This window comes from Drosophila innubila, assembly GCF_004354385.1.
Source record: "Drosophila innubila isolate TH190305 chromosome 3L unlocalized genomic scaffold, UK_Dinn_1.0 0_D_3L, whole genome shotgun sequence".
NCBI classification, from domain to species: domain Eukaryota; kingdom Metazoa; phylum Arthropoda; class Insecta; order Diptera; family Drosophilidae; genus Drosophila; species Drosophila innubila.
In genome coordinates, this window is record NW_022995376.1 from 7,209,354 (window position 1) to 7,333,059 (window position 123,706).

Below are 123,706 nucleotides of genomic sequence, written 5' to 3' on the forward strand. Positions count from 1 at the left end.
GGTGGTGCTGCTGGTGGTGGTGGTGTTGCTGGTGGTGGTATTGGTGGTGCTGCAAGCTATGGCTTTGCCAATGACAATGCCTGGCAGCCGCTGGTTGTGGATCACTAACAATAAGTCGCATGTAACCACCTTCGATTCCAATCTCCATCTCAAATTCCCTCCCCTCATAACAATGTCGCTCATTTCGTATTAACAGCGTCAATTGTTGTTTTCGTTGTGGTCTCTTCTGATGCTTTAGTTTATAGTTTATGCCGACTTCCTGTTTTGCCGTCCTAGCTGCTAGGAACTAAAATCCTATAATTCTCTAGTTATTGCAACTGAATGACGTAATTGCCTAAACGCAGCTAACTTAATGTTTAACAGCATCTAATTGATTACTTATTTATTTATTTATTTATTTACTTGTAGTGTGTAGAAAAAGAAAGCAACACATTTGGGGTTGTTTAATGGGCAGTTCTCGCTAGAGTTTTAGTAATAAAAATAATTTATTTAATTAAAATAAACAACAGTTGTTTTATTTAAAGCAATAATTAATGTTATTAATAAATAATATTTAATGATTTATTTATTTTCTGGTAAGGTGAAGTCATCTGTTAAATGCATAATTTTCGTTAGAAAAGTAATTATTAAATTGTTATTTTAGTATGCAAAAGATATTTTTAAAGCTTTGATTTTAGTTGAATCTTATTACCAAAGTAAACCACAATAGCTCTGTTTCATTTCCATCGTTTCATTCGATGCTGTTGTAACCAGCTGTAAAAATTCGTTGCATCTTTTAGGCGCGCGCTTAAAATCAGATTTAATGCGCGTCTGTTAATTGTATTTAAATTGAACATGATTTAATTCAATAGGCGTACAGCATAAATAATCTTTATAGCCATATTAAACATGAAATGGGCTTTCTCTCTATATTTTATTAAGTTCAAGTTGAGGGTCATGCAAAAGTCTGACAGTAAAGGCAGCTGCCTACTAATGAGATGTGAGCTTAAAAGACGAAATAAAAATAAATACATAAATCGATGCATTAATGAAAAAATTAATTTCAAACGGGTTTGCAGTTGCCTCTGAAAGCTGCACAAAAGTATAGTTTTTGCTGAAATGTGCCAAACTCGAGAGAGGTGTACGCAGACTCGTATGCAAAGTGGGTTTCTAAAGCGAAACGGGCTCGTGCTATGGAGATTACCCAGAGCTAGCGACGCTGCGGCTTTGGTAGCGTCTTTGACCGGTTATAACATTGAATTCAACAATTGTTGCAACTTGCAACGTCACTGCAGTTGCAGTTGCAGTTGCATTTGCCAGTTTCGCTTTCATTGCTGCCGCACGAAGACGCCGACGAAGAGGATGACGATGATGATGACGACGACGACGACGACGAAAGACTTTAACTCTGCTCGAGGCGACTGCATGCGAATCGAAAGATACTGCGTCATGGCTGGAGTAGGAGAAATGAGACAATAAAGAAAATGGCCAAAAGCCCAATCAAACTGGAAAATTGGAAAAACGCTGTGCAAATTTTATAAAGGCGCAATGATACCAACGTTTCAGCGCAGTTGTAGAGCAACCGTCGATGTTGTTGTCGCCAAGTCAAATAGCAACTCTAACCGCACGCGAAAGTGAAAAGTCGAACGGTTCCATTGGCCTTGAAAGTGAGAGTAAAAGTGCAAGTGCAAAGTCTGTTCAATGGCACCACAAAGGAGCTGCTTGCTCAGCTTCATATGTCTTTTGTTGCTGCAACATGGTGTGTCCATAAGGATTGAGCATAAATCTAGAAGTACAACGAGTCGATCAACAACCACCAGCAGCACCACCAGCACCAGCAAACCACCAGCTGCAGTTTATCGCATCTCGCGACCGGAGCCCAAGCAGCCAGAAAAGCGTGTGCCTGCTCATCTGCAGGATGTGCGACCGGGTTATGTGGACGACGATGCTGGCGATGTGATACGCATCATAGAGCCACCAGCGCATTTCCAGCAGCTCAAGCGACTGCGTCAAAGGCAGCCACAGCCACAATCACAGCCACATTCGCGTGCACCACAACCTGTCGTTTGGGAGCAACCACGCAAGTTGAGCACAAATCGTGCCCCAATGCCACAGCCCAGACCCAAGCTGCCCAGCTCCAATGGCGATCTCTTGACGCAGGAGACACAGTTTGCACCGCAGCTCGCGAATAATCTGCAGTTGCCCATGGAAATTCTTGCCTCGGTGCGCAAAACGGAGCGTCTGTTGCAGCGCCAAAGGCAGAAGGCGCCACTTGTGCGGCAACGTCACATACAACGACAGACGCACACGCTGATTGCACAGAAATCTCTGGAGCAGCAGCTCTATCAAAGTGGACAGCAGCAGCGACTGCGAGCAGCCTTGACACAGGATCACAAGCGCAGCAAGCGGGTGAAGAGGAAGGCGGAGCCTAACGACCACCGTTACGATGTGGCACAGGGACTCAAGCTGGTGGCACATCTTGGTGAGCTGCTGGAGAATGCCACGCGATATCTGCCCGATGAGCTGGAACAAAATGAATTGGCACCCAAAACGTCGCCGCTCACGTCCGAGCGACAAGTCGGTGGAAACGCAACCAACTGCGACAGTCGACGACGTCGCCAGCGGCTGTTCAAGTTGCAGGGGTCGAAAAAGACAGCTGTGAGGGGGCGCAACTTCCGTCATGAGGCAAGCAGCACTACAACAACAACAACAACAGCAGCAACAACAACAACTAATGCCAGACTCACAACAGCAACTTCCACAACAACTACTTCCGCAACTCCGTTGGCCAGTCGTCTGGTAAATTCACGTAAATCACCAAATAACCGCAATCAGCAGCAGCAGCAGCAGCAGCAGCACCTACCGCTTCCCCCTTCCCCACGCAGCGATGATACCGTGCTCTACGCGGATGTGATGTCGAATATACGTAATTTGTGGCAGGAGCATGATCATGATCTGACTCTGGCACCGCAGTTCGTTGCACCTGAGCAGGTGGCAAACAACACCGACTATCGAATATTGAATGTCTACCTACGTGAGCTGGATGAAATCTCCAAAAGATTGCCCACTGTGGCGCCTCTAACGGCTCTCAATCAGGAGGAATTTGCACGTGTTACACCTTCGCCCAGCTGGTATTTAATCAATAATGAGGGCAAAATCTATGAGACGCGCTTGGACAGCGAAACGAAGCCAACGGCAGCACTTTTCCATCGTTTTCCCGACATGCCCGATGCCAAAACTCCTGTCTTGACTCCGAATCTGGAGTAGATAATCCAAGCCAATATCAAGCTATTATTTATTTATCTAGCTGTAAGTTAGCATAAGTTGAAAGCGCAATAATAAAAGTAAATCCCCAACAAAAGAAAGAAGCTGACTAATTTCCATATATCACATCTAATAAGAACTTTATAAACGGGCCCCTTTCCCTTGTCGGGGAGTCTCTAAATGAGTCTTTAGATTCTTTCGGGGCAGCCAAGCATTTCATTTGGCTAATTACAACGCCTGACTCACAGCTTGTTCTTGGTTAAAGCGGCAATTTAGATAAGCAAACTGGCAATTAGCTTGGGTAGCTGCAACCCCAGCCATGTTCTCTGAAAGTGCCGAAACCCATTGTCTTGAACCCTGACCCCGCTCAACATAAAGATTTGATGAGAAACCCAAACGCGACAAGCACAAACACGAACTGCAAAGCCGTCAACAATTAGCAGCATGTGGATAATGAGGCTATAGAAAGGGAAAGACGAGAACGTGTTCTGACCTTGTTACCCAGTGAGAGATTCTAGAGATTTACATCACCAGCGTGGTGAAGTAGAGAATCTTTAAGATTTAGCCAAGTAAAAAAATGTAGATTGAAATGTTTATGAAATAATTGGAATTTACAAAATTAAAATAAAATATCCTAGTGAAAATTCATAAGCTATATCGAATTTAGATTTATGACAAGTTTAATCCGAATTTCTTAAATATCTTCTTATTATTAGATTGTTAACAAGTTCCTTATAAAGAGCCTTGACTATAATGTTGTTTGACATAGTTTACATATGTATACAAATTTTACGACTTTCGCAGCGTCTAATCGACATATTTGGCAACAGTTATATTCATTTAACTCAATTAACCTAGTAGAACGTAATTTGAAAATGCTTTTAATCAAATTTTTGCATTTTTATCTTGTTTTTTTATGGGATGTTTTGTTTATTTAGCTCATGTTATATTCTTTGACTGTTACATTTTGTTAACTCGAAATGGAAGCGTTCTCATTTCCACATTCATCTTGGGGAACATTTTATAGTTAAATGTAGTTTTATTTTTATTGTTTTAGAATGTTGTTTAGCCACTTTGGCGAAAAAGTCTAATTTATAGAGCTCGTATTTTTGAATTTTTTTACTTTGTGTGTTGGTGGACTGGAATCCATAAATTAAAGTTTTTATCAAAAAATTCTCGGTTGCTCCCCAGAACGTGTTCTCGTTGTTCTCATTATGTAATCCCTACAACTTTCTCATCGACTACGACAGTTGTCCAGAAGGCTTTTGAACCTTTTTCCCGTCGAGAGGTTTAAGTTTCAAAATGTATTCTGATGGCTGTAATTAAGTGGAATAAATTAAAATTAAATGATTAAAGTCTATAAGGAATTATATTGGTTGCCCATTGCGACATTGACCCCACTGACCAAAAGAGAGGAAAAAACGAAAAGAAACAAACAACAGGCCAAGACACAGAGACATGTAATTAGTAATCGGTCATGCAAGAAATAGAAGCCCCCTCGAGGCCCAAGGTACACGAACAAGTTGCCATGAGCAACGCTTCATTGATAATCAGTCGTGGGTGGTGGGTGGTGGGAGGGTTGGGTGGTTGGGCGGTGTTGCAGCGGCAGGTGGTGTATTGTTAGAGCAGCACACGCAGTCTTTACTTGGAGTCACCCAATTGGGGGGAATTTTGTTGTAAGCAAATTTTGTAGACAATTGTTTTGTCGCTGCGCTTTGATGGCGACGTTGCAAGAATCACAGCCATTATATAAACATGCTACACAGCTCCAGCGTCAGTCAGTTCAGTTGTACTGTTCAAGTGGCATTTGCACCACCAAAAATAACAAATTAATCAACCTATCGAAAATGTTCAACATGCGCTCAGTCATCCTGCTGCTGGCCTGTGCCTTGTTCTGCCTGCTGCTAAGTGAAACGGAGGCGGCGCCACGCCCACAGGAGGAACCCACTGCCGACTTGGAGGCAGGCGTTGAGGCTGAAGAGAAGGATCTACAAGGAGCTGCTTCCATTGGCTATGGATACTACTCGTCACCCTACCTAGGAGGCTATTATGGCGGTGGTTATGGTGGTTACTGGCCCCACTACAGTGGCAGTTACTATGGTCTCGGTGAGTTGGGTGAGTTAATGGTGAAAAATCTTCATTTAATGCCTGTTAATACTGTGCTCTACTCCAGGCTATCCCTACTATGGTGGCTACTATGGACACCATCATCATCATGGACACTACGGACACTACTTCTAATGTGGCAATTGCCAGCTCACATCACTTCTAACTTAATAGTTCTTGGCAGGCAGCGTTCTTGACCAAAGTCTATGCAACGTGACGCTATCGTAGCTCGCACTCTAGCTTCAATTTAATTGCGCAAGGATAATTGCTTTAATTAAGCAACAAAATCACAAAAAAAAAAAATTGAAAACAAAAAACATTTCTATCATAATTTATAGTGCTAAGCATTTCAATTTGACGACTTCAGAAAATATCCAACTGTTCACCTTAGTACGTCATTAAGGCTAATGAAATGCTCTATAGAAGCTGCCCCGAATCACCCATACACTTAAACGTATTATATAATTAGTGTTAGTCGTCATAGAAGCTTAGTGAACCGTTGAAATATACTGCCGAAATAAACGATATGCAAAACAATAAAGAAAAATGTAAAAATAAATCAAAGAACATTTGAAATTCAAATAAGTTTGGAAAATATTTGCTTTAACTCAACTTGCGTTAATTAACTGACTATTAAACAAATTGAATGCATAAATTAGTATAGCGGGCGAAATGAAATAAATCAGAAGAATTCCTGTACAAATTCGCTACACATGATTACGAATTTCCATAGCTAACACTTTGTCACGACAAACGATCAGAGGCAGCTCGTTGTTACACTGGGCGTATGCGTGTTTTATGAGCTATGTATACAAATAAAAGTATTCAAGCGAAACTCCAAATTGTGTAAGGTTTAATTCATCTGACATTTGGTCTCAAGTCACAAAACAAACAATCACTTGGTCAGTCAGTCTGTACTGCAGCAAAGGTCACGGAAGTGCTGCAGCCAGATTAAGTTTATAGAGCGACAATAACCGTTTGATTTGACTGCCAGTGCTGACAAAATACTTTGCATAAATTAGCAACCAATATCTTCTGACTAATGATGGATGATTGATACATCATTCCAACTAAAAACCTTGCAGACAAAGCATATAATCATCGAGAGATAAACCAAGCCAAGAATCGTATATACTTTGCTATTGACCTTTTTGGCGATTTGTTTGCTTTATAAATGTCATTATCAAGAACGTTTACGTGCGTATTCGCTTTTTGTTCGCTTTGTATTCATATTTTGCAGACAATGGTGTTAAATTATTGGCTGTTAGATCATCATTTGATGTGTGGCGCTCACGTTTTGCCTTTTTTTATTATCTGTTATTTCTTTTGTTGTTGAAGCGTGGCTGAATTTGAGATTTTCTCATCATTTATGTTCGCCAAAAATTAATTTCGCAAGTGCTTATTTAAATTTTTCCGAAATTGAAGAGTCAGTATACTGTTTAAATGGCTTTAATTAATTAAATATGCCACTTAGCAATAAATAATAATCATAACAATTAGATTGGTATGCCTTGCACTTTCTGTTCACGAGTAAATGCCCCAAATATTTGAAGATCATGACTTGCCTGAATTATGAATATTTTTCTCTGCAGAGATCAATGGGCTCTCTAGGGCTACAATCCATCGAAAATAAGTTTACCGTGGGCAAAACAATGTAATAAAGCAGACAAGCAAATTGTTTAAATTATTAAAAAGCAAACAGAAATAGATTAAAACTGTAAAGTCATACGAGTCTGAATGTGAGTATATTTTAATTTGCATTTGATATTTGATAGAGATAGATATTGTATCTTTTGGTGCGGCGACTCGAGTTCAAGTGCATGACCTAGAGGACGTTGTCTGCACGTTGTCTTTAATTGAAAGTGAACCAGTAATTTGATTTCTTTTTGTTTCTTTTATTTTGAGGCATTGCGTGGGCTATTTTATAACTCAATTAGACGCTAATCGCGTCATTAGTGGTGCGCCTTGAGTGGTGCTTGGTGCTCGTTGTGCGGATGCTGTTGCAATTGGAATGCAATCAATGACAGCCCTCTGGGGAAGTTTCTATAATTCAACCATAAATAAATAATCAATCTATATGCAAGTAGCATTAAGAGTTTTGAGTCGGCTTAAAGCTGTTGCAATGCGACGCATTTCATTTCGTTACATGAAAAGTTCCTGCTGCGACAGGTTTGTGTCTTAAGTCTTTCGATTGACTGCCTAATTGATATGTGGTTCACGTAGCGCAACAACAACAACCGACTGCAGGTTTGTGTCTGGGGTGCCAGCTTGCCACCAAGGACACTTGTGGATATGTGGATACGCACTTGAACCTCATCCTGTGTGTTTCTGTCTGACCCTCAAAATGTGGCCATTGAACTGGCCGCAATAACTTGTTTCGCTTTCCGTTCGCTGCGGCAATTTGGCGACTTTTGTGGTTGCCGCAAGTGAGAATCAAGCTAGCTAGCTGGCCGAGACCTGCGGTTGGTCTCTCGGTCATGCCAAAGGCATTTATGTTCGTCTTTGACCTTGCATGCTGATCTTTCATGCGATCTTCATGTGTGAATGGCAGCAGCACCACAGGGTGCTCTCTTTAAATACTTCTTGCTCTCGTATGTGTACGCTATATTTTTTGGCGTATTTTTCGGTGCTAGTTCTGGTCATTTCTGTAAGTGTATGTGTGTGTGTGTGTGTGTGGTGGCACCCCGCATACCTTAATTACCTGTGTCCCATGCTCGAGTTGGCAAAAGCAAGGGCAATCAATTGTGCCCAGCCAGCTCTAAATGCATCCGACCAGAAACTCGTCTAAAAATTCTTCTTCTCAGCGTAATTTTACCACCGACCACAAGCAAAAGTCAAGCGCTTTAATTAGCTTTTAACTTCCGCAACATTTGCAACATTTGCGTTAAAGAATGTATTTTGGTTCTGCTTGTCTATCCACCAGACAGCCAAAAATATAGACTTATCTATCTTTAGTTAGATGTTATACACTTGTGGGTGCGTTCAGTTTCCCCGCCGAAAAGATTTATGAACACGTTGAAATATTCATAAATATTTACGGCATTTGTTTGATTTGTGAAACCATAAGAATTAATTTTAATTAAAGCGCTTAGTGGCGTTCAGTGAGCCTTATAATCAGCTCATAGCTAGGAAATACTTTTCAAAATACACTACACTACAATAGGTGTAAATAATGATAGAGACAAAAGGCAACTGCTCACTTTTCACATATATAGTAGTCTAAATCATAATACTCATTATAATTTGCGCCAAATTGTTGACGGGAAGTTTAATTTTAACACAAACCATGAGTTATGGCCAACTCGCTAAAAGCGATTCAAGTAGAAACAGCAACAACAACATTTCCACAAAAGGTTGCCTTTAGAAAGGCAGAACGTCTCATCTCAAATCCTGTACATTTAAGGTCATCTATATATGTAAAGTGCTTTACTTTCAGAACCAGAACGATAAAGAGAATGAGAATCCGCTTACAGCAGCAGTTTCAGTTCATTTTACTTCCTTCTCTGAAACAGGATCAGATTCGCATCTCTTGGCAGTTAAGACAATATTTCATTGTTAAACCGATGACGATGACGACGACGACGTCGATGTCTCAGTTGATGTCTCGATGTGACCTTCAATCAAAAGTGCAAAAATTGTGTGCGTTTTTTCACAGCATTGGGGTTGTATTGTAGTTGTTGTTGTTGCCGTTGTGTAGGATGACTGTAATTAAGTTAAACTTGTTACTGTTGCCGGTTTTGTGACCGCTTTTATGACCAAATAATTTATAACGTGTAACCCAATGCTCCTCAGTAAATCGCTGCAAGCTGTTGCTGTAAATTAAACATCTATATCAAATTTGTCAAATTTATTATTTCTGATGCCTATTGTCAGATATAATTTAATACGTATAAGATATTATTACATGCTTTTACAACATGTTTTTCTTATATTTGCTCTGCATATTGAGGCAATTAAGTTAAGACAATTCGACTTCATCAGACAGTTTGTAACTTTAATAAGATAAGATAAGAAAAATAAAAAAGTAAATAAAATTTCTTTAATCGACATATAACAATTATATTTTTTGATTTAATGCATTTAATGTGGAGGCATGGAATTAGAGTATAAGCTCTTCGGCCTTCTGCTGTCAGCTTTCTTTGGTTGTTGGCTAATTTGTTTATATTATTTATTGTATAACTTTACATATAAATATCAAATATCACCGAAGTTTAATGAACTGCTGACGGATTTGCTGTTGGAGAAAATCATATTTTGGCTGATTCACTTGTTGCTTGTTTTGTATTGAATGTTTACATTGCGGTTTTAATGATGAAAACATTTCGTATGCCACTGGCGAAATTGTCACAGTCTCAGCCAGAGTCGCAGTTGCAGTACGAAGTGTTGAAATCCATAAAAATCGCCAAGTGAACATATTATTATTTATGAAGTAGTCGCTGAGCATCTTAACTAGTTCTAGTAGTTGGCACATCCTGACTGTGACTATGTGTATGTCAAAGCTATTTGGATTGCATACAAATCAGTAATGATCCCACCGGAGAACCTGTCCACTTAGCCAAACCAATGTTGGCACATAAATTGTACAATTAAATGCTTATATTTTCGTATAAGTATTTCTCTATTTCTATAAATATTTAAACCTATTTTAAATAATGACTACGCTAAGCTGCTTTCGGCAAAATCTTTATATAGAACGGAGAGCAAAATTATCTAAACTCGTGTGCCTCCTATTTAGTATATTATTATAATTATGTGCTTTATTTTTATATCTTTTTTTGTATTTTATTAGCGATTTTATTATGATTGGGAAATTGTCGATTTTTAGTTGAAGTTTTTGTGCTGATGGCGGCAAAAATCGCATTTGAAAGTTGAAATACTTGAGAGTTGTACAAATTGTACAAATCGATGTTTCATTTATGCGTATCTTCCGGTTGTTCAAATTATTATTAATAATTATAATTGAATATCTAGTTATTAACGAGCTGCGAACACTGAACTACCAGCATCATTTTTGTTTCAACTTTGATTATGCTTTTGGTGTTTATTTCTAGGGTTTATTTTAATACCACACAATTCATTAAATGATCGATTACACGGGCATAATTTGTCAGTGAAGGTATTAATGAACGAAACAACAACATTAATTAACAATTAAAAGCGTCACGAACAAGGTTTCTAGAATCTGAACCCTAATAACACTACCTTGCACTCAGTATTGGGTGCAGTTTCAGTTTTAGCTCGTTTTTGATTTGATCTGAACTGAACTGATGATTGATGAAACTCGAAAATCAATTGCGCCTTTTTATTGATAGACAAACCCCACAATGATTTATAAGAGCGGTCAGTAAGTGAACATCCAATTTGAAGTGGAGTCTGAATCTAAGGTCAAATCGACACTTGAAACTTGTTGGCAAAAAAAGAAAACTAAAGCCAAAAATAGTTAATGCTTCGAGTATGTTTTGGGCAGTTCTCGGTTGTCGGCTGGTTTGTGTTTTCAAGTCAGCGAGTCAGCAGAGTCAAGGCCAAACGGTAGCCAGAAAACGAGAATTTCATGTCACAATTAGACGCATGTTTATTTTTTTTTAAGGTAAATCGATTAGCAGGTGACAACAGGCAGGAAGACGCAACAATGATTCGGCTGTGGCAACTGAGTCCATTGCCACCAGAACCTGCTGCACATGCGTAGTCACAGTCACAGTCACAGTCCGAGTCACAGTCACAGTCACTGTCGAAGTGGAAGTCGTAGTCGCAATCTGGCCGAACCAAAGTTGACGGCGTCGCGTCGCTTTTGGAGCTCTCTTATAAATAAGCCGTGCGTCGGCGCAGTTTTTGTTATTTGAACTTCAATTCTGCTCGAGTTCGCATCTCGTCTGCTGTCTGCTCTGCCAGGCGGCATTTTAACTTGTCGTGCGTCGTCGTCGCTAGCGAATCGCGCGCGTTTTTGTAGCGTTTTATTGTCAGTGTGTGTGCTTACAAGTGGGTAGCTAATTGCCATAAACAGAACAACAGACAGTCATTGTGATTTTGTTAAATAGAACATATTGAATGATCATTTTAATATAAAAATAATATAAATAAAAATATATTTTTAGCTGCTGACGCAAGTGTTAATTTTAACTGAATATTTCGATATAATTCGATTGCGTTTGGATTGCATCACGGCACCAGAATGAAGATGGTGAGTGCAAAATGAACAATCAACTAATAACAATATCAGTTAAGGCATTTTAGCTATGCTAGAATACAACAAAAGGGTTCACACTTTTTTGAGGTGCAGTTGCAGTTGCAGTTGCAGCAGTTGCAACGACTTTAACTTCGACTTCAACTTCGAATTCGACTTCTATTTCGAGTGCGGCATCGCATTTGTCTGTCAAACAAAATTGCTCAACCGAACCGAAGACGAAGAAACAAAAAAACAGTTTCTAAAAGCGACAGCAAAAACAAACAACTTAAGAGTACTCCTAGTCGTATTTGTATTCGAATTTGTATTCGCATGCTAAATTTGCATAAATGGCGCTACAATTGAAGAAAATCGGTACAAGTACAAATAAAACAACAGAAAACTGAAAACAGAAAACAAAAATTAACAACAACAACAAAAAACAGGTGGCAACAATAAAGAGCGCGACCTGCCGCAACTGCCATTGGGCGTTGCAAAGACACTTGATGCTGCCACTGACGATGATGATGGCTTAAACACCAACAACAACAACAATAATAGTGACTAGCCCTTAGTCTAATGGCTGACTCGCTAAGTGATTCCAAAATCGGATGAGCAATACGAAACCCACTGACCGGAAACACTCATAAATGCGCTCAGTTTCCCCCCACCCTTCCACCCTTCCATCTTCCATCTTTACAACCACTTAGCAGTCTTCACGCTCTGCGTAGCCTGCACGTGTTCTTGGCCTCCAGCGGGTGCTATGAAATGTGGCAAGTGATTTGCCAACCAATTTGTTTTGACCACCGACAACGCTGCGTATGCGCAATGCGCTGAACTTCACATTCAAATGGGCTGCTCGACTGAATTAACGCGCACCAGAACAAAACTTCTCATGTTGAGCAATTGTAATTAATGCCAGCTATAACAGCAACACCAACAACAAAAGCAACAGCAACAACAACCAGAGCAACAACAGCTAAATTTTCTTCAAGGTCGTCATCACAGAGACATAAAACCTTTTTATGTAGGGAATTTCACACGCCTCAATTGTGACAATTAACGCGCCTCGAAGCTCAAAATTGTGGTTGTTGTTGTTGTCGCCATTACGCATTGTTGTAAAAAATGACTCGTCGTGATTTAACAATCAGATTCTCTCCGCACGCTCCAATTGTGGGTGCAGTTTCGACAAAATTACAGAATTATGCCACCTCAAATGACTCTGCAATTTGTTAAGAATTTCATAATAAGTTGGACGAACTGTACAACAATATATACGAAAATGAATTTTAATTAAAGCAAACGGAAATCTCGACAAAAACTTATCTTGAAATCATATGTCGTTGCCAAAAAAAAAATATAGAAACAAACTAGATTTTTGAGAACATTTCCATATGCAGTAAATTAAATAAAAATCATTAGCAGCAACATTTGCGGTACGCCTTCTACTCGGCACGTTGAGAATTTATTGTATGACACCTGAGTCACAGCCATATAGAAACATTAAGAAGAATTTATATTTGCAACAACAAAACCAAAAACTATACTTAATTGGGCTACGAGTTAATGGCCAACATATCACAAAGTTGTTGTTTGCTCTTCACTAAATGCGGCAAGGAAAATTAGTTTGACCATAAAGCCATAATAAATTGAGAGAACTGTGAACTGAGATCAGGCCAAATGACTTAACTAAGGTAGCAACTGTTGTTGCTTTGCAGCTGCACTTTAGAAAAGACGATTAAACTAAGAACTCAACGGATGAGTTTGAGTTTTAGCACTGACAGTTGACAAGCAGTTCGACTGACTGACAGACTTGGGCCCCAGTTTGTTGTGGAGTGGCATTTTTTTTTATTACAATTAATCAAAAATTCTCGTTTTCTTACCTTGTCTACATGCCGCGTGGGAGGCTGAGACTATTTTTATTATACATTTAAATTTATTTAGATGGGATTTCGCTTTGTTTCTCAATCGCTACCATCGGTTGTTGCTTTTCATTTTTGATAGCCTGTCAGTAGGTTATTATGGTTCTTGAGAGCTCACTTAATGCGGCGTATGATTTTTTCTATTCCAGCATTTAATGTGCTTCAATTTGAGTAATAAAATTCCGGGTTCTTTGCGAAAAATCTAACGCCAAACTTGTTTGTTGCCACTTGAAGATATATCAGCTTAATGCTTTAGATTGAAACTATACAATTAAAAGAATGCGACAGTTATAACCGAAACATAAATACTCTTACCTTATAAGCTTATAAAAACCTATTTTGATTCATAACACGTTTTACAAACATCGTGACAAAACTGTAATAGTATTTACTAAATACTCGACGAGAGGGTATTAAAATTAGTTTAATTTAAATGGCAACAAATTGTTTTCTCCGACTCAAGGTTGACAGAAACTTGTATAAAATTTGTTTTTAATTTACCGATTTGCTGACTTTCAAATTTATATAAATCCGACAGTTTCTTAGTAAAAGCAACTTCGATATGACAAATAAAAAGTTCTTTTGAACTGGTCTCGGCAATCTTAAAGCATAAAATTCCAAATTACATAAGATCATTAACACTTGTGTATATTTAGAACATTTACCTGATTTAACTATCATATGTTAATTGCAAATGCGCCGCTGACATTGAGTCTTAAACTGAGACAGTAGCAAAGAGTCTTTGGTTATATTTGTTGAGTTATTTTTGTTGTTCCAATAAGTTGAGAGGTTGCTTTTGGCATGCGGGCACCTGTCTTTGACGTAATAGGCTCATAATTAATGAACAACATGTCATTGAAGGGGGCAGCATTCCGCAGTCATCAAAAATTGCACTTAAATGCTTTTTAACTTATTAATCAAAAGTCATTTACGAATATGAAATGCGTTAAGTGCCTTCAAGTGGATTGACCCAATTAGTTGCCATTTGAAAAGTCACAAACAAATTAGGGTTAAAATAAATATGTCTTTGCAATTTTTACCAGAGGCAAATATTACAAAAAAACGGCAACAACACTGCGGGTTTGCCAAATTTGCAGGCCTTAATTATATGCGGAAATTTTTTAACGCGATTTTACCGATTAACGATTAAATACACTGTTAGATGTCCATAAACCGACTTTGATATGTGGTGAAGCTGTCGGACAGCTGTCAAATGTACAAGCTCGAAAAATTGACCTTTGTCTGTGTGTCGATTGACGGTTGACTAATGATCATCAACTGATTTTTTTTATTGATTTCTTTTATTGCAGCAACTTCGACTATTGTGCCTCGTTCTCGGCGCTCTGGCCGTCCATGGCTACAGTCCATATTCAGGAGATAGACATCTGCAGGTGAGTCTATATAAATATCAATTTTGCAATTCATTAACTGGCTTTCAATCATTCTAGGATCTGAGCAATGACGTTCATCCGGGTTATGACTATCCCCAACCGAAAGTGCCCTTTTCGGATGGATACTCCTATCCACGCCCGTCGGTACCATTCCCACCTGCTCCACCGCCAAGTCGAGGATATGATTACCCCAAGCCGGCTGTACCCTTTCCACCGCCAACAAGTGCACCATTGCCAAAGGTAGTTCCTACCTCCGGATATTCCTATCCACGTCCAGCGGTACCTTTTCCACCGCAGCAACCGAAGTACATTCCGCCGCCGCAGCAGGTCATTCCAGCTCAACCGAAGTATCTGCCCCCAGTGCAGCCAAGCAAGGGTTATGATTATCCCAAGCCAGCTATACCATTCCCAGCACCGTCCTTGCCTCCAGTTGTGAAGCCAACTCCACCGCCACAACCTAGGCCAAGTGGATACGATTATCCGAAGCCTGTCATTCCATTCCCACCTCCTGTAAAGCCAACAAACCCACCTCAACCCAAATATCTGCCGCCTGTGAAGCCTACAAGTCCACCTCAGCCTAAGTATCTACCACCCAGTCCTCCTCAGCCAAAAGGATATGATTATCCCAAGCCATCAGTTCCATTCCCACCTCCAATTGTACCGAAGATCCAACCTCAGCCACAATACCTGCCACCTGTGAAGCCTACAAGCCCACCTCAACCTAAGTATCTACCACCTGTTATTCCCACCAACCCACCGCAGCCTAAGGGATATGATTATCCGAAGCCCTCTGTACCATTCCCACCACCGGTTGCGCCGAAGATTTCACCTCAACCACAGTACTTGCCTCCTCCAAAGCCTACAAACCCAGCACAGCCTAAAGGATATGATTACCCTAAGCCAGCAATACCATTCCCAGCTCCTGTGAAACCAACAAATCCACCTCAGCCACAATACTTGCCTCCTGTGAAGCCAACAAGCCCACCTCAGCCTAAATATTTACCCCCCGTACAGCCAACAATTCCACCTAAGCCCAAAGGATATGATTACCCAAAGCCATCAGTCCCATACCCACCCCCAGTTGTACCGAAGATCCAACCACAACCTCAATACTTGCCTCCTGTTAAGCCCACAAGCCCACCCCAACCCAAATATCTACCTCCTCCACAGCCCAAACATCAAGGATATGATTATCCCAAGCCAGCCGTACCATTCCCACCTCCAACCAATCCACCACAGCCCAAATACTTGCCTCCAGTGAGACCAACCAGCCCACCTCAACCTAAATACTTACCACCGGTACAGCCGACACGTGGATATGACTATCCTAAGCCTGCAATTCCATTCCCACATCCACCTGCTCCGACCAGTCCACCTCAACCAAAGGGATACGATTATCCCAAGCCATCAATTCCATTCCCACATCCGCCTGCTCCGACCAGTTACCTGCCACCTCCAGCTCCTGAGCCTAAGAGCGATGGATACTCGTACCCAAAGCCGGCAATCGCCTTCAACTTCTAGGCTCATTCCTTGCCCCTTGTCATCACCAACTAATTGACACGATTGCCTCTCCGTGCCCATAGGAACTTACGATATTGAATAATTGTAAATTAATTGATAATTATAAATTTATTTAATATTTAATATAAATGATGTGTAACCGAGTCCACATGTGTGGGTTCTGCAATCGAATTTTAGTCATTAAAATATGTTTATACAATTTATAATTGCGCAATACTGCCGAAATAAAACGAACGATGTGAATTCTACATCTTTTATTTTTCTTTTAAAATGTTAATATTTAAATATTAATGGACTATGAAAAGTAATAAATAATATTGATTGCAGTCCATATTTAATTAAACTAACTCAATAATTTGTAGCTTTATTTGATATTTGTCAAAAGCTATTAATGACGATTTTATTTCAAATTTAAATTTATACAGCATACTTTCAGGAGATTTTAAAAATAACGGAGAAAAGTATGCTATAGAAGTTGTTAATTTCTTGCAGCTTAGTTATTGTGAATGAACTTTATATAACACTGCAAAACAAAGTGGTTGGAGTTGCCAGCTGACGATAAAAATATTTTAAAATATTAATAAAAATATTTTTAAATATTAATAAAAATTTTTTTATTATATTTTTATTGGCGGAGTTGCTATGTCTGAAACTTTTCAAACTGAAGATTTTAATTTCTGATATTACTACAAATGCGCGGTATTCACTTAACCCTGCCAGCGCTCAAAATGGAAGACGTGCTAATTTTTAAGACGTGAATAGCGTTTTACGTTTTATGGTTAGACAAATAAGGTTTATTTTGGTCTATCCAGGAGTTGACGGAAATCTAAAAACTATTTTTTTTTATATATTTGTTTATGCAGAATCAATAAAGAGGCCAAATAATGATCAAAATGATATTTCGCATGAAAATCGGGCTAGTTTTGACAATGTTATGCAAGTTTAAGGTCTGGTAAATCTGTGGACTGACAGCTTTACAAGTCAAAATTTTTGTTAATTTTGGCTTGATTTTTGACAAGAAAATGAACTCTCTCAGAATCAAATTTAAAGTATCATATTATACTAATTGGGTCACCAGGAGTTAAACAAAAGAGATATCTCGAGATCTCAAATTTTGAAAAAAAAATTTTTTCCAAAAAAGCAAAGGGGGGAGTACAAAATTCGAAAAATAATTTTTTGTTAAAAAATCATTATTTTTAAATGCAGAATCAATCTAGAGGCAAAATAATGATCAAAATGATAATCCGCATGACAATCGGGCTAGTTTGAAATCTGGTCTAAGAGTATTTAACGGTTATTTCTCGACTATAGCCTTTCCCAAACGCTTTGCTTGGGTTCACTCTCGCTGAAACCATTTCCGCCTAGTTAATTTTAATGAGATAATATAAAACAAATTAAGAAATTATTTTTAAGACACTGTTTATTTATTTCGTTCCCAGGCAATTACCATGCAAACTACTCAAGACTAACATTGTAAAGTTAACTGTAGTTAATATAAACATTTGCTAAATATTTTGTAGATTGCTGGATTGCTTCGGGTAGCCTCATCTGCTTGCCGTTTAATACTTGCGGCGGACGACGCGACGACGCTGGGTCTTGTAGCGGTATCCTTCGGCGGAGGAGTAGCTGTGAGCTGGTGCTGGCTCAGAGGCAGCGGTTTCGTAGGACTCAGCGGGCTGAGCATAGGAGACAGCGGGAGCTGAAGCGGCAACGGCAACTGGAGCAGAGGAGTAGACTGGAGCTGGGGCAGAAGCTGCTGGGGGCAGGTACTCGCTGGTTGGGGCAGAAGCGGCACCCTGGAAGGGAGGCAGATAGTCGTTGGAGGGCAGATGGCTCACATCACGACGGTGGCGACGGTAGACCACGCGACGGTTGGTCTTGTAACGGTAACCTTCAGCGGATGAGAAAGTGTGAGCTGGCTCAGAGGCAGCGGTTTCGTAGCTCTCAGCGGGCTGAGAATAGGAGACAGCGGGAGCTGAAGCGGCAGCGGTGAAGGTCTGGGCAGGTGCAGAGTAGGACTCGACTGGAGCGGAGGCAGCGGCGGTGTAGGTCTGAGCTGGAGCAGAGTAAGTCTGCACTGGAGCGGCGTAGCTCTGGACTGGAGCGGCGTAGCTCTGGACTGGAGCGGAAGCAGCAGCGGTGTAGGTCTGAGCTGGAGCAGAGTAGGACTCTACTGCAGGAGCAGAGTAGGACTGAGCTGGAGCAGAGTAGGAGAATGCAGGAGCCGAGGCAGCGGCGTGGTAGGTCTGAGCAGGAGCCTCATAGTGGACTGGGGCTGGAGCCGAAGCAGCAGCGTGGTGAGAATGGCCAGGAGGCAGATATTGGTTGGTTGGCAGATGGCTGACATCAGCGGCCACAGCGGCAACGAGGGCACAGATCAATAACAATTTCTGCAATAGATAAGAAACACGGTTAGATTGATATATCGTAGAGTGAACTCTTAGTCTCTGAAGGATCAATGCTTACCATATTGGCAGCTTCAACTGATCTCCAGCTAACTGTAGAATCCAAGTGGAAATGATGCTGTTTGCCAATTTCTGCCACATATTTATATGATTCTAATCATTGAAGTTTGCTACCAAAATTAGCATTTAACTTTGCTTTAAATTAATGTATTTTGCTTTTTGCATTTTGTGCAAAAAGCTGTCAACGTTGAACATAAATCTACTATAGTTTTTGCAATCAGGTTTAGTTCAAGTTTGGTGCTCTTCTCACTAACAGTGCGCTTAATAATATATATATTTGTATATGTGTATATCTGCATGTATCTATCGAAGTGAATCTATCTATTGTCCCCGACCGCTTACGCGTTTGAATATTGATGTTTGCTTCCACTTTCAACGCAGTCGCATCAATTGGCAGCAAAACTGGCAATTTAGTCGCATCTTCTAATTTGCATTTATCGAGATCTGGTTTTATTACTTCCTTTCCCCCGTTCCTTTCTTTTTATTGAAGCGCGTGCCGCCAATTCCCAGCTTCGATGATAATTAAATAATTTCGAATTAAGCAATTTGTAATTATATTTCAATTAACAATTTAACCTAATGACAAAAATACTTCAATATAATCGCAATCCGGCAAAACTTCCAGACAGCTTGGCAGACACAGCGGCGAATAGTGTTGCATACTTCAAGGATGACCAAAGTTACTTGATAATCAAACTGGTTTTCTTTCTACTATGGCTTATGTTGGATTGCTTTATTAAATTAAACCGTGTGTATAATTATGAAAATATATTCATAGTTCTTGAGTATTATTCTGAGTGATATACAATAAAGACTCACAAATGTTACGATTTATGTATTTTTGAGATATTATTCTTGCATTGGGAGCTAGCCTTTTTTTTTTTTTTTTTTTGTGAGCACATTTTGAGCACACTACAAGCAATTTCAGAGCAATTTCAAGAATTTACAGAACAGATAATTTACTGATTTTTTAAAATGCCAGGGTTCGAACCCTGAACAGCTGAGCCACCGGACCACAGTAATGATTTATTTAAGCGTTCTAGTGCATATGTGCCTCTTAGGCGCCACTAAGCATAACATAACGGATTGAGCACAGGGAGCATATATGTCGTAAATTAATCGAAACATACTTTTAAAAATACGGAAAATACACCTCGCTGGCTTTGATTTTTGACGTCATATGATTTCTGTATGTTTTCAAATTAAAGAGCGAATTTTTTTTTCGTAATATTTTATTTCGTAAACGAAAAGAGGAAGTATTCTTATATTAAACTTATACTCCAAAAATGAGTACAAGTTGATCACTTAGTGGACCATTTCAGATGAGGTTTAATGACGACGGTAGACGACACGGCGAACGGTCTTGTAACGGTATCCATCATCAGCAAGCTCATGAGCTGGGGCAGCCTCTGCTTGAACGGTCTCAACGGGAGCAGCAACCTGGACGGGTGGCAGATATTCGGCAACTGGAGCCTGGACAGCATCCTGCTGGGGTGGCAAGTACTCGTTGGAGGGCAGGTGGCTCACATCACGACGGTTGCGGCGGTACACGACGCGACGGTGGGTCTTGTAACGGTAACCATCATCAGCAAGCTCATGAGCTGGAGCAGCCTCTACTTGAACGGTCTCAACGGGAGCAGCAACCTGGACGGGAGCAGCAACCTGGACGGGTGGCAGATATTCGGCAACTGGAGCTGGGGCAGCATCCTGCTGGGGTGGCAAGTACTCGTTGGAGGGCAAGTGGCTCACATCACGACGCTGGCGACGGTACACGATGCGACGCTGGGTCTTGTAACGGTATCCATCATCAGCAAGGTTGCCCTGTCCAGCAACAGTGTACTCATCTACAACATTGGAGACTGGGGGCAAGTATTCGCTGGTTGGTGCGTCTTCCTGAGGGGGCAAGTAATCGTTGGAAGGCAGGTGGCTCACATCACGACGGTTGCGGCGGTACACGACGCGACGGTGGGTCTTGTAACGGTATCCATCATCAGCAAGCTCATGAGCTGGGGCAACCTCTACTTGAACGGTCTCAACGGGAGCGGCAACCTGGACGGGAGCAGCAACCTGGACGGGTGGCAGATATTCGGCAACTGGAGCCTGGACAGCATCCTGCTGGGGTGGCAAGTACTCGTTGGAGGGCAGGTGGCTCACATCACGACGCTGGCGACGGTACACGACGCGACGTTGGGTCTTGTAACGGTATCCATCATCAGCAAGCTCATGAGCTGGGGCAACCTCTACTTGAACGGTCTCAACGGGAGCAGCAACTTGAACGGGTGGCAGATATTCGGCAACTGGAGCTGGGGCAGCATCCTGCTGGGGTGGCAAGTACTCGTTGGAGGGCAAGTGGCTCACATCACGACGCTGGCGACGGTACACGACGCGACGTTGGGTCTTGTAACGGTATCCATCGATTGCCGCGCTACCCTGATCATCGGCATAAGTCTCAACTGGAGCCAGATACTCGTTGCTGGGAGCAGCGATGATCTGAGCCTCGTCTTGCACGGGGGGCAAGTACTCGTTGGAGGGCAGGTGGCTGACATCAGCAGCCACAGCTGCGATCACAGCAAAAGCGATCAGGAAAAGTTTCTGGAAGAGTAAAGAAAGTCGATAGCGGGATGAGATTAGTCCTTCCTTTGGTCTGTGTTGAATGTCAAGCTATCAAATCCAAAGTCCGATAATGCGTACCATGTTAACTGCTGAAGTTGCTTGTTCACACAAGTAAACTCGAAACTCTTATGAAGAAATACGCAGAACCTTTAGGTATTTATACAAATTCTTCTCTCTAGGCTGCTCATTATTACAGCGGTCGTGGCTCTGCCCTGCGTCAAAGTCGGCGTTAACGTTAACGTTAAAGCCAACGCTGACTCCGACGCAAACAGAAACGTTAACGCCGAGCGTCGGCTTTGTCTTTGATCGCGCTGTAAATTTTGCACCACTTGGCTCTGCTCGAGTTCTAAGCCAGTCCAGTGGCTCAATTAACTGACCACTCGCTTGGTCAACTCGCTCAGCAGACACGATGCCGACTGAGACTGCGACTGCGACGTCGAAGACAGCGCTTACATTCGCACAGCTTAGCTTGGCCAATTCGTTTGGACGGATTCTCTTAATTGTTTTCTTTAATCGTATGCAAAACATTTGATGGACAACACTCACACACAAGCTCATCATTCAACATGGGAGTGAATTTAAAAAAAAAAAAAAAAAAAAAATAAAAAATTTGTATTTTATTATTATTTCTGCGAGAGGTTTAGTTTTAAATTTTTTTTTCATCTCGCTCTCGATTTAAGCTCAAATTGTTGAGTTTTATGTTACAATAAAATGTTATCAAGCTATTAAAGTAATATGTGTGTGTACTTATTGTGATTCGTTTGTTATGGGTTGTTCGCTTGTGTCTCGTCTTATTGTTGTCATGTCAACTCATCGATGCTCATTAATCATTGAAAGGAACTGCCGAAGAGCGGCATTCAGTTCAATTCAAACAAAAAGATATTAAAATGATGGCATCTATTTTGTTATATTTGAAATCTAGTGCGTAACATGAATGCCGGATATAATAATAATGAATGATATGAGACACACGCTACGAACCAGCAACAAAAGTCACACTTTGATATGAAATACAAATAAACAGATTTTGAAAGGCCTATACTTTGTTAAAAAAATTTCTTCAAATGAAATATAGCACAGCTATAGTGGAAGCTCCAAAATAATTAAATCATATATTATTTACTTATATCTCAATCTGCTCACAGCAGCATAATTTGCTCAACTATTGGCATGATTAATGGTCTAAGGCAAATTGAAATCGATAAGGAATTGCACAGTTTTGGTGTTCGAAGCATCAATGTTAAACTGTGCCATTAAACAAGGCTCGTTAGTGGCGCCAAGACCTAATTGGTTCCGCACATTTTGAAGGATGAGCAAGTCAAGTCAGCTCAGCTCAAGACTAACATTGTTGTTAATTTGCAGATGTACGTACATACCATAATGATTATAATTATTTATCATAGTCAAGGCTAGACCGTCAACTATTTTGAAGATCACTCGGAAATTTGGTATCAAATTTTGAGTGGGCGGAAGAGCCCCACATACAAAGTTTAGATCAAGAATTGTATACAACAGTTTAAACATGAATCGGCTTTTAGGCCAAGTTCTGCTAACTGACTTGTGCTATAAACGAAATGTGTCGACAATTAAAACTAAAATCTATACCAGTATTTTTCAATTCATCTACATTTGAGGAACTAGTGTGCTTGATTTCCTCTAAAAACCAAACCAAACAATGAAACTACAAATTTGATTTCCTGTATGCGTGTGACAATATAAAAATAAAAATAAAATGTTAAATACTCGTGGAGGCAGCTCAATTGATGTCTTTGCAAATTTACTATTTAATCTATAGCCCGAATCAGGCCTCATTATACTAAACTACTTTATTATTTTCGATTCTATTCTTTTCAATTCAGTTCTATTCTATTTTATTCTATAGAAGGCAGTTTGGTCATAAATGTTTAGTTTTTCTGATGCTGGACAATACATCACAGTCGTAATTATTATGGCGGTGGAGTGTTGTATCATCGACAGCAGCCCGATGAGCCGGTCCAAGCACTTAAAAGTGCCATTTCGGAATTAATGTTTATGCTGAAATGGCATAAATATGCAAATTAGTGAATGGCAGCTTAACCCGTCCCATAGAATCAAGAACACACCAAAAAAAATAAATACAAAAGTCTGGCTGTCTCATCATCATAGATATTAAACATAAAATTGTTAGCCAAAAAGCATGTGTACATTTTAACGTCTCCACGCAAAAGTCAACTTCATCTCCAGCTTTAGCAACATCTTCCAGCTTTAGCTAAAGGCACAAATCAACGCATCCCATTAAAAGTATCTGTAAGAGGAAAAAACAGGGAATACAAACATAGAATGATAGTTTAGTTCTTGGTGCGACATGGTCGACTTCCAGTTTCACTTCACTCTGAAAACTTGAGGATTAAATTGATTGAGGGGCGTGTTATCTAATGAAGTCATAAAAGAGTGCAATTTTAGTCAATTTTATAAAACGACAAATCCCATTAAAAGTATCTGAAAAAATCGAATGCGACATAGTCGACTGATAAATCCACTTTTAATAACAATCATTAGATTTGGAAAGATTAAGGCGTGTGTCTTGGGACTGAAGCGCTCTGAAGTGTGCAAGTTTGCCAAATATTGTTTTTTTTCGGCAAGCGCGTCGCTCTGTCTGACAGAAACCTCTTTGCGATTTCTTAATTTATGCAAATTCTGCTTTAATTAATATTATTCGCATTGGACTTAGCATTTGAAGAGGCAGCAACAGAGACAGACTCTTTCTTATTGTTTCCTTTCGTAACTCACACGCGCGCCTTAATTTAGTTTTTTAATCGTATACTCTTTCCAAACATAGGACTAACAACTTTGACTGCTTATCAGCCAATTTATGATTAAGTTGAAAATATGCTACATAATTTTACATTAATTATGGCAACGATATTTTGTATAAAAACAAGTTTTTTTTAAATTAAAATTCATTTAATTTAATTTAATTTATTTCTTTGATAGAGTATGTGTTTTAAGGCTTTTTGAATAGACAACATCTTTCTTGTTAAGTACACGTTTTAGTCTTTTATAATAAATTAAGCTTTTGTCTTTTGATGCTCTTTTTATAATTTTGGTATTGTTTTTGTTTCGTCTTTTGTCTTTTTGTTTAATTTAAATGTATGATAAATCATTCTGGAAACCAGTTTCTTTCTCGCTGCAAATAATGTCTAGAAAGTGCCGCCATCAACATGGATCTCATCTTCAGCATCAAAAAAATATATAAAAATTATGGTGGAGGGAAGAAACAGAATTAAAGTTAACAAATAAAATCAAAATAATAATAATAAGCTTGCGCACACTTCCAACACGCGGCTGGATCATTAAAAATTCATACGCGTGGCACAAGAAATTTAGCAAGTTCCTTTCAAATTGCGTTGGCAGCATCATTAGTTTGGGTGTGAATGTGTGATAGTGTGAGTGTGCTGGTGGCCCACAACGAAGCTTTGAACGAGGCTTGAAATTGTAGATTTCTTCTGCTTGTCTGAGCTTAATAAATTGTCTACGAGTACTACAAATTAATCTCTTGTTGCTCGAAATCATTTTAAAATTTTTTGGGCCTCGCATTGTTTTGCTTTATTTAGCACATGACGTAAGCTCAGGGCAGCCCTTTTTCAACGTTCCCACATATGTATCTGGCCAAGCCAAATGCCATTAATAAGTGATGTGCCAATTAAGCGGGGCGTACACAATTACCGGGCTATAGAAATGGGCAGCTGGCAACGCGGATCATTGAACTCCAGCCTCCCGCTCTCTAAGCTCATAAGCTTAACCTGAAGATGTGAACGCGAGCCCGCACTCACTTTGCATAGCTACAAAAGACACAAAGAAACAAACCAAAAAATTCGCACACATTTTCTAAATGTATTTCTGTAATCAGCCAGAGGCCGAAACTTTGAAACATCGACACGAAACCCACGCCAAGTCAAGGGGGTCAGACAATCATCGATTTTTTAGCAGGTCTTTGAATAAATGTATGCAAAGACTCGACTAGATTCTTACTCATGTGCGAGCTTTGCCATAAATTATTGTATTTGTTTTCTATAAATATTTAATTGAATTTACTAAACTCATTTATCATGTGCACCAATTTCAAATGCATTCGAAACACTTAAACAATTGCTAAGCGCGAGTGCACTGATTTAGTACCACTTTCTGGAGAGATACTTGAGAATAGAGGTCATAACATAAGCGATAACACAGCGATTATACTAATTTGTTACCTTAGCTAATGATCCCATTAGCATATGTAATGGTTGCATCTGTCCAGTCATTGCCACTGTCACTGCCACCGTTCAGTTGATGACCTACAGCATCGGAAGAGATCCGAATATAGACAATAGGCTGACCAAAGCTTTCATCGGCTATGATTTAAGATTTGGCAAACAAATATTGACATCGATGGCAAACAATAATATTACTTTCAATACATGGTATTATTCGCAATGCGTGTGTGAATATGAATGTGTGAATATGAATTGGCCCGCCTTAGTTTACTCAGTCATATTCATTATGGATCCTACATGTGCTGGTTTATCACACACACACACACACACACATACACTTGTGTTTCTACTCTCAGTTGTACACACGTCAGCATTGTGATATTTAAATTATTATTAGTTTTTTTTTCTTTACACAGTCGATTGGTTCAATTTTGTTTATTTTTTTGTGTTTTTTCGATTTGTTTGTTTTTATTTCTATAGTTTATTAAATTTGCATGAGAATCGTATCTAAATGAACGCATTAATTTATGCTGGCAATTGATTTTGTTGCGTTTAAATGTGTTCATCTTCCTTTCCATTATGTTCAAAACTTGCATGACCTGTGTATCTATTTCCATTGTGCCGCAAATTGTGTGTAGCTCTGAACTAGTTTGTTGGACAAAACACAGTCTGAAATACAAACAAAGATAGTTATTTTGTTTTGATGACTAGACAAGAGAGGTAAAAGATGATTCAATGATGATTATTGCTCTGTCTATAAATCTGTTACTAAGGACCAATCTATTAATTTATTTCTTTTGTTTTTCAAATATTTTCAACTTTATTTCTAAATAATTTTATATATTAATACTCCAAGAGAATCCCACATAAGTTTTATAAATTTTGTTAGTCGTCCAGAATTTTTTTTAATGAAATGTTTTCAAGAAAAGCAGTAGCGAAATTAATTTGTTCCAATACTAAGATCTAATATGGATAAAAGTAAAGAAAAGAAGAACCCTAAGGCAAATGCTAACCAATTTCCATGTTAAGCTGTGTAAAGCTCTTTAAGAAAGCTCAAATTAGCTAATTTCGTTGCCATTTAAGCAGAACGAAGCTTTAAAGCACAGCTTTTTCAAGCGGAAACGGAACCGTCGGTTTTTAGCTGAAACAGCCAAAAAGTATGCAACACATTTTGAAAATTTCTGTCTGCTTTTGTAGCAATTGCTTTAATTTATTATTTTAATAGGGAATTTAATTTTTGAACAGAGCTTTACTTAGTACGTCTGGGATTCTTGTAGTGATAACCATCATCCTTACGATACTCCGTGTGCTGCTCCGAGGCAGCTGCTTCATGGTCAGACTTTCTGCGAGATCCCCTACCTTCTGGAACTGCATAGGACAATTCAGGGGAACTAGCAGCAAAGCCAACATCAGCTGTGGTATCATAATCATCCACGTAATCGCCATCGGTTAACACGAGGCGTCGATTGCCATTCACCCTGTAGAGTCTGTGTTGTTGATGACCAGGATAACTGTAGAAGTTGCCATCGATGATGTTCGTATCCTGCTGATTGCCCACGGCATTGGTTGGACCCTGTACATTGGGCTGGCCAAACACGTTGCCATTGACCACGTTAAGACCTTGGTAGTTGGATCGATTGCGCTGACGTCCATTGCGACGACGAGAAATAAGACGTTGACCATTTGTAACTAGATTAAGATTGCCATTGTTTGGCACTTGTGCTGAAGTTGGCAACTGTCCGCCGAATACGGGATTTTGGTTGCCATTGTTTGGCGCTTGAGCTGCAGTGGGTAACTGTCCGCCAAGCACGGGATTTTGGTTGCCAGCTGTTGGTGCTTGTGCTCCTGTAGGCAGTTGACCACCTAATACTGGATTAAATGGGTTGGGATTGCCTGCTACAGGCTGCTGACCATTTGGCACCTGACCCACTCCGAGTTGGGCGCCAAAAATCGGTCCAAATTGATTTGAAACAGGCGCCGCGGGCTGCTGACCAATCGGTGTTTGTCCATTACCAAGTTGGGCACCAAATGCTGGCACCAACTGATTTGGATTGACACCCACATTTGCCTGAGCCGAGGCTGGCAACTGTGCACCAATTGCCGGATCAAATTGAATCAGAACAGAGCTTGGACGTTGTGCAACTGGAACCTGTCCAATTGGTCCGACTTGCAGCTGGGTGTTTCCTGCAGGAATGAATAGATTTTGATTACTGAATCCTTGAGGTAGACCATTGAAATTGCCATTGCCATTGCCGAGACCCACGCCAAGTTGAGCGCCGTTGCCCAATTGTCCAGCAGCTGGGAATCCATTGGTTAGGAGTTGACCGCCAGCTGGAAAAACATTGGCAGGCAATTGGCCACCGACTGGGAATCCATTTGCTGGCAACTGTCCTCCAGCTGGAAACGCATTAGCTGGAAGTTGGCCACCATTTGGCTGTGCATTAGTTGGCAACTGTCCTCCAGCTGGCAGTTGTCCACCGGGGGGGAATGCATCAGCTGGCAGTTGACCACCCAGTGGAAGACCATTCGCTGGCAATTGGCCACCAGGAGGAAAAGCACCAGCTGGCAGCTGACCACCCGCAGGATCAAGCAGACGACAACCGATGGGAGGATTGCCAGCAACTGGGAACTGGCAATTGGGCAAGGCATTGGCAGGCAACTGAGCACCAGCCGGAGCCGGAGTATTCACAGCCAATTGACCGCCAGCTGGAGCAACGGCAATAACTGGATCTGGACGAATCTGGGAGTTGAGCTCAGAGTCCTGGGATTGCACATTGATCTGTGTGTGGAAGACAGAGTTGGGAGCACTGGCGTAGGTCACGCGATTGGGACGAACACGTCGGGTGACAATGCCGGATGCAGCGGGAAGGATTGCCGTGGTGCGCACTTGAGGATTGACCTCCTGGTAATGAATATGCTTGGTTTGCACCTCGGGCTTCTTATCGTAGTGATGATAATGGTCCACGCGCTTGGGCTCATGCTCCTCATCCTTGTGATAGGTAACGCGTTCCCTGGTATGCTTCTCCTTGTGATAATAGGGTTCCGACTCTCTCTCCGCCGGCGGCAGATAATGTGGATCCTCTTCAGAGTCTTCGTAGTGCCGCTTGTGCTTATGATGTTTCGCAAGCGAAACCTCAGCAAGACAGCCAATTGCCAGCAGACAGATCAACAAGGTTCTAAACGGCTCCTGGTACAAAAGAAAGGATTAAAGTCGGGATTAGATTGATCAAGTTTCCAAGATAGTATTCCCAATTGGGTTCTCACCATTGCGTTTGTGGCAAATGAAGAATCTTTCTTCAATTATATACCAAATTTCTGATGCACTGCAGCTCCAACTGGAAAACCTGTTATCAAGCCGTGAGAAATTCATTGAGCACTTGATGTGACCCATTTGTCGTATTGAATGCTTTCAATTTAAATGCAAATGCAAATGATTCTTCCATTCTCAGATCAAAGGCGATTTAATTTATAGATCGCTGTGCTCAGATCAGAGAGGTTGTTAACCGCAGAATGGCCTCTAAATAGGATATACACCCCCGCCAAAATGTTAGTACTAAGCAAAGCTCTCTTCAATAAAATTATCTTTTAAAATCGGATTTAAATCTCTTTATTGCATTGATTTTTTAATGATTTGCATTACCAACTTAGGCACGGTGCTTGTGGACGCGACGACGCACGCTCCTGTACTGATAGCCGGAGCTGGCGGCAACTGGAGCGGAAGCGGCAGCCTCGTAGTTGGACTCAAAGGCCTCAGCAGCCTGGAAGCTTGGAGCTGGAGCGGCAACGGGAGCTGGAGCGGCAAAGGATTGCACTGGAGCAGAGGCAGCAGCATGGTAATGGGTCTGAGGAGCAGGAGCAGAGTGAACTGGAGCTGGGGGCACATAGGACCTGGATGGAGCTGGAGCAGACTCGGCAGCGGCAAAGGACTGCACTGGAGCTGAGGCAGCAGCATGATGATGCACGGGAGCGGGAGCAGACACATGATGGTGAACGGGAGCGGGAGCAGACACATGATGGTGAACGGGAGCGGGAGCAGCCACGTGATGGTGAACGGGAGCGGGAGCAGACACATGATGGTGAACGGGAGCGGGAGCATGTGCTACGGGTGGCACATAGGTTCTCTGTGGAGCAGGTGCGGATTCAGCGGCATGGAAGACTGGAGCTGGTGCCGAGGCGGCCACGGAATGATGATGCACCTGAGGGGCAGCAGCGGCTGGTGGCACATAGGTTCTCACTGGAGCCGCAACCGAGGCAGCGCCAAAAGAGCCGGGATTGGCATAGTTGTAGCCGGATTCGGCAACCACACAACCCACCAAAGCCAAAGCAAGGACGATGAATTTCTGCAAGGAACGCCAGCAAGATAATTAATAATCCACAAATGAAGCAACTGCGCTTAAATTATTTACCATTTTCGCTGTTCTGTGTGCTGATAAGACAAAGTCTCGAATAATAATTTCTAGCCAACGGGCATTACTTTTATACGAACCGTTCGCAAACGGAAGTAATGCATATCATCAATCAAAGCAACATTGAATTATGTTTCTCTGCTTCTTCTAATTATTCTTTTTATTTTTCTTCTTTCAAATATTAGCTATAGACAACAACTATGACTTTATCAGGCAAAAAGTCAGCTTGATTATTAAACTCTCTCATTTATTGTTGCCAGAAGGAATTGAGCTACGAGTATCCATGAATATTCATGAGGTCAATCACAATAATTTTGCATTATTTTTGACAAAAATAGCGACAACCTGAATTTACTAGCCAAAAAACTTGGAATTCATTTAAGAACAGGATTTGCTCTCTGTCAAATAAGTTTGTTATCATAATCAGCCAGTAGCTATTGCTGCTATTGTTATTAATATACCTATGAAACGGTCATGATATCAGATATCAAATTAGTTTATCCAACAAATCGCTGCAAATGTGAGAAGTAATTACTGAGGATTGATTAATTAGTTGAAGCTTAAAGACTGGCGTCTGAAGATCGCCTAGAGTTCAAATCGATTTCGATATTATCTTGGCTCGCCTTAAAGGTTATTGTCTTCTTTACATAATGAGCTTGGCTGTTTTGGTTCTACGATTTATATATTAATATATTTATGATGATTTTATTTATGTTGTTTTCTATTTAAGTATTTGTCTGCCAAGTTTGGTTAGATGCTAATAAAGCCGAAATATTTCTGGATTTCCATCCAAAATTAGCATTTGAATATGTAGTTAGCGGTGTGGGATAAAACATTAAAACCGGTTAGCGTCTATCGGCAAAATCGCTCCTCAAGTCGATTCCAGCTGGAGGCAGGTAAGTGTTCTGTGGACGCACCACCGAGTTGTAATCAGCAATTGGATGGTGAACGGTTGCAGGGGGCAAGTATACATTCTGTGGGCGCACCACATGCTGCACCGCTGGGCGGTAGTCGGCAAAGTGAGATTCATAAGCTCTCTGGTGGTGCACAACATGTTGCACCACCGGTCGCTGGTACGTAGCAGGAGGCAGGTAAACATTGTTAGGGCGCACCACATGTTGCCCCGCCGTATGGTAATTGGCAACAGGCGACTGATAAACTTGCTGCTGTCGCACCACCTGGTGCACCACTGGACTTGTTACCACATGGGCTGATGGGTGATAGCTGAAGACAAGCTGCTGCTGCACTGGTGGCAAGTAGACATTATGAGGATGCACCACTGGACGCGATATATAGTGTGGTTGCACGTGCTGAACGTGCACAGAGGGTGGCAAGTATGTTCTTTCTGGAATGGTGGCCCCAACGCTAGCCACCAAAATCACAGCAATAGTTGCACAAATAAAACGCTGTAATAATCAAAATTCGATTAATCGAAATTAAAAACAGCATGCGATCCTGAAACTCACCATGTTTATTTCACCGGTCGAGCAATTGAATTGTTTGAAGACCGCGTATTGATTTGATATTTATAAGGCCATCCAAATCAGTCTACTTATGGCAGAGCGTATTTAAAAGACCAGAAAATTAATGGGAACAGGAATCATTCCTAACTAGAAGCGGCTAAACAAGTCAATGAAAGCCATTAAAAATCTAACGGTAAATGTATATTGCTAAAATTAAACTCTTTCACTTTGTTGATATCACAAAAGTTATGAACTTTGCTCAATAAATTTGTTGGCCGTCGTTAATCGGCGAAAATTAATCGCCGCACCTCAGAGAACACAAAACCAGTTGAGTAGTTTAAAGTTTAACAGTGACAAATAATGTTTTTAGTCGTGACACAAACCATAAATGTTAATGCTATGTTAAATTATATTTAGAATTTATGTGCGCTTTATGTTGATGTCGACACATGCGGCGTATACGTAATATGCTGAATTTATTATTAATTAATGAGTTATTCAATTTCAACTTTTATTTCTACTTCTGGTGATGCTGTAGATCGAATTGCTCTACCACGTACAAGTATTGAATATTTGGTTAGTAGCTAATTATTGAAATGCAAGTCTTTTTTGTGGTTTATCACGTTTATCACAGCAACATTCTTCGACAGGCTTTTTGATTCTCACAACAATATTTAATGGAACAAAACAGATAGAACAAAACCAAACTTTTTTCTAATCCTCTGGTATTAGGTAAATTGATGCTCATTTAAGACCTGAAAATTCACAAAAATAACTAATAGAACCGGTTGAATTGAATAGATGTCTTTTTTTTTTTTGATTTCTGTTCTGTTCTGTTCTGATCTGACTTTATTTCATTTCGACTCGATCTGTTTCGTTTTTGTCAAACATTTTGCATATCCAGACTCTATTTTCAGGTTCTGACTACACAACGCAATGTTTTATATATTTACATTTCAACATTTCGTATATGGACCAGGACCTGTAATTTCTCACAGTCAGCATCTGACATAATTTGCCTGAATAAATTTATAATGCCATCTGTTTATAATTTGATACTTATTTATTGATTTGATTCATAAAAACTCGTTTAACGTTTTTTTTTTTTTTGTGACATTTAGCGTACATTATCTAATTAAGCTACAACAACATTTTTCTAATTTTTTAATTTCTGATGAAGTAATCAGAGGCAATCTTAATGTGGTCTACAAGCTTCCATTTAAATGCCGGAAATATAGGTAAAGTTAATACAGTTAACCGACTGCTGGGACTGTAGATTGTAGTAAAACTGCTCATCTTGAGTATTGCACAAAATGGTCAAATGCTAAGAAAGCAAAAGTGAATGATCCGCTGACTATTCGTGGATTCACTCAGGGTCATCAAAACTTAAAATTCCAGTGACTAAACGAATACTACAAAGTGATTAACAGTTACGCACCAAGTTCAACGAAACTACTGACAAATTGCCAGCGAAGCATAATACGAAGAATATACGAAAAAACATGATTAATACCAACAAAGAAGAATTTTATTAAAAGAGTTTGTTTTAGCCCTTAAAATTCTATACCCAGACTTTGTGGGTAAAACCCGTTTAGAACATGTTCTATTTTAAGCCCAATATCAGCACACTTTTGTTTTAAAGCAAGCTTATTGAATTGTTATTCTAAACTGAAAGATACCCCGTAAAAATATAAATTATTTGTAAAAATATTGACAATAGACAATATAATCTGTGAATTAAATATAGAAGGTTTTTGTTTAAATAGTAATTTTAATAACAATCAAGTTAAACATTTGGTATACCCATTCATCTATAATTTACGAGATATTTTATAGTGGAAAAAAAAGTCCCGAAAATCAATGGAAAGAATTTAGTAAACATATGTAGATTTTGAGCGATATTTGAATAAAAATATGAATGAATAATATTATATTATATTTTTGTTTTTATTATATTCTAAAGTTCTTTAGTTCAACGCTCGTCTAGCATTGAGTGGGTCTGATTAGATTATATTATTAGCTGCGTCAGCGACTAAGTTTTAACTTTATGACGGTTAATACGATCCGAAATTTGGCAAGGCCAGAATTAAGTCGCTTTAATTGCGTGCTAATCAAATGGCGAACGCTGAAGTCAAATTAACGATGCAAGTTTTATTGATAAATAACAATTTATAATGAATACGAGTACAGAAATAAGAATAAAGCTGCCATCAGAACTGGCCATATTAGCAGAAGTTGACAATAATAATACAATATACGAGTATTTATTGCCAAACTGTAGCCAGTCTTATAGGTCAAATGTGAGAAGCAATGGAGCAGGCATAGGGAATGCAAATGGAATATGTTATCTACTCCCAAAAAGGCAGCTGCGTGACAGAGGTCGAACTTGGCCCTTAATTTTAAACTGGTTTTCGCACTTAATAAATGGCTCACTGTTTATGGTCAAGGTTTTCGCCTGGCTGACTGGCTGTCTGAGCAAGCCTGGACCTGCTTGTGAGTAATTCAGGGTTCACAACTGGTGGCTAGCGGAACTGTCGCTTCGATCACATGCAAATTGTCTCGATTTCATATGAGTTCTCATAAATAAAACATAAACAATAACATACCATGCTATATTCATTTATATCCCGTAGTGTTTTATTAATAATCATAAAAATGGTTAATTCAATTTATTCTCCAGCTGGAAAGCAGAAAAATAAAGAGCACCTCTGTTCGCGCTGTCGAGTGCGAAGTTACTCGATCAAAAGGCTATAAATCTACCAGGAACATAGGCCCAATAAATGGCATTTTTATTAAGCTGAATTCTTAATATAAGCTTTATTGTTGTGGCATATTTATTGCTAAGTTTTAGTTATGATTTTGCATATAGAACTAAAAGGTGTCTACACACTTTCCTTAAGAGTACATTAACTTTCTTATTTAAAACATAACAAATTTTTTTGACTGAGACATTTTTTTTTTTTTTTTTTTTTTTGAATGATTTAAGCGTCATTCAAACATTTTGCTTATAATTTTTAATTATTTTGATTAATTATTGGTTTTCTAGAGAGAGAGTATGCACGTTTTGTTATGTTTGATTAACTAAGATATATTGTTTTATTACTAAGTTTTTGTCTCTGTATATCATTGTATTTAAATGTATAACGCTTGGGATGAGCCCCAAAAGCGAGCCGAATAATTTTACGAGTGTCGTTCTGTCACAGCCGGTTAACCAACCCAATCAGGTTCGTTTAACTTTTTTGGATTCGGCAATGTTAATCGATGACGATAGCACAGATGCTGTTGTCGAGAAGATTCTGCTTTTGCCGAAGTGCTTTTTTTCTTTCGATTTTTGGATAGTCGAAGCTATCCTGAACCGACCAGACGACGACGTATAAATAATGTGGTAGTCTCGATCGGCAGCACAGTGATATTTCAACATTCGTGGTGTGAATTTGAAACTGAGCAAAATGGTAAGAGAACATAACACAGAACAGATTAGAAATACCAGAGGATAACTGACATGTGAAAAGATAAAATCATCTAACCGTGAAGCACAAAAAGAACTCATAAATTTGTGATTATAATTTTTGGAAATGAGTTTATTCTGTTTACTGAATACCCTAACGAGGGTATATCTCTTCTTGGGAGTAACTTGTATTTTAATCGTTTAACTTACAGAAATTCCTGATTGCATTCGCCTTGGTGGCTGCTGTCAGCGCCGATGTGTCGCATCTGTTCTCGCACAGCGACAATCTGCAGGATGATGGATACCATTACCAACAGCCTGCCAAGCAGTTTGTCATTGATGTGCCAAGCGTGCCCCATCATTACGAGCAGCCTGCTCCAGTTGTCTACGAGAAGCCTGCTCCAGTTGTCTATGAGAAGCCTGCTCCCGTTGTCTACCAGAAACCTGCTCCAGTAGTCTATGAGAAGCCTGCTCCAGTTGTCTACGAGCAGCCAGCTCCAGTTGTCTACCAGAAGCCTGCTCCAGTAGTCTATGAGAAGCCTGCTCCTGTGGTCTACCAGAAGCCTGCTCCAGTAGTCTATGAGAAGCCTGCTCCAGTAGTCTACGAGAAACCCGCTCCTGTGGTCTACCAGAAACCCGCTCCTGTTGTCTATGAGAAGCCCGCTCCAGTTGTCTATCAGAAGCCAACTCCAGCCGGACTCCTGAAGGATGATGGATACCATTATGGCCAGCCTGCAATCAAATTCGAACCAACTCCCGTTGTTACACCCGTCTACAAGCCACAGCCAGCACCTAAGCCACAGCCAACTTTCAAGCCTGTGGCCCCTAAGGTTGTTGTGCCTGCCAAGCCCGTCAACGAATATCTGCCTCCTGTTGTCGTGAAGGTTACTCCAGCTCCAGTTGTCTACAAGCCCAAGCCAGTGATCCCAGTGACCCCTAAGGTTGTTGTGCCTGCCAAGCCCGTCAATGAATACCTGCCTCCTGTTGTCGTGAAGGTTACTCCAGCTCCAGTTGTCTACAAGCCCAAGCCAGTGATCCCAGTTGCTCCTAAGGTTGTTGTGCCTGCCAAGCCTGTCAATGAATACCTGCCTCCTGTTGTCGTGAAGGTCACTCCAGCTCCAGTTGTCTACAAGCCCAAGCCAGTGATCCCAGTAGCTCCTAAGGTTGTGGTTCCCGTCAAGCCTAATAACGAGTATCTGCCCCCTGTGGTCTTCAAGCCCCAACCTGCAGCACCCAAGCCAGTTGCTCCAGTCTACCATCCAGAGCCTGTGGTTCCTAAGCCAGTCTACCATCCAGAGCCTGTGGTTCCTAAGCCAGTCTACCGCCCAGAGCCTGTGGTTCCTAAGCCAGTCTACCGCCCAGAGCCTGTGGTTCCCAAGCCTGTCTACCGCCCAGAGCCTGTGGCTCCAGTCTACCATCCAGAGCCCAGGCCAGTGGCTCCAGTCTACCACCCAGAGCCTGTGGCTCCCATCTTCCGTCAGCCCGAGCCCGTGCACCAGGGCTACAGCTACCCTAATGACCCCCAGCCATCCTTCGAATATTAAGGAAAACTTGTTGTTATTAGGAAAAATAAACCATCCTGTAGTATTAGATCCTTTTTAACGAATGTCGATTAAAACGTCACTTTAAATAAAATGACTCACGAAATTGAAAAAAGAATTAAATTTTAACGACAATATTCTTTGGGGTAAGGAAAATCTATAATTTAAAAAGAATATTAAATTATGTAATTAAAATGATATTAAGAACGGTCCTAGTGAAAAAGTTCCTAGGGGAAAGTACGGAAAAAAATGATCTGAATGGTAAAAAATTTTGTTTTCTAATTTTAATGCAGAATGAAATTGAAGGCCAAATACTGATAAAATTGACATTCCGCAAGGAAATCGGTTAAGATTTGACAAAGTTATGACTGTTTGAAGTTTGTGAAAATGTGTCAAGGGGAAGGTATGGAAAAAATGGACAGTGATGGAAGAAAAATTCAATTTTCCAATTTTGATGCAGAATAAATATAGAGGTCAAATAATGATAAAATTGATATTCCGCATGGAAATCGGTTAAGATTTGACAAAGTTATGACTGTTTGAAGTTTGTGAAAATGTGTCAAGGGGATGGTATGGAAAAAATGGACAGTGATGGAAGAAAAATTTAATTTTCCAATTTTGATGCAGAATAAATATAGAGGTCAAATAATGATAAAATTGATATTCCGCATGGAAATCGGTTAAGATTTGACAAAGTTATGACTGTTTGAAGTTTGTGAAAATGTGTCAAGGGGAAGGTATGGAAAAAATGGACAGTGATGGAAGAAAAATTCAATTTTCCAATTTTGATGCAGAATAAATATAGAGGTCAAATAATGATAAAATTGATATTCCGCATGGAAATCGGTTAAGATTTGACAAAGTTATGACTGTTTGAAGTTTGTGAAAATGTGTCAAGGGGATGGTATGGAAAAAATAGACAGTGATGGAAGAAAAATTTAATTTTCCAATTTTGATGCAGAATAAATATAGAGGTCAAATAATGATAAAATTGATATTCCGCACGGAAATCGGTTAAGACTTGACAAAGTTATGACTGTTTGAAGTTTGTGAAAATGTGTCAAGGGGAAGGTATGGAAAAAATGGACAGTGATGGAAGAAAAATTCAATTTTAAAATTTTAATGCAGAATGAAATTGAAGGCCAAATACTGATAAAATTGACATTCCGCAAGGAAATCGGTTAAGATTTGACAAAGTTATGACTGTTTGAAGTTTGTGAAAATGTGTCAAGGGGAAGGTATGGAAAAAATGGACAGTGATGGAAGAAAAATTCAATTTTCCAATTTTGATGCAGAATAAATATAGAGGTCAAATAATGATAAAATTGATATTCCGCATGGAAATCGGTTAAGATTTGACAAAGTTATGACTGTTTGAAGTTTGTGAAAATGTGTCAAGGGGAAGGTATGGAAAAAATGGACAGTGATGGAAGAAAAATTGAATTTTCAAATTTTGATGCAGAATAAATATAGAGGTCAAATAATGATAAAATTGATATTCCGCATGGAAATCGGTTAAGATTTGACAAAGTTATGACTGTTTGAAGTTTGTGAAAATGTGTCAAGGGGAAGGTATGGAAAAAATGGACAGTGATGGAAGGAATAATTGAATTTTCCAATTTTGATGCAGAATAAATATAGAGGTCAAATAATGATAAAATTGATATTCCGCATGGAAATCGGTTAAGATTTGACAAAGTTATGACTGTTTGAAGTTTGTGAAAATGTGTCAAGGGGAAGGTATGGAAAAAATTGACAGTGATGGAAGAAAAATTCAATTTTCCAATTTTGATGCAGAATAAATATAGAGGTCAAATAATGATAAAATTGATATTCCGCATGGAAACCGGTTAAGATTTGACAAAGTTATGACTGTTTGAAGTTTGTGAAAATGTGTCAAGGGGAAGGTATGGAAAAAATGGACAGTGATGGAAGAAAAATGCAATTTTCCAATTTTGATGCTTGAAGTTTGTGAAAATGTGTCAAGGGGAAGGAAGAAAAATTAATTTCCAATTTTCCAATTTTGATGCAGAATAAATATAGAGGTCAAATAATGATAAAATTGATATTCCGCATGGAAATCGGTTAAGATTTGACAAAGTTATGACTGTTTGAAGTTTGTGAAAATGTGTCAAGGGGAAGGTATGGAAAAAATGGACAGTGATGGAAGAAAAATTCAATTTTCCAATTTTGATGCAGAATAAATATAGAGGTCAAATAATGATAAAATTGATATTCCGCATGGAAATCGGTTAAGATTTGACAAAGTTATGACTGTTTGAAGTTTGTGAAAATGTGTCAAGGGGAAGGTATGGAAAAAATGGACAGTGATGGAAGAAAAATTCAATTTTCCAATTTTGATGCAGAATAAATATAGAGGTCAATTAATGATAAAATTGATATTCCGCATGGAAATCGGTTAAGATTTGACAAAGTTATGACTGTTTGAAGTTTGTGAAAATGTGTCAAGGGGAAGGTATGGAAAAATGGACAGTGATGGAAGAAAAAATTTAATTTTCCAATTTTGATGCAGAATAAATATAGAGGTCAAATAATGATAAAATTGATATTCCGCATGGAAATCGGTTAAGATTTGACAAAGTTATGACTGTTTGAAGTTTGTGAAAATGTGTCAAGGGAAGGTATGGAAAAATGGACAGTGATGGAAGAAAAATTGAATTTTCCAATTTTGATGCAGAATAAATATAGAGGTCAAATAATGATAAAATTGATATTCCGCATGGAAATCGGTTAAGATTTGACAAAGTTATGACTGTTTGAAGTTTGTGAAAATGTGTCAAGGGAAGGTATGGAAAAATTGACAGTGATGGAAGAAAATTCAATTTTCCAATTTTGATGCAGAATAAATATAGAGGTCAAATAATGATAAAATTGATATTCCGCATGGAAATCGGTTAAGATTTGACAAAGTTATGACTGTTTGAAGTTTGTGAAAATGTGTCAAGGGGAAGGTATGGAAAAAATGGACAGTGATGGAAGAAAAATGCAATTTTCCAATTTTGATGCTTGAAGTTTGTGAAAATGTGTCAAGGGGAAGGAAGAAAAATTAATTTCCAATTTTCCAATTTTGATGCAGAATAAATATAGAGGTCAAATAATGATAAAATTGATATTCCGCATGGAAATCGGTTAAGATTTGACAAAGTTATGACTGTTTGAAGTTTGTGAAAATGTGTCAAGGGAAGGTATGGAAAAATGGACAGTGATGGAAGAAAAATTCAATTTTCCAATTTTGATGCAGAATAAATATAGAGGTCAAATAATGATAAAATTGATATTCCGCATGGAAATCGGTTAAGATTTGACAAAGTTATGACTGTTTGAAGTTTGTGAAAATGTGTCAAGGGGAAGGTATGGAAAAAATGGACAGTGATGGAAGAAAAAATTTAATTTTCCAATTTTGATGCAGAATAAATATAGAGGTCAAATAATGATAAAATTGATATTCCGCATGGAAATCGGTTAAGATTTGACAAAGTTATGACTGTTTGAAGTTTGTGAAAATGTGTCAAGGGGAAGGTATGGAAAAAATGGACAGTGATGGAAGAAAAATTGAATTTTCCAATTTTGATGCAGAATAAATATAGAGGTCAAATAATGATAAAATTGATAATCCGCATGGAAATCGGTTAAGATTTGACAAAGTTATGACTGTTTGAAGTTTTTGAAAATGTGTCAAGGGGAAGGTATGGAAAAAATGGACAGTGATGGAAGAAAAATTCAATTTTCCAATTTTGATGCAGAATAAATATAGAGGTCAAATAATGATAAAATTGATATTCCGCATGGAAATCGGTTAAGATTTGACAAAGTTATGACTGTTTGAAGTTTGTGAAAATGTGTCCAGGGGAAAAACTGGACAGTGAGTATAGTATTTTATTTTGTGGTTTTCATATCGGCTGCTCTAACATATATAATGCATTATAAAGCGGCATCTATCGACAACAGTTGTCACTTCATTGCGCCCAATTGTATGCTTTGATATTTAATCTAGCTTTGCAAGCCCAAAAGTATGCAATAGAAACATCTACATTAGCTTAGCTTATTCGAAAACCCGAAAACTGAACCAAAGGCATTTAAATAGTAAATTGTTTTCTGGCCAAAAAATACTAAACCAAAACTATAAAACCGAGTGAAAGAGAGACGAGATGACCAAATGGTCACTCAAAATATCTGCACTATATCACGAGATGCTTTATTGGCTTTGTCAAAATCAGCGGAACGTGGGAGCTGATAGGATGCTTATGGTGACGCCTGATTGATGCATGGGTCACAGGTCGTATACGTGACCTGTTCAGGGCTGTCAGCTTGAATACGACAATCAAACTGTCAAAGCCGACAAAGACAAATAGTTCGAGTTTGATTCGACTTACCGTAAAAATACTAATGAAACGGAAATGTGCTGAAATCCGTTGACAGTATTCGATTTATATGTATGATTCGATGCGGCTACAAAATTGATTCTGTTTTTAGTTGTAAGCAAAAATAATTGATTTAACTAAAATAGTTGCAACAGTTCGAGAAGCTCACGTGATAGATGCCTGAGACATTAGACAGCTGAGTGGCAGCGCATCTGGCATAGAATCATTAATTCAATATGAAGACAAAGCCACAAAGACTGTATAAGAAAACGCACTGACACTTGACCCCAACACAGCAACAAGAAGACAATACAAAAAACAAGTCTTGGCCTTGACAATGAGGCTTTAGATTTGGATTTGGAGTGAAGCAAAACGGCACCAATCATCGCTTTCAGCTATTGTAGCGCTTATTTATCTAGGGCCGCTCTAACTATCGATTGCTTGTTGCTTGACAAGCAGCAACAGCAACAGCAGCGGCAACAGCAGCAACATCTACATCAACAGCAGCAGCATCGCAATTAATAAACTAAGCTAAAAAAAATACTGAAACAAAAACAAACACGTTCAACATGGATATAGAAGTATAAATAGTTTGAGTCTCAACGCGATTGCCTGCATTCGCGCGAGCTACGTTGCTGGAAGCTATAAAAATTATTTAGACATTCTTTAAAATTCCCAGTATTCATAAAATGGTAAGTGCTTGACTTCTTAGCCATTCTATCATCAAAATTACTAACCAAATATCGTCTAGCGTCTATTTATTTGGGCCCTCTTTGCGACAGTTTGTTGGCAATACGTTTGCGCTGATGTTTCGGAGTTGGTGCGTTCTGGCAATGGATTTGTCTACGATATACCCAAGGTTAGTCAACTGGAGCTGGAGCTGAACAATGAGTTTCCCACAGGCGATGAGTTTCCCCAGGATGCGATACCCGTAGCTCCATCCGATGCGGAGCTTGGCCAGGCCGAGGAAGCCGACCAGGCGGCAAGTGTGGACAGTGCTGTTTATGCCTCATCCAAGGGCCATGGTTACGCCTACGAAGTGCCCAGCCGGCGTTTCAAAAGCTAAGCCATAAGTTGATCTTTCCGCTTTATTTGTTTGTACCAAAGTCTTATCAAAATATAAATATTGAAACAATAAAATAAATATCAATAAATTGAGCTTTGTTGCGTTCACCTTTCACCTACGAACTAAAGCTTCTCACCAAGGGCTTCGATTTGCCTTGGACGGCGCTTAGAATGAAATAAATAACACATCTTTTGTGGAATTTAAACTCAATACTCCAAGCTATTTTTCTTTTGATGTCTTTAACCAAATATGTTTTAAGACCAAAGACAAAACCGGTTGTCGTTAAAGAAGAAGTCAATGAATTTTTGCACACATTGTTAGATCTTTAATTTAGACTCATCTCAACTGAGGCCTATTAATTTGTGTATAGCACCCACACTAAAGCGTCTGTATAAATGCCACACACACACAAAGAGTGACAATTAATTTAATTATGATTGTTTCCATAAATTACGCAAATTGTGGCAAAATGCGAGCAGAGACAATCGAGCACACGCCAAAACGACAGCAAAGCAATCGTTTCATAGCAAAGTTTTGGTAATCGATCAACCCGCTGGCGGTTCAACAACCCGCATTAATTAGCCAAATCGAAGATGTCTTGCAAACTCAACAAAAAGTGATAGTTGAACCGACAAGACGAGAAAAACACAAGACAAGTCGAGTTGCCAGTTTGTTTAGACTAAATCAATATAGCTATAGAGATGGTATCTTTAAAGAACGAGATCGTAAAACGACTCGTGACTTATAATCTAAACTAATGATCTGCCTAAACGTTACTGCCAAATTACCCAACAATTTGTCTCAGTTTACTCATTTTTCTTGGACTAGTTCTCGCCCTAGAGCTGAGTCTGTCATTTGATATGTAGGCAGCATCACAGATTTGAGAAGAATATTATTATAATCAGAATGCTTCCGCAAGCTTAAGCTGTCCCAACTCAAGAGACAACTTCATTGAGAGGCCCTGAAATATTGACCACTCCAACTCGAACAACTTCTTGAGAGTTTTGTGTTGAGCGTAATTATTATAAATGACGTCTAAATGATTTATGACACACTCGCAGTCGGAGTGCGCTTACAACGCTGCCAGCGGCGGAACTAAAACTGAAACTCAGACTGACCACAAGCTCGGAAGCGGCAACACAACAACAAAAACAATATAAAAAAAGAATACAGTTGCTTTAGGCCGACTTATGACGATGCGATGAAAATGCTCGTGAGCATTTATGTTGTCAAAAAAAAAAAAAAAATAGACAAAAACTTCATCGTCTCTAAGAGAATACAAATCGTCAATAATGCATAATGTTATGAGATACAGATACAGATACATATACAGAAATACATAAGTAATAATCGAGAAACGGCACATCGATTTAAATAATAATAATTGGCCTTTTGCGAAGCCATGAACAGTGTCGAGCTGTTTAGAATTGTGGACTATAAATAAACAGGTGCCGCTGCCATTGGTCAATCATTTACGGTTTAAGAGCTCAAGGTATAACATGGTGCGTATCCGACTGTCATTGATCTCTGATCTGTGTGTCACTTTGGATTTTAACTATAACTTTTTGTCTTTTACAGAACGCATTCCTTAGTCTTGTCTTGGCCACTTGCATGTTGGCTTTGGCCGCTGCAGATGTCTCTCACCTGCCGCTGGAGCTGCTGGAGGAGCAACATGGACAAGAGCATGGTTATGGCTATGATTATCCCAAGCCTGTGGTTCCATTTGTTTTAACCAGCACCACCACACCAGCACCGACACCTGCGCCTACTTATCTGCCACCAGCACCACCAACACCTGTGCCAACCTACCTGCCACCACCACCACGCACCACCACCACAACAACGCCTGCACCCACACCTGCACCCACCTATCTGCCTCCACCACCACCAACTACGACTACAACAACCACCACAACAACAACGCCTGCCCCAACGCCAGCTCCCACTTACTTGCCACCTCCACCACCCACTACAACCACAACCAGAAGAACCACCACCACCACTACAACAACAACAACGCCTGCACCCACACCTGCACCCACCTATCTGCCACCAATTGTAGTTGAGGAGGAGATTCATGGCTATAACTATGATGCACCCGCCGAGCCATTCATATTCTAAGCTGCACCACCCATAAAACCACCGTTGACCCATCCCGGAATGTTGTTTGTACCGTTTTTGCCTAGTCGTAAGTTTTATATAAGCTCGAAATACATTAAATAAATCACATTTGTTAGCCAATTGATAGCGCTAATGTCCAAGTTAATCACCGCCAATTGTCCAAAAGTTGAACTCAAAATATTCACTTATTTCGAGTCTGCATATTCATGAGTGCAGTCGAGTGGTTGTTGTTATTGTTGTTGTCTTGGTTGTTTGCTGTGGCCCAATTAAGAGCCAAAATCGTTTTAATTGTTTTCTCGACCAAAAATTGAATGGTGGTATAAAAAACACACACACCGATAATTGGCTCCAACTTCAAGTTCATGAAAACCAAGAAAAGTGTGAAGAAAACCACCAAAAAAAAAAAAGAAAGATAACAATAACAAAGCATAGGCAAATTATGCGTTGGCCTTTGTCTATCCACAGACAAAAACAAATATTAATTATTTCCCAAAGTTGAACTGGAGTCGATGATGCTTAGGGCAATCTCAGATGCAATACCGCTCGACGGTCAGCGTATAAAAGCCAAAACGTCAACGATCTTGGCATTACTTTCAGTTGTCGGCAAACAGCAGCAGCATCATCTGCTTCTCTCGACAGCATCTCATCCCGCATCGAAATGGTAGCTTATACTATATCAATTGGAATCAGGAATCATCCTATATTAATGAAATCTTCTCTTCCAGAAACCCTTCTGCGTGCTCTTGGCCGTGGTGGCTCTGAGTGCCACAGCACTTGCTGATGTCTCTCATTTGTATGGCGGTGATCCGCATCACCATCATCATGATTCGCATCATCATGACTCACATCATCATCATGATGCACATCATCACCACCACGAGGATGTGCATGCGCACCACCACGATATACACTCCCACTCCCATTCTTCGCACTCGTCGGATCCCCATCGTGGCCAACCTGGTCTGCATTTCAATCTGCACTTTGGTGGGCTTCGTCAGCATCAGCCCGATGGCTACAACTATGCTGCACCAGCACCACCCAAGCCGGAATACTTGCCACCACCAAAGCCCAGCAACACTTATCTGCCGGCCGCAAAGCCTGCATCCAAGTATCTGCCACCTAAGGTAGCACCCACTTTGCCACCACCGCCACCACCGCCAGTGAGACAGCCCAAGCCAGAGTACTTGCCACCACAGAAACCACGCACCAAATACCTGCCTCCTGCTCAACCTGAGACAAAGTATTTGCCTCCTGCTCAACCCGAGACGAAGTATCTGCCTCCTGCTCAGCCCGAGAAAACTTATCTGCCCGCAGCTGCACCTCCAGCAAAGTACTTGCCACCCAAGATTCCACCAAGTCTGCCACCACCACCACCCCCACCAGCACCTAAAGCCACCTACTTGCCACCTGCCGAGCCAAAGACTTCTTATCTGCCTCCTGCTGAGCCCAAGACTTCTTATCTGCCGCCTGCTGAGCCTAAGGCCAACTATTTGCCACCTCCAGCTCAGCCGGAGTCACATTATCTGCCACCCGCTCAATCGGAGGCTCGTCATGCACCAGAAGAGGTCAACTTTCACATTCCCATCCCCTCCTATGCACTACCGCTGAGTGGTTCCTCAAATCTGCCTCTGCCTGGTGGCGATTCGGGTTACCAATACAATCAACCACAGCGTCGCTTCAAGTTTTAAGAGAGACAAGAGAGGGATTTATTTAATACACGAGACACACAACACATACCATATTAATACTCCATCTAATCTTAAGTTGTACGAATAAAAAATGCATTTAAAATCAAAATTATGTATAAACAAATTTTTATTTAATTTTATAGACATAAATATTTTATAGATTTTGAAAAGAAATTGAATTGGAAATACTTTCGGAATTATAAGAGATTTAAATAAGAGCAGTACATAATAGTTTTTGTTATATACTTCTATTAATTGAAGCTTAGTTGATATCGAGTCTTAATTTCATAAAACTAAAGGTGTAAATTGAAAACTATTTTTATAAAAGTTTGTTTAGCTCAAAAAAGAAATTTAAGTACTTTCAAAATTATGAAAGATTCAAATTGAAGTAGCACTATCATTATTATATCATATGCTCCACATCGAGTGAAGCTAATTTGATATCAAGTTTCAATTTCATGGAGATCATGCCGTGAATTTCACCAATCACCATCACCTTGAAACGAACTGCGAATGCATCTTACGACAGCGTCAAAGCGAAAGACGAAGCTATTAAACCCAATTAGTTGTTGTCTTAGGCCAGCCATCGATATGGCTCAAACACTGGCCATATGTATTTAGCCCAAAAAACGGCAATAACAAAAGCAGACAATCAACCACAGTCTGGAAGTTGAACTGAAAGCACGCGCTCGTCTCGACCTCATCAACACTTGCAGCTCTCAACTCAACGCATCTCATTTCATAGGGCTATAATTATGGCAGTGTATTGTAGAAATGATGAATGATGTTGCCAGTTGTAGTTTATTGATTACAGATCGTATCTCTTTCAAATAAACAATTAAACAATATTGTTAATTGACAATTGCAGCCGGCAGCAAAGATCGTTCCTTTTGTTGACCTCTTTCAGTGTCGGAGATGAGATTAGATCGATTGAACTGAGGCCAATCGATTTTTTGGGCTTAATATCTTGGCCAAAACTAGTGCAGCTTCAAGACTAGTTTATAATCAATAAAAGTTTAAGCTCCATAATATGTTTTTAAGACTCACTTTAAAAGGGGAGGCGTTTATAGCCGTTGGCTAAAATTAAAACAGCTATGTTGTCTGCAGTTGACTGATTGACTACAATATACCCGCACTCGGTTTGACTTTGAAAAGAGCTAACAATAACTTGCTCATTCCTGTACAGGTATCAACCCAGACGTGAACCAAGGTCCGCTTCACGCCGAGAGCAAAAACAAAGAGATACGCATAAGGCGATTGGAAATTAATAGAATTAATAGTAGAATTTAAATGCGAATAACGGCTGCCTAGGGGTAAGCTGACAGTCATCTCCGTCGAAGTCGACGTCGACGTCGACGGCAACGTCAGCGTTAGCTTTGGCGTCGGCGGTTGGTTTTACCACAAATCAGACTATCCGACAATCAGACTTTGAGTTCGCTCTAATGCGCGTTCGATTCTCGCTCGTTGTATAAATAAAGAAGCACTTTCCGGAAACTGTATCATTTGAGAGCAAACGTTGGCTCAGCGAGAACGTTGGATACACTCCCAAAGAACTGTTCCTGATTGGATTCTAATCTACAAAATGGTAAGCAAATAATTCTATTGATTTAAATGCAATTTGCTGATGTTCTATTTATTATCTTTTTACAGAAAGTCCTTGTTTTGGCTCTGTTCAGCCTGGCACTCGTTGCCGCTGATGTCTCTCACTTATTTGGCCACGATCATCATCACGATCATCATCATCATCATGAGGAGCATCCTGGCTACAACTATGAGCCACCACAAATTCCATTTGAGCTGCCAACGCCTGCTCCTGTCTACCTGCCCGCAAAGGTAGAGCAGGCACCCAAGGCTGTGTATCTGCCACCGGTGCAACCACAGCCCACTTACTTGCCACCTGCACCACCAAAGCCAGTCTATGTTGCACCCGTAGTTGAGGAGGTCAAATCTCTGCCCATTGAACAGCCACAGGTCAACTACTTGCCACCTGCACCAGTTGTGCCCAGCTACAGGATTCCCATTCCATCGTATGCCGAGCCTTTTGAGCCAGAGAACACTTACCTGCCACCTCAGGAGATTGTGGAGCCACACAGCGATGATGGCTATCATTATGATGCACCCTCCAAGCCCTTCTTCTACTAAGCATTAGCCATTTGCCAGTCTATATCACTTAACCCAACGTGTATATACTTATATGTACTTGTATTACCTGTAAATTTTGACCAGTTATTTATTTATAACAATGCCTGAACGCACTAAAAATATATCACGCTTAAAACTACATCCTGATGGTTTTCTTTTTATATCTTCCACTTGAGTTGGGGGGAATATCCTCCTCGAAACGTGAGTCAAGTGCCACGACAACATAATTAAGAGACTCGTTCAACGAGTCATCAAACATCACATAATACGCAAACACTCAAACAGTTTCATTCATGGACAAGTGATCGCCATGTGGGTATTTGCTCGAAATTGAACACCCACAATAGTCAGAGATCACAGATCGTAGAGATCGTAGAGATCGTGAGTGCTCTGTCTGAGTTATTCGCTTTGACCATAATTCTTTTGCGAATTCCGTGTTGATTTATTGTACCATTTACTCATTTGTTAATTTGCATGAGTAATTGAATTTAAGCTTCTCAAAATTATTGGCTTAGCTTATAAATGAGTGTGAAGTTTATGGCATTAGACCGCTTATAATTTATGGTATGCACTTGATCGCAATCACAGTCGACTGGCATTGTTGTTGTTCATCTTGTACACAAAAGGTGTGAAGATGCCTCAACACCCACATATTATTGTGAAAGTGAAACTAATTCCAACAGGAAATAAATAACGACTTCTGTCACTTTTTTTGGATATTGCCCAGCACTTGATCGTATTTCAAATGCTGTTGACAATACTGTTTCGTTATGTTTTTTGGTATGTACATATGCAAATCGAACATATGATCTAATGTGGAATTAGACGGTAACCAGTTTGCCACCCGCTTAACTAACAGAACACACTCCTATCAGTATGCAAATTAATTTGATAATTTCATTTCGTTTATTTGTTTTAATGCCTTAAATGTTTTCATTTTATATTGTTTGCAGTGCTTATTGATAGCATTTGTATTAGTAACAGTGCTTATTAATATATAGTCATAAATTAATTGTCATCAACTTAATTCTCCATTCCTCACTCGCTGTCCGGAGGATTAAGCAAGTTCTGTTCGGTTTGCAACAGGTTTGTCTTTGACTCTACACATAAAACTATTTGCTGTTTTATCTTATGCAGGAATGCGATCCATACAAAAAAGAGAAAGGCTGCCTAGATATAATGACTAATTTTATGGCTATCATTGCGCATGCGCAATCTTTTTAGAAAAACTGTATTTTGACATTCTTAAAAAATCTTTTTGAAGTTTACATGGATTTTGGGTATTTTCTATTTTAAAAGTATGATAAATATTGCATACTTTTCAGCAGAGACCTTAGTCTAATTATGATTCATAAAATTTATTTAACATTAATTATATTCAAGTTTTAAAATAATTATCAGTAATTGCGGTGTAGTTTGATTATTTTAAAAAATTTAAATAATTATAGTTTTGTATTTAATTGTAATTTTAAAAAATACGTATAAGTATGAGTTAAATGATTTATTTTTAGCCCTGCATACAGTTCACTCTACAAACACATACATATTTTTTTCAGTTAAAAAAATCTTTACATGCTGTCTACTTTTAGGCAATTTTAGTTATACCCAAAAGCTATGCTATATTAATTGAATATGGTGAGTATAACAGCTTCAATTTTAATAATTTTTCTAGCTTGATTCAACGAACTTAAAATCAACTTGTTGAGATAGATTTGATGTTTTACCTACAACATAATTTGAGTATTATTTTGAAGCCTACTATCGCTAATTTTATTATTGATTTTTAATTTATTGGAAATACCCATACATTTTGCAATTAAATTTCAAATTATCCACATAATATATTCATCTGATGCTACAATAAGTTTTAATCCACTCTCCAGACTGTATTCATGCCATTAAAATCCGCATAGAATGCGCACAATTAATGCTGTTCATTCGTAAACTATTCCGCATTTTCCACAATAGATTTAAATCACTTGACATACTCATGTAAAATAATCATAAATCATAACAGATCGAAGGTCAATTAGCCGCTGGCTTAATTCTTTGAAGGAGTCATCACACGGAAGTATTACATTAATTTTGACGCCCATTCAATATCCATTAACACTACCGTCAGACTGTTTCAGTAAATCGATTTAATCGAGTCAATCGTTATTAGGTGGTACAGTTTGTGATGCATTCATTTGATAGCCCCTTAGCTCAATAAAAATGCCAATAAATTCATCAATCAACTGAGCTTTGTCTAGTTTTGTTGGCCACTCGAATAGCCAAATACGTGTGAAAGGTTCTTTAATTTGTTTACACTTTTTGGAGACGATCTAATGTGACAGAAGCAAGAACTACAAATAAACTACAGAACAACTCGTAATTTAAGATTATAAACCGGTTGATATAACAAATTTTGAAAGTGTTTTATTAGATTTATTTTTATTTATTTGTTTATGTCACATTGTCTTCAGTCTTAAACTCGCTGCTCGTAAAATAGAAACGCCATTCTAAATAGTAACTCCCGAATATTCGCAACATATTCGCAGATCATATGAACCAATATTTGACTCTTCTCTATTCAATTGATTGTTGCGCATTTTGGGTAATAATAAGCATTCATTCAGAGCTTCCGTATGCAAATGGCACACAGTCTTTTTATACATATTCAAAATCATATTCGTCTTCATCCTATTCACACATGTAGGTCTTCATACTTCGTGATTAATGATGAGTGGCGACCAGGCAACTACAGTTCTCATCTTCTCATCTCTCAGTTCTCAGCGGGTTAGTGGCGAATGTTGATAATAAGAACGAATCTTGTACAATATTCGATATATTTATTGTGCCTTTGATGAGCTGTGAATACTATAATTAAAGACATACTTCGATATGGCATATCATTGATAGACCTTGGCCGAAACAAATAATACATTATTCTTGCTTTTGTTTTGTATATTTTTTTTTTTTTTTACAAATAATTTATCTTTATTTACTTGTGTTTGCGATTCAACAATAACTAAATACTTCGATTTCGTTTTCATTTTCGATTTCGACTTCGATGGTTCTTTTTATCTTCCGAACTTCATTTGTCTCTTTGTACTTTGATGTTTTTTTAGTATTTGTATATTACTCGTAAGCGTTTCGTGGGAAAACGCCTTTGATTAGGATTTTTGTTAGATGCGAGAGTTGGATAGTTTTTTGGATAGATTGAAGAGCTGTATAGTAGATTTTGGTGGTGCTTGTGGTATGTGTGCTTGGGATTGGTATTTGGTATTGGTTAATGCTATTTCCATGTGTGCAGATAGTAGTAGAAATAGTAGTAGAGGTAGTAGTGTTGAAAGCGGGATCGGGAACGTGAACGTGAACGGGATCAGGAACGGGAACAAAAGGGGACAAGAGAAAAAAATATATAAAGTGTGTGAATAAAAACAGCGAGCAATAAGAATAAAAACAAATAAGGATTCATAAAAGAAGAATTAGATATATTAAATAAGTAGTCAAAGTTAATTGCTAGGCATTGCCCCTCTTTAGTAGCGGCGCTGACGGTAGAAGCGTCTTACATAGACTGGGCGACGGTATTGGTAACCACTCTGGCTGTTGTATGCGTGTCCAGACACATGCTGCTGCTGCTGCTGGACCAGAGGAGCCAGGTACTGGGCACGCTGTACAATTGGCTGCTGAACAATTGGCTGCTGCACATGGACAAAGTTCTGGGCAATGGCAACGGGACGGGCCACCGGACGAGGCAGAGGGGCAACTGGGCGTGGTGCGGGTGCAGAAGCCACTGGCGCTGGCTCCTCGATGTCAATGTATTCCGGTTCGGGTGTGGCAATGTCCTGAGGATTGGGTCCCTGTGTGGCCGAGTCGGGCAACTGTGCGCCAGCCGCGAAGCCAATGAGCGCCAAAGCAATGAACACGAAGAATTTCTGCCGGAAACAAGAACAAAATTTGATTGTTGAAGTACACTTTTGATTTAAACAGGCTGTTAACTCTATTTATAGCTCAAGCCTGGGCGCGAATGGAATGCGAGAATGACACTCGAGCCTGTCAGTACGCAATGAAGTTGTTCACTTGACTTGGAAACACTTCAATTCATTGTTGTTCTTAGATATGAGTATTTTTATTTATTGTTAAGTGTTCACTTTTGTTTTAGGCCTTTAAATATGTCCTTACTGTTTACCACAGACCACTGTTTACACATTATTATTCTGATTATTTTTTATTATTTTTATTATTCCTGCAAGGATCACATACCATTTTAATTAGGCAAATATTTTTGTTTGGGGAATTTGGTAACGTAAAAATTTCTCGTCCAGAAGCGCACGAGCAATTTACACTCAAGAAGTTCAAAGCACAAATGATGATGAGCTGGGCAGTTTCTATGAAATTTATACTATATCTGGCCGGTCCGGTTCGTTATGTGGGTCTAAAGAGAAGCAAGCGCAAAGCGACGACCGCCAAAAACTCGATGAAACACACACATACGGTGTTATAAATAAAGTAAGAGCAACAACAATAATCATGCTGAAAGAAGCATAGCAACAACAACATAAATATTAACAACATCAAACAAATTCAAATCAAAATTTAAATTAAATAATTCGATGAGATTGGCGGCAGTGCGGTTTCGACCAGCCACAGCTAGAAGTGGTCACATGCCTGCCGTCCCTTTGGCCAAAAGCAGCATCTGCCAAATCAGTAGACAGTCACACAGTCACTTTGTTGTCGTCACGAGTCATGACGCATCAATCGCAGTTCAAGTCACAGTCACAGTCAGAGTCGAAGTCGCAGTCGCAGTCCACGCTTCATAAACAAACACAGCAAACACACAACAAAAGTCAAAACAAAAGAAGACAGTTGGCCAGTTAAGAGCAATCTCGATCTCGATCACTACTCTCCCTCTCTCTCTCTCTTTCTCACTCAGTTTCTCTTAAGCGATCTGTGGTGGTTTGCTGTGCTTGGCACGGCTCGTGGCTCAAGTGAAGTTCGTTGCCTAAGTCTTTTGTATTGTTCTGCCATTTCGCTCTAATTTGCATAATATTTTGTATGAATAATATTTTTGTACAACATTATACAATGAAGTATTGCCATCTAATTATGCCAAGTTCTTCATATATCTTTTTTTATGCTGGCCCATAAATCTGTTTAGGCCGTAAACCACATATATTTTGGCAATTTTTGTCACATTGAGAATTATCGCATCGCATTGTTAATATTGTTAGTATTATTATTGTTATTAGGAAATGTAAATATTAAGCTCAGCTTTAGTTGTTGTGACAAGCTGTTAAATATTTTGACAAACAAAAACTTGACGATCATGTCAAGTTGAGGAGATTGTCTGCCCATCCAATTGTTGTTTGTTAGCCCACTTGACCTCTGCCACAAATAGAAACAAACAGCAGTAACAACATATATTTAACGGCTTTTGGGCATACAAACATCATTTCCGTTTACTGAATTTCGTGCATATGTGTGGGGGGAAATACATTCACCTGGCTACAATCTCGAGTGTGCCACTTGACGGCTGCAGCTACCAACATGTACGGCATCAAGGCTGAAAACAGGAAATGCCACTAAGAAACGGGCTAAAAGCTTTAACGAGTCGGTGCCATTTTGTAAATCAAAGCGACTGGATGAGTTATCCCCACTGGACCATAAAAATTAGCTAGAAATTAGTTAGACAGGCCGGCTGGCTGCTGGTTCAGAACATGTGACATCATTCCACAGCCAGAAGCCTGCCTTTCACCTGCTCCGACGGTGGCATAGTGTGCTTTGATTAATTGAATGTTTGTCATCGAAAACAAGAAACATAAACGAATAAATACAGCGTACTATAAACAGCATTTAGGCAATGCGCATTTATCTAAGTTGTGTTGCGGTCGCAATTTATTGTTATTTTTACGGTTATTAGAGAATGTTAAAATGTAATTAATAATGACTTGGTTTTGGCATATTATGTTTCTGGCAATGCTTATGGAGAACTAACCACCGATAAATCTCATATTAGTTATGGATACCATCGTCATGTTGCGTCACTCGATTTGAATTGCAAAACTTGTCATTCAGATATTAAAACAGCAACTAAAGACAATTCTATTCTGATTGAGTTCATAAATTTTATATAGGGCGTGGCAGATTTATTATGATATAGTTTTGCATAGATAACCACATGCAGGACAGTTAATAAATATAATGACATTTTTAAAAACCACTTTTATTTATGTTTATGGCAATATAAAATCAATATGTTGATCATTTCATCTTTTCTTCTTTTTGGCAACTTGTTGCCGCACCGGAACCGAAAATGAAGTCGTCGCCAAATTAGCATAGTCCAATCGTCGAACCAACGGACAATCCCCAATGAACCGGTAAAAAAAGAAGGTAAAAACAAATCACAAAAAATGCTATCACAAATTGAATCAAAAGCCGTGAGCCGACGTTGGAAATTACCTTAAATGCCGGCAATCGAAAATTGTGCTTATTTATGGGCTTAAAAGTATCGCATCATTAGCTAAACGCACTTAAGACTTTTGGCATACTAAATGCTGACTAAAAAGTGTACACTTTGAGCGAGAAGCCACGATAAGAATGTACCAATAACCTTGTGCCTTGTGACTGTCTCGACCAACGCCTTATTCAATTATATTGATCCAAGCGTGGCGTGTGGTGTGACAATATTTCCAATTATACTGTATACGACCTGTTATCCAAGCCATGTTTTTCGGCTCGTTTACATGCGATCTGGCGATAAGAACAATACGCAGCATTAAGTCAAATATAAAGAAATATATTTGGAAGTGCCTAACAAAAGTTTCCCACGTCTGAAAATTATCGCACAGCGATCGAACGATTAAAGACACGCCTCGTTCTCTGGCTGCCGGTTTGTTTAGCATTTGAATGAGTTTGTAAATACTAAGAAAACAAAATAATGATAAATTTGCATGGCTGAGCAAAGACATCGAGCGGTGCTCTATTGTCCATACACGATATGGAGGTGTTGTTTCTTCTTTCTTTGACATTTCAATCGACGCATGGCAATGCTTCTTTTTGTTATTGTTAAAAGTCAAACGAGGCGGCACACAATGCGTATGCGCAATGCCAAATTAAGTTGCTAGGTTAACACTGCGCTGCGATCTTTAGCATAAATTCACAATAACTTAAACTCATAAATAAAAACAAGCTGCAAAAATTGCACAATTTGAATCATGTTGCAGGCAGCAGCCAAAGCAGTAGCTGGCCTTGGGTACTTTAGTAGCATTTAAAATTCTTTGCCTCTGAATTAGCCAACATCTATTTATTTGACAAGCGTATGCATACCAGAGTTTGGCCTACCCACAAAAAAAAATACACAGACAAATAGTCATTCCTGTCATTCATTTAAAAGTTATTTTGTCAAGTGTCGAAACAATGAATCGTAAATAACTGACGTGCTTCCGCACATTCACCAACCGCGTAGTCAAGAGTCAGCGGTCGCATTAGCATAATAAATATTCAATTAATTATGGCAAAAGTATAACAAAATCTAAGACAATCCGAATATTTTGTTCCCTTAAAGAAATATTTGCAAGATTCATCTGTTGAAGCTTCCGTTTCTCGGCAAAGATTCTTTGCTCATAAAGCAGTTGTTATGGCTGGCATAAAAATATAGGCATCTATCGTACAGACAGATAGAGAGGCAGACAGATAAATAGACAGAGAGACGCATAGAATGTTGAGCACTCGAATGATTTATAACTACTTCAATAAATTTTATTTAAATGGCTGCTCAGGCAAATAAACAAATGTTGCTACACATTATTTCCGCCTCCGCATTTAGCTAATCACAACTCGCATTTAGCCACAATTAATGATTGAACTTGTTTCGATTTTGTTTCACTTTATCAGGGCTCAATTGACCTAAACATTAGTCAGTTTGTTCTGCTATCATTTTGTCATGTTTTCCATATCTTATAAATGCAAATTGATTACCCATTATCGTTTTATTAAATGTCATAGCTATTTCTATTCCCGTTCTCATTTCTGGAGCTAGAATATTAAATTAGACACGCGCTGTGTGAAAGCGCTTAAAGATGTTAACATTTAATTAGCAGCACAGAATTCATTATGCAAATTGGTCTGAAACTGATCGAACATCATAGAACTTCAACCAAGCGTCTAGCTCTATCTAATCGTTATTTAACAAACAAATATATATATGTATACGTACAATAAAAAATAATAATTATAGTGTTAGCTGGCCGTTGGCTAAATTAATTCGCACATACAGCGACATATCTATGACCAAAACGTTAAACAATTTGGCTTAGACACTTTGGCACCTTTTTTATTTTTTCTAGTATTATTTTTTGTAGTTGGCTCGTGCCGTAATTTGATTGAGCTGGCTGTTTAAACTTTGCTTAATTCTGTGAAGCTTATTATTATTCATAATATTTATTTAATTAAAATAATAGAATTGAGATCAGATTTTAAATGTGTTTATTTAAATGGCAAGCCTTTTTGAGGGCTTCATTGAACTAGAGTCTTAATATAGAACATGTTCTAATAATGCAAGAAGGCTTTAGCAAAAGACTCTGTGGATATTACTGTTTCTTTAAGTAGCTTGATTAAATTCAAAGCGGTGTTCTTCTGAAGTAAGTTATTTATTATATAACTAGCTGGCTTAAACCTTTCAAATTCAGTTAAGTAGTATGTTTTGCTGACATTTTATTTTTATTATATTTTTTTAGTTTCGTAGAAGAGCGCATTAAAATTCAAATCCGTCATTCGAGTGTTCATTCATATTTTGGGCGCTGGTGACAAATCTAGTTCATAGTCAAACAAGAACTGACACTGATGGTTATCGCTTTATACATAATATGCCATAAGTCCACCATAAAAAGCAACTCGTTCTAGCTGCTAGCTGCTCTTGTTGTTGTTGTTAGCCCGGCTAGCACTTAGTGGTAGCAGAGAGTTGGAACAAAACTTGTTGATTTAAATGTTTATATTTATATGCCATTCAAGTTAATTTGCACAAATGCAAATGAATCTGTTCGTGTGTATATGTATATCTGTTAGCATCTTTAGTTTCAATCTTCTGCTGTCTAATGGGCATCGCATTAGAACCCGTTTCACTGAACTGTGGCTAAGAGCATCGCTGAGCTGGCACGTGACGTGGTTGAGTCCAAGACAAAAGGTTCTCGCCACAGTCTCGCCACTGTGTCTGGCCAAGATCGGGGCTGTAAAGTTCTAATCTTAGTCAAGTCAATGGCCCAGCTAATTTTTACTGTAAAGATCTATAGCGCGTGTTTATGTATGTGTGTGTGTGTGTGTTAAGTAGCTGGTCTGACATTGTTTCGAATTGGATGCCGTTTGTTGCGCTTTATTTGGCGAGTGGCTTTGTTGTCATTTGTTTTGTGTGTGCATCTTATAAATGACTTGAATATGATGCTGCTGTTGCTGCCTAAATGTGATTGTGTGTATGTGTGTTTTGTGGTAAGGCCAAGGTTAAAATTTGTAAAGAGATTGTAAACATTGGATAATTTAATTTTGGTTTCTTTAGGTTTCGCTGTTTCATTTGCATTTTCAAGCTTGTGACTTCCAACATTGTTGGATGTGTTGATGTGTTTGACACGTATTATGGATTTGCTTGACAAGTGTCTGACAGCCAAGGGGCCCTCACAACACACGACCCACATTGTCAGCCAGTTCCAGTTGCGTCTCACAGACCCCGAGACACAGTACGGACATTGACGTGCCGTTAATTGATTCACGCTCACAAAAAGCGCAGTCCGCAATCAACAGTCTGCAGTCCATAATCCACAGTTTGCTGTCTACGGTTTCCTGCCAGTAGTCACTGGTCACCATCATCAGCATTTAATGGTCCCAAATGAACAACATTTGCGTGACAAAGCCGCCCAGAGGCATTATGAATGGCATAGTCAACAAAAAAAAAAAATTAAGTCAATGATCTGCTTCATTGTAAGCTTTTAATTGAAACTAAATATCCAACAAAGTGTGCCTTGATATTATGGAAATCGTTTGAGCCTCAAAACAATATGAAATCAATTACAAGAGAGGCCGCTGCTTCGCTTCAAATAACATCTCCCATCATTCAAAAAGTGCCAAAAATCTATGATATTTTTAAACAAAGGCTAAGCCAACTAATAAGCCGCTATCTGAGACTGTTGTCCACGAGTCGGGAATGGCAACAAATAATTGCCAATTTCAGCAGCTAAACGATTTTGTTCGCGCTTCGCTTATAATTCATAAATCGCGGCTGTCAATTGTTTGAGTTTTTGTGTTTGTTGTCGATGTTGTTACTGATGTTGTTGCTGCTACTTAGAAACGATTTTTTTGCGCGATTTTGCATAATTTTGATTTATTTGCAATCACTTGAACGCTCAGAAGGTTAATAGTTGTTAAACGTCTATTAAACTATTGATTAATTTTAAGATAATGCGTCAAGAAGTGTGGGGGAAATTACATGCAATATTGATCAATTGGAATCGGATAAGGAAGTTGAAGCTTGCAAATGAACTAACATCAACTTGACTATTAGCTATGCCAAAAATAGATAAACATTACGTGGGCAGCCACTTAAACTTAAAACCTTGCCAAAAATAGATGCTAAAATTCACGGGGTTAAATTAGACTTTGTGTTAACTTGTTATCATTTGATTTCATAAATATATCTTTTTAATTTTCTTTAACTTTAAGTAAAACTGAAACGAATACTTGAAACATTTTGTAAACAGCAAGAATTTAAGAACTTACTCAAAAGTTCAGCCGAGAGACAAACCTAAAGCTTATAAAGTTAGCAACTAAAAGTATGCAATGGTTTTTTTTTTTTTTTTTTTTTTTTTTTTTATTATTATTAAGTGTAGAACCTGTACAACATAAAATGTACCTTAACAACACATGGATGGAACATTAAAAAATAGACCAAACCTCATAGTTCAGTATGAGGATTCTTTATATAAGTAGGATATATTTTATCGTTGTTCAAATGTCTTGGCAAAGCCTTGCCGTTTAAGACGCCTTAAAGGTCGAGCAGGCAGTAGTCGTCTGGCAAGTAGGCTGCGGTGTCTCAACAATCTGTCATTGTATCGACTTGTGTGCCTTCCAATCTGCTCTTCCACAGTATGCAGATTGAGGTCTCTATGGAGTGTGGTACCGCGCACGTACCAGGGACAGTCTGTTATGTTGCGTAGTATCCGATTCTGCAGTACCTGGATACGCTTATAATTAGATTTGGCTGCGATTCCCCAAATCTGTATTCCATAAAGCCATATTGGCAGAATGCAATGGACATACACCGCCCTCTTACATCTAAGCGGCAGGGTGAATGGTTTTTGTAATTTAAATTCTAAACAATTAACTACAGCTAAAAGTATGCAGCAGTTTTTTTAGTGCTGTTAAATTAATGTCTCTGGCAGCTAAAAGTATGCAACAGTCTTTGAAACTTTATTTAATACATTATTTTTGATATTTTTAAAGCACTACTTAGGGCAACAGATCAGCAGCCACATCATTCGCTTGCGCAAATAATTTGATGCAAGCATGATTGAGATAATAGTTTTCATGCGTGGTTGGTTTTTCAGACAAGTTTTTTGTGGGCAACTGTCCGTTCAGATGAACGGACTGCTTCATATTTCTTTTGACCTGAGCCGTCTACACAAATCATCATACGCAATGTTTGCTCAAAAAAAAATAGAAATAATGTAAAGTGCGTTGCTTCTGCTACCATTGTTGTTGCTTTTTTTTGTACACACCTAGCTTTGATTTTTTTTTTTGTTTTTTTTTCTCATGCCAGCATCTAAATTTTAGAAAACAAGCAACAAACATTACGATCAACTGTGCCAAGGGCAATTTCGCCTCTGATTGATTTACAAGAGGCGTTGCCCCAGTGCAAACTACTCGTACAGAAGTGGAGTTTAGCTGCAGGGCAACATTGCGTATGCGTCATTAGAAATCATGACGATGACTTCTTGGCACTGCCATAAATCAGGCAAACAAGCTGAAAGACTTTACTGAACGCTGTCGATTAAGTCATAATTATAATTTGTTAGTTAATATTTTTGATTAGATGTCAAAATTAAGATTCAAGAAATTTAAGAATTTTTTAAGATGAGATAAAAACATTTCGCCGCCGGCCAGACTACAACAACAATTTGTTAAAGCAGAAAATAAAAAAATATATATATAGATGTATAAGCATGTACATTCATCTATTTTTTTGTTGCTTAAATTATTTAATATTTATACTTGTATTTACATTTGCGTGTTGTTTAAGTCTCAGGCTATTCCGGAATATGAATAACTTGTTTGGGAAATTACACCCGGATGGATGAAGCTGTGAATCTGTCATACTTTGGTTTGCTTTGTCGTTTCGTTACATAGAATTCGATAAGGTCATCAGGCGTTCAACTAATGAACTTGTTCTACCCTAAGCCAAAACAAATGAAATGAAATGAAATGAAGCTCAACCTAATCAAGTAACAACAATGAAGCGGACAATGCGTGCCGAATCTTTAGACATGCCAAAAAATCTGAAATGCTGTAATCATAAATCAAGCAAAAAACGCCAGCGTCAAGCGCGGCATCAGGTTGCAGCTGCAGGTCAGTCAAATAGCAACAAAAAATCCATAAATCACACCCAAGACACACTCGTTAAGACGTTAATCAAAAGCAATGCAGTGGGTCGCGACGAAGGGCGCGTGTCTTCAACTAACACCACCGACACCACCGACACCACTGACTCCACCGACAGCAGTCGTGTCCAGCTGCAGCTCTCAGTCACAGTCAAATCGAAGGCCGTAAGTAAATGCTTATGTAATTAGTAAGTAGCTGAGCCCTCTAAGCCCATCTAAGACATGGCAAAACTAAAAAAAAATCATTGCTTAACCTGTTGCAGTTGCAGTTGAAGTTGCACTTTTTGGGCCTAATGAAGCAGCCTCATCGGCAGCAATCGCTCCAGCAGCAGCAGCAGCTCAATTTATTGACTAAGCGCGATTGACATATTGAGTAAATGAATGATGGACTAACTGACTGACTGACAGCTTGTGGGAATTGAGTCGTCGACAAGTCGTCAACGTCAGCTTCTACGCTCATATTGATTTTGGCCGAGACGATCGATCGATGACTGCGAAGGCACCTTGAATGCATCTCCATCTATGGCAATCTATGGCTGCAATTCGAATCGTTATGTGCGTTTCAATAGCCATTATGGACATATGGATTTATGAATTTATATACTAGAAAAATACTAAGCATTTAAAACAAACAGCCCGCCTGAGAACACATTCACGGCTGCTTGACGCTCACGGAATTTCCGCTTGTTTGCCGGTGTTGATTTCTATTGCTTGGATCCCTGTGCAACTGTGGCTTGATTTATGACTATACTCCGGTGATTGATTTGACCTACCGGAGAGCTCAACCTCTGACTCCAACATTACACTCAAAACGAAAATTACTTACAATGTTAGAAGAATGACAGCTGAGGAGATTTCAACTAAAATGGGAAAGATAATTGCCAAAATAGGCATAAAACATGTTTCTTTACACTGAGAAAATTAAATGTAACATAATTGAGTGCATTTTTTTAAAATTAATTAAAAATATTTTAGTAATTAGCATGGTCAAAACTGTCTTTAAACTTCCTGCAGTTTATCTAAGTTTATCAATGTTTTTATTGGAATTTCTTTAATAAGTATGCCTGCATTTTTCTCAGTGCATCTATTCATAACTCGCTTGCTAGCCGGCCGGCGACTGCTGTTTATTGCACTTGAACCGCTGATATTTGGTTGTGGTGGCATCTGCCGGCGCTAATGACCGTCACAATATATCTTGGAACGCGTCAACAGGTTGTCAGAACTGAGCTGACGCCACAGAAGGTCAACTGCCAACAGTGGCAACAGTTGCACGTTGGTCAAGTGCACAATCTGGCAATGCAATCTATCAAGTCGTCGAGTTAATTGGTTTCGGTGTAGAATTCTCTTTATTTTGAAACGACGATTTACAATAGATTCATTACAATGTACCTAAAAGTAAGGCGGGGGGGAGGGCAGCAAGTGGTTCAAAATTACTTGGAATGCCTTAGGCTATATCGATCCTAAGTATGCAAATACGAGTATGTGATGTGGCCAAAACCTAGAAGGTAAATGGCTTGGCAGGTTTGTTGTAGTTGTAACCATCGGGACCCAGTGAGCCAGCATCGGTGGGTTCCGGCTCCGGATAGCCTTGGGTGGGTGGTGCTGGTGGTGCAGGCGGACGTGGCTGATATGTGGGTCCTGCTGGTGGACTCGATGGCGGAGGAACATAGCCGGGAGTTGGTGCTGGTGGTGCGGGCGGTGTTGGTGGGCGTGGCTGGTATGTGGGACCTGCTGGTGGTGCTGGTGGGCGTGGCTGGTATGTGGGACCTGCTGGTGGCTCATAGCTGGGGGTTTGTGCTGGTGGTGCTGGTGGTGCTGGCGGACGCGGCTGATATGTGGGCGGTGCAGGTGGACTAGGAGGAGGACCATAGCTGGGAGTAGGTGCTGGAGGAGCTGGTGGTGCTGGTGGGCGTGGCTGATACGTGGGTGGTGCTGGGGGTCCAGATGGAGGTGGACGAGGTTGATATGTGGGCGGTGCAGGCGGACTGGAAGGCGGTGGACCATAGCTTGGACCTGTTGCTGGTGGTGCTGGGGGACGTGGTTGATATGTGGGCGGTGCTGGAGGTCCGGATGGTGGGCCAGAAGGAGGTAAATACTCCGCGCCCGGTTGCTGTGGGCGTGGTGGCTCTGGCTGGGTTGGTGGTGGTGGGCCGTATTCAGGTCGCTGAGCTGGTGGTGCTGGACGGGAAGTTGGACGAGGTTTAGGTGGCTGAGGTTGATCGGGAGGCAGGTATTCCGGACCGGCTGGTGGCGGGCGAGTTTCCGGACGTGGCGGTTGCGTCTGTGGAGGTCCATAAGAAGGAGCAGGAGGCGTAGGCTGTGGACGCGGTGGTTGAGTCTGAGGAGGTCCATAAGACGGTGCCGGAACCGTTGGCTGTGGACGTGGTGGTTGCGTTTGAGGTGGTCCATAGGAAGGTGCTGGAGCCGTAGGCTGAGGACGTGGAGGCTGCGTCTGAGGAGGTCCATAAGAAGGTCCAGGAGCCGTCGGCTGAGGCTGAGGCTGTGGACGAGGTGGCTGCGTTTGAGGAGGTCCATAGGAAGGAGCCGGAACCGTGGGCTGAGGACGAGGTGGTTGAGTCTGCGGAGGTCCGTAAGACGGAGCCGGAACGGTAGGCTGTGGACGTGTTGGTTGCGGCTGAGGAGGTCCATAGGAAGGAGCAGGAGCCGTTGGCCGAGGACGTGGAGGCTGAGTCTGAGGAGGTTCGTAAGAAGGTCCAGGAGCCGTGGGCTGAGGCTGAGGCTGCGGCCGTGGTGGCTGAGTCTGAGGTGGTCCATAAGATGGCCCAGGCGCTGATGGAGGCGGTCCAAATATCACGCCAGAGTCCTCAATGCCATTGCCCGAGGGCGGAGGCGGAAACGGTTGCGAGGGCTGCTTGTAATGGTAACCATCCTCCTGCAAATCCGTGTCCAGATGCGAGACATCCGCATAGACCCCAGAGGCAGCCAGCAGCGCCACCAGAGGCAGTAAAAAGCGCTGCGAGATGAGGAAGAACAACAACAAGCACAGTTAAAATTTCAAGTCAATGCGCGGGCAGATTTAAATCCATTTCATTGCGGCACAGACACTCACCATGTTGGCTAAATCGATAACCCAAAACAGAGCGCGAATTTTCACAGTTTTTCCAAATGAAAAACTCGCACACACACACACAAACACAGAGACACAACTCTCGTATTGAACGAGACGAGATGAAATTGAACTGTTTACCGGTTTGAGCACAACACGACAATTTGTATCTATCGACAACTGGACGACTGAACGACTGGACGACGGAGCCAGCGACGTCTTCGTTGCAAAATCAGAAAATCGAATGATGCCCAAATGTTCTCCCTTGGCGAATTTATACCAGAGCAGCCCCTAAGCGAGCTGGCTGAATTTTTGAGCCAGCTTTTCGAGTCTCAGCCGACGACTTTTGGCTCAGACGCGAGTCGGAGACGTGAGAGACACTCGGTCGGCTCAGTTGTCTCATCGTCGTCGTGATGCTGCAACCTTTGTTAGTTGTAGTTGTAGTTGTAGTTGTAGTTGTTGTTGGATGTTGTACTTGTTGTTGTTGCTGCTGCTGCTGGTAATCAACGTCGATTGTAAGTCAATAACAACGCGTACTAGTTAGTTTTTTTTAGCGCTTAGGGTTTTTTATTATACCTGAATGCTGGCCCTGGTTGCTGACTGAAAGCTTGGTCAAAAGTGTTAACCAGGAACTTATCAAGCTTATCAACTTGTTGTTTATGCAAATTTAATCATTGCTACCGACTGAGTGAGCTGACAGAATTCACACCACGGGCAACGCGTGGGCAGTCAACAGAGGTGATTAATGTGCGAAATACTTAGGTTGAGATTTGCATATTTTTCGACATATCCAATCATAATCTGACAACGAACGAAATCGTGCCAAAGATCTAAAGATTCATAGATCTTATATAATAAAGAGCGAACGTCTGCTGAGTCACAAGTGCAACATGTGCATTCCAATAGATATTTATAGAGATATAGATATGTATATATGCGATTTATGGCAGTGGAACAATCGAAACTCATTTAAATTGGCAGCAATCACATAAATACCTAGCCAGATAAATGCCAATATCAATTAATTAATAAGCCAATTAGCCTGGCGTGTTACGCGGCGTATGCGCAATGCTCTGAGCCAGTTTTAAGCTCAGACTCTGTTTTGTATTTTTCATTTATTAACTTTGCATTTTTATTAGTTTCTTTTTTAGTTTTCTGTGTTGTCTTTTAGCTGTGGTGTACTGTCTACAGGTTTGTTGTGTGTGTGTGTGTGTGTGTGTGGTTTTTGGTTTTTCGCATTTTCATTATCATTTTGCTAGATGTGAAGCACTTACAAATTTAATTTAGTTATTTTTTAACTTATTTATTACTTTTAAATTGGTTTACTTAATTCTCTAAACATAACAAATTGCAAATACTGTCTGTCTTTAAAGTTATCATTGTTTATTGCACTTAAACTAAATATATATTATTTTAAAATAAAAATACATTTCACAATTCCACTAGTTGACTTTGCTTTTGCTTTTTGTTTCAATAAACTTTTGTTTGTGAATTTCATTTGAATGATTTCTATACCTAAATGTGAAGCTTTAGTTCAATTTCTGTGTTTGTTATGCATCGGATAATTATTTTTGTTATTTGTATTTAACTTGAATTGCTGCTAGCCCTAAGTTTAAATTAGCCAATTTGCCAATCATTTCGTTTCGTTTCGTTTCGAAATATTTTTTTTTCTAATTGTCATTATTAAAATCTAAAAATCCGCTTAAATGTTTTCGTTTAATGTTTTATTGTTGCCTTTTGCAATGTTTAACCTTTTGCTTAGTTTTTGTCCAATTGGAAGAATTAGGGATATTCCTTTACTTTCCACGATAGATCTCAATAATGCGATCCTGATCAACGTACTCGAAGATATGTGGCGCATCCATAAGAATACCAACAGTGCCGGCTGTGGTCACAATGAAGAAGATATAAAGCTGCAAGCGATCGATGACCATTGCCACGTACTTCCAATCCTCGCGAGTCTAATAAATCATATAAATGCATTTACACCGATCTACTTTAAGTTGCTTTAACTACTCACTTGTATGTAGAGATCCTCGTTACGCAGATGCTCGGCAATGAACTCCACTGCCTCGGTGGCCTTGCTGGCCTCCGGGGAGAGCAAGATGGAATCGGAGGACTCACTTTCACGGCGACAACCATCGCCAAGACCCAACTCGGCGCCACTGTTCACCTTGCGATTGATCTTGCAATTGGGATGATGCAGATCCGACAATTCCATGACCTCCATTTTGGACTGCTTGCCGCCAATTGCGCTGATATGCTTGGGCAACTCGGCGGGGGAACCATACGAGGGATGGGGATGTGCTGGCATGCTCATGCCGGGCATTTCCATCATCCAGCGGAGGCGTGTCTTGCGCGGACGCTTCATGAACAGAAAGGCGGGCAGATAATGCAGGAAAACGGAGCGTATCCACATTGGCATGCGATGTGTGCGCGGACCACGGAAATTCCAATTGATAATGATGACGGTGACCAGAATGGAGACCGTGTTCATGATGAAGGTGAACAGCAGATACTTGGCGATCAGCGGCAGCACCAGCGATGTGGGTGGCAGAATCTTCGACACCAGCAACAGGAACACAACCAGTGACAGCAGAATACTAATGCCCAGCGTGACCTAGCCATTGAATCCGGTTTGTCAAAACAAACAACATACATACTTAAGAAATCATCGAAAACATATCGAAATTGACCCCAACTCACCTTTTCGCCGGCCTCGGCGGGCAAATAAAAGACGAGCACGCAGAGGAATGAAATCAATACCGTGGGCAGAATCAAGTTGACCGTGTAGAACAGAGTTTTGCGTCTAATGATTATGTAAAATGTAATGTCCGTCTCTGTCGGATGATTGCTGTCTCCCTCGTAAACATTCAGATAGGCGGGCACTTCGATAATATCCCAAGTACCCGATTTCCAGTAATCCGACAGATCCACAAAGTTCTTATTGTTATAGAGAGCCAGCGACACTTGATCGCCATTAAAGGTCCAGGAGCCGAACTTCATGATACAAGTCTGCTGATCGAAGGGGAAGTAGGTGACATCGATGGTGCAGGAGCTCTGATAAATCGCGGGCGGTACCCAAAGCACCTCCCCCGTGGGATAGATGAGCACGTTGGATTTGTAGCGCACCTCATAGTTGCCATCGGCGCTAAATTCAAAAACAGAAATTTTATATTAGTAACTGTTATCATTAACATGAAAAAACTTTGACGCCTACTTTAACAGAGTGTTCAGAGAGAGAGAGAAAGAGGCAGAGAGAGAGTGGAGAGTCTATTTTTTTTGGAGAGTCAGTAGAGTTACATAGGTAAAGCCATTTACTCACTTATTGAAGAGCACAATGTCCGGCTTCCAAACCTTATCCGGAGGCAGCCGCAGCACCCCGATACCGCCGTAGTCAGCCTCATCCCACTGTAGCTGATAGTCGTACCAAACCAAACGTAACCAAACGTTTGATTTCATAATTTGATTTTTCTCATTCTTGGTTTCAATTGTTCAGTTTTGAATTTTTTTTTCGATTTTTTTCGATTTTTTTTTTTGATTTTTTTTGTGGTGATGATGGTGGTTGGTTGTGGTGGTGGTGGTTTGGTGGTTTGGTGGTTTGGTGATGGTGGTATATCAGAGATATCGATATCGATATCGATATGGTATTTGATGATTCGAATTTGAATCGAATCGTAACGAATATTTGACAGAAATATATATTGAGAGAGCGGGTGGGAAGGTAGTTAAGTCATTATTTGCATTTGTATCGCAATATTGTAAGTAAGTAAGTAAGTTAGTAAGTTTAATATCTATGTTCTTGTTAAATTGTTGTTTATGCAATGTTTAATTAATATGCTTGCTTATTTTTAGAGTTAGTATTCGTATAAAATGCTAGGCATGAAGTTTCACTACAAACATACAAATTACAAGTCAAGACAACACGTGTAATTAAGTATTTACAAAGCATAATCGAAACTGAAAATGGCTGGCGGCTACCACGCCCACTGATCGCAAACACCAAGCCTCCCTAATCCGACATCCCTCAGGATGGGGAAATGGGGGAATGGGGGGCGTGGCTGCGGCCACTGTGCGTGCTTTGTGGCAGCAACAAAACTCAAGAATTTGTGAACAGAACTCGTAAGTACAGTTAGTTACACGCTACTAAAGTTAGTATTTTTTTTTATTGTTAAATTTGCTAATACTTGTGATTTTTAGTAAGTATTATATATATTTTTTTTTTCTTAATTTTGAATTAATTATTTTAGTTTTGGTTTTGTTTTGTTTTTTTTGTTTGATTAGATAACACTTACGACATTGATTAGCTGTACGAACGCCAAACCAAATCTTACTCCAACTTTTTGTGTCATATTTTGTACGGGTCGTATGAGTTTATTGTAGCCTCGAAAGAGGTCACGCACCAGGCGCTCTTCGTCTTCGGATGCACTGACTAAAAAACAAACAAACAATACACACGAAAGGGGAACCAAAGGCAACGAACCAACGGAAAAAGGGAACCCAAAATGGTGGAAACACACACAACAAAACAAAAACAGAAAAACATAACATTAAGGAGTACGAAAACAAAACGGTAGAAGATACAGAAAAACGGAAAGAAAGACGGTACGTATATGAGCAAATTTTTTTTGTTGTATTCTTTTGTTGTTTGTTCTTAGTTTCTTAGTTTTTTTTTGTTGTAGTAGTTGAGTATTTAATGGCTTATAATGATGGCATAGCTTAGACAGTTAGACAGAGACAGCGAGAGAGTCAGAGAGAGAGAGAGCGAGAGAGAGAGAGAGAGAGTTGTAGCGAAAGAGACAGAGAGCGAGAAAGATCGAGATGGTGGACAGCAGAATAGATTTCAGATTTTTAGTTTAGTTATTTTTATGTTGACTTCAGGCCGATTCTATAATAATTAATTTCAACTATGGAAAATTAAAATGACGAAACATGAAAGCCGCTCGTTTTCTTTGTTGTTACTGTTGTGTTGTTGTTGTTGGCGTTGTTCTAGTTGTGCTTTTAATGCGAATTGTATGGGTGAATGCATCCTACATTGCGTATACGCCGCGTTAGACGCCATTGCACAGAACAACTGTGCGCGTTAGAAGTTATTTTTATTATTTGATTCATAGGTCTGAAACTTCTGGCGCGCACAGTGGTTCGCATAATGCAAGGACTTCTTTCAGTAAAAACAGTCCTAGAGCTAAGTACAATGTTGTGCAGAGATGTGTGCTCATCTATGGGTCCTGCAAATCTAGTAAATAATTCCTACTAAATATTTAGTTACAACTTGCAACTAAATGACAGCTAAACGTGTGTCATTCAAACTTTATCCGACAGCTGGGCAGAGAACAAAAGCTCCAGAGAGACAGCCAGAGAGAGAGAGAGAAAAAGAGAGAACTCTCGCCTCTCTTAGCAGCGCACATGTGCAGAAAACTGGGATGTGGATGCTGCTGTCGACAATGCCCTGCCAGCTGTAGGGCATAGGACATGGCAATGTCCCTGGCATAGGTGTGAGAGTGTGAGTGTGTGTATGACTGTGTGTTTGAGTGTGTGTGTGACCGGGTTATGCTTGTCTATAAGTGTGTGTTATATAGAGCACAAAATTATGCTGCCAAATTTTTGGTCTCTGGTTTATTGTATGTGGTTGGGACTGAGTTTCGAGTTTTATTGGTATGAGTTATATAGATAACAGTGGCTGAGTATGAGTGCGATGTGTGTGAGTGTGTGAGTGTGTGTGTTTATGTGTAAGAGCTCTAAGCACAGCATAAAGTACTAAGGAAGTCTCATCTGTCATTTTGATGCTTTACAATGATATATATTGAATATTTCGACTAAGATTTGGCTAATTTAAACTAGATTCGATTGGACTGCTCAGAACAGAAGGAGTATGAATTAAGATTCGGCAGTTGATACAGAAATCTCTTTTGCAATCTTTTCGATCAACAAAATGTTTTCAGATTCAGATTCAGTTCATTTTCATTTCAGTTTGCTTTGGTGTGTATCCATCTGCGGCAGCGCCAAGGGAGTTTTTGCTACGCTTTGCAGTACATAATTTCATATATATTTTCTGGGAGAATAAATTGTTAATTACAAAAAGCAGAGAGATAGCTAGTAAGAAGGTGGGTGAAAATAGTAGTAGTAGTAGTAGTATTTAGTTGGTAGTAGCAGGAGTAGTAGTAGTAGTAGTAGTAATAGTATTAGGTTTTGGGAGTACAGAGTATAGTTTTAAGTAGGTTAAGAAGTTTTTCAGCTTGAATTTTTGCGAGCGTTAGAATCAAAAAACTATGCTATATATATTTTATATAGAGCAGCTATATACGAGACAGTTCGAGCTAAAGAGATATAGAATTGGCAAGAGGAAATAGAAGTTCTAAGCTGCAGTTTAAGTTAAGTTAAGAGCGGATGCTAGGAGATAGTAGTTTATTGGAGTCTAAGGCTACTAAATGATTACGAGAGGTAAATAGTATATAGCTTATATGGCGGATATATAGAATATATATAAATATATATATATATTTATTTATTAAGTTGTTGTATTTGGAGTTGCATTAATGATCGGCGCAGTCGTTTTTTGTTTTGTTTTTTTTTTTATGGTTTGGCAATTTTTGGCAGCGCTGCAGCAGCGACGCTTTGGCAAATTCCGCAAGTTTCAGTTCATCGCACAGTCGAGAGTCGATTTGTGTGACTGATGTTGTTGTTGTTTGTTGTAGTTTTTTGTTGTTGTAGTTGTTGTTGTTGTATGGGTGGTGTAGTTGCTGGCTGCCTAACTATGTACACGCCAGTAGCTGGACAGAGGCAGAGGCAGAGGTTGAGGCAGAGGCAGAGGCAGAGGCAGATGCTGGCGCAAAGGCTGTGGCTGTGGCTGTGGCAGAGACAGAGGCCGAGGCTGCAGGTTACTTGCTACTTGGTTGTGGTGCTTCTACAATATGCAACTTGCGGAATTTTGTCAAGGCGTCGCTGCTTGTGCGTTCTCATAAAATTTAAGAAAAAAATCAAATCATTGCTGTAAAAATATTTGCTAGTTTCAAAGAGCTTTTGGATTTGGGTTCAAGTTGGGTTAAAAATATGTTAGCAATAATGTTTGTTGTTACTCTCCCCCACATATATATATTATAGCTTACTTAATTACATAACTTCTCCCCGGAACAACTGCACCACACACACGTACCTGTGTTAATCAATAGCAGCCCCAGGATGCTGCACAACAGCAGCACCACCAATGACCTGCACGGTAACTCCATTTTGTGCAGTATGTGTGTCCTTGCTCGGTTTTTCCTTTTTAATTATTTATTCAAGCCTGGCATATTTATTAATTTGAAGATACGTCCACGCCCACGCAGTTAACTGCAGTGAAAATAGCACAATTAAACACCGAAAAAAACATAAAATAGAACATATTTTCAACTTCACCTTAGAAATGTAAGTATTTTTATGTTTATTGCTAGTTTTCCACAATTTTCAAGGCGTTTTTTCAGTGCCTGGCCGAATTTTACAACTTTAACAACGGCAGTTTGGGTGCGGATTAAGAACTCTACTTCTGGACTCTGGATAAAATCAATGCGATTGAGATTTGAGATGCGCACAGCAGCCGAGCGAAGCAATCTCTGCGCAGCTGCCAAATTAAACGGATAAAAGAGAGCAAGAAAGTGACAGAGAGAGAGGGAGAGAGAGAGAGTTTACACTTAGGGGTTGCTCACTCTCCCTTGTAAAAATTTGTAAACAATATCAAGTTTTTAGTGGTTGGCCTTGCCTTCTGTTCAGGTCAGCTGTTGATTGCTTTTGTTTACAAGCTGGCACCAGAGTTGCCACCATCGGCAATTAAGTCATTAAACAGTGCGTGGGAATTGTAATGCTCTAATGCAGCCGCTTCCGCAGTCTTGTTTAATTATAGCAAACAAAGTGATGCCATAACACTTGAGCCTATAAATTAAGCAACTCGAAATTAACAAACGCAACACACCTCGAAAGGTCAACTGGGCGTCTACAGCTTATAGTTTTTTTTATATGATTTGCTACGCCTAATCACAGTAGCTACGATTAACATACAGTAGTTCCTCATGGCGCCGAAATGATATGCAAAATCCGTATCATAAACTTGGCTACGCATCTGTAAACTTTCCATTAACTAAACATTCCAACTGCAATATACTCTATTTAATTATCAGCATTTATTTATAATGTTTATTTAATTGCTGCACATTTATGCATAATATAAGGTAATAAAGGGTACAAAGAGAGAGATTAGCTTTTAATTACATAGAATAAAGTGTTAATGGAAAGGCGGGGAGAAGGGTAAACTTCCGTATGCAGCCATTGATTGATAGCAACACAATTTGTTTAACATAATCAATAACAATGGCAGTCCCCGTCTCTCTGAAAGTAAACGCTTAAAGCTGCACATATGAAAAATCCGTCAAAGAATCAACAACAACAACAACAACAACAGCTACAATAAAAAGTCTTTATGCATGGCATATAAAGCCGCGTGCTAGACGTTTGGTAATGAAAGCATATTTTAGCATTGTTGATGTGGCTGCTGTATATTGGTATTGGTAACCGATGGTGTTGGTAACTGCAACGGCTGCCTGATGATCATTTTCATATGCGCATGACAGCGCAATACAATGCAAACGAAAGACTCAGGCCACGAACGTGCAGCCGCACAACAAAAAAATTATGCGGCATGTGCGGCTTCACTTGGACTCTAGCAAACAAACAAAAACAACTCACAGAAAAAGAAGAAGAAAAAGCCAAAGCAAAAGCTAAGGTCGCCAGCGCGCATAAGAAAACACAATTTTTAGCTTTTGTTGTAGTTGGCGCAATTTGGGTGCCTATTTGATGTCACCACACATCATCACCGAGAGTGCAAGCCGTAATCGCAATCGCATTTGGATTCTGAAACGGAGATGAAGACGGATTCACTCACAGCTGGAGTCTGAGTTTTCTATGCGATAAAATCGATTGGCAAGCGACGCCAACGCAAATTACATGATATTAATTATTGTATTCTCATAAAAATTTTTACTCACTTACTTAATTATTATGGCTGCATTTAATTGAAACACTTTTGGGGGCAGCTGTGTTTGCCATTTTCAAGGTTCCCACAATGCTACGTGTCTAAGATGAGACCAGCGAGATGGCCTACAAAAACTACTTACGTCAAATGACTTCATAATCTGGGTGTAGCTTTACAGTTATGTTTAAACTACACTCGTGTCGACGCATACATTTGAAAACCTAAAACTTACTATATTTTGTTGATCTTCGAGCTGTTTATCAAATTTTGAAAGTCTGCCAACTTTTTGCTTTATTAGATTAACTAATTAATATTTTTTTTTAACACTTGCTTTTAAACAACAATTAATCATAAATGAAATTATAATTTTTATAATACGCAAGTATCTATAGAATTTTGCATGCTTCATTCTATGCAAATTGTGTGTGAAAATAAATATGAAAAACCTAAGGTGATACCATAAACATTTAGACTGTGAGCTCAGCCTTTGTCTTTGCCTTTGTCGTTGGCGTTAACGTTGGCTATTGTTTGTTTCTCATAACTAAATAAATTAATTAGCCATGGCAATTTGAGTCGCCCCTCAGCCAGGCACACATATGCAGATACAATATACAAATGACTCTAATGATTCCGTGTTAATTTTTACACCAAAGATTCTTGCGCATAGTGTAAGACAACAAAACTATCAGCAACAGTAACAAAATACAGTCCAAAATGAGCAACTCACCGAAAATTGCACAATTAGCAAAAATCTGTTGGTGGCTGTCTGCTGCCAGTTGGGCAATATTAAAAGTCCTCAACCATATTAACACTTTGGGCAATGTTTTGCGGCGCGCCGCAGCGCTCAAAATTTGTGTCAAACCCAACAGCAGCCGCAGAAGCAACAGCAGCATCAGCAGCAACAGCAACAGCCACAACAATAACAACGATGATAGAAAATCATGCAGTAAAGCGCACGACCAAACAAAACTAAGAAAAACTAAAATAAAATAAAAGAAATAAATAAAAAATGAAAAATACAACACAGCACATAAATTGTATACAATTTGACATACGTTCAACGCTTTTGAATTTGTTTAACCGTCAAATGGCAGCCACTGGGGCAGGCTAATGAGGAAGTGCAACAAGTGACACAAGTTATCGGCCTTAATGCTTCCTCATATGCCACACATGCCCCAGCATTAACAATGCGAAACCAAACGCCATTTTGCACCTGTCACAAAGCGCAGCTAAAACATATATTGTGACGGCCTGAAAGTATGCAATAGTATTTTTATTAGCAACAATTCAAGCATTTTTAGTTGACGCGCAAAAGTATGCAATAGAAAATGTTCTTTGTTTAAAATGTATTTCAAAATAGTACTACATTTAATTTGGCTGTAAACTTGAATTTAAAAATAATTGAAATGTTTATTTTAAGAGCGAAATCTAACTACGAGCGAACAAAACTTCGTTGGTATTTTTATGCAATAAACTATTTACAAAACATCACCTCAGACCCATTCATTGTCTGTATATTAATATCAATCAATTTGTCCCTTATGCGCTATGTAGGAGTCGTAGAGCGTTGACTGCTTGCGTCGCTTCAGGCGGGAGCAGGCTATAAACAACGTCACTGTCAGCAGACAAAGCACCGCCGAGCAGCTGGCGGTCAATGCTGAGAATGTGGATGTTTTGAGGCAAGTCTGATGCGGCAACTGTGACTTGGACTGACGATGTGCATAGACATCGTCACCATCGTTTTCGCCCTCCTGCAGCACGCGCAGCGATTGAAACAGATTCACATTCTCGGAGAGCGAAGCCTGCGCCGGACTCTCTGTGGCCGAGTCCCCAACATCGGACAGTGGCGGCAAAGAGAGATTTGTGGCCGTCATGTTGGAGGTGTCACGTTTCGTTACCGCTTTAAGATTGCGCCAATGACAGGGCTGACTCTGTAAAATAATTTAACATTAATTAAATAATTAAAACTGTCTGATTTTTAAAACTCACTGGACAACGTCCATGGCACATTCGCACATCGCATTCAATGTACAGTGCCGGCGAGCCTGTGAAGCGAAAGGTTTTCATATAGGCATAGACTTGTGTTTCATACACTCCCGAATCCGACCAGGATCCTCTGAAGCGTGAGATGAGCTTATCATCCACTGGACAGCCCTGCTGATCAATCAGCTGAATGCGTTTATTTGCTCCATTATGAGCATAACAATCATTGACGACGATATCGAAGCCATCTTAAAGGGAAATAGGATTAGAGATAGTCAGAAATATTAAAGTTTAATAAATCCTCACCGTATTTGCTTCTCATGTAGATAATGAGAGTCAATGGATCGCCGACACGCACTGGACCAGTTACACGAGGTCCACCAATGCCATAACCATTCTGGATTTCCATATAACACTCAGGTGGACTCAGTGTAAAGACTACAGGATTACCAGTTGCCACTCTGTAAGTAGAAAATCGTTGACGAAAGTTGACGAAAGTTAACGAAAATTTCTATGCAAACTTGTGCTTACTCGACATCTAGAAAGGGAAAGGTTACAGTCTTCCAGAAGTCATAGCCATACTCGCAGGTGACCTTGAAGTGCTCATCATACTCCTCCTCAATTAATGGATTATACTGCACTGTAACCGTATTCCACATAAAGTTCTGAAAGAAATATATTTAAATATATATCTAAATTAAATGTCAAGTATACGCACTGTTGGATTCTTGCGACTCTCTTCCTGTAGTGAGTTTTTGCCCAAGGTACCACAACGATTGAGTTGGATAAAGAACTCGTAGTAATCCCTGCCAGAGCCATTAATGTACATGCAATCGGGATCGTAGGCATAGCCAGCGGAGTACAGTAAACCACTAAAGGAACCATTGAAACCAATGCGAATTTTCATATAATCATCCTGACACTCTGCCTCAATATCTATGGAGGGAAGAAGAGAATATATGTAAATTTCAAAATTCATAAACATAGAAAAATAAATTTTTCTTACAAGGTAGACAATTGTCTAATAAATATAAATATATTTAGAATTTAAGAAAACAAGTTGTGTTTAGAAAAATCGGTTTTTAAAATTAAAAAGTAGAAAGATTTAATTATTAAGTCTTTTTTAAATATTAAATAGATATGAACTCCCATTTATTTGTCTTTTTATTTATATTTTTTATTTTAAATATAATAATTTCAGAGAAATTGAAAAATATATAAATAAATAGACAAATTAATGAGAATTCATTTCGTTTAAATAATTTTGATTTTTAAAAAGTTAAGCTTACGCTGCACTCTGGTGCTGTTATGTGTGAACTGCTGTCCATTGTAGTCCTGGTCCCAGTACTCCTCATGCCACTTGTTGCCCTCGTAGGGCACAGCATGATAGCCCGCACTTCCTGTGGGTGCACCACTCGAATCCACGCCTGTAGAGCCATATTCCAAGTGCACAGGATGACCAATGCGCTGTGGCACATAGCCAGAAGAGTCTGGCACGTGATCAGGCTAAAGTAAAATTAAATTAGTGTCACATCAGTTCAAGTGTGTAACTGCTTACCACATCGTGTTGCAACCTGTTGCGTTCCACAGCACTGCTGCTGCGATTGCGCACATCCTTTGCAAACTTCTTTTGAGCTGGCAAGCCAGCACGTTTGGTCAGCTTGGAGGCCTGTGTGGTGGGTCCTGAGATGTACGACTTGGAGGATAATGCCAGCAGATCCTGCTGTGCTACGTCGACAGAGCTGGCAGCCAATGGACGACTGCTGCGTTTACTGCTCGAGTTTCTGGGCGTCGTCGTCTGTATGCGACCCTTGAAACTGCGATTGGGGGACACTGTGGGTGGTGCTGCAGTTGTGGTGGCCACCGCCGCTTTGCTCACTATGGCATACTCAGTGCTGAGCTCAACGCTGTGGCTGTGTTGCTGCAAGGAGATGGGCGTGGTTTGTGGTTTGATTGCACGTGGTGTATAATAAATCAAGATAGTTTGTGTCTTAAGTCTTTTGTTTGGGGCCACATAAAACTGCTGCATCATGAAACGGTAACAAGCTAACATAATTTTGGTAAACCACATCTTCCGTTCCCCGCTCCCCCCACCCCTCTGTGGCAATGTTGAACTCACAATCAATCGCCGCTCTGGGAAGCTACGCAATATGGCCAAGCATATCCGTTAGACGGGGCGATTGGCCAACGATTGGTTACGGTTCATGTGTCTGTGGTCTGAGTCTGAATCTGACTCTGACTCTGACTGCTTAGCATAATCAGGAAGTTCATTCTTAGAATGCAGTTTAACTGTTAAATAGATTAGTTTTTCTAAATGATGCGGCAGTGGGAAACAAAAGACTTAGGCAACGAACCTGACTTGAGCAATATGCAACATAGTGAAAGGCAAGAATCTGATTTTGCGATTCTTAACTTACCTGATGCATTAGCAACAGCAACAAAAAGACGGCAATTCTATGCAGCTTCATCTCTGTCAGGCAACTGCAAAGACAAATAGTTAGTCAATACTAAATATAATCATAAACTGAAGGTAAGACGAGTTATAACCTTGCTAGTGGTCACTCAAGTGTTGTGTGTTCAGCCTGGATGCATCAGTTACAACAACCAAATGCGTGTGTGATGTGTGGTGTGAGTTGTGTGGTGGCAGGAAGGAAGTTTGTGGTTCATAAATTAATTGTGGTCAATATGCGAGAAACATAAGCAAGAACAGCGAAGACACAGCAACTTATATTTATTGGAGACAACATCAATGTCAACATGGCTAGAACAATGGCTGCTTGACGCTCTGTGGCAGTCTTTCAGCCGTTAAGGTCAAAGGCATAAAAAACTGAAACTGTCAGCCAAGATGCGACGCATTTTATAATTATTAAAGCCAAAAGGGTTCTTAGCCAAGCAGCAGGAGTTAATTCTTGGCTTTAACTTAAATTGGATTAATGAATGAATGACGCCAGCTGCGGCTCTTAAAAAGATACCCCTTACTTATCCCGCCTCAGCTGAAACAACGCCCCCGCCAAATGGTTGGCTGGTTTTACGCTTAGCTGTAAAAACGCACGCCGTTTGCTTAATTGTTGTTATAATTACTTTAGCTTTAGATTTTAGTTTTAGCTTTAGCTTTGTTGTTTGTTTGTTGTTTTTGTTGCTTCGGTTTTCCATGTGTTATGCAATCGTCTTGTTGTTGCCGTTTTTGGCGTCGCTATCTTAACTTGAGTTCAGTTTTAGTTTTGGTTTCGGTTTTTGGCTTTCATTATTTATTTTTTTCGTCTTGTTATTTTTATTCGTATGTTCTTTAACGGCGGCCACGCTTTGCTCCTCTGTTATAATTATTTTTAATTGTTGTTGCCTGACCTTGAGCCGTTTTGCTTTTATGTTATTTATTTTTTATTTTTTTTCTCCTATACTTCGCATTCACCTACAATGTTAGCAATGCTAACGGTTCCATTCGCGTTATGGCCATAACACGCCTTTTTAGCGTGTACCGTTCGACGCTGTTGACAGTATCCGTAGTATACTTACTGAGGGTGTTTTGCGGTTTGTTGACCGCAGTCAAAGATACTAATCGCAATGCTTATGCTTAAGTAATAGCTCGTATAGTTCTGAGTATTTATTAATGTTGCCAATTGTGGGGTGGGTTAGACAGGGGAAATCATGGCATGGAATGTGAGCTTGAAATGAATAATAAATAAAAATAAATACTTGCTTAAACTTAGTTTTACTTTATAAATCTAATGTGTCAACGCAAACTACGAATATTATATATGAAATACGATGTGAACGTATTTTATGATTATAATATCCATCCCAAAAAAAAGTAATATATTATATTTATTTTTATAAGCAGTTATGTTGATTATAATTAATTTAAAATAATTATTTTTAAATATCATTAGTATGACTTAAGTAGTATATACTTAATTTTTATTGTTTGGTTATTAAAGAATTCAAAAAATAAAGAGTGTGAGATAGATAAAGAAAATGAGAAAGAAACACACAAACCTCAAGTATTCCTTCTCGCCTTACAATCAACTGTATTCCTTTATTCGGTTTTCTTTTAGTGTTTTCTTAAACTGTTTCCCTTTATTGTTTGTTTCCCTTTTAACTGCTGCCAACTGCCAAGTTTCGCAAACACTGACCTGCTCCAAAGTTTTGTTCGTTTTCTTCGTTTTTCTTTTGCACCCACTTAACAGTTTACAGCTCTTGGAGCTCACACACTCACTCGGCACGCACTTTGACCAACTGACATAATAACAAAAACTTGGCCCATTTCTTACAAAGTGTTTAACAAATCCTCGTAAGGTTGTGGGCCATAAAAGTTGACGAGCCGTGCCCAAAAATAAAAGACAAAGCGTTAACAAAACACTAAATATTATGCGGCGAGATTTTTCACTTTCGATCTGGCCAAAAAGCCGACGAATTTCTCAGTTTTTGGTATTGCGCGATTTTGTTATAGTTGTTGTGGTTGTTGTTGCTGCAGTTATTGTATCAGATGTGTTTTCTACACCATTTATGCCATTTATCTGGCTTTGCTTTACATGTAACACGTCTGTACAACTTTTGTTGGTTTTCCGTTTTTTCGGCAGACCAAAAAATCACTCAAGTGCAACTTGCCAAATAGAATCAGACAGAGAGCGACCGACAGACCGAACGACAGACCGACCGGGCCACGTTAGCGCGTTTTGTCTATTGCCTAATCTTACATAAGAGCCCTCCTTTATGAATGCCGTTTGCCGTTTGCCGAATATCGTATGCCGTATATCGTATATCGTATACCGAATGTCGAGTTCCGTTGTCGACTCCAAGATGTTGCCTTTTGATGATGGGCTCTTTGGGGTTTTGGTTTGCAGCTCTTCGCGTTACGCGCAGGTGTGAAGCCAAGCGCGATTGGCGCGGATCTTTATAGAGTTTTGCAGTTGGCGCTTTAGAAGCTGAGCGGCAGAAGAGGCCAAGCCAAGCCACAAGCAGAGGCACAAACACTTAACCATGGGGCAGCTTGTTGTGAAAGAAGCCTGCCTCAACAGGTAGACAGTTAGACCAGAGTTGGGCTTCATCTGCATTTGCTGCTTTACTTTCGTTTAGTTGCAATTCGCCGTTAGTTGCCATGGCGGAAGCAGGAGTTGAATATTACGAATTGGCCGCTGACCCATTACCTTTTCTTCTTCTTCTACTTTGGTTGTTTTCTGCAATAACAGCAGCCAAGGTCAACGGCACCTAACTGTAACTTGTGGCAGTTAACTCTTTTTTAATTGGCCCTGCATCGTGCCAAGCGTGTCTGCGTTAAATTACAAATTACTAATTAGTCTGCACTTAAACGGCAGTTAATTAAACAATTCCCCAACTCACCTGGTCCGTCTAACAGCTTGTGAAAGGTACTCCCTCTTTTTGACCCTGACAACAGTTAACAGTTAACTGGACAAGGGCAGTTCAACCACTGTGACCACTAGGATCACAACTGACCCAATTTAGAGCAGCCATAAACAAAGTTTATAGGGTATATTGCAATGACCCTTAATTTCCCATTAAAAGTAAAACATTTTAACTAAGGTTGTAGCATTATCTGTTTTATTGGGCTTTTCGCAATATATACTATAATATATATATTTTTTTTTTTTTTCATTTTCATTCATTTTTTTCACATACTTGCACTCTCTTCATACTCCTCAACATAATCAGGCATACAGAATTCATATACAATATTTATAGAGATATCTCGTGCCAGTGTAATACATTTTAAATATACATAAGTTAAAGATACGTTACACAAATACATACATATCATTTCGTCAGCTATCTGAGATATTATCAACGTCTCGAAAATGATAGGAAACACACACAAAAATTCATCAACTAAATTCAGAACTTCTCGAACAATGCTTAAAACATAGATTAATCGATTAATCATCGTCTGTTTACAGTTTAATACAAATAAATAAAATATAATAATTTTATTTTAAAAACTACATTAATCAAATCATATTTATCATTCTCTTTTTATACATTTTTTATTTTTTTTTTTTTGTAAGTTTTTAAAAACTTTTGTCATTTTTGTGGTTTTTAGACTTTTTTGCATAATCATTTTGAAAATTTTGTATTGCATTTTTTGGTATTTTTTTGTTGTTGTTGTTGTTGTAAATTGAAACTGTGAACATTAAAAACTACTTTTTTTATACACGCATTTTTTTGTTGTTTTTGTTTTTTACACAATTACTAATTGTTAATTGTTAAGTTTAAATATTTAAGTTGTAATTGCTAAATTTTGATATTTTTGCGGCTTTGTTGTTTTTAGTTTTTTTTTGTCGTTTTCTTATGTTGTTTTTAATCATTATTTTTTTTTTGGCAATTTAAAATACTAATTAAAATTATGCGCGTTGCCTTCGCGCTCTTTTTGTTGCCATGATTGTTTGAATATGTAAATCTTCTGTCTCGTCCTTTTGAGAGGGAGACAGAGAGAGCAATTGTTGTTGCTTGTAAGGGGTGTTTCTGTTGTTGGGAGGGGCAACAAACTAGCAGCACTTGCGGTTGTTGTTGGCACCGCTTACCAACTTGCAGTGTTGCATGTCCGAGCGACGAGGCCGTTGACCTTTGGCCTGAATGTCGCGCACCTTGTTGGCGCGTTTAATGGCGCTGCGGCAGAGCTGCTGATGCTGCTTCTTATTGTTGCTCTACAGATAAAAATACAGATTAATTGTCTAGTTAATACTATAGATTACAAGTCACAGTGGACACACCTTCTGGCTGTGGCGAGCCAAAGTCTGCTGCTTCAACTCCGCCGCCGCATGGCGATCGAAGCGAGCGCTGTTGGAGCGTTGCTGTTGCACCGCCGCTGCCTGAACCGGTTCGGCTTCTGGTTCAGCTGGCTGCGATGTTTCGGCTGCTCCGAGATCAAGATTTACAAAACTTTCGGTGCCCGCCTGGCTGGACCTAATACTATGATAAACCGACATGCTGAAAATTCAAATAAAAAATGTCCATTAATTACAAACAAATATCAAGTATACGTCATGTGTTGCGTGCAGCTAAAGTGGAGTGTTTTTTTCTGTGTGTTTTTTTTTTTATTTTTGGTTTTAATGGAAGAATTGTGTACGGCAAAAATCACCAACCTTGGATGCTCAATCAATAGATTCTCAAAGGGTGATGCTTCCATATTGATTGGCCCAATCGAGGTGAAGCATGGTGGCGGTGTTACGTACCAGGACTCCTCCATCAGCACGCCAGCACCATGTCCCTTGCCACTGCTGCCGCTGCTCTCGCTGCTGCAAGGCGATGCTGCAGCTGATACAACCACATTGGGTGCATACAGCGACTGACTGACAGCATTGTCATTGTCCGCAGCTGGCACACTTCGGGGCGGGCTGAGGGTTGAGATGCTTAGCGTGCGTGCGGCACGTGTGCGTTGCAAGTAATTGCGCTGCTGCTGCGGCCGCGGTCCGCTGTACAAGGAATGCGAATTGAGATGCTGGCGACGACGCGACGACGTTGCGGCTCCAGCTGGCGATGCTGCGCCTGCTCCTCCGGCGGTTGATCCAGCCTTCGGCTGTAGCTCGACTACAGACAGCTCCTCCTCGGAGTCGCTGCGTGGCAACGAATCCTCCTCCTCGTCTGAAAAGTTCAAAAAGTCAAGAATTAAACCAGGTAACAAAATTTAAGTAAATGTAAAAAACTATATTTTAATGTCAATAAATCGTAAACAAAATTATATAAAACAAAATATAACAACCTAAATTCCAAATATACACAGTTGTAGTTGTAAAGCCAATGATTTAAAATTAAAAGTGTGTATAAAAAATTAAATTTCACCTATACAAAGTTTCCGTATTATTAAAAATAAATTGTAAACATACCATAAAAAAAAAAACTACGAAGTTTTTCAAAATAAAAAAATTTTGTTCACGGATTATAAATTCATAAAAAAAAAATTAAATTTTCTTATTTATAAAATAGCATTATTAAGAACGAATCTTTTTTTGAAACATTTTTAAATAATAACTATTAGTTTTAAACCAAATATTTTAATTTTCAGAGCTTTTTCCTAAAAAATATGCTTTAAAGATTAAAAATTCTTTACAAAAAATATATCTTTGTTGTGTTATTTTTAAAATAACATTATTAAACACGTAATTCTTCAATTTAAAACTCGATATTTTTAAACAGTAAATGTTTTAGAAAATTCTAGAATTTTTTTTCCTGACTGAACTCACCTTCCTTTTCGACAATGTACCATTCGTCCTCGTCGATGTCCTCGTCGATGATGCACTCGCCGTTGGGTGTCAGTAGCTTTGTTATTGTCGGCGGTTGTTTACGCTGTCCGCTCTGCTGCTGCTGCTGCAGTTGCTGCTGCTGTTGGCGCTGCCTGGCACGCCTATTCTTGGCGCCTCCGCGCTTGCCGCTGCCACGCACCGATCCACGATTGTTGCCCGCTACCGATGGGGTCGATGAGGTCACCTCAATTACATCTCCGACCGTTGCCTGATCGTTGCCAGAATCGTTCAAGTTCGCCTGGACAGGATTCGCTTCACAATTGGTTGACTCAGACGTCGCTTGCGCTCCAAATAGAAACGTTGCGAGACTGCTAAACATTATACAAAGCTGATGCTCTGGATCTGGATTTGGGTCTTGATCGGTTCTGGCTGCTTGCTGTGATTCAAACTGTGATCGATGTGATTGTGATTGTGTTTGGATTGCTTATCGAATTGAGATCAATTTGTAGTTTTAAAGAGAGAGGGAGAGAGATTGCTTATGGTGTTTTATTCCTTGGATTGCTCAGTCTTTTATTTTATTTTATTTATTATATTCCTTTGCTTCACTGCGTCGCTTTTGTCTTTGCTTTTGTTCCTGTGGTTCTGGAAGCTGCAAACAAAAAGAAAATAAATTATTTTAAAAATCAGCTGAACAACTGTGCTGAACAGTTAACTAATTGCGTAATCTACGCTCAATTTGTGTGGGCGAGGGGTCGGCTACTTAATTTTATTTAATTGCATTTCTTGCCAACGTTCTAATGGCACATTTAATTGCCTGCAACATACGTATTTGACGTGAATTCAATTGAATTACAAATACACACACCAAAGGCGAATGCGAAAGTGAAATTGAAATTGAAATTGTAACTTAATTTAAACATAGCATCAACGAAACTAACAATTACTTTGATTACACTAATTTGTTTTGTTTTTTTTTTTTCTGTTTTGAATTGATATATTTCGCGTGAATAACTGGAGTTTTGCGTGCAGTGTAGTTGTAGTTTTCCAATTGACCTGCAGTCGACAGTTTGACGGGCACTGTGTTGACAGCTTCATGTATGTATATTGCCTAGATAATAATATATGTCATAAAGCGACGCTGCACAGCCCATTAACTTGCCAAGTTGATAGCTGGCTCCCCGACCCCCTCTCTATCTCCCCCTCCACCACAGAACTCAGTCTTCTCCCATTGCAACAGTGAGTGCAAGTTGTGTGCATGCGCCGAGCATATGATCAAGTCAATTATATACATACATATTTGATACACATGCATAACATTTAAATTGAGCGCACGTCATGATATATACTATATATGTATCTGTTGTGTATATATGTGTATATACAGCTGTAACTGTATTTGTATCTCTTTGCCATTTGAATTGCTGCAAAACGTTTCTGTTTCCAGTTTGAAAATGAAACTCAGTCTCGGTTAATCTAAAACTGTGCCAATGGGCAATGCTAAATGATGCCTGTAGCTTATTATTGTCAGTGAAATGCCGCACAGTGGAACTGTTAAGCCAAAACACACACACACAAATGGACAATCCTCTGATGGCGAATAACAAAAGCGAAGCTAAACAGAAATCCAATTGCAGTCAGCGCAATTTTCAATTTGACCGCAAAACTAAAACACGAAGCAACTAAATAACTAACTCTCTTCCCCCCCTCCCCCTTCCCCTGCCACCACTTCAGTTTCAACTTCAACTCTAACTCTAACTCTGACTCTGAATCTAGCTGTAAGTGCAGCACATTAAGGTTCAGCGGACGGACAAGTGAAATCTGCGACAACAGAGACACAAAAGCCAGAGTCAAAGCCAAAAGCATATGCAATTCAAGCCAGGCTAACTAGTCGGCGCTTGTAAACATGGCCCAAAACCAACTGCGACAATTTGGCAACCCGCAACTTGGCCAAATGTCAGCGAAAGTTGCCCAAAGGATTTGATTGACAAAGCGCAAAAACCTCAACAAAATCTGCCTCAAGTGATTTGATTTACTTCTCGTACTTTTCAATTGGGCTACAATGGAAAAACTCTGTAATTGCATCGACTGTAGACACTAAGAAAAGCGGAAAGCTCCAAGGAATTGAATAGGATTTAAATCACTTATTGATCAGGAAATTTAAAGAGATTTAAAGACAAAGTTGCGGTAACATTAAAAATAAAAGTAGGCAACAATTTTAGGCAGAATTTGGCTACTTATGATAAATCTCCAGATTGAAGTTGACTGTACTATAAATAACATAATAACGAGTCGTGTTTTTAGTTTGATTTGAGTCAAGGTTCAATCTCCTACAACTTGACCTCGAACTGACATAGACTATACAAATATATACATAAATATGAGTATATATCTAGCAGCTGACTTTGAGTTTGGCATTCTGAGCATGCATATTTCAAATATGCATTGTGTAAGTACATGTATCTGTATCTGTGTGTCTATGTGAGTGTATATATTAAATAGTATTACGACATCCCGTACGGCTGCTGTCCATTTAGGGGTAACTGCAATCCGGGGGTGCTGTCATATTATTATAAACACGTTCCGAATTGCGAACTGCGTTGTAATCATTTGGCTTTTACTTTTGTTTTGCCAATTTCATAAGGCAGCTGATAAGAATGCGACAAACAAAGGCAATGACTGCACTCAAAGAATTGCTTACATATTGAAATAAATACATCATTTTATATATTTAAAAACAGATCTGATTTACATTAAATCATTTTCACTTGTGCCCGCTAAGCTGTCATCTCTTATATATATGGCTACTCGAAAGGTATGTGTATCTATAGCACCTACAGATACAGCTACAGATACAGTATCTAACATAGCGTATAAAGCAGATGCCATTTGTTGCTTTGCAATGACCTTGATCGATGAGTGCTCGCTTATATAAGTCTATGGATGTGCCTATTATATAGAACATGCAATTCTATAAAATATATATATATATATATATACATATTTACTCGACTGAGGCCTTGGCATAATGAAATTCCATTGTCTAAGTGCCAATTCTAGATAAAGTCAACAAACGGCGAATAATTTTAGGGCTTGCCTTATCGAAGCCATTAAGTTTGCTGATAATTTTATCAGTTTTGCACGCTCATAACTTGCCAGACGTACTGGCTAGACAGCTGAAAGTGTTTAGCAAACAAGAGCACAACTTGTGCTATCTATAGTATATACTAAAATAAGCTAAAGTCTAGCGTGTGCTGGGAGAGTCGAAAGATCAACTGTTACTCAATTGATTAGCGCATTCAGGAGGCAAATGCAACTGATGCTGGGCTAATGAACTTGAACTAATTCATTGGACAAACAGACAATGACAGACAACAGATTAAAACTAGTAGCAAAAAAATCAGCTTTTATAATAAAAGATTATTAACTGAACTTTGAATTAACGTTGTAGCGAGTAATTATTATTAATAATTAAATAAGAAATGCTGTCAGCTTTAAACAGCTTAAAGCTCTTTGAGCAAAAAACTTAACTAAGTTCAATAAATTCAATTTTAATTGACTTTTAATATTTATCGATATTTTACAAGGCAATTAAGTTTAATTATGAAGTTGTTAACTTTAGCCAAGATAAGCAAACAAAGAGTTAGAGCTTTTTCAAGTGTAAAATAAAACAAATAAAAATATTCCGCCCACATACGTGTATCAATCGCGTATCAATTGAGGTCTATGATTAGCTTAAAGCTTGTGGCCAAGCACAAAGTTCCTTTGTTATGATTAGGGGTCACACTACAACTCAAAGGGTAAGTGGGGGAGGGGATGAGAGGGGAGCATGTATAATTGGAAAAGTGCAAAACTACAGCCACATAATGGGAACAGAATTATGCAATGCTTTCACAAAGACAACGTTGACGTCACTGTCGACCTTGTAGAGTACCAGAAAAATACACAAAAACTCTTAGAACTTACAACAACTAGAAAAAGTCACATATTACACTTAATTAAGATACTTTTTTTTGTATTGTTTGTTGCACTTCAAATCAGCTGATTAGCTGAGCATGAGCTCACCTGTTTGTAGAAAACACTTTATTGCTGCTTTATATTCGTAGCAGATTTCAAAGTTGATACAGAAATTGTAACGGCACAGAATTAAATGAAATAACGAAAATAACAAATCAAAGCACAGATACAGATACAGATACAAAAACAGAGGCACAACAGCAACTGCAGATACTGCAAAGTCGACACTCGTTTGCCAACTAAAACAGCGTCGTATTGAACGGAAGCGTATTTGAATTTCAAAAGCGCACGAAAAGAACAAAAGCTACAACAGTGAGTACAAATTGTCATGTGTGTGTGTGTGTGAGAGAGTATCTGTGAGTGCGTTTGTATCTGTAGCCGTGTCTATACGTTAGCCTGTATCTGTGTGCTTCGCAGAGCAGTTGCAGCTTAGCCCAAAACAAATTTGGATTTTATTGTTTATTGCTTTCACAAATTTATCAACACTTTTGTCTTTATATTTAGCATTGAAGCTTTATCTTTACAGCTATTTGGGATTGTTTACCTCAGCGATCACTGCAATCTTCTTGTGCGTATGTTTATATATAATCTTTTATTTCACTTTCTTTTGCTGCACTTTGTTGTGCGTCTGCTTCGCGTTGCGTTTGCTTTCAAATATCAAAGGCGAATGTCAACGGGGCGTCAGCAGCTGCTCAGCCAAAATCCCAATCCCAGTCCCCAGCTCACTGCTGCTCTTCACAGAGAGACAACACACCGAGAGCAAGCAATAGAGAGAGAGAAAAAGAGTTGAGAGAGCCAAACGAGCGTAACTAAAACACATAATTATGTATTTTTTTAAAACGCAAAAAGCGACGCCACAACACACAGATGAGCAGTCAAGGGAAGGGGGTGAGAGCAACGGGGAGCCACTCGTGGGCAGCTGGTAAACAAAAGCAAAGCAGAGCATCAAATTTATGCTACACAAACGAACGAACGAACGAACGAATGTCCAAAGCAGCTGAGCAGTCGTTGGCTTCGTGAGCGAAACGATTGATCATACGCAAACTTCGTGTTATTTTGTTTACCAACAAAAGCGCAATTTGGCGCTCTCTAACTCACTTGCTCTCTTGCTCTCTTCTGCACACACACACACACACACACTCTCACACTCAGCGATCAGCTGCGCTGACGTTTGCGCACTGACACACTTATTGTTGCCCTCTCGTCATCCCCCTCTCTCTTATTAGTTTTGTGTATCTTGCGTTTAGTTTTTCCATTGCTGCCAGACCGAGTGGCTCATCGCTAGTAAATCTATTTGCTTTTGTTTTTGCACTTAGTATATGACTAAGCAAAGCATCAGAGACTGAGCGAGTGAGCGGGAGAGCAAGAGAGTGTTGCCAAAAGTAGTTGGTAGCTGTTTTTTGGTTTTTTTCCTCCGTCTGCTCAAAGTTCAATTTGGCGCATTTTCTAAGTATATGAAATAAAATAAACAATTCAATTTATGCGCTTTAATGCCAACTCATGGTTAGCATTGCAATCAGCGAAACTAGCCAAGCAATCAGCTAGCCAGTCAAAACGCTTTAAAATGCTAACGAAAATTAAAGAATATATATATAAAATATACATATTTCAAACGCAACAGTCGTAATGCAATTTGCCATTGAAGTTAGCAACGCTGCATACGAATTAAGTAAACCAAATACAGAATATTAATTCTATATACATATGTACACAGCATATATAGACATAGATTTATAGACATTTTACTGGGTATTATGCAAGTATTCTTGAATAATTTCAAAAGTTGCCTATATTTTGTATTATTTGCCAAGAAATAGGAAATTAAGTGGTATAAAGAAGTATTAAAAAGATCAAGTTTATTCAAAGTATCTTAAATATAAAGCCTTGATATTCTACAAATTTCAACAAATTTCAAAATAAAAAAAAATGATGCAATATTATAAGGAGAATTAATTCTAGGGTATTAATTCTATGTACGTAAGCTAGCTAGGGTATCTTTCAGTTACAGACTCTACACTCTTTCTTTATTGTTTGTGTAAATTATTATACAAAAGCAGCAATTAGAACAGAATAAGTATTCACTATACAAAACAAACCAATCCCAATTCCTGAATGAGAGCCCCCCACAATGCGCCCACATACAGAAAAGCTTTATAATATTTTGATACATATATGTCAGATATACAATTGTATTGGGTACATAAAGCTGAGCAACCTCACGGGCAGGTTCAAGGTGATTGTGGTTTGCTTGTGTTCTATGCAATTCTCTTATTTTTTGTGTTATATGTATATATTTTTAGAAATTTTATCATGCAACAGCTGACAAATTGAAACGGTCAAGAAATTTGTGCTGCTTGGCCAATTCACAAAACAGCAACTTGTCGCTTACCAAAAAGTAGCTCACAGCTGCTGGCCACAAAATAAAAGCAGCTACTCAAAAGTGGCGACAAAAAATAACAAAACTACAATATATATATTAGCATACATACATACATATATATAAATGTATATGCATAGTTGAAGATCTTGTGATATTTCGCACAGCTCCAAAGAAAAAGAAAACAAAAAAATAGTTAAGCATTTCTGTTCGCACGCGCCTTGTTTATAAAAACAATAACAAAAATAAAAAATAAGCCAACGCGTTCGTCTAATGCGTAGAGAAATTCGTCTGAAATGTAAACAAACATTGGCGTCATTGCATAAAAAAAATGAAAATGAAAACAACCAAATAGAAAGGTACAATATAAAGCAAAAACAACACTTAAAACTCAAATAAACAAACTGAAATGCGAAGCATTTAGTTTAACATTGTTGTTCATTTTTTTTTGGGGGGGCCGCACTTTATCTAATCATGGACAGTGTTTACTGATAAACATGCTGCCAGTTACAGCAAGGGGACCCATAAATTAAAAGCATCTATGTATGCTGAAACTATAACAAATGTTTGAACAATTTCTAAACAAATGCCAATGTCGGCCAGCTTCAAAATGCGACAGATCAGTTTGGATCAGAGGTTAAACATTTTCAGACTACTGCGTATAACCGAAACTGAAACTGTAACTCAAAACGAATCCCCTTTCGTTCCCATTTCCAGCCACAACCCACAACCACCCTCAATAGCATAGCTTCAAGTCAAATGCGCAGTTTATAAAAAATAATAATGACAAAGACTTTAATGCACATGCGACATCATTGTTGTCGTCATCATCACGAAATCTCAATTTCTATGCCCTATAAAGAAGTACTACACTCACAAGTTGTCAAGAGAATAGAGTAGTCTTAATACGAGAGTATTTCTCTTTGTATTTATTAACACACTTGAAGAATCTATTTCAAAGCTTTCGCTTAATGCATGACGCAAATATTTCGACAGCTTTTGAGACTTTCATGTTCCGCACATTTCAAACACTTGTTTTACTCTGAGTATTCAGTATTACAAATTACGGATTGTGAATTGTGCATGAGGCAAGTCTTTAGGCCAGGTTCATTGTCTGCTGGTCATTATCGAGCTGGCTTATCAGGTGATCGATGATAAATATGGCCAGGCAGGTTCCTAACTGCTTGCAATTAAATCTATATACGAGTAATTTACATATACATATATATATCTATATATATTTTATAAAAAAATTTATTTCAAGTTTAGCGCACCTTGCTGTACTTTGTCTTTGCATGTTGATAATTGGCATTTAAGTAAGCTTTATAATAAATATTATATGTGTGTATTTGTTATTCGCATTGATGCATGTTATATAACGCGTAATTTCAAATTTGTAATGCGACGCAGTTCATATTTTTAGGCATAAAAAAAAAAAAACTTGCTGGGCGACGCATTTATTTTATCACTTTGTTTATCAGCTGCTGTCTAAATATATGCATATATGCATTTATCTTTTTATCTCTAGACAGTTGGGCCACTGGGTCAGTCGCCAATCTATAGCCAATACTGACAATCAATCAAGCTAACTGTCGCTGGGCGATTACATTAGGCGACACCAGCGATAGGCAATTACATATTGTAATTAGAATCAATGAAAAAGCATTTAAATTTAAACTTGAAAGCTAAAAACGCGTGTGAAAAATATTGAAATAAAATATAATATTTTTTTAAAAACTAACAAATTTTAATATATGTACATATGTTGCACAGCTAATAAAATATGTGATTTAAGGCATATTTTTTAGACAAAATTCTTGGTTTTGAGAAAAATCTTATTTTTTATCCTTTCGTCAAGATATTAAAATTCTCAAAAATAAGGAAAACATCTTAACATTGTAAAAATTTAAAATAAAAAAAAATTATTATTCAATTTTGTTATAATTTTTTTGCATTATTCAATGTGAATCTATTTTTATTTACACAATTAACTTTTGAGAATACAAATAAAATGCTTACAAGATTTCAAATCAACAAGCAGGTCAGAAATATTTTATTTTTTATCCCAAAAAATATTTTCTAGTCTGTTAATCCTACAAGATATAACTACAATCCAATGTTAGCTACAATCAGCGTAAATTGCTTTCTTATAACCAAATGGAACAATACATGAAAGAACCCCCCGCATACCTCTCATCACTCAATGCCAAAAATAACTTGACCCGCTGTTGATTTCTACTGAATTCAGTTGTAACAGTTACTGCTGTTAGATAATTTCCCCTGTAATCACGCACTGGGAGCATGTATCTATATCTCTATATCGCTGTCCACAACCACAACAGACCTTTCTCTCTTCCTATCCGCCTCTCTATCTGTCTATGTCTATCTCTATCTGTGATTTGTTGCCACCCTGTGTTAGCGCATTGGCATTTTGTTTACAAACAAATTGTCAGTTTGCTCTTGTTTGACCTGCGCAGTGGCAAAGATACTTTTACTGTTACTGTTACTGCTATTTATACTCTGCCCATTGCCATGAATTTTCACTGCAATTATGTGTATGTGTAAGTGTATATGTGTGTGTGTGTGTGTTTGTAATAGCTTCCGCATTGAAAATGTAGGACCAAAAAAAAAAAAAAAACTTTTGCAGCTTCTATTTTTGGGGGTCACCTTAACATTTATTTGTGGTCCTCCTACAAAATTGCGTGTGTATTTTTGAGCTGCGTTTTAAATTGCTGCAGAATATCGATTATTATTATTGTTGTTGTTGTTGCTGTTGTTGCAAATGGGCTCGTTTGCCAGTGGGAAATGTACACGTCAGCTACGCATACGAGTATGTAAAAATAAACTACCCCACAGAGGCGAGCATTGAGGTGAGGAGTGTAGGGAGGAGAGCTGCGCAGTCAGCAGTCAGTTAAATTGCAGCTTACTTAGGCCTACCTGGTCGCAGTCAACCCCCCCTTTCGTCCTCTTGGCCCCCAACTGTGAGAGTGTGAAATTATGACATCATTTTGTTTGGGTGACATTTTTAATGCTCAGCCCGTAATGCATAAATTTTGTTAATATTTTGGCAGTAGACGTATGACATATGCGCAGGGATCAGGTTATTCCCAGCACACAACAAAACAGAACAAAAAATTCACTTTCAAACTTGCCCTTTCTGGTTGTTTATATCGTAAATCAGCTAAAAGGACGCGCTGCCTGGCACCAAGAAATTGAAAACAAACCCAAAAGGCAAACACAACAAGCACTTGATGCCTTTGTTTGCTTTGCATGTGTGTGACGGTGTGACTGTAAGTGCCCAGCAGTGCCAGACCTCAAGGAAAAGTTGAGGAATCTGTGAGGAATTGTTCGTAGTCGATAGGTGCTTTGTATGAAGAACGTTGAGGACTTTAACATTGTGATGTCGTACAATCGAGGACTGAGGAAACCTTCCTAAATATTCCCTAACCTCATGGAATTTTGGCAAATGATCACCAGGCATTTAAGTGAAAAAATATTAAAATTTTATGTTTTTTTTATTATTTTATTTATTTTATATTGGTTTTTTTTCTATTTTAATTTTTTATTTTTGAATGTTACTTTGAAACCGGGAACCCGAACTGAAAAGTTCAACAAAACGTCAAGAAATGACAACAACATCAAGAAAACGTTAGTGACAATCAAGCAAAGAGAATTTTGGAGCTGCAGGGTGTCTGTATCTGACAGATACATTTGTAATTACAGTTACAAAGAGTCGTTGACTAACTTTCGAATTAGAGTTTGAGTCAACTTAGGGCCGCAATGCGTGCCATTTTGGGATTAGCGGACACAAAAGTCGCTTGGGATTCTTGCTACCTGTTATTATTGTTATTACAGGTAAGGCGGGCAAACTGACAAACTGCCGCGTCAGTTGGCAGTGCGTTAATGAAAGTCACTAATGCCAGCTAATGATGACTTAATTGTTTTAGCCAGCCAAAGGGCCAACAAGTCGCGACTGACCCCATAAAAGGCAAAGTCTAGTGTAAAAATAGGCTGCTAAACAAAGGAATGGCCAAAACGAGTAGAACTACTTGGCTATTTGCAGTTACCGTATTGCAACTCACTCTTTCCTTCAGTTGTTGCCAATTAAAGTTGCTGGCTGCGATGCCTGCAGTCAGATTCGGCTCGTTAGTTCAAGTCCAAGTCGTGCTGATCTCGGCCAAAACTAAAAATGTATCTGCTAGATACACACATACTCAACTCGTTGCCAACATCATCAGCTGTTTGCTGTTTATGTTTTTTTCGCGCTCATATCATTTTTCTTTCGTTGGAGCGACTGCAACTGCACAGACTTGATTTATCGTCAGCTCGCTCTAACTTCCATACTCTTCTTCACAACATAGTTCCATCTTCTACCCAAAAAAAGAAAGAAAAATTAAAAAAACAAAACAAAAACAATGAGACGGGCCTGCAAGACCTGTTCTCTCTGCACTTTTGCTGCATGATTCACTTGGGGCTTGTGATTGGATTGGATTTGGTATTGTCTCCTCATATAGAGGTATTGCCTATTGCCATTGTCTGTACCCTCGTCAAGCAAAAAAAAAAAAAAACAGAAAAAAAGGTAGTATCAATTCTTTATTTCGTTCTTTTTTTTTGCGGTTTCTAGACACTCTTTGATGTGCGCTTAGGCATTTCTTTTATTTACGACCCAAACACACACATATACTCACAATTTCATGTACAAATTCTTGTTTTTACCTTGGCACTTGGCCAACAAAATTGAACGTCAAAATAAATATATTAAGAAAATCAAAATACAGGTGACAGCATTTTGTTTAAAAATCACATAAACCTGATCAATGAAACGCTTTAGATGTGTTCATTAATTCCACAGATTCAGATACAGATTCTTACATGATTTTTTCAGGAAATAAACTGAAAGGCTAATTAAGATGCAATCAGCAAGACAGTGACTAAAGTAATTCATAATGCCAAAAGTTGAATTTGCATTTTTTCCTTGTGAACCATTTTTTGTTGTTGTTGTTAATGTGCTTTTCTGTTGACTGTTGACAGCACAAACAGCTCCATGCTCTTCTTCTTCTATTCTTTCCCAGTTATTTCCACAAAAAACAAAGGCTGATAAAGATCTCAGAGAAATGCTGAAAACGTGATGCAAGTCAAATTTATGGCTAATCGAAAAAATGGAATTTCTTGAGTCAACAGATTCGCCGTTTAAGATATGCTCTAGGGTAGAGTATAGAACTTTTAGCTGACAGGATGGACAAGTTCTGGCGGAGCACAGAAGAAGGGTCAGACTGAGAAACACACATACACACACACACATACACTCGCCATCACACACATACACTTACAGAAAGTGTGAACTCTGCAAAAGGTACAATCAGAATTTTTTTTTAGTTTCCGTTTATTTTTATTCTGTTATTTGCTCGGCTGCACTTTTTTCTTCTATGTATGTTTTATATGTATCTAAAATGTGCATAAAACAATTTCAAAAAATATATATAAGTGTGCATGAATGTGCAAGTTGGAGCGTACATATATGAGCACACATATGTAAATTTCCAAAGAAATTTTCGCTTTTTCTTCATCTTCTTTGCTTTTGCCATTTTTATGTTCACTTCCGCAAAAGAATTTGTTTTGCTTTTTGGTTTTTGCTTTTGCTTTTGATTTTTTCTTTATGTTTTCCTTTTCTGTTGCTGGATTTGTATTTGTGATTTTGTTATGGGGGTTAAATTTACACTTACTTGCTTACTGCTTGGGTTTATTGATCCACTGCAATCTTCGCTGCACACAAAATTTTATATCATAAAATAGATTTTTTCTTTAGCTTAAATCAAAGTTTTCTAAAAAGATTAAACTTTCTTAATACACTTTTGATTTATGTTTTCATCAATATTTTTGACGAGTTTAATTTTTTGTAATTTTTGTTGTGGTGCAGAGTGCAGAATGTTTCTGAGGGGGGTGAGTTGAAGTGAAGTAGCAGCAAGACGAACAACACAAACTCCGTGACGTTTGCTAACGACGACTGACGGCGAGCGAATGAAGGCAAAAGGGGCCTCCAGTTGGTTGTCAGTTTGTCGGTTGGTTGCTTGGTTAGTTGCCCGATGTTGCTGCTGCTGTTGTTGTTGCTTTTGCTGTTGTGGTTGCTGTTGCTCGTGGTGTTGGTTGGTAGCTCTACAGCTGAGCTCGACACACTTACCCTGTTTTTGCTGTCACTGCCACACAAACAAACGCTGCTGCGCCTGTGCGAGAGAGTTTCCCAGACTACGTATACCCGACACCAAGAATCAAAGCAACATCAAATTCTTAAGGGCTTTGTGGCATAGCGAAACACATAATATATCTTTCTATCGATTATTGCAAGTAAACAAAGTAATGGTTTTAATATTTTTAAATTTTAATAAAGCTAATTATGTTTTTTAAAACAAGCATAAATTAAGGAACTAATAAGGTCCAGCGGGTTAAACTATTTTTAAAATAAAAACAAACTGACAAAATATATTTCATTGTCAAAATTAAAAGAGCTGAGCTTAAATACAACCTCACATTTTTTTACTCATTAGAAACTACTTCTAACATTTAGGTAAGGGTACAACGCCTTCGATCTGAACTAGCAAAAACAGTGTAATTAAATTCTCTTTTTCTCTCTCGCATTGGCAGTCCTCTCCCGCAGTCAGCATTAGCAGCTGACTTTTGTTTGTACACAAAAATCATATTGTAATCGAGCGCAGTGCGTGAGAGTGTGAGCGAGAATGAGTTTGAGAGTGAGAACAGGTTTTTGTGCAGACTAGCATCTTGGGAATAAAATACAATTTTACTGAAATGCCTAGTTCTTAAAAGCAATACCTAAGTAATTGTCAAACATTTAATAAAATTAAAAACATTTGTAATTTATTCTGATCGAATAGGAGGGGAAAACCCCTCAACAGAGGCCTTGAATTTAAATTTAACAGTCAGTATAATCAATAACATTATTTTAACGCAAATTTGAGCCAATCGATAACAGAACAATGTTAATGCTCTATTGCTCGACCGCCACAAACTGTCGTTACGCCACCTATGGTTTGGCTTTAAAAGTTTTCATACAATAAATTGAACTCAAATGAACGAATCGAATGATTCATAAAACTGAACTATATGAACTACAATTAGGCACATGCAACTCTATTATTGATGTAATCGGCTATCGTTATCGATAGCAGATGCACGTGTGGAATATTTTTGCAGCGCATATTATAAATATTCTGAGCCAAAATACATCTTAAAAATGGGCCGACAAAATCGATCGCGCAAACGCCGCGATGAAATGAATAAAATAAAGAAGGAGCGTTACGATGCCAAGGAGTTAATTCGCCTGAAGAAGACGCTGGGACTCTTGGACGCAGATGGCAAGGAGATAAAGATGGAAATTGGCGAAGTCGCTGAGATCAAGACACCCAAAGAGTTTAAAAGAGTGAGTTCTGGATGACATTTACTTGAAACCTTACTTACATTACTTTCGTAGGCAATGAAATCCAAGGAGGAGAGAGAACTAATGTACGAGCACCAAGAGAGCTTGGAGAAGGGACAACCTGTTGTCCAGGTTAATGAGAATACAGGTGTTGAGCACGTTTACAACAGCAAGACCCTCAAAGATCAGTTTGGCAACTATCCCGCCTGGTTCAAAAAGAAGAAGACTGCCAAGCGTCTACGCAAGAAGCAGCACGCACAGAAGAAGAACTTCAAACAGGCCTGGACAACGGTCAATGTGCCGCTCTAAACTCTAAAACTAAAACAGGCAACAGGAAATTGCCACGCCTAGTTGTTAAGCATAATAATAGTTTAGTAACTTTTGTAACTTAAGTGCTACAAAGCCAACTCTTAGCTTGTTAGCAATAGAGTTTTTTATTGCATATTAAAGCCTTAAAATTACACGTACATAAATTGGTTTAACTTAAAAACAAATAACACTAGGTAACAAGATTGCAATTATTTTCTAACTTTTATCAAACTCACTTTTCTGATGCTTTAAAATTTTTTTTCTTTCTTACTTCAAAAATGTGTATTTCTAAAAGATTGACTTAAATTTAAAACTAAGTAAGAATTAGGGTTGTGCCTATAAGCATTAACATTACTTTTTAACTAGCATTGAAAACAGGAGTGGTTATGAAATTTCATTAGCGTTAAAAAACAAATAGTGCTAATAAAATTTCATTTTACTAGCATTTAAAAAAGTAGTGCTAATGAAAATTTTTTTAAAAAGCATTGAAATTAAAATTTTTTTGGTGGCATTAAGGAATTAAAGTAAAAATTTCAATTACTTTTAATAAGAATGATTAAAAGATGAGTTCAGAAAGAACCAATTTCTTAATAAACTTAAAAAAGTCACCACAGAAAAAATGTTACTGTGATTTTGTCTAAAGAAAAAAGTTGATTTGCTAAAAGTTAGAAACTGGCTGTTACCAAGTGATAAAGCTACTATATAACTGCCATAGCGGAAACATGAAATATCTTTAAGGTCTTAAAACTAAACGGAGAGCAGATTTCGAGAATTGTGATGACAGAATGTTAGCTGCATTGCACAGAGAATCACAGGGTGGGAATTAAATTAAAATTAATCCAAGCAGGCACACTTCTTTTAGACTCTACTGTATGGAACAATAGCTGCGCATGCTGCTCAAGACGCCTGTGGTAACCGCATCCAGACGACGTGTATTTGCTGTCCACATGTCCGTGCTAACCAGAGCCCGAGACGAAGTCAAGGGTCATTCGGATTTCTCTGCCAGTTCCATAGTTTCAGTTGAGTCCGTCTCCTGTTGTGCTTGCTGCTCCTCAATGCTGCCGTGCATAACATTAGGATTGCTTTTTAATACAGAGCCACCCGTAAATCCAAGAATGCCGCATCCCACGGCTGCCAATCCGCCGGCTTTCATGCCAGCCACCATGCCAATGGGTCCACCCACACAGGTGCCCAGCAGAGCACCCACCACCGGATACATGGCCTTCTTGTAGGTGAGTGCATTGCGTAGATATCCCTCTCCCACTTGGACATTTTCCAGTGCTTCCTCTGCATTATCCGCTATGGACTGCACGCTCACTGCCTGTTCCTGGGTCAGCTCTCTCATCGTGTGGAAAACACCCTGCAGATCGTAGATTTCATGTTGTAAACGCTGCATTTGATCCAAGCAGGCTTGTCGCTGGGCCAATTGATGCTCCTCCAGGTGGAAATCTGCCTGCAGCTGTGGCAGCGTGCTCTGCAAAGCAGGCACATTATCTATATCCACGACTTGATCCTCGTCGTACTGCGAACCCAGCGTGGAACTCGGCGACTTCAGCTGCAGGGCTATACATAATCAAATAAGTATTTTCTCAAAATCTGCTTCAGGAATATACCTAGTCTATGCTTACCTGCAAACTTGTTCATGCCGTCAAAGGCTTTGGTTCTTCCGGGCTTTATGAGCTCATCAAATCGCGGTTTATCCTCATCCCGCAGCTTCTCCCGCAGTGTGTCCATTTCCAGAAGCAGATTCTTGATCTGTTTTATCACTCGCATCGCATTTAGCTCCTCCTTCTTGATCTTCTGCCAATCGCCGAGTGCCAAACTCTTTTCTATGTTGCTGCGATGATTCTGCAATAGTCCGAGATGATGAGGAACTGCCATGTCCTGGAAACGCTGCACCGACACCTCGGCCTGCTTCAGTGGCAACTTAACGTTATCTTCAGTCATCGTTGCACTTTGATTTGATTTTCTCTTTCTGCTGTTGTCGCAGTGAAATTGTCAATGAATCTGTGGATTATGCGGGCGATTCCCACATCCATCCACATTTACTTTTGCAGACTCAACCACAAGATATGCAGTTCAATATCTGCTTTGTGGTTGCCCTTTTCCTTCCTTTTTTAACTTATCGTCACACAGCTGCCTTTGCAAATTGCAAAAAATGTTTGTTTTTTTTTCTAAATTCCGTTTGACACTGATAATATTTCTTTTGTTTTGGTTTCCATTAAAATTGCAGCTGGTTTTTGTATTATTATTTTATGAAGCACTAAGAGAAAGGTTACGCTCTTGCGCTCTCTTTACACAAACAATGTGACGTCACAAAGTAAGACGCTCTATGGCGCATTTAGTAACTTAAAAATTTGTTGATACACAATCACTGTTGCCAGCTTAGCTATATTATAGCTAGCACTGGCTATTTTCACAGTTCGTTTCCTAAAAATATTTCAATATTGCTTTTAACCGGAAATCTGGCTATTAAAATATATTTTCAGCTATGCTCTGCTATTAATATTTGTTCTAAATAGTGCAAAAGGGACCCCAAAAACGAAGTTAGATGGTTTCAAGCCAGATACAGCTATTTTTCCTCTAAAAAGTTGTCAGCACCGTACACATTTAACAGCACACACCCACTGTTATCTTAACGTGACTGCTTTCTAGCGCTGCCAACTTACTCAGAGTTGCTGTCAGCTGGCAGTACCAAACTGTTAAAATTGGCTCGTAGCTCGTTTGAAATTCAAAATGTGGCGAATACAAAAATGTATTTATTGGTGCGCTATTTTCTCATATATATTATATACAAATACATGCAAATACTAGACACATACACGTCAATAGCAAAATGTGGTCTTAAAAACTAGAGCATTCGGTTTTAATACATAAATTTATGACACGTTCGCTTAAGTACTAAATGAACTTATAAATTGTAACATATATTGCATTTAGAAACTACGGAGGCACTTGCGTTCGGGAATGGCTTACAAGCAGGAGCAGCTACAGTTACACAATCAGAAAATGGATACGTTTAAATTAACTAAACTTTTAATTGCTAGCGTTAAAATGCAGTTCTGTGTTGGCGCTGGCACAAATTTTCCGTCTAGATTCTAGGGACAGTTGGCATTTGGGCCATTTCGACATTTCATCAGCAGATTCAACATGCCTTCCAGCTTGTTAGTGCGTGATTCTGTTTTGTAGAGATTCGTCTGAATGCGACTCACATCCTGCGTTTGCTTCTCCTGCAGGAAAAATGGAAAATTATATAGTTAGTTCAATAAAGAGAAACTCTGACATACCAGTGTGCTCAGCCTGCTTTTTAAGGTGTCCACCACGCTGTAAGTGGCCTGTAAGGACTTCTGCAACTCATTGGTGTGCACTCGCTCATTGGCCAGCGAGCGTTCGATCTTCTGCAGTCGCGTGGCAACCTCTGCATCCGTATCATCAATATCATTCTCCAGATCTCGCGCCTCAAATGCATCATCCACATGGGAGGAAGTCTTGCGGCAACTCTGCTGATCCGCCTGCAATATAAAGCCGTGTCGACAGCGACAGAAGTAGGAGCCTGGAGTATTCACACATTGCTGATCGCAGGGTTTCTCCATCTCGCATTCGTTGACATCCTGTTCGCAATACCGGCCCGTAAATCCCGATGGACAGCTGCAGGTTTGGGGCGCCGTGCAGTTGCCACCATTATGACAGCGCGTGGTGCAAATAGCTGAGGAAAGAGATATTTATTAAGTAACTACAATTAATCTACTGGCAACTTTACAAGTCAAATAATGTTGTAGGACAGAAGACAAAAAAAAAATTTTTTTTAATAAAATTTTTATTTATATATTATTAATTTAGAGACCAAATAATGACCAAATTGACAATTCGCATGAAAATCGGATTAGTTTTGACAAAGTTATGCAAATTTGAAGTCTGGTAAATACTTGGACTGGCAACTTTACAAGTCAAATTTTTTCTTGATTTCGACATGATTTTTTACAAGAAAATGAAACCTCTCAGAATTCAATTTAAAGTGTCGTTTTATACTAATTGGGGCACCAGGAGTTCAATAAAAGTGAAAACTCAAGATTTAAAATTTTGAAAAAAATTTTTTTTCCAAAATAGCAAAGGGGGGAGTACATGATGTTTATCGACAAAATTCGAAAAATAATTTTTTGCTTAAAAATAATTATTTTTAAATGCAGAATCAATCTAAATACAAAATAATGATCAAAGTGACATTCCGTTTGAAAATCGGTTCAGTTTTAACAAAGTTATGCAAGTTTGAAGTCTGGTAAATACTTGGACTGGCAACTTTACAAGTCAAATTTTTTCTTGATTTCGACATGATTTTTTACAAGAAAATGAAACTTCTCAGAATTCAATTTAAAGTGTCGTTTTATACTAATTGGCGCACTTGGAGTTCAATAAAAGTGAAAACTCAAGATTTAAAATTTTGAAAAAAATTTTTTTTCCAAAATAGCAAAGGGGGGAGTACATGATGTTTATCGACAAAATTTGAAAAATATTTTTTTGCTTAAAAATAATTATTTTTAAATGCAGAATCAATGTAAATACAAAATAATGGTCAAAGTGACATTCCGTTTGAAAATCGGTTCAGTTTTAACAAAGTTATGCAAGTTTGAAGTCTGGAAAACCTTGGACTGGCAATTTGGGCACCAGGAGTTTATAAAATTAGAATTTTGACTCCATAACTGTTATGTTAAGTTCCTGCTTGCATATGATACTTACGTTTCATGCACGCATCCGAGTGTGGCGTCTCCCGGCTCCAGCCTGAGCAGCAGTCGTAGGACATCTGCTGTGCCGGCTTATGCTTGATGACATCCCGGTAGGCCTGCTCGTGGACCAACTGGACTCGCGTGCACATCTGTCCGGCATGCGTGGGCGGCTGACAGGGTGTGCTTATGTGTTTCCAGGTGGGTCGCGTATACACCTCCGTTGTCTTCACCGGCATCGTGATCGTACGCTGTTGCACGCAAATGTGTCGTCTGTGTGAGAGCAAGAGAGGGAAGAGAGGGATGAGATCAGCACAATTTTAACGACCCACAATCAACGCATCAGAAAGAGCAACGGCAAAAGTGAAATTGAAACAGCAACTGCAACAGCAACGGCAACTGAAAATGAAACTGAAACTGACTTTTCCAGCTGGCCAGACTGTCAGACTGAATGACAGCCAATTACTGTCATAATAAAGACTGGACAACAGGTTGGCCAGCGCCCAGCAGACTGTGTTGCATCTGTCGCCTCCAAGCTGGACAATTGTCACAAGTGTCCCAAGACCGACATCAAATTGTACAACTTGCAGTCAACACGTCACGAGAGGTTGTTCAAATCAGCGATGAAAACTATTTGAAACGGTTTTCTATTCGCCGAGAAAAGTCAGCTTGAAAGTTTGGGAAGTATAACACGGATAAAGAGCAGTTTAAAAAAAAAAATAATATTAATTTTTTAAAATCATAAGCCTTAGGAGAAAAAATCTAAAAATACCCAAATAGGTGGTTTAATAAAGATATATTCAAATTTTCCATAAGTATGTAGGGTATCCAAGTAACTAGCTTTTTAACAATTTTTAAATTAAGTTTTGGTTTGTAGCCCAGTCTAGGAAATAAATATCTTAAAGTCTTCTCATAAATTCATAATATGTATTTCTATTTATTGGTTAAACATGTCGTATACGTAATAAAGCTTAATACGTTAAAATTACAGTGACTGTTAAAGTGTAATTTATATCCTAACTCTAACGTTATAAAATTTAATAATACGAATATTTATGGCAGATATAAACATATGACAGTGACTGTCAAACTGTTAACTCAAAACTGTAAACACATTGTAAGACCGCAAAAGACCTTTGGCCGCAAGCAGCAGCCGCAAACACACATAAATGCTGATAATAAGCAGTTTTTGAAATTCCTTTTTGCTTTGTCGATTTTTCGAACTGCCAAAAAGCGCAAAACAATAAAAGCAGCAAAACTGTCCGAGCGCGCATCCATAAATTGCAAGTAGCGCGAGTTCAATATTGGCCAGGAGTGGTGGGAGCAGTAGCAGGAGCAGGATGGGAGGAGGAGCAGGAGGAGTTTGGTTCACTGGTGTCGTAATTGGCAATGCGGGCCAAAGCCAAACAATTGCAGGCGCATGACGTGGTCAGTGGCTAACTGACTGACTGAGTGAATGACAGACTGACAGACGGACTGACTGACTGACTAACTGACTGACTGTTGACTACCGCTTGGAGCTGAAACTGGTGACGCTGCCTGCCTGTACCGTTGCTTACCAAATTTGTGACTTGGCCAGGCTAATAAGTATAAGAAAGAGACGTAAGAAAAAGGGGCAAGAAAAGGGGCAAGTCAGTGGCCAAAGTGGCACCGTTGCAACGGTCCTGAGAGAGCTTGGAACATTTAAGCAATTTCTTTATTGCAGCGCATGCATATTTATGCATATGGCAGGCTGCCTTAACTGGACTGCCTCTTGTACCATAATTCTCACGTTATTTATGCAACACTGTGTCCAGAGTGTTCTCAGCATTAAGGGCGCCAGCAGCACCAGCAACAACAACAACAACAACAAACAACAAAATACGGAAGTTTTTCTTTTGAGAGAATAAAAAGAAGAAACTGTGCCAACAATGTGCAACATGAAATGTTCATTCTCATACACAGACTCATACTCATTCCAATTCGCGTTCCCATTCCGCTGACGGCATAAATCTTTGGCAGCTTCCATGTCCAGTCCGTCTCATCCGGAGACCGCCTGCAGGGCAGCCAAAAACACACATGTGTCTGTGTCTGTGTCTGTATAAAATGCCTTTGTTTAGAAACGTTTAGACTAAAATTAAATTTGAATTTTTAATTGTTAAACGCACACTGAACACCTGTGGCTTCAGCTGCAGCTTCACGCTCTGACCCTGCATCGAAACTCAAGCAAAATAAAATCTTTAACAGCTGCCGTTATATATGGTACATTGTATATTGTTGTACTTTTATATAAGGCATTAAACGAGGCGAAACTTGGGACATTATACATTTTTTTAAAAAATTATAAAAACATCAATCAAAATGTATTTCACATGAAATTGTACTGCATGCTGGGCAATTAATCAAAATAATTTAAAACTGTTAAATTTTATAAGAAGTGCAGTCTCCATAAGCTTTGCCTTTGCTTTCCTTCTGCAAACAGACAGACGAACAGACAGCTGGACAGCGGGACAGACATGCCGAACATGGGCCAGGTTTTGGGTCTGAACTTTAAGTGCGGTTTATTGATTTACGATTTATTTTTATTGAACGCCAAACGGAAATTGATGAGCCACTCTGAGCCTCTGTTTCTGACTCAACATCAGTCCAGACTGCAGGCCAAAAGTTGACCCCCAGCTTGAGTGTGTATATGTGTGTGTGTGTGTGGGCGTTTATTTAATGGACTGCAGCGAGTTGGCTTAATAAATGACTGAACATATTTATAGACTCAAAACACAAGCAACCTACAACTTTGTATGTTTTTAATTCAAATTAAAATTTTTATCAATTTTTCTAAATTTCTGAATACCTTTAGATAAGTTTATTGTATAAATTTACTTGTTGTTGTTGCTGGCTCCAAGCATTTATTTATTTAGGTTTTTAATATTGTTTTTCAAACTGAATGCAATAAAAAAGTTATCAAATTTTGTTCAAGAAGCTAATTAAACTATTTGTATAAAAATGTAAAAATCTTTTTAGTATCAAAAAACTGTGATAAAAGCTGTGCATTATGGCTTATTATTTTTTTAAATTATTATAAATACTATTAGCTAACAAATTCAATATTTGAATACTCTTTTTAAAAAATAAAAATTCATAATTAATTTCATAATTATATTTAAATATGTTGTTGCTTTGCACAACATAAAACATGTACCAATAATTCCTGAGCTGGTAAAATAAACTTCAAAAAATTAATTAAACGTAACAAATTCAAGTTTACAAAGCCCTTTGTTTATACTGTAGTTTTATATGAAATATCTTTATTGTTATTGAAGTTGAGAGAATCGTTGCTCAAGTTAATTTTCTTTTGTGAAGACTATAATAAGTATATTTATGCAAGCTTAAGTCTATAGAATCTGAACAATAGGGCAGCTTTGGCAAGTGAATGGGTTCGATTAAATGACTGAATACAGTATGAATTCGAGTATATCGTGCGACTTGAGCTATAGTTAAATCATTTTTATGAGCTGTTTCTGGAAACTAGCCCCACTCGGGGGTCATTTTCTCACAATCAGCAACGGTAACCGGTTTATATAAATGTTTTTTGTCAATGTTTACAACTGCAGCGAAAACGCATTTAAAATGCAGTTAAAATATAGGCAACAAAAGTTGGCGACACTTAACAGCTATAAACCGCTTTAGCTTTGGCTTTAACTTTGGGCTTTAGCTTTGGCTAAACCCAAAACGAAAAACTGCAGCAGAAATATAATAAAAAATACAAATATTGTTTATAGCTGTGCTCAATATGCATATGCGAATGTATGTTAAAATGGTGAAAACGTTTAAGGTCAAGACAAAAACGAAGTTAAGGAAAAGCAAAGCAAATGATTTTAGAGAGTAAAGTTAAGGCCAATCTTTGGCTAACTGTACTCACCAATTGTGGTTGTGAACTGGTCAACTAATCTGATTTGTTACATGAAATTAGAATCTAAATTGGCCTGGCCAACAGAATGGAATTGCAGCTGCCATGGTCTGGATAGGAAAGGAAAGAGCAGGCCAGGCCAAAATGCATCATTAGGCATTTGCAACTGCAACTGCAACTCCCACTACCCCTTAACAGTAACACGATGACAACCACGACAAGAGCAAGAGCAACAACCACGACATCAAGCAGATGAAGAAGAGGAAGAAGAACAAGAAGTCGAAGAACAACTGCGACTACATTGCATTTTTAGACATGCTTCCTGGTGCCTGCTCAGCTGACTAGTCGCAGTCGCAGTCGCAGTCTTAGTCGGAGTCGGAGTCTCTGTTGCAGTTGCAATTGCCTAGCCTGCCGCTTTATTTGGCTTTTTACTTAGCGTAAAATGCAAACGCCCCTGTGACCACAAGGAAGACAAGAAGACGACCAAGAAGACGACCAAGAAGACGACGACGCACTGCATCAGAATTTCTAATAATATTTCAGCCATGTCCATTCCAGGCAAGTGCAGCCACATTTGCCGCTTTTAGTTTTATTTCTTCTTTATTTCTCTTTTTTTTTTTTGTACTCAAGAATTATTACAGCACTCAGGCAGCAGGAGTTGCTTAACGTACATATATGTATACAGTCGACTTGTGCATACTCTACTTCTCTTCTAGCTGTCTAAGAGTATAGAGAGAAAGTTATAGAAATGGAACTGAGTTAATAAAATTGACATTTATCATTCTCTATATCAATATAAGTGTTAACTTACATATGCTTGTTATTATTCGTAGAATTATCTATATTTTTTTTGTATATTTTATTACTTGTATTCTTAATATATTATTCTGTTATTATCTTTATTTTCATTATAAATCGACTATTTTCATTTTCATTACAAATTTATTCATTACAAATTAATTTTTTTTTTAAATAATAATATAATTTTTAAGTCCTTATGCATCTACATATATTTAAATAATTTAAATTTTTTTAATATATTTTTCAATCTTTAGTAATTTTTAAAACTATTATTTACGGTGTTATCATAATAATATTCAAATTTTTTATCAACATTTTGAAATTACTATTTTCAATATTATTTTAAATCCTAATTTTTCGACCATATTAATTTTCTATTTTACAAATAAACTTTTCAATAGAACTTTATAAATGATTTAGTGAGAAAATATTAATACTATTAGACATGTAACTTAATTGTTACAGTTCGTTAAGAAAATCTGTTTTTCTTGCTAAATTCGTATACCCGTCGATACTCTAACGAGTTCAGTGTAAAGAAACCGCCAGTCACGGATCTGTCTAACCGCATTGAGTCAGTTCTAATTTGGCCGTAAATTTGTCTTGCTCGCAGATTATGCAATAAAAATCGCACAAGAGACTTTTCTTCTTTCCACTGGCGAAAAGTGAAATGAAAATTGTAGTCGCATTCGCCGCTTGTCAGACTGACTGTCTCACCAATGAAAACTGACTGAGAGAGGGAAGATCAAGTGCCGCAAGCGGCAAACGCATTGCAGTTAATGTAAGGTGTGTTGGAGTTTCGAAGGTGGAGTTGAAACTGAAGTTGGGCCTGATTATATGCTAAGGAAGTGGGCACCAATAAGCCAAAGAGGGCCCAAAGTGGGGTTCAGTAACCCGTAAGAGTCTCAAGCACATTTTCCATACCAACCAACATACAACATAATCGGGGCCGATAAGCGATCTCTTGCCATGGGCCTGTCAATGCGTTGCGCCCTACTAATGCGGCCCTGTCTTGCAACCCGAGTCGTTGTTGTTGTTGTTGTTTATTGTGTGGAGTGTAGAGTGTGAGACTGGTGTAAAGCATGATTAATGCCCCAAACTTGTTTAAACAACAGCCGTGTCGAGCCGTGGCCGAAAATCCGATTAGTGAGCAATGCAGAAGCGGCAGAAACTCAGACCCAGACCCAGACCAAGACCAAGACCCAGACCCAGATCAACAGCCAAGTCCAAATGGAGTATGGAGACGTGCACGATTTCCATTTTTCTATGGAAACTGCTAACAAAAGCTGCACACAAATTTTCATCAAATTAACATATTTTCGGCTGTTATTTGTGACTCGCTGTGAAGATTGAAATCGAAAATCGCGTGAAAATAAAAAAAAAAACGGTTGTGTGTAACTTGCCACTGCGAGTAACGCTATCAAAAATTTGAAAGCGGCAACTTTGCTCCACTAACGATGAAGTTATTGTTTTTGTTGACACGTTGCCTTCTCTTTCCGTTTCCCCTTGCTGCCCATCTTTACACTGAAAAAAAAGATCAACTTCTAAAATCAAAAACATTCATATTAAATATTTTGTTTTTAAGATAAAACCATTTTAGGACCTTATTGCTAGTACTAAAAATAAAAAATCGTAGTTCTTAATGCAAGATTAAAAAAACTGAAATTATAAATATGTCATATTTTATTTGAAGACAATAATAGTACCGTGGTGCTCTGGTTAGAGTCGCCGCTTCAGTTGAAAGCAAGCAAGGGTTCGAGTCCCACTCCGTTACAAGTAAAAAAAAGAGTAAAATCAAATTTTTAAAATGATCAAGCCACAATCAAATTTATATATAAAATAAAAAACAAAAATTAAAAATTATAGGTTTAAAATTCGTCCAATTTTTTTTTTATAACTTAAATTTAAAGAACTTTTATTCCTATAATAGAACGTTGTTTTATTTGAAATGTTTTCTTAATCAAGATGTGTATTCCTTATTTACAAATTTTATGATCTCGACGCAATTTTTAGACCAAAATTCATAGTTTTGTGACGTTAACCAAGTCTTTTGAACATTATTTTTATCAGTGTAGCGCCAGCGTTTGACTTTCCAGCTGCAAATGCAGTCGTCATCCTATGGTATCCAATTGCAACATAATTAAGTAAACCAAATGTTGCATGCCGTGTCTCGTTCTCCGTCTTTGTCTCTGTCTCTGTCTCCGTCTCTGTCTCTGTCTCTCAATCCTTATCTCTGTTGGTGTGGTGCATGTTATATGGAATTTTGTGCGTCATGTTGTTGCAAGTTGCTCGTGTTTGTATTCGTGTTTGTGTGTTGTGTTTGTGGTCGTGTGTGGCGCGCAGGCGCACAGTTTTGTTGTCTTTTGTACTCGTGTTATGCCTGCAAGACAAAGCAACCCCCGCACACCCCGCCACACCCACTGCGGGGTCTCAACGGACAAGTTTACAAGTAATATGTCTGCCCAGCTGTCTGTCTGTCTGACTGTCTGACTGTCTCTGGCTCGAGCCTGGGCCTGGCAGCATTGCATTAACCCAATTTTCAACTTGAGATGCGAAGCTGCGTGATTTGCAAATTACAGTGTCGTTGTTGTAGTTGTTGTCATTGTTGTTGTTGTTCTCGTTGCTGCTGCTGCTGCTTTGTGAATGTCTGAGAGACAGAGTGTCATGTGTATCTGACTGTATGACTGTCCCTCTGTCCATTTGTCCGCCTGTCTCGATTGTGTGTGACTTACTCAATTCTAACCATATAAAAAAACCAAACACACACTAATTGCATTGATCTTTGTCTGACTTTGTAGGCTAACACTTGCCCGATTAAGTCAACGTTTGCTTAAAAACAGTTAACCGTTCCGAATTCCATTTCCAAAACTGGAATTAATTACCTTATGAAACTCTACAACGTGTTTATGGTTTCCGTTTTGAAAAGTTTCACTTTGAAAGGTATTACGAAAATCCAAAGTGATAAATTACTTGAATTTTTATGGATTATATGCGAAAATTTTGTAATGATTATTTAAAAAAATATAGTTTCGGAATTCCTAAAGATGGCGGTTTTTTCAAAATTCAATGTAGCTAGACTTTCTTGAGACTAAATTAATTTTAAGCGAAGTATTTTAAAAAACAAAGCCTAACCATTCATTTTGAAAGATGAAAGGATTTTCTCAATTTTTTCCCCTTTGATTATAACAAAAAACATTGATTTATTTAATTTTAAATAGTGTTGTGCATTTTAATTTATTTTTTTTAATCCCACCTTGTTGTTAAAATAATTTTTTACTTAGAAAGTTTGAATAAGAATATTGATGATTCTAATATGTTTTGGACTAAAAAATAAATCTCTTCAGATTTCAAATTCCCATAACTAAATATATTTATCTAACTATGTTTCGATTTTTCTTTTTTGCAATTATGCATAAAAGATTAGTTTTTTGTCTAAATTAATTGTTTTGAAATTTCAAAACATTATACTTCTTTAGAAAAATATATTTTCAAGATTTTTTTTTACCGTTTACTTCAACAATAACATACCAAAATAAAACCTCTTATCCTCATTTAGTTTTATCATTCAATTCAGTCTTTTGTTTAAATTAAGCTGCATTTTGTATGTCATTTTGTGTGTGTGTTGCAATTGTGTGTTGTTGCACGTGTTCGCCATATAGTTAAGCACCCACAGTAAAGTCTATTTTCTCAACGACTCTAAGGAAAAACTCATTAAAGATGAAGTTGCTGCTGCTGCTGCTGCTGTTGCTGTTGCTGTGGTTAATGTTGATGCTGTTGCTGTTGCCTGGGCCAAGGTTTTACCCTTGATAGCCCCGACTGATGGCATGACTTGGACTTAAGATAAGGCAGCACAGACTGTGGTGCTGTGGCACGTGTAGGCGTGCCCCATGAAGCATAATGCTTCACGGTGCAAAATGTTAACGAATTTTCGCAGGCCGCATTCTAAGTGCAGTTTTTCCAAGCGCAGCATATCAAATCATTCATTCACTCGAGCTGAGCTCAAGTCGAAGCCTGTGTGTGCCTCGTAATTATTGTGCAGGCAACGAGTTGGGGCAAGTTGCCCGCCTTCGATTGTTGACAAGCAATTTGCAGGCGGCCAACTGCAACAACTTTGCAACTCAGCTGTGCCTCAGTTTGTGGCAATGTTAGAGGGTCACAATGTTGCATAAAGTGCACATAACTCTTTTTTATTTTTATTTTTTATTTTTTTTCGCATTGTTGTCTCATTTGATTTAAGTATTTTTGCCAATTGTTGTCGTTGTATGTTTATGGTTGCAGTTGCTTGTAGCTGCGATTGAAGTCAAGGCCCTGCTTTGTTTTCCACTACTTATGGGTCTTAGATTAAAAGATTGCCCGGCTGTGGCATGTGGCCTTTCGATAGATCCCCGAAAAAGTAAACACCTTGTGGCAAGACCCACAATTAATACATGTTGCACTGTGACGCAATCGGCGCCACAGTCAAATCTTCCATCAAAGCGTGCGCCAAATACAGACATCCATCAATTGTCAGCTGCCACAGCAACTGCAACTGCAACAACATAAATTAAAATCATCAACAGAAGCAACTGGCAGCAGACAAGCAAACAGCTGTTGTTATTTGAGTGAGAGAGAGAGAGAGAGAGAGAGAGAGAGAGGGGGGAAGGGGTGGGGGGCAACTTTATATATATTTTATAGTATCTGCAAATCGGCGAATATTTGACGCTGATTAACACCGAGTTACAGCCGGCGGCAAATGCAATTGAAACGTTTCACGTTGCACGTTGCAAAGTGGCAAAAAAAAAAAATGACGGCATGAGGCGTGTGAATCTAACCATGGACCATAATATGAGCAGTCATTTCCATATCCATTATTGCAACGAGCAACGCGCAACGAGCAACTTGCAACACTGCAACTGCCTGCTGCACGTGCAGTGCTTAAATAAATAGAAATAGAGGCAAGGCAACGATAACTATTTTATTATTATTTTTTTTTTTCAGTAACTACAGTGCACAGTGCAACGCATATGCCACCAAATGCGGCAAGTTATGTAAAACAGGTTTGTAGAACACATGCCACATGCATGTGGAACCACTGTGCGGCAATAGCAATTTATGACTGATGATGCGAGTGCTACGTTTGCCTCCTGGCGGTTTTTTGGCAGTTTCCGTTGTTGTTGTTGCTGCCACATTAATCAAAATGTGTCATAACTAGCAGCTAAATTGCAACAAGCCGTTGCCAAGCAGAGCAACACCTTCCACAGCTCAGCTGAAGCATCAGTTTTCAGATTGCGCATACGCCGCGTTGTCGCTTTGCCAATTGCTATTTGATGCTGATTGTTAAGCTGCATTGTTGTTGTTGTTGTTGCTGCATCGTGTGTGTGTGAGTGTGTGCGTGTGCGTTGGCATGTCTTTGCCCTTAAGTAGACGCACATTAATTCCAATTAGAAAACATCAACACTGCCAATTGAAAACTCGTTAAAGTTCATTACCTTAAAATGACCATGCAGACAGCAGCAGCAACAACAGCTACAACAACAATGACAACAACACTTTAGCTGGCAATTCAATGCCATAACACAATCTTAGCCAGATCGTGGCTTTGTACAATTGCGTTATACTTGTAGTTACATTTAAGGAGCTGCAACAAGTGCGCATTGATTTGCTGCAATTGACACAACAATTGAAAAACTAAACAAGTCGCGCACTGCACTTAGCCTTGGAGCTAATAATACCAATACCAAGCTCACACTTCAATTAGAGATGGTACAGAGATACGAAGAGAGAGAAACCAACAGTTCAATTAGAGATGAACGCGTGACTCGAAATAGATAACTTGCTTAAGTGAAGTTAACTAAAGGTTTTTCGCAGTTGATTTTAGCTTTTCTAATTCTTTAGTATTTTTTTTAAATATAAATAACATTTTGGACTATATAAATAAAATACTAACTAATCATAATACTGATTAACGTTGTCTCATTTTTGAAATTTCTCATATATCTTTTCATTTTTAATTTGTTTAAAGTTATTTTGTTGCTTTAATAATATTTTCTCATTTTGTTTTTCGTTCAATGCTCCAGGATTATTTTTTATATAGTGTGACCAAGTCGAACCACGAAAAGTTATGATAAAATACTAGATAATTAAACTTATATAATAAAATATATACAGGCCTATTTAGTTGAATTGTTTATTACTTAAAAATTATAGTTTTCACTTTATCAGACTTAAGTTCACCAGCTCAAAATAAATTCCATACGCAAAATACTTTCGAAATGTTAAATCTTGTACATTTTCTATATTTTTAAGTAAAAGCTTTAGAAAAATATTTTGAATACTATCAAGTGCAATATCGGAAACCAAAATACTTTTTAAAAAACAAAACTAATGAAATGTATGCAATAATAATTTAAATATTTTCCACATTCAAATATTATTGGGGTACTTCTTTTTTGGTGATCTGATCTGATGTTTTTTTATAATTTATTTTCGTGACACGCCAGAATATAAATCGCGTGTTAAGCTCTAATTAGGGACAATCACAGAAGGTAGCTGGAAATTAGTGGCGTCCGATGCAAGCTGTTGGGTTAGTTGAATCACTTGAAGCTGTTGAATTTGTTGGATCTGTTGGAACTGTTGTCTTGCAGTGACATTGAAACTGAAGCTTCAGCTGGCGTGTCATAATATTTAAATAATTTATGAGCGATAAGATAAGATGCTGCAAAGGTAAACTAGCGGCGACAGCTTTGGGGCAATTTATGGCTGCCATAGCCTTGACTCTTGCCCAGCTGATAAATGCAATTGGACACGCCCAGACGGAGAGAGAAAAATACAAAAATAAAACAAATCACGCATACGCCCCAATGTACGCAGAAATACCTTAGTTATATCAACTTACCGCTCCATCTCCTTGGCATCTGTGGGATAATTGCGACTGATTGTGTTCGTCTCGTAGGGATCCTCGGTGGTGCTGCTGCTGGTGGTGCTGCTGGCGGTGGTGCTGGGCGCCGTTGTGGTGTAGCTGTAGCCACGTCTAGCTGGCACCAGCGGTGGCACTGTGCCCAATCCCAAATGTGGCGAGCTGGCACGACGATTGAGATTTGGCGGTGGTGCAGCGGTGGTTATTGGTGGCACATACTCATAGCCACGCCCACGACCCGTGACCCCAATGAACTCCACATCCTGTGTGTTGTCCTCACCCTTGCCAGCATGCGGTGGCAGCGGTGGTGGCGGTGGTCCAAAGGTATTTGTATAGATGTTGTATGTGTTGTAGTCCCATTCGGTGGGTCGTGCGGCGGCTGCGCCCTGATGTTGATGTGGATGCTGATGCTGATGCTGATGGAGGCGACGTGTCGACACCTTGTTGTAGGGATTGTGTGCGTGGTGCAGGCGACGCAGACGCGTTGTTGCCGTGTCCGTGCCACGCGGTGGTGTCATTGTCACACCCGGCAACAGCTCCACCTCAGACTTGACACTGTGGTGCAGATGTTGCAACTTATGTGAGCCAACATGATGACGATGCTGTCGATGTATTCGATGGCTATGCAAACGTGTATTGTTGTTGTTGTTGTGGCTACCTGTTGCTGTTGTCGCTGTCGCTGTGGCCAGCAGCAACACTGTACAGCACAGCAACAACACAAAGCTGATCATTGGACTGTACTGCATTATCATGCACTCGAAATTGAACTGCAAAGAGTTAAAGAACAGAGAACAGGAATATCTTTATTAAGTGACGAATCAAGTGCTCATACACATTGCCATTCAACATTCACTTTCAGTACAGAGCGATCCATCGATCCGTAAACTCATTCAAATTCCTAGTCACTTTGCACGCCTCGCTTAATGTAAGCAACAACACGGATCAAAAGTCTCTGACGAAATCTGTCCGTACCCAATGTCCTCTCGCTCATTAACAATTCCTTTGTCTCCCAGCGCCGACCTGTCCATCAACAGGCCCCCAGACCACAGACCACAGATATCAGACTCAGCCCTCAGTGTGTACTCGTATAATTTAAAGGTATGAGTTGGAGGTGGAAAAAATAATATGAAAATGAATGGCTAAAGTGGAACTTCAATGGAACGTTCGTTGAGTGTTATTTTAAGCACTTGAAGTTGGGTTTGTTTTAGACAGAAGGAATCTAGACAGATTGCTTGAAAATGTGTTGTGTATGAGTGCAGAAAAAAATAATGAAAACTGCAATGAAAACAGTAATGAAAATTGTAATGAAAGTTGTAATGAAAACAGTAATGAAAACACTAATGAAAACAGTAATTAAAACAGTGATGAAAATAGTATTAAAACAGTCATGAAAACAGTAATGAAAACTGCAATGAAAACAGTAATGAGAATTGTAATGAAAACTGTAATGAAAACACTAATGAAAACAATAATGAAAACAGTATTGGTACCTGTGTCGACAATGGAAAATGAAAACTGTATCTAACATTAATCAAATAATAACGACATGAGTAATATTAATCAAAACAGAAATGTAGCCAAAAATTGAGACAGATATTGCTAAAAAATTAATATATGATCAAAGGTAAACATAAGCAATATCTAGGTAAAAAGTAATGAAAATATTAATGAAAACAACAATAGAAAGCACAATGAAATGACAAACAAAAAATTGAATATAAATGGTAATGGTAATGATAATTAATAAAAAACCTAAAGATATACTTAATGCCCAACATATGATCGACATTTAAAATAGAATTACTCTAAAGGGCATTCATATATGAATGAATGTAAGCATAATAAAGAACAACGAAAAGTTCCGAACCTGGGGCCACAATTCATTTTCATGGTCGAGTGGCAGCACTTCACATACTTGTATTCCCAGAGAGTGAGGAACAAAGGCAATTTGTAATACATGACGTTGTTGCTCTTGTTGGATAAATCATAAAATGAAATTTCATAAAATAAAACAACAAACGTAACGCGTTAACAGTTAACTGAACCGGCAGCTGCCAAAAAAAAATAAAATACACGTAAAACAAAAATCAACAAGAAAACTGACCTGAAATGAAGTGAACCCAAAACCGGAAGTGTGCTTTGTTTGTGCTTTAAAGCATATATATTTAATTTTTGATATTTATCAAAATTTCACGCAGTTGAAACATCATTTGTCAACACGTTCCACCCCCGCCCCCTTCCTGTCCCATCCCCCAATTCGGAGGCAACGCAATAAGTGCAATTGCTCAGTGAGCTTATTAATATTCATTGCCTGAGACTGCCATCAAATGGAATTTATGGAGCTGCTCATTAAAACTTAAAAGTTGGCCTAACATGTGTTGCTCTTCTCGTTGCTCCAATTACAAAATAATTGAAAAACTGACAACAAAAAAAAATGGAATGGAAAACGCTCAAAGCGATTACCAATTGCTGATGCTAATTAAAAAAGAGCCACAGAAATTAATATGAAATAAAAATGAAAAGAGAGTGGCAAGCAAGAGATGTTGCAATGGAACTTGGTTTAAGGAAGCGGCGCGAATTGAAGTCATCAGGTGCGGCCTTTAAGCCGCTTAGTAAGTGAAACCCCAAAAAAGGCTTGACTGCCCGTCTGTTCAACTGACCGACTGTCTGTCCGACTGTCTGTCCGACTGTCTATCAGTCTGCCAAATGTTCGGCCAATGTCAGAAGGCAGACCACAGCTCAGTTGTCATAACTTCAGCGCTGTTTCCACGAAATGCAAAAAAAAAGGTTTTTCGGGGCGCCTCTTAATCAAAACTGCAGACACAAAAAAGAAACCAAAAAATAAAAATATATATACAAAATCAAAACAACAACATATATATTTTTGATACCGTTTCCATTGAAATCTAAGCGAAATCTAAGTTCAAAGCCGCGTTGACAACAAACTCATTCGCCTTGACCTTGCCCCTTGCCAAAAATGGTCAGCGCAAAGATAAATCAAAAGCCAAGCCACTTTTTTTTGTGCTTATAGCCAACCCACAGGCAACAGGCAACTGAAAACTGACGGCTTAAACCAAAAGGCGCATTTGGCTAATATTTTAATATATTTCTGATTAATAGCCAACATTTTAGGCATAGCATTCAATTTTTAAATCACAAAATATACCTGAGAACGGTGGCAGCTTTAGCTGGAATTTATCAATAAATTTCCCATTTTTTTTAAAAAACTTTTCTTAATGTGGGAATGAGGAAATTAGTGTGTGTTAAATGTTATTGATTTGTTTTCCCAGCACATAAATCACAGGCTAAATACTCCATGGCTCCCAGTTCGACAACAGAAGCAGCCGCAGTCTCAGTTTCTCAGTTTCTTAGCGTCAACATGAAAATGTCAACTTTATTTTTGTCAAACTGACACACACACACTCACACATACAAATGCAGACAACAGAAGCTGTGGGTGTCCATGGTTGTGTGTGTGTGTGTGTGTGTGAATGTGGCTGACCCAGACATGAGCTATGGCCAATGAATCACAAGAGATGCGAGAAGCAGACGAGATATAGCTATAAGTACATATAACCACATAAGACAAAATACACAACGACAGTGGAGACTCAATAAGGAATACTTAAAAATTTAATATTTAATTTTAATTGAAATTTAAAAGGCGCATTTTAATTAAAAAATCATTGATGAATAAAAGAGAGCATGGATTTTTTAAATGAATTGTGGAAAATTTTCTTAAAAAAGTATAATAAATATCGGTTTTATGCTACATGCTCGTATATTAGAATTGCTAAAATAATTGCAGTAAGTCTTATATGTTCTTAATATTCTTGATCAGTATTAGTTATACGCTGATCCTGTTAAAAGTAAGACTATTCAATATTGAACTGATTTTGCCTACTGTATTTTATTGATATAGTTAAGCGATCTTCATCAAATTTTAGCATATTACAGCTAATATAGTTAGACTTGTCATATTTATAATAGATTCGATTAATATATAAATAAACCTAATGAAAATAATATAGTTTTTATATAGCAAACCTCAAAATAATTAAATTAATCTACGAAACATGTTTTCAGCATTATTTTAATAAGAACACTCCACATTTCTTAACACTTCCTGTACACGAAAGCGTGTGTTCACTGTAGCTACTATTCTCTGCATATAGATACACATAGTTGTATTTCTATGACAGTCCCCAGAGTCTGTACATTTGGGAACTGCTGTGAAATGTTCCGGGAACGCGCCGCAGTCATTTTATTAATAAAACTTTTGCATTTCTTCATTAATCATTTGAGTTGGTAAACAGAGAGAGGTGCAAAGAGGGGGTAGACCAAAGAAGCCAGAAGAATTGACTAAAAAGTACTGCAAAAACTTATGGCAATTGCTTAATTATTGTGGGCATTATATTAGACTTTTATGCAGCGATTTGAACAGACAGTTTAGCGAGTGTTCAACCTGTTTACACACACATTCACACACACACGCACACAAAGTAGGTGTGTTTAAGTGTTGGTGTTTGGGCATTTTTCATCATTTGGTTGCCGTAATTTAAAGTAACAGCTCCTCAGCGTGTCCATTTAAATGTTAATTAAATGCTTGGCTGCCTTTCCCTCAGAGTTTTTTTTTTCCGACTTCAAAATACAGGCACAGCCTTTTGCCTCTTTATATATTTTGTGCAATTCAAACAGCTGCGTTTTTATTTATGTTTTGTGTAATCGCAGCAACAGCAACAACAACAACAACTACAACAACTCTTTTTAACATGCTCGCAACACGGCGCGCCTCAAGTTCTTATAAAGAGATAAACTAAGAGCTTAACGCCGCCTGCCAACAACTAACAACCAACAACAAAAATTGTTTGGCAACTTACGCACAACAAATTGGGAATTCAGTATTTTGGTATTTTCAAAAATTTCGTTTATTTCAGACGTTTATTTCGGCGCTTTAAATGAGCCGCCAAACAAAGATGAACTGTTAAATGTTTTAGATCTCTTCAAATGGTTCCATCATTACAATTCATTCACTCACCTATCAGGGAGCTGGAGTGGAAGGGGGTTGACCACCCAACACCCATCCAAGCCACTGGAAAAGCAACGAAATTGTTTCGTTTTTCAATTGGAAAACTCAATTGAACTCATTTTGGTTTGCGGCGAGTTCAATAACCCGTTCAAACAGCAGCGGATCGTCAGGAATATCTTATCTGACAGATCATCAAATATGTGCCTTATGGTCTGGCTGCATATTACTCAACCTTGTTGTTGTTGTTATTGTCTTCTGACAACATTTTGTCAGCTTTCTCACGTTCACATTAAAGGCATGACAATAAGGGAGGAAGGGGGAGTTGAGCTGCCCCAGTTACAACATTTATTTCATTGCCAACAATTTGTTTAGTGACCAGCATAAATATTTAATTAAAATATTTAAAATTTCTTTTATTTCTTATTCATTTTATGCAAATTCATTGAGCGTGTTTTGTATCTCGTTTACTTTGACGTTTGAATTTGTATTTTTAATTTTACACTTTTTGTATTGAATTGTGTGGTTTTTTTTTATTGTTTTCTGCAAGATCAACAAACTGGCTGCTTATATTGGCCGGCAGAGAGGAAAGAAGGGGCTTGCTATTTGTTTACACTTTACTTTCAATCCAATTAAAGGAATGTGTTTCAAGTCTTGCGCCTTGTGTTTTCTCAAAGTCAAAAGAAAACTATGCGCAACATGCCACAAGCCGGACAGTTTGACATTTTGGCACCACAACTACAAAAACATCAAAAAAAAGTAAAAAAAATCAACAACATCAATAAATAAGCAAGACCAAAAAAAAAGCAAAACATCTCGACTTCAACTCAACTCAACAAGTTCAACTTCAACTTCAAAAGTCCAGTTGAATAACAATTGCAAAAAAAAAGAGTTTTAAAATGGGAAAAAGTTGAAAAAAAAATGAAATAAGAGTAGTAAATTTTTGGGTATATGGAAGATTAAATACTCTTACACGATATTCCCATATATTAATTATATTATAGCTACATGAATTCAATTTATTTCGCTGATTTTGAAATTTGAAATTAATGAAAAAATTCAAGTTTTCAATCAAGCTACATTTTTTAAGCGAATTAGTACACTACATAAATTTATGCTATTTAGCTTTTAAACTTAGGGAAGTGGACAAATAGTCGGACAAATTCCTCCATCGACTCAACTTTTTAAGCTGATCAAGGATCAAATGACTTCCTTAATGCATTACACATTTCGCAACGAAATCATAATACCCTTAGCAAGTGTATAACCAGGTTGTTTCAAGTATTTTGTAGACGCTGCCTTGGCCAAGTCTTTTGCTAATTGCATTGCAGCTGTAAAAGGGGCGTGGATACACGCCCACGCATAGCCCGCAGTCCGAGTCCGAGTCTGAGCTCGAGTCCGAGTCTTTGTTGTCTGACTCTCTGGGTCAGACTCTGTAACAGACAAAAGACATAAACTCCCATTTTACCGTTAGCTGCGTTATTCATGCAAATGACTTTGGTTAATTAGAAAAACAGAAACACAGAAAAACTGAAAAAACAGAGAAAAACAACAGATGAAAACAAGACAAACTGAATAAACAACAAGAAATATTGAGAATTATGGCTCGTGCTGCAGTCCCAGCGAACATAACATGCGCTTTAACCAAAAGCATAATTTACGATACACACACACACATACATACATAACTTTGTAATTTGCGCAAATCATAAAAATAATATTTTTATTGTTATTTCAATTTGCGATTCTAAAAAATAGGCACGATCTATTTAGAACGATCGTGACAATGTTACAATTCTATCTACATACGAGTTTTAATGAAAAATATATATATTTTGTAGACATATATCAAACGTCATTCTGTGGAAACGGGAAACTATTGGATATGTTTCATTCAATCATTTCCTCACACGTCATTAACAATTTGATGACACTCGAGTTTTGCGAAATTGGAGAGACTACTACTATAAAAAATAAAGGCAATTCCTGAATCGAACTATATAACTATTTAATTATGGCTATAAATATGTTGATCTATTGCATTCAACTTTAACAAGAAAACTATCCCAATCGAATAATTACTTTATAAGATATTTATTAAAAAATGTTCATGTAATACTTTCATAATAGAGGCCTAAATTGAAAAGTTAAATATTTCAAATATTTTTTATGATTATTTTAATTTTTTTCTAATATATTATATATTTATATTAAAAGGATTTTATATAAATGTTTTGGAGAAATTAAAGTAAAGCGAACTTAGGAGTAGTTACTTCTTATTTACAGCAAATGTGGATCTTTTTTTTTTAATAATAGTATAAAATAAATATATTCTTGATCGGGGCTATAAAGAATTGAAATGCCTAAGCATAACTCTTTTTTTTCAACACGCTTGCTTATATTATTTTTTTAAGCGCCTCATAGATATAATATAATTAAATTGTTTATGCAAATATGATGACAAAGGTCAGTCATTACTAACAATTGTCAATAAAATTTTCATTTATCATATGATCTTGCTTAAGATCCCTGGGTTTTATATCAACCCAGAGAAACTCTAAGATATTTGTTGTTTCTTCTTGTTGTAAATACCTCAACTGTAGTGTAGAGTATATCAAGTCAAGACCGTAACAAGATTAGCACATGCAAATGCGTTGTCCACCGTTTCATATGCGATTTTGAGCAAGATGAATGTACTCATTGAATCAACTCATGCGACACTCACTAGGAAGTGTCACACGTCAGTTGGCATACATTCAATACATAAATAATTACTTACAGTTAATTATAATTAACATAAAAATTAGCATTTAACTTACGCGTTGTTTGAAACCAATTGGCCAATCTCTGCCTGGATTATCGCAAGATAATCAGAAGATAAAGACGTAAAAACGATTTCGGGTCGAGAAATAAATCAATGCACAAGCAATTATGTCAAATATGCAATCACAAAACAATAAATTGGGAATATATTCTTCACGCTGACATTTAACAGATACGCGGCATTTGCTTTTGTTGCCTTCATAAATTATATACGCGAATATGAGAGCTGCTTTTATTAATTTATTTTTTTATAAACATTTCTTAAAGATTAAAAGGCGCTTTAGCTGCTTCCGTATGCCAAACAAAAAGATTGCAAACAAATTGTTGAAATTGAAAGAAATAAAATCGAACGATCACTGATCACGCATACGAGATATTGAGTGATATTTGATCTATGCGAAGATATTTGGCCACGGCGGAGCTAAACCAACTGATCGCTTAGAAGTCCCGAGACGAACTAAACGTTACAAGCCGAAATAAGCGAATAACCGAAGATCGACAACGAAGTGAAACGAAACCGATTCCGAAACCGAAAGTCCAAGTCCAGTTGATGATCGTGTTGCGACGATCGGTTTAGCTTCGTTTCGTAGAACAAGTTCGCTTTCTTTGTGTTCGATGAGACAAATGAGACGAACTGCGAACTGGGAAGTGGAAACATTGCAACTGCAACTGCAACTGAGCTTGTTGCTGATGTTGCAGCTGTTTTTTTTTTTTTTAGTCTCTTCTTCTGTTTTTGGTTGTTTGACGTTGCGCCCCCGCTTGTGGCAAATAGTAGAAGTAGAAGTATATGTTGTAGTTTTGTTGTTGTTGTTGTTGTTTGTTGCTGCGGTTTATGCTTTTTATGGCCCTGGTTTCTGCAGTTCTTGGCGAGTTGTTAAGTTAAATATTTGCGCTTGGCTAGGCCATCCCAGATCCCAGATCCCAGATCTTTCACAGAGATGTGCCACAGTGTAAAAGAACTTGTTTGCGTGCCCTTGCCCAATTGTGGCAGCCAAGCCAAGAGGCAACAAGCAGCGACCATTGCAGCAAGCTGTCACCATAAGCGCTACCTGCCTGACCCCTTCCCGCTCCCACCACCTTATCATGTTGCATATGTCAAAAGGATTTGCGTTTGCTTCTCACAAACTGGTTGCCCAGATTGTCGACCAGCTCATAAATCTCATGATGTGCCAAGACATTTGGCAGCTTGGTTAACAGCACTCACAAAAGGTGCAACACAGCAACAAGTATCAGCATTTATTGGGCTATTAGCAGCCACTTGTTGAGTGGCGACTCCAATTCGGACACCCACGCGGCAGATGTAATCAAATAAAGCATAAAAGCTGATAGCACACAATGGAAACAGAGGGCAGCAAAAGTGAGAAAGAGTAACTGCAAAGAAAGGGAGACAGAGAGAGATAGAGAGAAAACTGGCTCAAACAATTAACTGATAACAATTCATTTGCATTTTGTGTGGGCTGCCCTCATCAATGCGTGTGTTTAGTTAATTTGACAGCCATTTGATGAGATCTTCAGATCTTCACTCCCTCCGACCTGAACAGAGGAAGCAACTGACCAAATGCGACCAAAAAAGACAACTCTTAAGTGGCAATCGAATTGAATCTGTGAAAAAACAAGAAACACTCTACACAAATAATCTTAAAGATCTCTAAATATAATACCTGGTAACCATTTAGACGTGAAAGTCGGGTATGCTTAAAGTCAACATTATATACGTAATTCGAAAAAAAAAAAGCCACTGCTAGTTCTGTTTTAGAAATTACAAAATAACAGTTTCACAATTTCTTGTGAGATGACAAAAAAAAACAGATAAATTATTAATGTGAAAAAAAAATTACAAAAGATACATTATTAATAATTTTAGTTTTTCTTCACAACTTAATTTATCTGTTTTTTACTTTGTCATCTCAAATTTTAATGAAGGGTATTTACTAGTTGCGCTCACTAATATAATTAATTTCACATTGTTTTTACCTCTAGGGTATGACTGAATACATGTTGACTTTTAAATGTGCTTTGTAACTTTAAGAACTCAAAGAAAGCTCACTGAATTCACTGATACTTTATGATAATCTCTCTCAGATCTGTTACTTACTATCATATTGCACATTTACAAAATAATTGAACCAAATTTCCTTAATTATTTCCCAGAATTCATTCGCTCTGGTCGAGCAATTACTGATGACTAATTGAGTTCTATCCGAAATTGAGAAACCAAGCGCACTTTAAATGCTCTCAAGAATAAAAACATCATTTGTAGATGGAATGAACATAAAATTAGAACTTTAACTTGGACTTAAAGTTCGATGTGTCAGCAGAATCGATGTCAGGAATCGTTGTTGTTGCTGCCAGAATGCAATTTGTTAGTTTTTGTAATTTGTTGTAATTTTGCATTGCGCTGTCATGCCAGACGTTTGTCCAGTTTTTTTGTGGGTTGGGTTCGCCAATGACCAATTTGGAGCAATATGCAATGTCATATTGGAGCCTACGACCCCACCCCCCGTTAGCCCCCTCACACGGATTGTGGTCCAAAAAGATATGGCCATAAATTTAAGCGCATGTTGTCAAGCACGTTGGCAAATTGTCAAACGTATATGCTGAAAAGATCTTTTGACACTGACAGCTGCAGCACATGGCGATAATTTATTTGATCAC

The 123,706-nt window shown here is 38.7% G+C and overlaps 22 protein-coding genes across 33 annotated transcripts in view; 10 read left to right on the forward strand and 12 right to left on the reverse strand.

Annotated features, from left to right (window-relative positions):
• Positions 1–447, forward strand: part of LOC117786947 (neurotrophin 1-like) — a 4,568-nt gene extending 4,121 nt beyond the window's left edge. The window contains exon 4 of the mRNA XM_034625377.1: positions 1–447. This exon is cut by the window's left edge and continues 614 nt beyond it. Coding sequence (XP_034481268.1) covers positions 1–108 — 108 coding nt within the window. The 3' untranslated portion in view covers positions 109–447.
• Positions 448–1,680: 1,233 nt separating this feature from the next.
• On the forward strand, positions 1,681–3,265 carry LOC117786954 (ATP-dependent RNA helicase ddx46). Its single transcript, XM_034625384.1, has one exon. The coding sequence runs from the start codon at positions 1,681–1,683 to the stop codon at positions 3,244–3,246; it is 1,566 nt and encodes a 521-aa protein (XP_034481275.1). The 3' UTR covers positions 3,247–3,265.
• A 1,823-nt stretch (positions 3,266–5,088) lies between these two features.
• LOC117788314 (pupal cuticle protein Edg-91) lies at positions 5,089–6,012 on the forward strand. 2 transcript variants are annotated; one of them, XM_034627045.1, is made up of 2 exons: positions 5,089–5,358; positions 5,417–6,012. In XM_034627045.1, exons 1-2 carry the CDS (start codon positions 5,091–5,093, stop codon positions 5,482–5,484), a joined length of 336 nt encoding a protein of 111 aa, XP_034482936.1. In that variant the 5' UTR covers positions 5,089–5,090; the 3' UTR covers positions 5,485–6,012. The 2 variants fall into 2 exon arrangements, with proteins under 2 accessions (XP_034482936.1, XP_034482937.1); XM_034627046.1 differs by having other exon boundaries at positions 5,089–5,349.
• A 5,238-nt stretch (positions 6,013–11,250) lies between these two features.
• Positions 11,251–16,591, forward strand: LOC117787479 (proline-rich extensin-like protein EPR1). 2 transcript variants are annotated; one of them, XM_034626020.1, is made up of 4 exons: positions 11,251–11,325; positions 11,442–11,527; positions 14,742–14,822; positions 14,880–16,591. In XM_034626020.1, exons 2-4 carry the CDS (start codon positions 11,519–11,521, stop codon positions 16,341–16,343), a joined length of 1,554 nt encoding a protein of 517 aa, XP_034481911.1. In that variant the 5' UTR covers positions 11,251–11,325; positions 11,442–11,518; the 3' UTR covers positions 16,344–16,591. The 2 variants fall into 2 exon arrangements, with proteins under 2 accessions (XP_034481911.1, XP_034481912.1); XM_034626021.1 differs by lacking the exon at positions 11,251–11,325 and having other exon boundaries at positions 11,436–11,527.
• Positions 16,592–17,745: 1,154 nt separating this feature from the next.
• On the reverse strand, positions 17,746–18,872 carry LOC117788365 (cuticle protein 16.5). Its single transcript, XM_034627119.1, has 2 exons — positions 18,810–18,872; positions 17,746–18,733 (listed from the first exon to the last, which is right to left on the reverse strand). Exons 1-2 carry the CDS (start codon positions 18,810–18,812, stop codon positions 17,903–17,905), a joined length of 834 nt encoding a protein of 277 aa, XP_034483010.1. The 5' UTR covers positions 18,813–18,872; the 3' UTR covers positions 17,746–17,902.
• Positions 18,873–20,022: 1,150 nt separating this feature from the next.
• Positions 20,023–21,538, reverse strand: LOC117788364. Of its 2 annotated transcripts, XM_034627118.1 has the most exons (3): positions 21,500–21,538; positions 20,876–21,400; positions 20,023–20,248 (listed from the first exon to the last, which is right to left on the reverse strand). In XM_034627118.1, exons 1-3 carry the CDS (start codon positions 21,500–21,502, stop codon positions 20,138–20,140), a joined length of 639 nt encoding a protein of 212 aa, XP_034483009.1. In that variant the 5' UTR covers positions 21,503–21,538; the 3' UTR covers positions 20,023–20,137. The 2 variants fall into 2 exon arrangements, with proteins under 2 accessions (XP_034483009.1, XP_034483008.1); XM_034627117.1 differs by having other exon boundaries at positions 20,023–21,400.
• Positions 21,539–26,834: 5,296 nt separating this feature from the next.
• Positions 26,835–29,099, reverse strand: LOC117786955. Its single transcript, XM_034625385.1, has 2 exons — positions 29,034–29,099; positions 26,835–28,843 (listed from the first exon to the last, which is right to left on the reverse strand). Exons 1-2 carry the CDS (start codon positions 29,097–29,099, stop codon positions 26,906–26,908), a joined length of 2,004 nt encoding a protein of 667 aa, XP_034481276.1. The 3' UTR covers positions 26,835–26,905.
• Positions 29,100–29,247: 148 nt separating this feature from the next.
• On the reverse strand, positions 29,248–30,129 carry LOC117788366 (extensin-3-like). Its single transcript, XM_034627120.1, has 2 exons — positions 30,063–30,129; positions 29,248–29,996 (listed from the first exon to the last, which is right to left on the reverse strand). The coding sequence occupies exons 1-2, from the start codon at positions 30,063–30,065 to the stop codon at positions 29,301–29,303; spliced, it is 699 nt and encodes a 232-aa protein (XP_034483011.1). The 5' UTR covers positions 30,066–30,129; the 3' UTR covers positions 29,248–29,300.
• Positions 30,130–30,725: 596 nt separating this feature from the next.
• Positions 30,726–31,551, reverse strand: LOC117788035. Its single transcript, XM_034626690.1, has 2 exons — positions 31,529–31,551; positions 30,726–31,468 (listed from the first exon to the last, which is right to left on the reverse strand). Exons 1-2 carry the CDS (start codon positions 31,529–31,531, stop codon positions 30,908–30,910), a joined length of 564 nt encoding a protein of 187 aa, XP_034482581.1. The 5' UTR covers positions 31,532–31,551; the 3' UTR covers positions 30,726–30,907.
• A 3,408-nt stretch (positions 31,552–34,959) lies between these two features.
• Positions 34,960–36,637, forward strand: LOC117787483 (extensin-1). Its single transcript, XM_034626026.1, has 2 exons — positions 34,960–34,977; positions 35,186–36,637. Exons 1-2 carry the CDS (start codon positions 34,975–34,977, stop codon positions 36,515–36,517), a joined length of 1,335 nt encoding a protein of 444 aa, XP_034481917.1. The 5' UTR covers positions 34,960–34,974; the 3' UTR covers positions 36,518–36,637.
• Positions 36,638–41,513: 4,876 nt separating this feature from the next.
• On the forward strand, positions 41,514–41,994 carry LOC117788558. Its single transcript, XM_034627342.1, has 2 exons — positions 41,514–41,588; positions 41,648–41,994. Exons 1-2 carry the CDS (start codon positions 41,586–41,588, stop codon positions 41,960–41,962), a joined length of 318 nt encoding a protein of 105 aa, XP_034483233.1. The 5' UTR covers positions 41,514–41,585; the 3' UTR covers positions 41,963–41,994.
• A 1,462-nt stretch (positions 41,995–43,456) lies between these two features.
• On the forward strand, positions 43,457–44,228 carry LOC117788120 (anti-sigma-I factor RsgI2). The gene is made up of 2 exons (XM_034626789.1): positions 43,457–43,464; positions 43,541–44,228. The coding sequence occupies exons 1-2, from the start codon at positions 43,462–43,464 to the stop codon at positions 44,081–44,083; spliced, it is 546 nt and encodes a 181-aa protein (XP_034482680.1). The 5' UTR covers positions 43,457–43,461; the 3' UTR covers positions 44,084–44,228.
• Positions 44,229–44,938: 710 nt separating this feature from the next.
• Positions 44,939–45,771, forward strand: LOC117786956 (extensin). Its single transcript, XM_034625386.1, has 2 exons — positions 44,939–45,043; positions 45,082–45,771. Exons 1-2 carry the CDS (start codon positions 44,939–44,941, stop codon positions 45,769–45,771), a joined length of 795 nt encoding a protein of 264 aa, XP_034481277.1.
• Positions 45,772–47,288: 1,517 nt separating this feature from the next.
• Positions 47,289–48,052, forward strand: LOC117788041 (repetitive proline-rich cell wall protein 2). The gene is made up of 2 exons (XM_034626698.1): positions 47,289–47,356; positions 47,422–48,052. The coding sequence occupies exons 1-2, from the start codon at positions 47,354–47,356 to the stop codon at positions 47,911–47,913; spliced, it is 495 nt and encodes a 164-aa protein (XP_034482589.1). The 5' UTR covers positions 47,289–47,353; the 3' UTR covers positions 47,914–48,052.
• A 2,792-nt stretch (positions 48,053–50,844) lies between these two features.
• LOC117787890 lies at positions 50,845–52,244 on the reverse strand. Its single transcript, XM_034626515.1, has 2 exons — positions 52,162–52,244; positions 50,845–51,833 (listed from the first exon to the last, which is right to left on the reverse strand). The coding sequence occupies exons 1-2, from the start codon at positions 52,162–52,164 to the stop codon at positions 51,435–51,437; spliced, it is 402 nt and encodes a 133-aa protein (XP_034482406.1). The 5' UTR covers positions 52,165–52,244; the 3' UTR covers positions 50,845–51,434.
• Positions 52,245–61,855: 9,611 nt separating this feature from the next.
• On the reverse strand, positions 61,856–63,840 carry LOC117788757 (basic proline-rich protein). The gene is made up of 2 exons (XM_034627620.1): positions 63,607–63,840; positions 61,856–63,510 (listed from the first exon to the last, which is right to left on the reverse strand). The coding sequence occupies exons 1-2, from the start codon at positions 63,607–63,609 to the stop codon at positions 62,035–62,037; spliced, it is 1,479 nt and encodes a 492-aa protein (XP_034483511.1). The 5' UTR covers positions 63,610–63,840; the 3' UTR covers positions 61,856–62,034.
• A 1,322-nt stretch (positions 63,841–65,162) lies between these two features.
• Positions 65,163–68,112, reverse strand: LOC117788033 (acetylcholine receptor subunit beta-like 1). Of its 2 annotated transcripts, XM_034626689.1 has the most exons (5): positions 67,899–68,112; positions 66,929–67,083; positions 66,310–66,754; positions 65,624–66,223; positions 65,163–65,564 (listed from the first exon to the last, which is right to left on the reverse strand). In XM_034626689.1, exons 1-5 carry the CDS (start codon positions 67,953–67,955, stop codon positions 65,400–65,402), a joined length of 1,422 nt encoding a protein of 473 aa, XP_034482580.1. In that variant the 5' UTR covers positions 67,956–68,112; the 3' UTR covers positions 65,163–65,399. The 2 variants fall into 2 exon arrangements, with proteins under 2 accessions (XP_034482580.1, XP_034482579.1); XM_034626688.1 differs by lacking the exon at positions 67,899–68,112 and having other exon boundaries at positions 66,929–67,115.
• A 5,882-nt stretch (positions 68,113–73,994) lies between these two features.
• LOC117788032 lies at positions 73,995–76,201 on the reverse strand. Its single transcript, XM_034626687.1, is given in 6 exon segments — positions 73,995–74,535; positions 74,594–74,835; positions 74,894–75,048; positions 75,119–75,252; positions 75,306–75,523; positions 75,877–76,201. Coding segments are annotated over 6 exon segments (1,482 nt in total). The 3' UTR covers positions 73,995–74,127.
• A 4,486-nt stretch (positions 76,202–80,687) lies between these two features.
• On the reverse strand, positions 80,688–95,218 carry LOC117786424. 8 transcript variants are annotated; one of them, XM_034624677.1, is made up of 5 exons: positions 94,894–95,218; positions 82,780–83,413; positions 81,682–82,180; positions 81,310–81,526; positions 80,688–81,243 (listed from the first exon to the last, which is right to left on the reverse strand). In XM_034624677.1, the coding sequence occupies exons 2-5, from the start codon at positions 83,156–83,158 to the stop codon at positions 81,085–81,087; spliced, it is 1,254 nt and encodes a 417-aa protein (XP_034480568.1). In that variant the 5' UTR covers positions 83,159–83,413; positions 94,894–95,218; the 3' UTR covers positions 80,688–81,084. The 8 variants fall into 8 exon arrangements, with proteins under 8 accessions (XP_034480568.1, XP_034480566.1, XP_034480563.1 ...); XM_034624675.1 differs by having other exon boundaries at positions 82,780–83,421; XM_034624672.1 differs by lacking the exon at positions 94,894–95,218 and adding an exon at positions 87,338–87,507.
• A 1,092-nt stretch (positions 95,219–96,310) lies between these two features.
• On the forward strand, positions 96,311–97,066 carry LOC117788293 (protein LLP homolog). Its single transcript, XM_034627013.1, has 2 exons — positions 96,311–96,602; positions 96,654–97,066. Exons 1-2 carry the CDS (start codon positions 96,417–96,419, stop codon positions 96,906–96,908), a joined length of 441 nt encoding a protein of 146 aa, XP_034482904.1. The 5' UTR covers positions 96,311–96,416; the 3' UTR covers positions 96,909–97,066.
• A 701-nt stretch (positions 97,067–97,767) lies between these two features.
• On the reverse strand, positions 97,768–99,222 carry LOC117787194 (syntaxin-17). Its single transcript, XM_034625646.1, has 2 exons — positions 98,537–99,222; positions 97,768–98,471 (listed from the first exon to the last, which is right to left on the reverse strand). Exons 1-2 carry the CDS (start codon positions 98,853–98,855, stop codon positions 97,894–97,896), a joined length of 897 nt encoding a protein of 298 aa, XP_034481537.1. The 5' UTR covers positions 98,856–99,222; the 3' UTR covers positions 97,768–97,893.
• Positions 99,223–99,647: 425 nt separating this feature from the next.
• On the reverse strand, positions 99,648–121,503 carry LOC117787421 (protein HEG homolog 1). Its single transcript, XM_034625940.1, has 5 exons — positions 121,048–121,503; positions 113,182–113,969; positions 101,643–101,899; positions 100,196–100,614; positions 99,648–100,138 (listed from the first exon to the last, which is right to left on the reverse strand). The coding sequence occupies exons 2-5, from the start codon at positions 113,952–113,954 to the stop codon at positions 100,007–100,009; spliced, it is 1,581 nt and encodes a 526-aa protein (XP_034481831.1). The 5' UTR covers positions 113,955–113,969; positions 121,048–121,503; the 3' UTR covers positions 99,648–100,006.
• Between the last annotated feature and the right edge of the window lie 2,203 nt (positions 121,504–123,706).

Coding starts and splice junctions, on each gene's coding strand:
- LOC117786954 (XM_034625384.1), top strand. CDS start 1,681: ATGGCACCACAAAGGAGCTGCTTGCTCAGCTTCATATGTCTTTTGTTG.
- LOC117788314 (XM_034627045.1), top strand. CDS start 5,091: ATGTTCAACATGCGCTCAGTCATCCTGCTGCTGGCCTGTGCCTTGTTC. Junction 5,359..5,416: donor CTATGGTCTCGGTGAGTTGG/GTGAGTTAATGG, acceptor GCTCTACTCCAG/GCTATCCCTACTATGGTGGC.
- LOC117787479 (XM_034626020.1), top strand. Junction 14,823..14,879: donor CAGGAGATAGACATCTGCAG/GTGAGTCTATAT, acceptor CAATCATTCTAG/GATCTGAGCAATGACGTTCA.
- LOC117786955 (XM_034625385.1), bottom strand. CDS start 29,099: ATGGAAGAATCATTTGCATTTGCATTTAAATTGAAAGCATTCAATACG. Junction 28,844..29,033: donor CGACAAATGGGTCACATCAA/GTGCTCAATGAA, acceptor CTTTTGTACCAG/GAGCCGTTTAGAACCTTGTT.
- LOC117786956 (XM_034625386.1), top strand. CDS start 44,939: ATGATGCACATCATCACCACCACGAGGATGTGCATGCGCACCACCACG. Junction 45,044..45,081: donor TCCCCATCGTGGCCAACCTG/GTCTGCATTTCA, acceptor GGGCTTCGTCAG/CATCAGCCCGATGGCTACAA.
- LOC117788033 (XM_034626689.1), bottom strand. CDS start 67,955: ATGACACAAAAAGTTGGAGTAAGATTTGGTTTGGCGTTCGTACAGCTA. Junction 67,084..67,898: donor TCGTACAGCTAATCAATGTC/GTAAGTGTTATC, acceptor ATTGAAACCAAG/AATGAGAAAAATCAAATTAT. Junction 65,565..65,623: donor ACGAGGATCTCTACATACAA/GTGAGTAGTTAA, acceptor ATGATTTATTAG/ACTCGCGAGGATTGGAAGTA.
- LOC117786424 (XM_034624677.1), bottom strand. CDS start 83,158: ATGTTTAGCAGTCTCGCAACGTTTCTATTTGGAGCGCAAGCGACGTCT. Junction 81,527..81,681: donor CTATTGATTGAGCATCCAAG/GTTGGTGATTTT, acceptor TTGAATTTTCAG/CATGTCGGTTTATCATAGTA. Junction 81,244..81,309: donor TGGCTCGCCACAGCCAGAAG/GTGTGTCCACTG, acceptor TTTTATCTGTAG/AGCAACAATAAGAAGCAGCA.
- LOC117788293 (XM_034627013.1), top strand. CDS start 96,417: ATGGGCCGACAAAATCGATCGCGCAAACGCCGCGATGAAATGAATAAA. Junction 96,603..96,653: donor CACCCAAAGAGTTTAAAAGA/GTGAGTTCTGGA, acceptor TTACTTTCGTAG/GCAATGAAATCCAAGGAGGA.
- LOC117787194 (XM_034625646.1), bottom strand. CDS start 98,855: ATGACTGAAGATAACGTTAAGTTGCCACTGAAGCAGGCCGAGGTGTCG. Junction 98,472..98,536: donor CGGCATGAACAAGTTTGCAG/GTAAGCATAGAC, acceptor GATTATGTATAG/CCCTGCAGCTGAAGTCGCCG.
- LOC117787421 (XM_034625940.1), bottom strand. CDS start 113,954: ATGATAATGCAGTACAGTCCAATGATCAGCTTTGTGTTGTTGCTGTGC. Junction 101,900..113,181: donor GATGCCAAGGAGATGGAGCG/GTAAGTTGATAT, acceptor GCTCTCACACAG/ACGACACATTTGCGTGCAAC. Junction 100,139..100,195: donor AAAGCAGGCTGAGCACACTG/GTATGTCAGAGT, acceptor TTTTTCCTGCAG/GAGAAGCAAACGCAGGATGT.